The sequence below is a fragment of the Vulpes vulpes genome, chromosome 12 (assembly GCF_048418805.1).
Source record: "Vulpes vulpes isolate BD-2025 chromosome 12, VulVul3, whole genome shotgun sequence".
NCBI lineage: Eukaryota > Metazoa > Chordata > Mammalia > Carnivora > Canidae > Vulpes > Vulpes vulpes.
The window spans coordinates 166,546,731-166,679,721 of record NC_132791.1 but is presented as its reverse complement, the minus strand read 5'-3'; the positions used below and the strand labels follow the sequence as shown (position 1 = coordinate 166,679,721).

General features: G+C 47.9%; 1 protein-coding gene across 6 annotated transcripts; it reads left to right on the top strand.

Moving 5' to 3' along the window:
* The first annotated feature begins 12,897 nt into the window (after window positions 1–12,897).
* Window positions 12,898–118,317, top strand: BANP (BTG3 associated nuclear protein). Of its 6 annotated transcripts, XM_072731369.1 has the most exons (14): window positions 12,945–13,026; window positions 13,972–14,083; window positions 38,622–38,760; window positions 42,847–42,938; window positions 43,853–44,052; window positions 61,210–61,326; window positions 62,888–63,063; window positions 76,395–76,634; window positions 85,111–85,278; window positions 89,879–90,009; window positions 91,651–91,713; window positions 93,510–93,548; window positions 114,126–114,269; window positions 117,685–118,317. In XM_072731369.1, the coding sequence occupies exons 3-14, from the start codon at window positions 38,691–38,693 to the stop codon at window positions 117,754–117,756; spliced, it is 1,512 nt and encodes a 503-aa protein (XP_072587470.1). In that variant the 5' UTR covers window positions 12,945–13,026; window positions 13,972–14,083; window positions 38,622–38,690; the 3' UTR covers window positions 117,757–118,317. The 6 variants fall into 6 exon arrangements, with proteins under 6 accessions (XP_025860750.1, XP_025860748.1, XP_025860752.1 ...); XM_026004965.2 differs by lacking the exon at window positions 13,972–14,083 and having other exon boundaries at window positions 12,898–13,026; XM_026004963.2 differs by lacking the exon at window positions 13,972–14,083 and having other exon boundaries at window positions 12,898–13,026; window positions 91,642–91,713.
* The last annotated feature ends 14,674 nt before the right edge of the window (window positions 118,318–132,991 follow it).

The following is a 132,991-nucleotide window of genomic DNA, read 5'->3' as shown; positions in this document are numbered from 1 at the left end:
AGGTGAGAGGCAAACAAGAGAGCAGAGTGCCTGTTGATGGGTATTGACCACTAGTCTGGAGCCGAGCTGTTCTCTGGCCTCAGGCCACCCAAGGCCAGGCACAAAGCTACACTGTGTATGCACACAGGAAATGCACTGCAGGTTCAAAAGTGCAGGGACAGGAATTAGCCAAAGCGCTGCTGGGATGGAGGGGCGGATGATCAGGTGGCCCTTCTCTGCCCCGGGGCTCCTGGAATAGCAGCCACTGCCCGCTTGCCGCAAACAGATGTGATTTGATACAAATTCATTGTGCCTGACTTGAGAAGTCCCGGCTGGCCCGGGGCATGGCCAGGAGGCGGCTCTTGCCTCACCGTAAGTATTGACGATGCTCCTTTCATGCCCAAAGTGTCCACATTTGGACAAAGAATCACGTGGTCACCCTGACTATACAACTGGCAATACTCCCAAGTGCCAGATAACAAAAACACCCTACTTTGCACCAAGCAGTAGTTTATTGTTCCAGATGCACTTTTGTTTGTGAAATGGACACTGGACGGTTCATACAAAATGATTTTAATTTGTGTGTGTGTGTGTGTGTGTTTGTGAGGTTTAAGCTTATATACTTCAAAGGGTCAGGGATGTCATGACTTATCATAGAATCCTGGAATCTTAGATCTGGGAAGCACCCCCCCACCCCGTCCTCAGAAGAGGGGTCATGAACCTTGGGTCCACGTGTGGGCTCCAAGGACCCTGTGGGTCCCATGCTCAGATTGCTCGGGAGCCGGAGTCAATTCTCTGATGGCCTGAGGGTTTGGCTGCCTCACCTACAAGCATCCGAGACCAACTCTGGAGTATACGTGCTTGTCTTCCCCAGAGTTATGTTAGATGGATCCACCCTGGGGTAGCTTCATCCACTCATTCATTCATTCATTCATTCATTCACTCATTCATTCATTCATTTGTTGATTTTTGCCTCAGTCTCCTCATCTGTAAGGTAGGAGAACAAGAGCTCCAGCTCTGTGTATTGTTGTCAGTGTTCAATGCCCTGATGCCAGTGAAGTTCTTAGGATAGAGGCATTTCCATCACCGCATGCCCAGCTCAGCGTTCCAAGCCCTGGCTGAGCCCTGGATGCACGCAGATTCCTGGCATCAGTGGGCCAGTTGGTGACACCCTGCAGGTGGCCTCCTGCCCTGCCGTGCTCTCAAGGGCAAGCCCTTGGCTGCTCTGCCATCTTCTCCACCTATTTTACAGAGATTGCCTGGCTGGCCAGCCCTGCAGTTTGAGGGTCTCCCCATCCCCCCCGCAGCCACATGACGGGGGTCTTTAGAGATTTATTTAAAGAATATTGCCAGCATACACCTCACAGCTGACAAACATTGCTTCACTTTATGTACAAACTGAAATCTCTGCCATTAAAAGAAATTAAAAAGCCATCTATATGCAAGTTATGGAAAATACTTGAAGCAGGTCCGAGGTGAAAAGTGAGTATCTTAGAGTGAACTGCTGATAGCAGTTTCTTGTGGCTCTTTCTGGAAATTTCCATGACAAATAATCCTACATATATATTTCATTAATTGAATACAGGAAATAATCATATATCATGTAAAGGGTATATATATTTATATATGTATATACGTATAGTCACTTAATAATTATGATGAAGAAGTTTTTACATCAGTGTTTTTTAAAAAATACCTTATTTATTTATTTAACAGAGCGAGGGCGACAGAGTACAAGCAGGGGGAGCGGCAGAGGGGGAAGCAGGGTCCCCGCTGAGCAGGGAGCATGATGCAGGGCTCGATCCAGGACCCTGAGATCACTTGGGCTTCGTGAAGATGCTCAACCAACTGAGCCACCCAGGAACCCCTACATCAGTGTTTCTTGCTCTTTTTTTGAACTTTAGAATATTCCATTAAAAGATATACCATAATTTATCAAATCACTCCCTTTACAGATGGCCTCTTTTTTTTTTTTTTTGTCTCATAAATAACACTGTACTTTGCATCTTTGAATGGAATTCCCAGGTCTGACATCTATGGGTTAATGGATACATGTATTGGAATAGAGGATACATGTGCCAACTTGCTCTCTTGAGACAGTGTACCATGTTCTATTCTATTCTTGCCCATGCTTCTTGTATTTTGAGCCAAAGAGCCTCACGTTTATTCAACCCAACACCTTCTAATTCCTTAGTATCTCCCTTGCACATGAAATACCAATCAGTGGGCTCCATATGATCGGTAATTATCTGCTAGAACTGAACATTTTTCACGGGAGTCATGATGGTTAATTTTGTGTCAATTTGGCCGAGCCACAGTGCCAAGATGTTTGGTCAAACATTATTCTGGATGTTTCAGTGTAGGTGTTTTTTGGATGTGATTAATACTTAAATCAGTGGACTGTAAGTAAAGCAGATCATCCTCCACGTGTGGGTGGGCCTCACCAAATCAGCTGAAGGGCTGGCTAGAACAAAGACTGACCTCCCCTGAGCAATAGGTAGTTCTGTCAGCACTCTGCCTCTGGGCTTTGCAGGTCTCCCTTAGGTCTCTAACCTGTCGATCTCCCCACCCCCCACCCCCTTAGATTTTGGACTTGTAAAGCCTCCAGCCACATGAGCCAATTCCAGTCTGTCCTTCAAGATGGAGGAAGAAAAGGTAGGGATTTCTATCTTTATTCTCTCTCACACCAGTTATAGTGTCTATTTTACATGTTTCATAGAGCACACAGTGTCATACCTAATACGAAAGTATGATTTATTCATAAGTATACATGTGTTGCAAGGGCATGCCAAAAGTTTTTTACTGAACTGAGTGTGTGATCAGAGTGTGGAGCTCACTGTTCTGTGAGACCCCTCAGATTTCTTGGCATCACTCTTGCCAAATAGGGCTTTATTCTTATATGATAGAAATTCAAATCCATTCCTAAATGCAACTGAATGCTCTCCAAAGTAATTTAAGATCTCCAAATGATACAGACACTGTCCATAAAGAAATTCTATTCCAGTAGAAAAAAAAGAGGAAATAGGAGAAACTCTGGACAAAAATATTGAAAATATATGTACGTTTCAATGTGCATTTCATTCGCAGCAATTTCTTTTGTTCTCCATGGATTTTTCATAGTACAGTTTTGGGCACACACTTTTATTGATCTAATGGATTTATAAACCTGTTTCCCTGACCCAAAGAGCCCAAGGGGATGTTTTGTAGTGGAAACCTCTTGTTCATAAGGATGCTAAGACCCAGCAGTGCTTTTGTGATATTCATCACCTGCCTGGCTTAATTACACTATATTCTGAGTCAGATGAAAAGAACGAATCACGACTGCCTGGGAGCCCAAAAGAAACATTTTCTCCTCCTTTGCTTAAACATATTCAGCCTCTCCTTCAGAAAGTATGAATCAAGAGCTTCCAGGGGACAAAGTTGCACCACTAGTCAGACATCAATGTTGACATCACTGCTCACATGTGCTCGGTGTCTCTTTTGGGTCTTGTGAGAGCCCTGTGTCACACGCACTGGGGGCAAATGCTGTGTATGCCTGCCTGCCACCTGGCCACTTTCCTCTAATAACACCTGACAATCGCCAGAGTTTTCCCTGGGACACTAGCCCTCCCTGAGTGGCTGTCCATGCTCAAGCTGACCCCTGTCCCTGATGTACCTCATGTTTGACCAATCAGAGAGAAAGGAATTTACAGGTAAGCTTAGCTTGCCAGTGAGCATTAGCCCTGAGGGTTTTGCTGCAATTATAGGGAAAGAGGCACCATCTCTCCGTGATGATCATTAAACTGGTAAGATATGCACTGTATGCAGTTGCTGGGAACCCTTCCTCAGATCTTGCCCAAGAATGGAGAGAAGACTGAATCCAGGGATGAGAAGGTTGGAGAAGGAGAGAGAGAGAGAGAGAGAGAGAGAGAGAGAGAGAGAGAGAGATAATATGACATTGTTTCATCTAAGTGATTACTATTCCTCTATCCTGAAGTGCACTTCCAAACTTTTCAGTTGTGTGACTCAATGAGTTCCTTTTATTTTATTCAGCTACTATACACTTCCTCTGAATTCCAAAGAGCCCTAACTTAGTAGGCACCTTGGTCTCCATCCTACGGCTGAAGGAACCAAAGTTCAGAGCAGTGATACATATTGTCTAAGTTCTGCCTTGCTGGGAAGTGGCAGAGGCAGGGCTCACATATGCGGCTGTAAGCTCATGATCTCATTGAGCCTTGCCTCACGGCTCCTCTTTGCTTCTAAGAACCTACCCATGAAGCGCGTAATCAGTGAGTGCTGAATTGCAGAGAAATGGCCAATCACCCTTTCCAAATTCTTACCTCGTGCAAGGAGATTTTTGGTTTGGAATAAAAAGTGTGCATGGAAGGCTACACCAATTACCTGCTACTGCCTGACAAATCACTCCAAGGTGTGGTGGCTGAAGACATTTACTGAGCTTCACATCTGCAATCTGGGCAGGGCTCAGTGGAAAGAGCCTGTCTCTGCCCCAGGAGGCATCCTGGGCACAGCCCATTTGGGGTTGGAGGACCCACTTCCCAGGCGGTGCACCCACAACTCTGGCGAGATGGAGTGGGCTGTCAGTTCCTCTCTTTGTGTGCCTCTCTGAGTCAAGAAGTCAGCATTTGTTCACCCAGAACAGTGTCATTTAGGAAGTCAGGCAGGTTCTTCAATAAAGTCAAATGCGGAGGTAATATGAGACTCAGCAATTCTGTCCCTAGGTACATACCCAAGAGAAATGAAAACATATGTCCACAAGAACACTTGTATGCAAATGCTCACAGCAGCATTATTTGTAATTACCAAAAAGTAGAAATTATCAAAATGTTCACCAATGGATGAATGGATTTTAAAAAAAAAAAGCAGTGTCACAAAATGCAATTATTCAGTCACAAAAAGGAACACAGTGATGGTAATCAAGGCCGTGTGGTACTGGCCGAAGAATACCCAGATCAGTCCATGGGACAGGACAGAGAGCCAAGAAACAGACCCCCATGAATATAGTGAACTTGTCGATGACGGAAGAGTCGAGGAGTACAGTGGAGCAAAACCAGTCTTTTCAACAAATGGCGCTGAACAACTAACTGGGCATCCCCATAGCAAAAAATGACTCTAGACACAGACCTCACGGCCTTCCCAACAGTTAACTCAAAATGGATCACAGACCGAAATGTAAAATGCAAAACTAAAAACTCCTCCAAGACGACACGGGGAAAATCCAGGTGACCTTGGGTGTGGTGACGACTTCTCAGCATTGAAGGTGCAGTCCAGGAAAGAGATCACAATCAGCGAGACTTCCCTGAAATGAGAAACATCTGTTCTGCGAAAGACACTGTCAAGAGGATGAGAAGATAAGCCACGGACTGGGACAAAATATTTGCTAAAGATAGAAAGAAGGTACATCACCAAAGTGAACTCGGGATGAACTCTGGACTCCAGGTGACAGTGATTTGTCACCATGTGATGAGCTGTCCAAATATTCCACTCTGCTGGGGGATGCTGCTAATGGGGGAGGCTGTGTGTGTGTGGAGGGGAAGAGAGTATGTGCAATGTCTCTGTACTTTTCTTTTCTTTTTCTTTTTTTTAAAGATTTTATTTATTTATTTATTCTTGAGAGAGACACAGAGAGAGAGAGTGGCAGAGACACAGGCAGAGGGAGAAGCAGGCTCCATGCAGAGAGCCCGACGTGGGACTCCATCCCAGGTCTCCAGGATCATGCTCTGGGCTGAAGGGCCACTGAGCCACCCGGGCTGCCTTCTCTGTACTTTTCTGATCAACTTTGCTGTGAACTGAAAACTGCTCTAAATACCAAAGTTCATTAATCAAAAAGAAAGAAGAAAGAAAGAAAGAAAGAAAGAAAGAAAGAAAGAAAGAAAGAAAGAAAGAAAGAAAGACGTGTAGCACGTCTTTCCAAATTCATGCTACACCAGGGATGGAGGAGCCCTGACAACATTACATTCATTGAGGGGAGCCAGGCTCAAAAGGCCACATATTGTAGGATGCCATTTATATGAAATGTCTGGACAGGCAAATCTGTAGACATGGAAAGTAGACGAGGGGTTGAAACGGCTGGGGGTGGGGGAGTGACTGATAATGGGAATGCAGCTGCCTTTGGGGAAGATGAGAAAGTTCTAGAATGAGTTAGTGGTGGTGGCTGCAGAACACTGTGAATGTACTTAATGCCACTGGATTATTCATTTAAATGGTTAAAATGGGAAAGTTTTGTGATGTGTATTTAACCACTATAAAAAAGAAAAAGGAGGACGCTTGGGTGGCTCAGCAGTTGCGTGTCTGCCTTTGGCTCAGGGCATGATCCTGGGCTCCCTGCATGGGTCTGCTTCTCCCTCTGCCTCTGTCTCTGCCTCTTTCTGTGTTTCTCATGAATAAATAAAATCTTTATAAATAAATAAATAAATAAATAAATAAATAAATAAATAAATAAATAAATAAGAAAAAAAAAAAAGAGGGGGGAAAAAGCAGTCAAGCAGGTTTGCCAAAGTGTAGGCAGACCGGCAAGTTATTACGTGATTTCCGCAAAGGCACAGCATCGGCACCTACAGAGCAGGCAACAATGGTGGCTGTTAATGCTTCATTGGCGATAGTAGTGGTGTCCAAGTCCTTGGCATGGATACAAAATTTTACAAAAAAAAAACTCTGGTAAGTGTCCGCTTTGTGCCAAATGCTGTGGTGAGCACTTTCCCTGGTCAATTTCAAAATTTAGACACACCTCTGCAAAGTAGGTTCTATTGTTCCACTTCACAGATGAGGACATAGAGGCCAAGGAGGTCTTGTTACTGGTCTGGAGCCACACAGAGGAATGTGAGCTGGAAGTGGAATGCATATCAGGCTGAGCTCAAAGGCAGGTGATCTCACAGGTGACTTTTGTGAGGTCTCACCACCCCACTTTCCAGGGGCGGAGACGAAGTCATAGTATAGTTTTGGTAGCATTCCCAGATTCACAGGACATCATAGTCACATGGCGGCGATTGAGTAGACTCCTTATCTTTCAAAAAAAATTTTTTTAACAAGACATTTTTCAGCTTTATTGAGGTATAATTGATAAACAGCATGATAGTTTGATACATGTCTACATTTTGGAAGTGCTACCACAGTCAGGTTAATTAACAACTCTGCCACCTGACACAGTCAGCCCTGCTCTTCTTGTGGTGAGAGTACCTGAGGTCTTAGAGACTTTCAAATACACAGTGCAGCGCTACTGGCTGTGGTCCCCATGCTGTACATTAGATCCCCAAATGCATTCAACTTAAAGCTGGAAGCCTGTACGCTGTGACCAAAGGATCCTATTTCCCCCAACCCCTGGGCCCTGCTAACCACACATAGCTACTCTCTGCTTCTATTGGTTTGACTTTTTTAGATTCTACATCTAAGTGAGACCATGCTGTATCTGTCTGTGGCGGCCAGGCTTACTTCGCTCAGTACCATGCCCTCCAGGTTTGTCCACATTGTCACAAATGGCAGGACATCCTTCTTTCTTGTAGCCGAATAATATTCCATTCTTTATCTATGTCATAACTTCTCTATTTGTTCAACCGTCGATGGACGCTTAGCTCATTTCCATTCTTCCTGTTGAGAAGAATGCTACAGCATGCAGGCATCCTTTGTTCTCATTTCTTTTGGATATTTACCCAGAAGTGGCTGCTAGGTCATATAGTACTTCTGTATCAATTTTTTGAGGACGCTCTGTACTGTTTTCCACAGTGACTGCACCAGTTTGAATTCCCACCAACAGTGCATGAGGCTTCCTTTTCCTCTACCCTTACTGACACTTGTTATCAATTGTGCTTTTGATGACAGCCATTTTAAGAGTTGGGACATACCTCGTGGGTTTGATTTGCATTTTCCTGGTGACCAGTGATGTTTCACGCACTTGTATGTCTTCTTGGGAAAAATGTTTATTCAGGTCTTCTGCCCATTTTAAAATCTCTTTCTTTTTTGGCTATTGAGTTATGTGAATTCCTTATACATTTTGAGTATTAACTGATTTTCAGATGCATGGTTTGTAAATATTTTCTCCCATCTTTAGGATGCCTTTTCAGTGTGACATACAAACTCTTTTCGGTTGTAGTCTCACATTTGTTTGTTTTGCCTTTGTTGTGATTTTGGTGTTATATCAAAAAAAATTATCACCGAGACCTATATCAAGGAGCTTTTTTCCTATGTTTCTTTCTAAGAGTTCCATGGTTTTAGGTCTTACATTTAAGTTTTTAATCCATTTCGAGTTGATTTTTATGTATGGTGTAAAATGGGGGTCAAATTTCATTCTTTTGCATGTGAATGCTCATTTTCCCTGACACTATTTGTTGAAGAGACTGTCTTTCCTCCATTGTGTTCTTGATGTTTTTGTCCAAGATTAGTTGACCGATTGTGCATGGGTTTATCTCTGGGCTCTCTATTCTGTTCCAATGGTCTGTGTGTCTGTTTTTATGCCAGTATCATACTGTTTTGATTATGATAGCTTTGTGATAGTAGTTTGAGATCAGAAAGTGTGATGCCTCCAGTTTTGTTATTTTCTCTTAGGATTGCTTTGTCTATTCAGAGTCTTTTGTGGTTCCATATGCATCTTAGAATTGTTTCTTTTATTCTTGTGGAAAATACCATTGGAATTTTGTTAAGGATTGAATCAAATATATAGATTGTTTTGGGTAATATGGACATTTTAACAATATTAAATCTTCTGATCCATAAACATGGGATGTCTTTCCATTTTTCTGTGTGTCTTCTTCTGTTCCTTTGATCAATGTCTTATAGTTTTCAGTGTACAGCTCTTTCTTCTCCTTGGTTAAACTTATTCTTAACTATTTTATTGTTAATGGGATTGTTTTCTTCACTTCCTTTTCAGATTATTTTTGTTAGTGTATAGGTTTTTGCATATTGTTTGTAAGTTCTGAGAGTTTTTTTGGTGGTCTTCAGGGTTTTCTATGTGTAAGATCATGTTATTTGCAAATAGAAATTTTAACTTCTTCCTTTCTGATTTGGTGGACTTCCTAATTTTCATGGCTAGGACTTCCAGGACTCTGTGGAATGTGGACTCTACATTTATCTCATTTTTGGTCTCAGAGGAAAAGCTTTCAACTTTTCATCATGGAGTGTGATGTAAGCTGTAAGCTTGTCATACATGGCCTTTATTATGTTGAAAGTTTTTATCACAAAGGATGGTGAATTTTGTCAAATGATTTTTCTGCATCTATTGAGATGATCATATAGTACCAATTTTATTAATGCAATGTATCACATTATGAGTATGTTTCCCTCTGTGTTCCTGGGTGGGTGGGACTACACCAGTTACAAGTGGCTAGAGCTGGGTCTCAAGGTGGTTTCAGGAAGGCCTCAGCCATGGATGGCTGTTAAATTGTCGTTGCTGAGGGGAGACGTGATGAGAGAACCTCCTATTTCACCACGTTGCTGATGGACTTCCTGGTCCTTAAAGCTCTTGATGGACCAGAATATGTGGCTGTGGTGGAACTATGCCAGTGGGGAATGAGGCTACAGTTGGATCTCAGTGCTACTTCTTTCCATTTCTCTGGAATTATCCTATGGGCTTTACCTCCAGGACTCCAGGATGAATTCCCCTTCATCCCCAAACTTGATCTCTTCCCAGCAAGTGCTTTTTTATGAAGCAGAAAAAGGAGTCCTGGAGTAGGAGAGGAATTACAAAATAGCCCCCTTAGGTGGACAATTACAAAGAGACACTGTTCAAGGTTGTCTCCACAGCCATGGATTTGCACGTTTAGCTTGGTCAGTGGCTGGTAGTGCCCAGAGTTTCCCATATCAGGGAATGGTATTCCATCCATCTGGGTATCCATATTTGCAGACCCAGACAGCATCTCAGATGCCCCTCTCCCTTATCTCTGCCCCCAGTATCGTGTTTATGGTCAAGTCCTGTTGATTTCACCCCATGACATCTCTTGATACCATCCACTTCTCTGCGTCTCAATCTCCATTGTGATCACCCCAGTTCAGGCCTCCATCATCTCTTGCCAGGACCCTTGCCACAGCCTCCGCAAGCGCTCTCCCCAATCCACTTAGAAATTCTTCCCTCCACCCCCAATTTATTTTCAACATTCTAGCTAGAGTGACTTTTGAAATGCAAATCTGATCATATCTACCCTTGTCCCAAACCTTATAAAGGCTTTCCATTATTTTAGGATCAAAACCAAACCCATCTCTTGGCCAACAAGGACCTGCATAGGCCACAGCCTAGCTGCCCTTCCTGCCATATCTCACAATCTTTCTCCTCAAAGCTCTAGCACTGCCTTGGCTTTGTGACCCTGGATGTGTTGCTTAACCTCTCTGAACTTCATGTTCTTCACAAAGAACAGAGATTATGTGTTTAGCTGAAGGCATGGCAACTTAACACAGGTTAATACGATCATTTCTTGAGTCAGACCTTCTGCTAAACTATTTACAAACTCTACTTCACTGAATCCTCCTGATATCCCCATGAGCTGTAAATGTGAAGTAACAGTTTCCAGAGGAGATGACCGAGGCTCACAAGGCCTCAGCATGCAGTTTGCTACAGAAAAGCTTGGATTCCAAGCCCAGGTCAGGCCAACTCAATGTCCTTGCTCTTGTAGACAATAGCACTGTTTTCTAGGCTTTTCTTCTGCAACTGAGAGTTTCATGAATAAGAGTTCTCTCCATCCTAGTGACATCTTCATGAATAGGACCCTTCTGGAGAATTCTATGGTTTACTTGAAGTGAGCAATGCACGGTTTTGAGATCTTCACAAATGCCCAATGCACGCATATGGAAGGGGTCCCCCATTTCTGGTGCCATTCAGGCCAGAGTGCACCTCCTTCTCTTCTCATAAAGTCATAAATCCCCCACTAATGTGACACCAGTCTCATTAACTCCAGAACTGAACTGGATTTTTTTTTTTTTTTTTTGAGAGGGAGACAGAGAGTGGGAGGGGCAGAGAGAGAATCTAAAGCAGTGGATGTGGAACTTAATTGCACAACCCTGAGATCATGACTTGAGCTGAAATCAAGAGTCAGATGCTCAACCCACTGAGCACCCAGACATTCCTGGACTGGATCCTTGTATGGATTGACTGGCAAGGAAGAGGACCCTCTGCAATAAAGAAGAAATCCTCCATTGGTAGATAGTTGTCTTTGTCAGTTTCCAGCTATTGAATTATTTTTAAAACCATGGCTAATCAGCTAGATGTCAATACAAAGTAACATTCTCCTCTATTTGAGCTTCCTGGGCAGCAAAATGAAAAATAAATTAATCTGAATAATCAAAAATGTAAAAGAGAAGTCCATGACTCTGGCATAAGTATAATTATAATTTTGATTGGCTTAATTCCTGATGTTGACTTAGCAGTGGTATAGAACCCAGTAGTGTGCTAGGCCTCGCCAGGAAGGAGCCAGCAACCCATATCCACAACAGAGCTACAGACAAAAGCTTTGTTGAGATTTTGAAATCACATGAAAAAGATCATCTACAAAAAAAAACAAAAAACAAAAAACAAAAACAAAAAGATCAGTCTACATTTAGCTACTCTGTACTCAGATATTTGCATGTCCATGTTAAGAATTCTTAGTTAAGTGTTTAGTTTTGGCTATGGTTGAGGCAGAGGTGGGGACAGAAGACATTGCCCTCACTTATCTCTCAGGATTTGCACGTTTAGCTTCTGCCACCCTCTTCCCCACTATGAGCACACTCTAGACCAGAGTGTTTTGGTTTCTAAACCCTGGTTTTGTCTTCTTCCAGCAGTGTGACCTTGCTGAGCAATTTCCCTTCACCCCTCCCAGGACAATTCTCATTTCAATGGGAGCATCTTTTCCAGCACCGATCTTCTGTGATTGTTCTTTGTAATTTCTTCAAGGCACCTTTCCTGTAAAGCTAACCCAAAGATCAGCCTCGGTAGATCCCCCAAGTGTGCATTCTGGAAGAGACTATTACTAGCAAGGTTGCCCAAGGGCAAGCAGCTCGTTACTGCCTCCGAGAAACAGGTTTTTATCATCGGCAAAAAGGGAAGTAGGCAGGAAAGTTACAGAAACAGTAGAGCATTTTCTTTTCCAAATGAAAATAGCTCCACAGTCCTGTTTTTGGACAACCGAAGGAATTCTTGCTCGTTGTAAACAATTCAGAAAACAAAGGCAAGTATAAAGAAGAAAACAAAAAGCAGGGTAACCCCAACGCACATGAAGAGCAACAGTGATACCAGTGAGCAGGAGTAACATTGCCGGATGGTGTGTACAGCCAGTGGTTTTTCCCCACGAGCACCAACAGACCAGCACTTATGCTACATACGTGTAACACAGCCACATGCACACCGCATGTTCGTGTACATATGCACACACAGATATTACTTCCACACGGGACAGGTCACACCACGAACACACATTTTCCCCCACGCGTGAGCCCTGGGAAGTGTGGTCAGACTCCGGGGACCCGGAGCACCAGCTATTACTCCGGGGCACCCCTTCGGAGCCGCAGCGGCCTCAGGCTCCCCGTCTCCAACTACAAGTCCCAGCAGTGGCGGGCGCGGGCGCCGACGGGAGACCGGAGTCCGGAGAGACTACAAGTACCAGCAGGCTTGGCGCACACGCCGGGACTACGACTCCCAGGAACCTCAGCTCGCGGCTCGCGCAGAGCCCTCCGGGATATGTAGTCGTCGCGCGCACCTAATTCCTATTCATTCAGCCTCTGAAGAAACGTAAATTCCTCTCGCGGTCCACCGACGCGACTTCTCACGGGGCTAGCGAGGAGACGGAGCGCGCGCCGGGAAAGGAAAGATTCCAGGCCCCAACCGTGGCGCGGCCGGAGGACGCGTGCGCATGCTCGGCGGTCGCCGGCGCCGGCGAAGGGGCGCGCGGGAGGCCTGCAGCGGCAGGCCCCGCCCCCTGGCCCGGTCCCCGGGCCCGGCGCGCCCCGCGTGAGGAGCCTGCGCAGACGGGGCGGGGCGGAGGGCCGCGGGGAGGGACTCGCGGCGCCTGCGCAGAGCGGCGGCTTCTCTCGCGAGGACGGACGCCATTATCGCATCTCCCCGACAAACACCACGAGAATTCCGCAGCCCACACGGTAATTGCAGCTCCCGCAGCCGGTCGCGTCTCCACCTCCCCCTTCCCGCGGGGCGAGAGCGAGAGCGAGAGCGAGATCTCCCCTCCTCCCTCCTCCCTGCGCCCTCCTCCGGCCGCCGCGCCCGCGCCCGCCGCCCCCGCCCGGGACGCCCTGCGCGGCCGCCCAACGGCCCGCCGCCTTCGGCCCCGCCGGCGCGCCCCGCTCCCGGCGCCCTCCCCGCCCGCTCTGGCTCCCCCGGCCGGCCGCCGCCGCCGCCGCCGCCCCCGCCAGCCTCCCCCCGCCCCCGCCCCGCCCCCCGCGAGGGCCCCGCGCCGCGCCGCGGACGGACCGGGGCACAGGCCTCCCCTGTCAGTCGGCGCCCGGGACCCGCGGGCAGGCCGACCTGCGCCCGGTGTGCCCGCCCCGCGGGGCCGAGGGCTCACGGAGAGGGGAGGGGAGGGGAGGGCTCAGGCTTGGGGAGTGCGGCCTGGGGTTTGCCTCGAGCCCCCCGCCCCGCCCCGCGCCCGGTGGGCGCCCTGCACCGGGCGCTCCTCGAGGACGCGGGGGCTCGGGGGCTGCCGGGGGGCTCGGGGCTGGCCGCCCCTGGCGCCTCTGCACCGGCTGCACCCCCAGGCCCGCCTCGGGGAGGGCCCCCGGCCTCGCCAAGGTCGGGGTAGTCCAGGGGTCGCCCCAGGTGAGGGACACGGGGGACCGACGCCCATTCCTCAGCCTCCGGACCGCCCTGCATTCGAGGATCTAGCGGCGGGGAGACAGCGGAACAGCCCCCGAGATGAGGCGTCTCTGTGTAGCTTCGTTCTCCCTTGTGTCGCACTAAAGTGAGAACATGTGCTCAGGATGTTGGATTCCGCCAACATCCCTTGGCCTTAGGGTCTGGAAGTGGCCGCCACGCACGCGCTCTGTGCTGTGGCTGGGCCTGCGGACCACTCCCAGGGCTTCTCTTCGCAGCCATCTGGAGAGGCGGAGGTGGCCACATTGTAGAGAGAGGTGACCGGCGCCTGGAGGTTAGGACGCTCGTCCGAGACGCGGAGAGCCAAGGCCTCGAACTCCTCTCCCCGAGGTCCGTGCTCTTAAATAATAGTACATCTATCAGTCATGCACACGGTAAACCCTCAGTGGGAAACTTAGGTTGAAGAGCAACAGCCCTGTCTTACTCCTCAAAGACTTGACATCTTTTTGCTCTTGGGGAAGGTCTCCGTGGCTCTGGAGAGTACCTTGGTATTTTATTAGTCTTACACATTGTTGACATTCTGTTATCATACGATGATTGAACCCTTCCTATCATATCCCACCTTTTCTATCCCCTTAATTCACTGTGTTCACTAAACTCAGATTAAGACCGAGCAAATCTTGTTTTTCACTTCTACAGCTTTCTGTTTTTTTCTGTTGTTTGTAGTGGCCTTTCTTTTTCTTTGCATTTTCTGTTCCCATTGACTCTTTACGTTGTAAATTCTCAAGGGATAATGTCATCTCTCCAACTCCCCACTCCTCCCTCCCCCCCCCCCCCCCATCCTCCTCAGCCCTCCGTCCTCTTTTTCTAATCTGGATTGATTACTCAGGCCAGTACAAGTATTCTTCTGATATTTTCCTTTATTATACATCCCAGTTTGTACAGGATTCCATGTTTTAATCTTGGCTTTCTTCATTTCAATATCATTTCTGCCAAATAGTCTTATTCCTTTTGAGTAACTCCTTACAATCCTCTTTGGTGTTAGGACATTTCCAGAGTGCCCTAGGATGTGGAGTCTCACTGTGGATGTTCTGTGCTTCTGGGCGCTTTCCCTTCAGCTCTGGGAAATTCTCTTGTATCTGAGAATTTCCCCTGCATTTACTCTTTTATTTTGATGATGGACATCTTGGATTGACCCACTGAATCTTTTGTCTTTATCCTCTTTTGTCATTTTCTTCTCTTTCTTGGGAGAGGGCTTCAAGTTATCTTCCAATCCTGTTTAAAATTTTTTATTTCCACAGTTGAAAATTGATCAAGAACTTATGTGTTCTCCCCGCCCCCTCCCCCATAGTAGCTACTTGTGAACATATTCTTGATTTTGAGGATACCAACATGGAATTTTTTCAATTCTTTTGTTCTTTGATTTCTTATTTCCTCTAGTGCCATTGTTGCCTTTTAAAAAATATTGGCTTCATACTTCATGTGGCAAATATTCCTTATTGTTGTTTAAAGCAAGAGGAAATGGGCAGAGAGCTCTGAGTCTGTGGGGCTGGTTTTGAAAATGTGTGGGTCTCCCCTCAAGTCATTGGGAACTTGTTAGTGTGTGGGACTTTGAGTGCCAGATTGCAGAGACTTTTCCTGTAGGCCTTACAGCTTAAGACAAACCCCTTTGATTTGGGATTGGTCTACCTGGTCTAGGGAGGGTTCTGTGAGCAGGAACAGCCTGTGCTCTGCTGAGTGTTCTGGCCTGCCACAGGCTTACCCACTTTGGCTGTACCCACTCCTGTATGCTCCAGATTGTGGTTTCCTTTGCCTCCATTAGATCCTATCAGTCTCCCAGAAATATGCAAAGTATCTTGTCTGTGTCATATTTTCTTTCTTGCGGGATTGTTATATGCAATTAAAAATTAATGGGATGAGCAGAGATCACCTTTGTGGCAAGTCGCTCCTTGTGAGCAGGAATTACAGAGCCCGTTCTTGTCATTCTGCTCTGCTGCCTCTCTTGGTAATGGATGCCATCCGTCAGTGGAACCGTTGCCCTGATCATTGTCCCCGTGGTCATCTCCGCGTTGCAGTGTGGGCGGATGTTGTGTGTTCCTCCTGGAGGTTCTGGCTCTGTAGCCTTGGAGGCATGCCAAGCTCAGCCGGGGAAGGCCAACCATAGACAAGTGTAGCAAAGGTTGTGATTTCAGACTCTAAGGTTGTCTTATCACACTGGCTTCTTTATACCATGTCATTGTACTAAGGTAGCACTTCAGTGTGCCAAGTTTAAGGATTGCCTCTAGTTAAGCAGTGATTACTGTACATGAAGTGTAATCTTGGTGCATTTTAGTTAGCTGTCCTTCGAAAGTTGTGTACAGAGAAATATGTCAACTATATCTGTCAGGGCCTAGCAAGGCCCACATGAGGTGGTTCATGGGCCAGTGACATTACCATCACTGGGTGTTTGAGAGAAAGGCAAACTCTCAGGCCCCTACCAGACATATGGAATCAGAATCTGCAGCTTTGTAAACTTTTAATTTTGAGACTTTTAATTTTAGATTTACAGAAAAGTTGCAAAAATAGTTCACAGAGCTTCCCTGTTCCCGTCACCTACTTCCCGTAATGCTGACTTCTTACATAACCAGATATCCATATGAAAATCAGGAAATTAACATCGGCACAGTACTGTTAACTAAAGTACAGACTTAACTGAATTTCGTAAGTTTTCCATTAATATCCTTTTTCTGTTTCAGGATCTAATCCAGGATCCCACTCTGCATTTAGTTGTCATGTCTCCTGAAGTCTCCAATCTGTGATCTTTACATAGCCCCAAAGTATCTCTCTAAAGATATTTATAAATTACAAAGGGAAAAATGGTAACTTCACAGTGGAAAAACCTACAAATAGCACTTTAACATCACCAGTAATAAGACATATGTATATCACGTACCCCAGTGTGATACACTGAGACAAATGCTTACCATAGTTCAGTCACGAGAAAACCCAGATTGAGGGTCACTCACCAAAATCTTAACTGGTGCTCCTCAAAAAGTATCCAGGTCTTGAAAAAACTGGGAAAGACTCAATTTGCTTGTAAAAAGATTGCTGGGTGTGGTATATGCCCTTTGATGCAGAAGAAATACTTCCTGTGCTAGATGGTCACCAAGGAAATAAGATAAAGCACAGTCTTGTTTTGTGGATTGCTACTTGGGTGCTTCAGGCACAGGTTCTGGGTGAGGTGTGGTAATGGTTTAGTAATAGCACCCAGTATAGCTGAGAAAGCCATCATCTTTAAGGTCTTTGTCTACATTGTATAAATCCTGACAACTTTAGCTGTATGGTTATATACATGACCCACCAGAGTAACTTTAAAATGTACACATAACTATCAGTTTAGCTACTTAAGTCTGGGAAAAATAAACATTTTTCTCATTTTGAAGGAGCTCCTGGGGGAAAATAACACATTAAGGTTTTCAATGAGAACGTCTCAGATAAAAGCTTTAAAAAGTCCTCCCTATGACAGGTAAATAAAGATCGTTATTGTGTTCTCTGACTTCATGTATATGATGGTCATAACAAAATCACATAATGGATTGTTCATTGGAAGTACTCTGAACCATTCTGAAATGTTCATTTTCTTGGGACGTGAGGAGGAGTTTTAGGGAATCTGAGAGCCAAGTACTGAGTGGGATCATATGACTGGAATTTGCTCTTAAAAAGCTACACTTGTTTTTTTGTTGGGGGCCAGTACCTGGAGGTTATTTAGCTCATGGCGGAGAATTAGAATCAGCAGTCACCCCTACTTTTCAGGTGATAAAATACTTAACCCTTCGGTTTTCCACTTTTGACAGGCTGTGAAACCAGTTAAAAATTAGAGCTTTAGCTAATACACTATCTTTGCCTCGCCTTTTGGCTCTGTTCATTGTCCAGGACTATGCCTGGCTTTTCCGGGAGAAAGTTCTTGACTCCTCACCCCCTGTGCAGTGGTGAAGGTATGGCCTCCTCACAATGCTCCAGAGTACACCTCTAAGAGGAAGCAGAACTGGGGATCAGCACCTGGAGCCTCCCATTGCTTGAAACCTGTGGATGTTGTTGAATTAAAATGTGATGGGAATATTAAGCCACAAGCAGATAGTATGCCCAAAATATTGTGATATCGCATGAAATTGATTCTTCTTTTGAATTAATTTTTCTGCACCTTTCATTTCTATCCATAGTCAAGAACTGTCTGATTTCATTAAATATTTTGGAGCCATATACCTCCATAGTAGAGTGGACAGTAAGATTCACTTTCTGACTGTAAGAAGTGTCACATTGGAGGGGAGAGGTGGTGGTGATGGTGGATGACTGGTGAATAACCCGTGAGCTCAGATTGCTCCCAGTGCATAAGTAATGGAAGAACAATATCCAACAAAGGTCCAGAGAAGGCAGAGATGAGAACGTGTGTTAATTAGATCACTGACAAAGTAGTAGGTGGAATGGATGCGTATGTGGAAATTGACTGCCATTTCCTTGCCTTATATTATCTTGTATTCGCATATAAAAGAATTGAGCACACTTAGAGCACTGGAAGTGAAGGTGGGTTGGACAGGGCCCCCAGTTAGACAGAGGTCTGGCCACAAGGGTGGGAGTGTGGTCAGGAAACCAAGACTATGTTGAGCCTATCAAGCTGAGGCCTCGGCATCTGTGGGCAGAACCCTGTACTGACAAACTGTTTAGTAATAAAGATTTATATTCTGTGCTTCAAAAAGTGCTGTTTGTGGTTTGTAGTGATTTTTCCTTTTTTCACAAGGTAGAAAATCATCAAATAATTTGAAGCAAAGTTTAACCTTTCTGAGTTGGAAGGGGGTTTGGATGAAGCTAGCAGGGAAAACTTGGTGTGTGTACTGCTGGCACTCCCTCCCTGCTGTCAACTGTGTCCAGTGGGTGTGGCCAGAGCCCCAGGCATATGAACCTCACAGAGCAGGGACGGATGGACTCGGGCTGCGGTTCCTGCTGTCACCATGGTGCAGCCCTGTGATTCCGTCGGCAGGTGGATGGCCAAGATGCACCTGTCTGCTGTCACACCATCCTCCTGTGAACTCTCGTCGGCAGGAGCCGAGACTGGGCCCCAGGAGCAAAGTGCTGCATTAGGCTTCCTTGTCTGCCAGAACACTTCCCTGGAGATGCTGTGTAATTCACACCCCTTGTGCTTTTACACTGAATTGGACAGAGAAGGCCGAGTGTCCTGTTGACTAGCTAAAAGTGGCAGCTGCCTGTTGGCAGTGAATTGGTCTTCTTAGCTTTGTAATTAAACATCTTGTGAATTTTTAAGATTTGTGACATTCAAGTAATTTTCACATTTTTTGCAAAGTGAGGGTTTAGTATGTTATTTTAGATTTGTGTAATTCAAACTTGTACAATGCAATCATCCTGTGTTAGGAGAAAGAAAGTGGAAGGGGCCACATAAAATAATAACAAATATGTAATGCTTGGGGTTCCCTTCAAGCACAGCTGCTAATAAAAAGTGCAGTTAGACTTGGTTCTTGAGTTCTGGGGATCATTCAAGAACTCCGTAAGCCTGCTTTACCTTACCGGGATTTCTATGGATCCAACTATAACGAATCAGAAGCCACTCTCTACGGCTGACAAGAGGTGGAGCAAGAAGAGCCAGTGGAGACCTGGAGACAGTTGAACCGCCCTGTAATAATAGTGCAGGCACCTCTTTCAGAGCTCAACATCCCTGTTCTACGGTAATAGGTCCTGATTTCTTTATTCTTCAGTCTCGAGGCAGTTTCAAGATCTGAAGATGCCACCAATGTCTCCATAAACACTTTTGAGCTCTAGGGCAGAAGTCAATAAACTTTTTCTGTAAAGGGCCAGATAAGTGAATATTTTTGACTCTGGTGTCTCTGTCATAACTGCTCAGCTGTGCCCTTTAGGGTGGAAGCCAGCATGGGTGTAGTTGTTTTCTGGTAGAACTCTACAAAATAGCAGGATTTAGTCCCTGGGCTATAGTTTGTGAGTTCCCCAAGCTCTAAACTAAAAATACTAATGCAAGTTGGAGAAATAAATCAAAGTTGGGGGTTCAGTAACAGTGAGATGGTAGGAATACTTCGACTGATGCAAGTACTGTTCAGAGTGTGTCCTCCCCTTACGGGTGGTGGTGCTGTTCGCCAGCAGCATCGCGCTCTTAATTACAGACGTCGAGACTTGGGGCAATCTGGAAGAAGGCCACTGAGCTGTCTCATTCACCTGCTGAAGGTGCTGAGAGTGTAGGTCAGAAATTTAGTTCATTTTAGGGAAATCTTGGAAAGGAAGTGTCAGTGGCAGCCTTTCAGAAATAGAACAAGTGATGACAAAGTTGCCTTCAAATGAGAATGCTTCCATCCATCCTCACTGCTGTTCCATGGAGAAAAAGCCTCAGCATCTCTTCGTAGGAATTGGGTGTTTTCAGACTTAGAAGTTGCAGGAATATTACAAAGAATTGTGACAGTTTTCTAGATTTTTAGGTTTTCTCTCCTCTCTACGAATCTATGTGTGTGTATTTTTTTCCCTGAACAATGTAAGATATGATGCCCCTTTGGTCTTAAATCCTTAAGAGGCTGTTTTCTATATTCCAGGGATATTCTTTTATACAACCACAACATAATTATTAAAATTCAGAGTTTCTCATTGATACAACTCTATTATCTGAGCAACAGATTTAATTCGATTTTACTAGTAATTCCAGTGATGTCCTTAGTAAAAGAAAAAGGGACTCATACACTTTGATGCATCTGTTTTTCCTCAAGGATATTTTCCCTGGCATACGTAATCATAAATTAGGCCCACACTCCTTACAAACTACAAGTTCAGTAAAATTAAAAGTGTGAACTGTTGATGAAAATCACTGAATAACCATTTCTTTCTGCCCTTCTGTTGAGAGAGGAATGGGAGGACTCAGTAAAGAGACAGAATGCTAGCTCTTTCTAAGGTCTGCTCAGATCCTTAGCTGCATGTGTCAATGCATTGTGATTAGAATGTACTAGAATTGTGGGTCAGAAATGAACATGACCTCCCATGGTGTCATTACCTAGATTTATTTTTTAAAAAGTTAAAATTTCCTAAGGTTGCTTTCAGGTAGATGTTATCCAATTGGGCTAGGTAAGAGTTCTTTTCCAAGGGTACCTGGTTAGTGCTGGACCGTTTTTTTGTTTTTTTGTTTGTTTTTTAAATCAGAGTCTAAATATTTTGGGTTTCCAAGTTGAAATTTGTCCCCCTTGAAAGTCAGGTTAATGGGCTAAGGTGAAAGCATTTTTGAGATGCAGATAAATTATGTCATGTGTCTTTTTTTTTTTTTTTAAGATTTTATTTATTAGAGCACGTGAGGGAGCAGGAACAGGGAGAGGGGGTGAGGGAGAAGGAGAAGCAGACACCCCATGGATCAGGGAGCCCAAGGTGGGCCTTGATCCCAGGACCCCAGGATCATGACCTGAGTGGAAAGCAGACACTCAACTGACTGAGCCACCCAGGCACCCCTATGTCATGTGTCTTTAATCAAAGTGAATTATTTGGTGTAGCAAACAGATTTTCTTAAAATTTAAAAGTAAATATCATCTGGAAATGATCTTAACCTGTAATAGTTCTGGGCCCCTCCGCTGCTGTCCAGTCTGAAGTTGTGCTTGGAGTCCTGGTTTCCTTGGCCCCCTTGGTTGGTTCCCCCACTTAAGTCTAGACTAGAGTTCTGTGCTCCAGGTAGCAGGTGTTGAGATGTTTCTGGGTTTGGGTGGAGTAGTCCTCTCCAGAGAGGCGTTTCAGCTCTGTCGCCCATAAGATTGTCTTAATGTTATGTGGGCTAGGAGAGTGTTGGGGCCTGAGACCCAGAGCTCCTTGTTCTGGCTGTTTGGCTCCTGCAGGGAAGGGCAGCCCTGACCCCACATGCCAGGTGGTGTGGTGGGGAGCACTCCTGAAACCCTCAGCTCAGCATTTACCAGGCTTGCAACCTGGACTCTCAGGTCCTCATCCCACCGCACACAGGCTTCCTGATGTTCTCGAGCCCCAATAGGAAGGCCTACTAGTTTGAAGAAGATATTTGACTACTAAAGTGGCTTTTAAAAATTAAACTGTAGATACATGCTTTACATGGACATTTTTGTTGGCATGAACTTTCAATCTTCTACCTGATCCAGTTAATTTTGGGGTTCCAAGTGGTTTCTTTACTTTTTGTATCGTTTTCATGACTGAGTTTGGACTACATAATGAGAACTCTGAGCTTGACAGACCATACTGAGAGACCATAAACTTAGATCCCTGGGCCCTGTGACAATAGTGGCATGGGATGTGTCCACCACCCTTGAACCCGTGTGAGGGCTGTGCATGGGTCAGCCAGTGTCCCTGACATGACCTTAGCAAGTCTTCCTAGACTCTGTTTTCTGTTCTAGATCATATTAATTACTTCTCCTTGGTTATCAGCCGTGCCTCTGAGGGGTTGCACTTGCTTGACGTGTTGTGTGGATCAGAAACCTCTAGAACTGTCCCTGCATCTGCTACCTGTCATTGTTACTTATTTTAATGACTGCTCGAGTTGGGAGTTAATCTTTTGTTTTTGTGTTGCCTGGTTAGGATTACAAATCCCCTTAACATTTTGGCATGTGCTAGTTGTTTCATTTGGTTTCTGTGAAACTGCGAGGTGGAAAAAGCAGATTAGGACACCGTAGTATCCTTACCCTTGGACTGCTGACCACCCTCCTCCCTTGGCTTTGCAGTATGTGGCATTGAGCAGGAGAAACAGATGGGTGATAAAAGGCTTTCAGTTTCCGGAGGGAGCTACAGGATAGATGGTTGGGCAGACGCCAGGGAGGAAGAGCAAGCGTGGGTGATGGATAACATATGGGCCCTGTTAGCAGGACACAGAGGTTTGACTGGAGCATGCTCTGCTTCCTCCCCATCCCCACCCCCCATTTCTTCAGGATACTCTGGTCTCATTTCCCTTAGTAAACATTCATACTATGTTGCATCTAAGGGGAGTGTTTAGGAATGGGCCTGTCTGTAAAATGGGGGCACAACGGCCCCCATCCATTGTTGTGAAGACTGAATGATATGATGCTTAATACATGGCAACTCCTGTAATTACTGTTATCAACATCACCTTCTAGGTCCTGGGTCATCTTATGCTTGTCAAGCTTGTAAGGTGCTAGCTTAATTGAAATTTGCATGTAGCCAGAATTTTTTTTTTTTAAAGATTTTATTTATTTATTCATGAGAATACACAGAGAGGAAAGAGAGAGAGGCAGGGACACAGGATGGCTGTAGGCGGCGCTAAACCGCTGAGCCACCAGGGCTGCCCACCCCCCCTTTTTTTTTGTAGTCAGAATTTTGTTTGTGGTAAACTTACATCATAGAATCTTGAAATTTTAGAACTGGCCAGAAACTTAGAGGTGTTTTAAATTAGTAAACTTGCTAAGGAAAAGCTTGGCCATGCTTGTAAAGTACACATTTATTGTGAGTGCAAGAACCTGCAATGACTTTTGTGTTTCTGCTGTGAGGGACTGGTCAGTATGTGCTCCACGGACCACTGTCCCAGCAGCCCTCCTTGATAGGCATTAGGTTTCAGATACCCTCTTGTTCTCTTCAGGGAAGTGACTTCTCTTGCACTTTTTATTGTAAATTGTGGTAGATGCTGTAACTACACAGTGCTGTAATTTTTGTTATTCAATGATACGTCGTTGAGAATTTTTTTTTAAAGATTTTAAAAAAATATATTCATGAGAGACACAGAGAGAGGCAGAGACACAGGCAGAGGGAGAAGCAGGCTCCCCATAGGGAGCCCGATCTGGGACTTGATCACAGGACTCCAGGATCACCCCCTGGGCCGAAGGCAGGCACCAAACTGCTGAGCCACCCAGGGATCCCCTACTTTGTTGAGAATTTTAAATCTTATTAGATGATTTTAGACAGTTTGCAATAGTATGAATTCTTATAATCTTAGGGTCAATATTTCTTATATGAACATATGTCTGTGGAGAAAGTGTTTGTCTTTAATTCAGTGTCATAAAATGAGCTATCTCGGATTTAGGTATATGATCATAAAAATCAATACAATGTTTCTTTGAAACATAGCTTTCTTCTCTAGAGGTGGAAAAATTGGCCCATGTCATCTCATGCATTTCCACACTTCTGAATGCCTTCCATCTTAACTGAAAAAATAGAGGTACAAGTACATCAAGTGTATAGGAGAGAGGTTGACTTTCAACTGCAGTCTCCAAGTATTGAATGCTTTTTTTTTTTTTTTTTTTAATGAGATAAAACCAAGATTTCTACTGTCCTATAGCTGAAGGGTTGAAAGACCTGTCAGGCCCAAGACCTGAAGCATGGGTTTCGGGATTATCTTTGTTTACAGGAACATTTGAACTGCAGGGTCATTCCTTTACTCAACTAGTATTTGTGGATGACTTCCACATGCCCAGCATGATTCTTGGCAACATTGGTCACCCAATGCCTACTGCGATGGTTTTAACATTAAAGGGAGACTTTCAGGCACTGGACAAATCCTTACAGCCCCAAAGCAGCCATAGACAGCATGCAAACAGCTGGGCATGGCTGTGTTCCAATAAAACTTTATTCATGGACACTGAAATTGAGTTTCATGTAATTTCATGTCACAAAATAGCATCTTTTTTTTTTTTTTTTTTTTGATTTGGCTTATGGGCTGTACAAAAACAGGTGGAGAGTTGCATTTGGCTTAGAATACATTTGTTAGGTGGATGAATAAAAGGAGGCTATCAAGAGGCAGATGGGGCAGAGCCAGATTGGGGAAGGTTTGAAACCTAGGGAGAAATTTGGATGTAACACTATAAGCAGAGGAGGGCATGGAAGGTACTTAAGCTAGGCTTTGAGAGGGTGAGCTTTCTTTGGAAGAATGTTAATGTGGAACTTGTCTACGGGTGGATGAGAGAGGATTGGTTTCTTGCCTGAGCCCTCTGTGGCTTTGGGATGGACCAAGGGGACACTCAGCCTGCCAGATCAATGGACTCAAATTCAGATTGTGTTACAGGGATGATGGGGCACCTAGCAGACCAGGTGCAATGGAAGGAAGCAGAAGGAGGAAGTGGAGGAGGAGAAGGAAGAGGAGGAGTGAGGGAGGGAGGATGGATGGATGGAAGGAAGGAAGGGAGGGAGGGAGGGAGGGAGGGAGGGAGGGAGGGAGGGAGGAAGTCAGGTCAAAATCAGCAAGCATAAAGAAGCCATGGGGTTTGGTAATGGTTGGATACTTAAGGGCAGCAGAGCAGAGGAAGTTCATAAAAGTCTGCAGAGTTCTTTGTGGGAGGGGTTGGGAGATTGGTGGTATCTCCTTGAGCTTTCTTGGGGGAAGATTAGTGCTGGTGCAGGAAGAGTTCAGCTTTGAAAGTGTTGGAGTGGATTTTATTGTTAAAGGCCATAGTGTGTTTGAAATACGGGGTGAGAGGGCAAGGTGGGAGATGGGGATTACTCCCAATCATTGGTGTGTGAGCCTGCTGGCAGTCCTGGGAGACCATCCATCCATCTAGCATCCCAGGGCTATATCCTGGGAGCGGGGAAGGGGCCTCACTAGTGCCCCACAGTGTGTGGGTCATTTGGAACCAGGTGGATGAATGCTCCTCAGATGAAGGGGGTAGCGTTTGCAGGAAGGCAGAGGTACTGGGAGAAGGAGGGAGAAATGGAAGGGCTAGGGCCCAAAGGTACTCAGTCATTGATACAGGGCTCTTGTCTGGTCCCTTGGAGAAAAGCTCCAGTCTGACACTGAGTTTGGAAACAGTATTGTTTGAGATTCAGAGGGAGAGGGAAGAGACGTTGTGGATGGGCTTGGATGAGGGTTCCAGAACATGCCTTAAGAGTTTGGCACAGGAGGGATGTTATGGCAGCTAGTGAGCAGCTAGTGGATTGGAGAGTTTTATTATTTTTGTTTTTTTCTAAACATTTACTTAAGAGCTTTTATCAGATACATTGCAGAGTAGTATAGGTTGTTCTTGTGTATCCATACCCAGTTTCTCCCTGTATCGTCAACACACACCAGCATGATGTGGGGCCGGGGCCGCGACAGGGAGCACTCCAGGCACTGCTTGGCCTGTCAGCATGAGCAGGTTCTGTGGAGTCAGTGGTTCTGTGCTGCCCTTCCTCCCCTTAATCCAGAGAAAAGTTGCTAGAAGACAGCAGTGAGTTCACAGGTGTGTGTCCTCCATCTAGACTCAAAAAGGATTAGTATTCTGGGGCATTGCTTCATCCATGTGTACAGGCACCCCTTGGAGATACTGTGGGTTTGGTTCCAGACCTCTGCAACAAAGCAAATATCACAATAAAGTGAGTCAAATGAGTCTTACGGTTTCCCAGTGTATATACATGTTTACACTATAGTTGATTAAGTGTGCAATACTGTGCGTTATGTCTAAAAAAGCAGTACACCTACCTTGTTTAAAAACACTTTACTGTTAAAAAATGCTAATCATCTTTGCTTTCAGTGAATCATAATTACTGATCACAGATCAGCACAAGTAATAATGAAAAAGTTTGAAATACTGTGAGAATTACACATTTTGGTAATTTTTGGTAACCTGTATTTTTTTCTGCTTTTGAAAATTAGTTGCAGAGATCACTGTATTTCACCACTAAATGCTTGAGTGCTCACGTCCTGAGAGCAAGAACATTCACATAACCTCTAAAAAATGAATATATTAAGTGTCACTGAAGATATTGTCCATATTTAAATGTCCCCCCAAATTTGTTTATGGCTGATGACCCCACCACTAGGACCTCACTGCCTCTGGCAGATCTCCTTAGGTTTCGTTAATTGAGAGCGAGCCTCTGCTAGTTTTATGCTGTGGGCTTTTCCATGGTCCTGGCCAGTAGACCTGTACCTTTATCCTTTATCCCCTTCTTTCTGCCAACTCCCCAGATCTTTACGAGGGCTGTGGGGTAGCTGCCTCAACCTGTGTTACCCTAGCTAGGCCTCTTCTTAGCTCTAGCTAAGCAGTAGATCTCAGGTGGATCCCAATTGTCACTTGTACTTAGTCACTATTTTATTGAGTATCTTAAGGGCAGGGCCATGTTCTCTTTCTTTGTAGCATCTGTTGGGCGCAGTGCCCAGTGGTTATTTTTTGAAGAATGTGGGAATGAACGCAGGAAGATCACTTAATATTGTGTGAAAGAGTTCACAGAGACTAAAATTCCTCCTAGAATGAAGAAACAAGGCTGAAATATTTAAATCTGCAGTTGGATGTACATTATCGTACTCCTGTATCTTTGGCAGAGGTAGTATTTTATGTTGTCAGAATAAATACGTAACATTGTGAACAATTTATAGCTACCAGGGAAGAATTAAAATATGGGTATTATAATAGTAAACACCAAAAATTTTATTGCAAGGTAAACACAAGCTTCTCTAGTGTATTTACATTTATCTTTGGCAGTTGGTTAATCAAATAAAAGTTGCTTGTAATTGTTTATGGTTTGTATTTTATACCAGAAGTTATCTGAAATTCACTTTAAGTCATACATGTTTCTTATGCTTTCTGGATATACAATACCTGAAAGCAGTGGTTGTTAAAAGTGTGGTCCAAGGAACCCCATGGGTGTCCTTGAGACCTTGACAGGGGGTCTGTGAGATCAGACGGTTGTCATAATGATCATAAGAGGTCATTTGCTTTTTTTGTGTGTTGACATTTGCACTGATGGTGTGGGGTTGTGTCAAAGCTGCTGCCGCCTGGCTGCAGTTGGGTCCTTCTGTTCTTCACTGCAATTAAAAAAAGCCATTTTCACCTAAAAATGTCCCTGATGAAGTAGTAAAAATTCATTTATTAGGTCTCAACGTTTGAGTACAACTCTTTTTAATACTCAGTGGGACAAAACAGGAAGTTTGTGGAAAACACTTCTACTGCATTTCAGAGTTGGAGCATTGCCTGGAGGACAAGCTTTTCTGCACTTAAGTTGCTAGCTGAACTAGCCCTGTTTTTTCATGGACCAACATGAAAGAATAATTGATAAACTACGGTTATTTCTTACTAATTGAACAAAGTTAGCCTGTTACTTCAAGGAAAGCAACTAATGCTATTGCTGAAGAGAAAATTTGAGCTTTCAAGTGGAATTGGAATTTTGCAAAGTATGTCTCTGCCACTGTAATCCTGACAGCTTCTCAGTACTTAAAGATGTTTCTGATATCAGTGTTAATATTAATGAATGCAATGCTGTTGATAACACATAATGAACTGCGTTTGGAAAACTTGCATGACTCAGTGAACCAGTATTTTCCAAATGATCAATGCACGATGTTGCAAAGTTGCATTTGGGTGGAAGATCCATTGAAAGTTCAAGACAGACCAATGGATTTGAAAGTAATAATTTGAAAGTAATAAAGTAAAAAGTTTACCGATAAGGTTTTAGATTGCACACTGCAACAAGATTTCAGGGAAAAATAAAACACCTGTCGAGTGTTGGTATTGTCTTAACAAAAATTTTCTGAATTGGCTCGTAAAATATTGTCCCCACAGGACTTCTTTGTGAGGGTGGGTTTTCTTTGTGTGCATCAACCAACATATTTCCTAGTGTAAGATTGAAAGCTGACAGATATGAAAATCCAGTTGTTTTCCATTAAGTCTGACATGAAGGAGCTGTGTGAAAATGCCAAACTACGTCCCTCTTCTTGCTAAGATTTTGCTGCTGCTGTTTTGGAAACTATAGTTGTTTATCGTAAAAAATATTTTACATATAATATGTTGATTTTTATAATTTTTTGTTGATTTCTATAATTTTTAAATGAATAAAGAAGTATTCAAACATTTTCTGTTCTAATTTCAAATATGGTAACTACTGATGGATATACCTATACAAACACAGGCTTCTTGGGGACCTCACTCACTTTACGATGGTAAAGGGGGTGCTGAGCCCAGGATGCATGTGAATTGGGGCAGTAGGTGCTGTGGGACCAGTTTCAATGCAGCCACTTTTCTTTCCTGCATCATGGTTGGTATTTGAGGAGGTGTGTACCTTTTGGAAAAAATGAGTAAAAGTGGCAAAGTTAATCAAACATGAACCCTAAGGAGAAGGACCTGCATCTGAGGCCCATTTGGCATTCTTTTTCTAATTTTAAATGTAAACACATCTGGGCCAGCTGTCTTAACCAAGGAATGGTGTGGCTGGGTTTTCCCAGGAAGAAGGGGAAACCATAGGAAGAAGGGTTTCCTACTTCCCAATTTCCTTGTTTACCTGTCCCCAGACAGGGTGTTGATAGTTATATATTCCCTTCCTTCCCCAGTTTGTCTTTTGTATACTGCCTTCCCACCCTGCATTGATTTCAGAGAAAAAAAAAATAAGCAAGCTGCGTCTTTTTCACATAATTATCTTAATTATGTTCTTACTACACTTATATCCAAAAGAATTTGACCTAATGGAATGATCTTTGGTTTCGTGGAGGTTTCCCTTTTTCTGGAGATTCAGCTTCAGGTTCTACTTAGCCACTTCTTCACATGGAAATGGAAATAATTGTTGTGATTTTTATGGTGTGGGCTTGACATTCCTGCTCAGGTGCACACAGAACCCCCAGCAGGAGCCATGCAAGATGAGAGGCGGTGGCTCTAGGGGCGCTGGGCAGGCTGCAGGACCTCTGTGCTGGCGGTCCTCGTCTGCACTGCGGTTTCAGGGCTCAGCATCCATTCGGGTGGTGGTACCCTGAGACTCTTGGACTCGTGTAGGGACGCTCCTACCCTCAGAATTGTTCATTCAGTTCACATCTTCGTCATGGACAGTGTGAAGTCACACCAGTAGTCTATTTTGAGGCCCCTCCAAGCTAGGGTCATGCCTGACGTTCTCCCCCGTAACTGTGCCTCTTCCGCTGGCCACGCTGTGTGTATCTGATGGTGGGTAGCTTACAGTAGTAGCACAGAGTCACTTCGCTGCTGTGGGAGGTTGTATGGAAAGACCCTCATCCAAGACATTCAGCATCAGAGCTTTGTTTAGGGCTTAATATAAGAAACAGCTTTGTGGGCAGCCCTGGTGGCTTGGTGGTTTAGCGCCGCCTTCAGCCCAGGGCATGATCCTGGAGACCCTGGATTGAGTCCCACATCTGGCTCCCTGCATGGTGCCTGCTTCTCCTTCTGCCTGTGTCTCTGCCTCTCTCTCTCTCTCTGTGTCTCTATGAATAAATAAATAAAATATTAAAAAAAAGAAACAGCTTTGCAAAGAATTTCTGCCCTAAAAAAACTGGTGGGAATAAGAAACCTGTACATGTGACATCCCTGAGACAGACCAAGTGATGTTGTTCTTGTGGTGCCAGAAGATCCCAGCGTAGACACAAGGAGGCTTTCTTTGTTTTGCTTATTTTTTTCTTGCTGCCTTTTTCCTAATGAAAGCTGATAGTCCGGGACGCCTGGGTGGCTCAGCGGTTGAGCATCTGCCTTTGGCACAGGGCATGATCCCGGAGTCCCAGGATCGAGTCCCACATCAGGCTCCCTGTATGGAGCCTGCTTCTCCCTCTGCATTTGTCTCTGCATCCCTCTCTCTCTCTCTCTCTCTCTCTCTCTCTCTGTCTCTCTCTGTCTCTGTCTCTCATAAATGAATAAAATCTTTTTTTTTTTTTTTTAAAAGCTGATAGTCTGTCCATAGCATTTTGTGCTTTTACCTTTACTGCTAAAGTCAAGTTGCATGCTCAATTACAGTAGCTTTTCTTTTATTCCTGTTTTAATGGCCTTGTGGTTTTATTTTTTGGGTATCCAAAATATTTAAAAATTAGCAAAATTAAAAATAAATTTGTGGTTCTGTATTTCAACTGAAGAACAGCTGCTAGTGTCTGCTGCTGACAACTGATGAGCAGTTTGCTGTATTTTCATTGTTAACAACTGAAAGTGCCGTTCACATGAAGGTCGCTGTCATAAACTAAACAGACTTGGGACTTAATTATAGTCTAGTCTTTATTGGAACCAAGACATAGATCTAGTACTTTGAAGACTTTACTCTCTGGCTCTTAAGTAGACATGCTGACAGTCCTAGTTCTGCATTGATGTGTGACCCCACTGATAAGTCCAGTGGATTTATCATCCAGGTGCTTGTCATGGCCCAGTGTGTGCCAGGCTCTGTGCTAGGCAGGGAGCAAAGTGATTGAAATTTCTGGAGCTTCTCTTCCAGTTAGGGGAGACAGGTGCATATGTAGTGAGTTAGGCTTTCAGTGCCTTGTGACAAAGCAGAAGAGGGGAGCAAGGAGCCATGCAGGTGCTGATGGTGGGTTTTGAATGGGTGTAGTTGTGTCTCTGGGAAGATGGTGTTGGGCAGAGGCATTAGCTGGCAGAGGGCCCAGTGGATGTTGGAGGGCTGGGGCTCTGAGCTTGGACAGGTCCAGCAAGGAGCCGTGGGGAGAGCCTGAGGGGCACCGGAGGGTGCTAGCTGGTACACAGTTGTCTTCAGAGTGCCAGGAAGCTCATGAATTAGGAAGAAGCCTTTGGTGGGCTTTGAATAGATGAGGGATGTGGTCTGACATGTGTTTTAATGTGATCTGCATGGCTTTTTAACTAGGTATTGGGAATAATTATGGGGCAAAGACAGAGCAGGGAGATTATGCAGAGGACAGTGCACAAATCCAGATGTGAGAAGATGAGGCCAGAGTGCATGAAGTGAGAGATATGCCCACAGCTTGCCTATAAGAGGGACAAGAGCCAAGGACTGAAGGTTTTGACATGGAGAGTCGGAGGAGCAGGGTGGTTGTGGGGTGGGTATTGAGTGCAGTTCAGGTATGTTGAAACTGAGACCAGACACCCAGGGATGGTGTCCAGGACACTGTTGGCTACGTGGATCTGGAGTTCACGTGAGAGGTCTGAGTTGAAGGGTGGGCCTGCGTCATCAGCCACAGATGGTGTTCCAGTGCTACTGAGTGAGAAGAGGTCCTCCACTGAGCCTGGGCATCCCGCCAAGTCAGGAAGATGATGAGCACCCCCATAGAGAGAAGGGAAGGCAGGAGAGAGGCAGGTGGAGGAGGTGGGAGCAAGCCTGTGCCCGTGTTGCTGGCGGGGAGCATGGACCCACCTGGTTGGTCTAATTGGGCTAGGTTCTACAGGGAATGGAGGCAGCAAGTCTAGGCAGCTTTTAGGGGGGTGGTTTGCTCTGAAGGGGAGGAGCAAGATGGCCAGCTGAGCCCTGGGAAGGAGGGGCTGTGATGTGGAAGGGGGAGCAGAGAGGGAGGTGAGGTGGGGAGGGCCCAGGGCAAAGGCGCTTTGGGAGCCCCCAGAGCTGTGTGGATTGGAGCACATGGCCCGCTGAGGCAGTTGCCTGGTATTTGTCAGGATTTGATGTGGTTGGACTTGTCTAAATACTTACCGGTTTTAGAGGGACAGTTTCATGGTGATAATAATACGTGCTTACAGAAGACTCAGCACTCAGCTGAGGGAGGATAAAGGATGAACGTTGTCTGTACTCCCCCTCCCTGCCAGATACCAGGAAGTTCACCATGATGCCTTTACACATGCACATGGCCTGTGACTCCAGACACGCAGTTATTAGAAAACGGGATTGGGATCATATATGTACAGTTCTATAATTTTCCTTTCATATATATATATATATATATATATATATTTCTGTTAGTATTATATTCTGGAGATCTTTGCATTTGGTTCACATATTAAACCAGTCTCGCTCACATTAATGAGTGTAGTGTTTTACAGTGTGGTGTGCCATTGTTTATTCCACCATTCTCCGGAGATCGAGCACTTCGGTTGTTGATTTGGGTTGGTGGGTCCTTTTTTCATGTGCCCCAGGGGAGATGCTCTCTTCATGGGCTTGCTAGGGTCGGACTGGTCATTTCCATCAGAGACTTTATTGACATTAATCTCAGCTCAGCTGCTTTATTGTATTAAGACTGGACTACCTCCAGGACTTCTGAGAAATGGTAAATTTAATTTGCCAAAATGGCAGCCGCATGTAGTACTCTGCTCCAGTTTTCTTGGGCCTGTTGCCCTAGTTTTTCCTATTCAAACCTTCACTGTTAGCAGAATTTTAAATGACTCTCTCCTGGCAGCTGAACCGTTTTGAGTAAACGACTTGGATAGCGTGTGGCGTCCTCATTGGGAAGAGCTTGGGATTGAGGATTTTTATGGTGAGCTTGGAGGATTTTCTTAAGCCGCTCATAGAACTTTCAGAGACCAGGAAAAAGCTTGAACTAGGTGTTTGAAAACTTTCCGTTAGCCCTTCGTGAGGGATGCTATTTAACCTGGAACCTGTGAACCCAGGGCCATCTGAACGGACTTGAGGGTGCCACACTTAAGGTTAAGGCTGACTGCGTGTGACAGGTTCCAGAATATGCTGTTTTAGAGCAGGTGGTTGGTTATTTTCCGATGAGGGAAGTCTGAGGCTGGTAGTCCTGGGACATGTGGCAGCTTCCGTCTTGTTCTTTGCTCTGCTCTTCTAGTTCTTTCTGTCCCACCCTCATCTCTGGAGTCCAGCAGCAGGAGGACAAGTGGGAGGGCCATGGCCACATGCCAGCTGCCCTGTAAAGAGGTGTCCTGGAAGCTGCCATGCACCATGCCTGCACTTAAATCCCATCGGCGAGAACTGGTCACTTGGCTACAGCATGCTGCAGGAGTGGCTGGGGTAGGGGGTGGGGGGTGTCTGCCTGGTGGCCTCATGTCCCAGGAAACGAGGACTCTTACCCCGAGCATCAGGAGAACAGCTTCTGGGATAGGCAGCTATGGTTGGTGTGGGTGAAGCTCTGAAACTTGGCACAATTTTGTCTCTCTGTGCTTTTTTTTTTTTTTCCTGGAAAAGAGCTCATAGCATTTTGTTTTGTTTTAGATTTTGAAAGCAGTCAGTGACCTGAAAACGTTTAAATCCACCCCTCAAAGGTTGGGTGGGTGGTATTATCTCACTGAGGTCTTACTGCCTACATTAAGCGATTCACTGTGTCCTTTAACAGTCTTCGCTTAGGTTCTTGATTTAGACAAAGGAAGACCAAGTTTATGGCATGAGGAGCTCTTAGAGGTCATCTTCAGAGGACACAGAGGTAGCACAACACCTGTTTCTTCACATCTGACAGGCTCCTATGTCCGCTCTGCCCACTAGATATCCCTCTCACGGATGAGCACAGGCAGCAGCGTTCAGAACTCTACTCTGCAATTGAGGCCGGAATGGGGAATCCCTAGCAGTTTATGCCCATATGTTTAGATGACCGATATTTTTTTCTTCTTTTCTTTCAAGTAGGCTCCACACTGGGTGTGGGGCTCGAACTCATGACCCTGAGATCAAGACCTGAGCTGAGATCGAGCAGGATGCTTAACTGACTGAGCCATCCATGTGCCCCTATTTGACCATTTTTAAAAAGTGCTTTTTATTTCTGAAAAGGTGATAAATGCACAGGATAAAAATGCAGATATTATAAAAAGGTGAAAAGGGAAAAATAATTTCCTGTCCCTTGTATGTCCCAGGAATAGTCTGTGCATACTTAGCCTATGTCTTTAAGAAAAAAGCATGCTATACACTTCTGCCCTGCTTATGTCATGTAATTCCACGTCTTGGGAGGTGTTTCTTAGAGGCATCCGCCTCGTTCTTACACACAACTGCTTGGTGTGTCCATTGTGTGTGCCTTGTTTTAAAAACTCCTTGTTGATGGACACATAGTCCACAGTCCCTCTTTTGCATCTAAAGCAACGCCTCCATTGTTATAGGTTCTGTGGGTCTGCAGATCTCTGCACGTGGATATGAATGTGGGTGCTGGAAGGATTCCTGAGTGGTATGTGGGGTCTGGGCCATGGCCATTGGCATTGTGATTGCCCTCGCCTGCTGCCCTGGAAGGAGCCATACCCATCTACGTTGGCCCTGGAAACATTGGAGTGCGCCCACCCCTCACCCTCCTGGGACACACGTTGGTGCTCCCCTGTCTGATGGTGGAAGATGATGTCTTGTTTAACTTTGCAGTTTATAAATTGTGTGAAGGGTTGAGTTCTTCTCATGTTCAAAAGCCTTGTGCCTTCTTTTTTCTGTAAATTCCCTCTCATTTTATATGCTCATTTTCCATTAGGTTTGTTGGTTCCATTTCTTGCAAAGTCACTCCTTCGTTTCTTAGTGGCAATACTTCCATGCAGAGATGCTTCTTACCATGGGACTGTTTTCTCTGTGGCACAGTTTAGGTAGAAAGCAGGATAAGTGTCCAATCCTTTTTTTTATCATCAATGTTAATAGTTAATGACTGGGTTTGTAGCACCTTCTGAAGCTGACCTTCTGTGTTGTTAGTAGCATGAGGTCATGAACTTAAAAATAGTTTTTTGAGTCCACTGACATGGGTAACCTTGTTGATGGTCAGTGTTTCTTTCCTCTTTGGCGAGGAGGAGCTGCTTCATGTTGACTCTGCGCCCTCTGCGACGACCCCAATGTCTGTCATAGCTTCCTTACCTCTGGCCTGGCCAGGTGTTCCGGGCTCACTCTGTGTCATCCTCGTCCCAGACCTGGACTCAGTAGTCCTGGAAGCCCGGATTTCTTCTGGTGAAAAGTGGTATTTAAGCATCACAGTGTGGGCTCTCGGGATACACATTGCTCCTGATTCGACCACTGTTTCTTTGCCTTTTTGGTGAATTCTTTCTTTTTAGAGAATTAGAGTGTGTGTGCAGACATACAGCATATTTGTTCGTACTTGCGACCCAATGCACAGCCCCAGGGTGTTGTCTGACCTCTGGTTCTGCTTTCCTGGTTCCCAAGGAGTCAAAGAATGATAGAGTTGGAATATCCCGGAAGTCCTTATCTGCACATAGGGTGTTCTCAGGAAGGAATTCCAATGCCACCAGTCAGTGTGATCACAGAAAGTTGTTGGTATTTATTTTGTGTACATTCTTCCAATTTTTCTCCCCATTTTAAACAGTTAAAATTATATGTATATCAATGGGCATAGGACTCTTGTGTACAGTGCTTTTCCTTTATATTCTTCACTTAGTTCTGCTTGTAAGTCTGGAATTCTTGCCACTAACCAGTTCTTTTGTTGTCTCTTCAAGTGATTTTGGTTTTCTGAGGTTTGTTTTCTCGCAGTTTTTTCAGGAAGGGTTTATGGAATACACTCCTGAGTACTAAATGTTGATAAATGTTTGCTGCCTTTACACTTGAAAGTCATTTTGTCTGGATATAAAATTCTTGCCTCATGTTTCTTTGAGTATCTTATATATGTTAGTCTATTTTTTTTGTTGTTGTTGTAGTTTGATAATTTTTCCCCCTACTTTAAGTCACCTGGTCTTTTAGCTTGGATGTGTAAAGAAATTTCTCTCTTTTCTCTCAATAATGTTTTCATTAGAATGTATCTTGGGATTGGGTATCTGTCTTCACCTCCCCCCGCCCCCCCCAAGTTTGTGATGTGTCTCTTTAGTAAGTAGTTTCAGAGTTTCCCCCTTCCAGAGAGTTGCCTTGACTCACACTCTTGGGCACTCTGTCCTTGGGCTTTGCCCTCCTGGAGCCGCCACCTCCACGTCCACTGGGCCATCTTTGCCCACTGTTTGTGCTCCTCTTTCTTGAACTATTTTCTTTCATCTCTTATTCTTAAAATTTTCCTCCACTTCTCATTTCCTGTGCCTGGTTCCTTTTGGTTTCCTTCATCTCTGACCCTCTTGGGTTCTATCCCTGCACTTTTGTACTTTGTAATGCTGGCTTAGGGTTCACCGTGAACCTTGTCCCTCAAAGCATGCTTTCATGGTCTTTAGTGGCATTATTTTCCTCTTTATTCTCTTTTAAAATATATTATCTTTGCATGAGATTGGACTTCAGTGTTTTCTGTTGTTCATTTTCATGTGGAATTAATTTTCCTGAATATTTAGAAGGCAAGCATGATTTAGAATAGTTTTTTCTAATTTCATTGTTCTAGAGCTCTATATTCTATTGATTTTAGAAAGTTTTAAAATGCAGCAGTTTATTTTCTGAGCTCTCCTGGCTTTGATTTTTTCCCCCATCTCCCATCCCCCCCCCCTTTTTAAAGTAGGCTCTACACCTAACATGGGGCTCGAACTTACAACACTGAGATCAAGAGTCACATGCTATACCAGCTGAACCAGCCAGGTGCCCCTTTCTCTCCCACCTTTCATTTCATTCCCACCAATCAGACTTTCATTTTCCTCTCACTTTTCCCTGTCCTATACATCTGGTATTCTATTCCTAGTCATTTCTTTTTAGTGTATTTAGCCTAGAAGGGAGGATAATTAGCTCTGAGAGTTCCTGGGGCCCAGACTGTTCTAGGCCTTCTGGATGCTTCTACAAAGGCCTTTGCAGTTTTCTGCCCTTGGACTCTGCTCACCTCCTGGTTGCAGCTGCTGTCATCAGGTGGACCGATTGCTTCTTTCTGCTTCCTGCTTCATCCCTCTTCCACCACAGTGATCTTGTAGCTCTCAGTGGTTTATCCCAACTTGCTGGTATTTTGGGGCTCATTAGGACACCTCATCACTCAATCTTGTTGTGGATGTTGACCTGGAGTTTGTTCTTACTATCCTAGTTGCTCATATGTTTTTATGGGTGGGGGGGTTGGGGAGGGTTGGAAACCTACGGCACTCTGTCCTGGTGCCTGGGGAGGCCTCCTTTCCCTTCCCCGTAGTGTGTCATCAGTTTCTCCTTTGTTGAGGACCCTTGGTGCTTGAGTACTTCATTCAGTGTTGTGTCAGGTGTATTAGCTGTGAATAAAAATGCCTTTGCGATCTTATATTTGATCGTGCATTTATGTAAAAATGTTACACATACTCTATAAAGGAAGGTTTAACGTAGGAGCTTAACATATGAGTTCCTCCTTTTACAAATTTTGTCTCTAAGAAATTCTATAAATTTTAAATCTGGTTGAAGGAGAAGAGCCACACTATTTAAAGGATATAAGAATGTGTGTGACACCTCCAAATTTAACTTCATGCCTCTTGGACTTACTTATTAAAAGGAGATGTCATTAGGCCCCTAGTTGAAAGTAGGTGATCGGAAAGTTAATTTGACTCCTCCTGCCCCACAGGAATGGTGACTGGGGGCTGTGAGCACTTCAGTGGTGAGAGGAACTGTGCCACAGAATGGAGGGCATTGCTCCTGCCCTCAAAGAACATGGAGCCAGGTTGTGGAAAGATCAATAAATGGTTTATTTTAAAAATATTTATTTATAAATAATTAAAACATAAAGTATAATATGTGAAAATATTATGGTGACATTGATCCTAAAGATCTCCAGGACATACTGTTTTTAAGTAGTATGTTTAGATCTGTGTATAGATAGCCCATATCTGGCATAACGTGAACTCATTTTTGTTTTGGAAGATAAGGTCCTTCTTGACCTAATCAAAGTGTTTCAGGAGCAAGAAGAAAGGAACTGCCTGTTCCAGATATGGTTTTTAGCTCAGGGATGATGGCTCAAACCCCTGCCCTAGAGGGTGACAGGACAGCAGTGCTCCCAGGGCCATGGTCGTGAGGTGGTGCTGTGGTTTGGGTCTGCTCTGGAAGCCAGAGGAAAGCAAAACAGAGGTACTTAGTTGGGGGGGGGGGCACTTTGAGTAGCAGAAAGGGAATATGGGAGCACCCTTGGAGAAGAAGGGTCCACTCAGGTAAAATCCAGGAAGCAGGGTACGTGTTCCAGTTGGAGAACAGCAGTGGGCATGCAGTAGTTCTCCCGGGTGCGATACAGGTTGATGATGGGCAAGTGTACTTCCACGGAAGGCAGGGCCCCACTGAGACTACCAGCATGGGGATGGCCTGGTCAGGCCATCACAAGAAGCTGGCTTGGGAGGTGGCGTAGGGAGTGGACCAAGGAAGTGGGAGACCGTCAGGTAGGGGCTGGTCTAGTGGGCAAAGATGGAGACAGTGAGCAGGGTTTGCAAACTGCTTCCGGCTTCTCAGAGAACACTGCCATGTGGTGGTTGAAGCCAGGAGAGCCCTGTATTAAACCTTGCGCAGCACCTGACGTGCTCTGAGATATACCTGCTTAGTAGTTTGTCTCACGTCCCAGGTCACGATCGTGATCTCCCTGTCTGTCTTGATTTTGTAGGTGGCAGAAACCCAGCCCTCCGTGAATCTGATTCCTGCCCCCTCACCGGCCACTCTCTTCTCTCTCTGGATGATGTCAGAACAGGATCTGGCGGATGTGGTGCAGATTGCTGTGGAAGACCTGAGTCCTGGTCACCCAGGTACGGCGCTGTGGGACAGTAGGTGGATTCTTATACTCTCTTCTTCACAAATCCAGAAGCACTTCCAGAAATTTTCTTTCCTTTAAAAGTAAAGCAAGAGAAGAAGTGATACATGTGCTAGGCATGGAGGGTGGACATATCAGCGCCGCATCCATCCATCCTGAGGGACAGCCCCCCAGCACCCGCCTGCAGCAGTCCTGTGACACTCAGGCTTCCACAGCTTTCCTCCTTACAGCTTCCTGCCTTTACAATCCATTTCTGTAATGCACATTAGAAACCTTGCTTTGTTGGTGTGGACAAATCTGCCTCAGGTGTAGCCCAACCGCTGGACCTCTTTCCCATACACACCATTTACCTTGTGTGCACTGTTTTCTCTCCCTGTATGCCCTGCAGCAGAGAGCCTTGCTGGGATCTCTTGGCAAATATTTTTGTAGGGTAAGTTCCCAGAAGTAGAATTGCTCTGTATGTTCAAAATTTTGATAAGACACTGACAGATTTCCCAGAAATGTTTATTGATTCTTTCATTGACTGTGTGTGAGAACAACTTTATTCCTGTACTTTTGTTAAGGCTGGTAATTTTTCTTAATGATGCTAACAGCACACATCTACTTTGAAACTTTAAATATTTGTTTTGAGAAGACTCTTTATAAAAGAAACTGTAAAATTGAGGAATTCTATCTATGAAAAAGCTTTGTCTATACATTTATTTTAGAAGATTTCTTTGTAAATTTCTTTTTCTTTCTTCTCTTTTTTAATGTTTGATGTGAGAAGTGCACACAACAAAATCACTGGGTCTTACAGTTGCCTGGTTATTATTTTTGGAATAGTAGGATTGAAATGCTGACTTTTTTTTCCCCCACAGAAAAGACGATTTAGAAATCTCTTAAGAAAGTAGGAAGATGTGTATCTTTTATGATCTGTTTGATATATTAGCTGAAAACAATTCATTTGAAAAATAAGAGAAAAAACTTCATTTGGAACTTAGTTGTGGTCTGGAAGGGAGAGCAGTGTAAATTATTTTAGAATTAAACGAGCGGTCACAAAGAAATAGAGGCACTCCTTCAGAAATGCTGTGCCTTTTTCCTTATTTTGCCTCTACTTTGTTTATAAGAACTGCTGTCACCTGTTGGCTGGTGATATCAAGAGCCTGTCAAGTCATTGGACAAAGTTAGGGCCTGTGAGTGTAGCTGTGTGACCAGTCTTTTCTGTGAAAGCTGACCAGTTTGTTGAGAGTGAGAACTTGCAGCCTTGGCCTCATTAGCACCATGCCTTAGATGCCACTGAGATAAATACATACATACATACATGCATACATAAGAGAACCACTATCACTGCCCATAAAAATTTAAAAAATAACTTCATATTTTGGTAGGTGAATGACTGTTCCTTTAGAAAACATACACTGAGATGTTATAAAAGTGTTTCAATTACATAAATTTTAAACCTTTTTAGAACAATTAGAATTCTGGACTGTTAACTTTCTAAATAAATTGTTTCTCTGGAGATTATAGTTCAAATAAGGCTTAGAAAAACCATTTCTAACCTTGGTTTTGTCCAGTCTGTGTTCCTTACATAACTGGGGACTATAGTTTATTGACTGTTTGATGAGACCATTATGTGCACGGCTCTCTGAGGCCTTCGTACACAGAAAGCTTCCAATGCCTGGTCCAGAAGAGCTTGCACACACCCAGCAAATACCATGGTGCATGCATGTGTTTGCCTTCAGAGTGGGCTTAAGATGGAGATGATTTTGTCCTTCATTTCTAAAATACAAACTTTTAAAATTTAGAAGTAGTTAAACAAGGAGGAGAAATAAAAGTGTCCCATGATCCTAGCAGTAGAACTGCTTATTGACATGGCAATCTACTTTTTTTCTGATTTCCACTTAAAACAAAGATGTGTAGGTTTCTCTGCATCTGCACATCCTCCCCCTGTAGCTGCACTCTCTTAACCTATCTAGCATGGATGTAGGTTTGCAGACTTTATCAGGCCTGGCCTTCCAGTTGATTGGTCTGGCTTTAAAACGAACATTGAGTTCTTTTATCTAATTCTAAAAGTAATGTGTGCAAAATTATAAAAAGCAATGCAGGCAATGTGTGTAAATATAGCAAAGGATGAAGAGGGAAGTATATTTGCAACTGTACCACCCATAGAAGGTTGTTGCTGGAACGCTGGCATGTCCTCCTCCATCATCCGCCGTGGACACACTTCCTTTGACACGTCGCTCTGCTGCCCTTTGCTTAAAGCTGGAAGTACTTCATGCTGCTGCAGGTCATCTTTTCCATAATTATAGGAACTAGCTGTGTGGCTCTGGACAAGTTGCTGAACCTCACTGGACTTGCTTCCTATTCAGCAAATTAAAAGAACTGGAATAATGACTGCCAGGATCTCTGTCTTCCAGTCCTGGGACAGTTCACCAGTTTCCAATGGTAGTAAATAGATGAAAGTTTTTGAGAACTTGTGTTTTGCTAACCACAAACACTTGTAGGCATGGATTTTTCCTTTTACTTAATTAAATGGGCATTGATTTCCACACATTTCTGTGGAGGTGGTTGAGCATTCCCTGCTGCCCATGACCCACAGTGTGCTTCCCCAAACCTTTTGGTAGGCAGGGTAATTCTTGTTTTGTTGGTCCTTGGCTTGTTTCTGCAGATACAGATAATTTACCTCTAGGAAATCAGTTTACAGCTCTTATCTAGGATGCATGAAGGGTTTGTGTTTGAGCCACAGGACTAATCATCATCTTTAAATTTTGGGGTTTTGTGATGAGGTTGTGATGATGCAGGCTTCAAGGCATTGGCACAAAACAAATCGAGATTCTGATTTGGAACCTCAGTGTGCACAACCTGTCAGCCTGTAATGCTTTGATTGAGGTGGGGACAGGGCACCTGGCTCTCCCTGAAGCCTCCCTCAACAGATAAGGAGGACAGATGTGGACAGCTTTGTGTGAAGGCGGCAGGGGAGAGGCATTGTGCCACAGCTGGGATCACAGTGGGAGCTGGTTTGAGTTCTAGCATCCACACGGGGCTGCAGGGAAGGTGACTCAGTCTCCCTGAGTGGAGGTGGCTGGGCATTTGATGGTTCTGGGAGGGCTGTGGAGGAGCAGGGATGTGCTCAGACAGCATTGTCTGAGCAAGGCAGATGGTGGTACCTGTCACAGCCAGTCTGTCCTGCTTGACTGGAATGTGGGATGCACTTGAAAGGTGGGATGAATGATGCCCCAAAGTGTACGTGCGCTCTGGCTTATTCCCATGAATGCCATGGCAAACATGCTTCTGCTCATGTTCCACATGTACACTGGTATGGTCCCACTCACCAGTACTCACTCTGTAGAATACATTCCCAAACTCGTATGACCATCAGAAAGTGAGTTGAAGCCACTAAGCAGGAGGGCCAAGTGACAGATGTCCATGTGTGGCAGTGCAGGATGAAGGAGAAATACTCTGTGCAGTGGACACTGGCAACTCCAGGCAAAGAGAGGACAAGGGAAAATACTGCAGTGATGTGGGAAGGTCCTCATGGTAATCCCTGAGGACAAATGCTGAATGGGACATTCTGTCCACAACTGCAGGTCTGTTTCTGGATTGGCGATCTGGGGCCAAGGTTCAGGAATGGAGAGAAGTGTGGTTCACAGAGATGATGTGATTGTGGACAGTTCTGGTGTTTGTGTTTATCTTTGGTGTGTGCTTGTAGTGAACTTGGGATAGAGGGGAGGGGGCCGGCCCTGACCGTGGGTGGAGCCACTGTGGGGGGGCAGGAACTGGGCAAAGCAGCACCCTGGCAGGGAGTGCTTGCGGTATGGCCATGTCACGTCTGAGCCTAGGAAGGTGATATGCACACTGTGGGTTTGATTTTCAAATGAGGTGGCCAATGGACAGGCCTTGAACTGAAGAGAAGGCCTCACTGTTCTTGGGTTTTGTGAAGCTGGAAGCCCTGGGGCAGAGGCGCTGGCTCCTGTGTGTGGAGTCTCAGAGTGACAGGAGCTAGGACAGAGTCTGGTGCCTGGGGATGGGAGGCTGAGCCACGTGGGTGCAGGGTGGCGGCAGCCGCAGTGCTCACACTTGCTGTGTCTGCGTCGGTTTGCAGTCGTTCTAGAGAACCATGTGGTGGCAGATGACGACGAGCCGGCCCTGAAGCGCCAGCGCCTGGAGATCAACTGCCAGGACCCCTCCATCAAGGTGAGAGCTGCCAGGGCTGCCCGCACCCTTGTACCTGGGGCCCCACAGAGGGTGGTCCCCTGACCCGGAGGGGTTTCCCACATGGCCCTCTCAGAGTTGGTGAAGACGGGACTTCCCTGTGCCTTTGCAGCTCTGTGGTGAGGAATCCACTTGGGCTGGGGGCCACTGCTATCACAGGGCTGTGATCAACCCATGGCTGGCCAAGACACAAGCATGTTGGTTCTTGAGAAGCTCAGTTGGCTACTCGTGCACTTACGGCCCCCATAGCCCCGCTCCCTGTCCCCTGGTTCCCTGTCCCTACACCCCCCAAGGTGTCTGCTATGGGCATTCCTCCCCTTCCCCACCCCCAAAGTTGAGGGTGGAAGAGAAGACAAGCAAATTCCCATTTGTTGAGCATTGCCCAGGCTCTGGCCAGCTGTGGGGACCAGTGCGAGGTGTTCCTGGGTGCGGGTGTGGGTGTGTGGCCGGTTGGCTTAGCCTGGAGGTGGGGGCGGGGGGTGGGGGTGGCTATGACTGTCACAGGAAACAAGGGGCTCTCCAGGCCGAGGGTGGGCTGCCAGGGATCTTGCTGGGAGGAAGCAGGGGAGAAAGTGGGTCAGTTCAGGGTACCTGAGCCCTCAGAGTGGCAGCTGGAGATGCCGTGCTGGCCACTGGGTGGCAGGCTTGCCGTGCACAAGCGGCACCCTGAACTGCTGTTGTGTGTTCTGCTGTGGGCTGGGCTCCCGCCTGGGGATGGTGTTCCACAGTGACCCTGGCTCAGTGGGAGCGCCTGTCCTGGTCTCTGCGTGTGCTTCTGCTGAAACAAAGGAGTCAAAATGCAGGGCCACTTCTGTTGCTGTAGATGCATTTGGAATTGGGCAGTCACCCTGCAATCACAGCATCCCTTCTGAGCAGTTTCTTTTTTCCATTTGCAGTCATTCCTGTACTCCATTAACCAGACAATCTGCTTACGGTTGGATAGTATCGAAGCCAAGCTGCAGGCTCTGGAGGCTACTTGCAAATCATTAGAAGAGAAACTGGACCTGGTCACGAACAAGCAACACAGCCCCATCCAGGTCCCCATGGTGGCAGGCTCGCCACTCGGTGCGACCCAGACGTGCAACAAAGTGCGATGGTAAGAGTGGTATGGAGGGCGGGCCTCCTGCTCACCAGGCTTCCCAGCCTGGCCTGGCCGCTGGAGTCGCCTTGCATGTGGCTCTGTGGCTCTGAGTTTAGTTAGCTGCAACCTTGACACGTGACACCCAGCCCGGCTGCCTTGAAGTCGTTCCCGTGGTTTCTGTTGGGCAGAAGCCACACTAATGCATCTTTTCTCTGGAACTGAGCCATCAGATCTTTGAAGATGTGCATCTCTCTCTTTTTTTTCTGTTCTGCATGGCTTGTGTACACATAGGTAGTGTTTATCAATTTTATTGGAGATACCAGATTTTCCATTCATAGCAGTAGTTTTTATTGTGCCTTTTAAAAAACCCTTTAGAATCTCATGTCAGTGATGGGTGTAGTAGTCTCTGTACTGTTTGAGTAGAGACTTGATAAGAATTTACTTAGATGGAAGGGGTTCCTCAGAGTGTTCATGTATCGGCCTGTTCATGTATCATTCGTCCTTGGGACCTCTGAGGTGCTGGCGCTCCTGAGGTGAGCTCCGTCAGTCTTGGTATCCTTCTCTTCTCCCACAGCTGGCTCCTAAGAAGTCCTGTCTATGGTGGTGGCAGAATTTGTCTTTGTAGTTGATGAGAGCTTGAAGCATTTTTGCTGACAGGCCCCTTCTGTCCTGGCCTTGCTGCAGTGTCTGCAGAGTCCACCCTGTTCCAATGCTCCAGAGTCAGGAGCAGCATTAGGGGCCTGGTAGACTTTTTCAGGGGGATGTGGGGGTGGAGGAGGGGTTCCTGGTGTGCTTTGGGGATGCCACATGCTTCACTTTCATGGTAGACACCTGTTCTGGTTTGTCCGGGACAGCTGTGGATGACATCTGCTGTGTGGGTATAACTAGCAGTGTCTCCAAGGACTCCGGAGTGTCCTTGTGTGTTTGCCACACTGCATGGCCCCACACCTCCTCTCTGGGTCTGAGGGAAGAGGGGATAATCCACGGTGTTGCTCTGAGACAGGCCTCTGGCCCTGTGTTTCTGCCAGCAGACATTTGTTGAACTTGCTCTCTGCAGGCAGGGACACTCAACCCTATCAGAACCAGCATCTTCCATACAGAATAGTTTTTCTGTGATGCCTTCTTACCCTAAAATATGATGTTTAGAAAATATTTGTAATGGAAAAATGAGCGTAATGTCTTAGGTGTAATGTGAAGAGAAATAAAAGGGTATAAGGTATAATAAAATAATATGTGTTTTTGACTTGTAAACTATTGGGTGAAGTACATAAGGAGGCAGTGAGTAGGCCAGATGCCCAAACCTCGTATGTGGAGCTGTAGTGACAGGGAGAGCTGTTGTGCTTGACCACACAATGCTGGGAACTCAGGTACCAGGTAGAAATGGAATCTTACAAAGTGATGAGCAATGCTTGATGAAGTTCCAAATAATGCAAAATGTAATTTTTTCTACACTTGAATTGCTGGAAAATTTGTTACAGTAGAACTATCCAAAAGTATTTTGTGAATAAACATTGAATAGAGTAAGATTTTAGGCTCAGAAAGTTGTTAACAATCATGTTTTTCCTCATATGAGCATCTGGGACATTTGAAGTTTGTGCAGCAAGACTTTTTGTTAGATGAGACTCTGTCATGTGCTGAAGGATATTTTAATCTTCTTGGCCCACACTCACTAAATCCCAGTAGTGTCTCGTAAATGTGATGACCAGTGTGTTGCACTGGATTTCAGAGCCCCCGGCCCACCCCACCCCCAGAACCTCTCTTGGGAACTGCTATTCTGAGGAGTGAGAAGGGAAAGAATGACCTGCAGCTTCCATCTCATAGGCACGAAGCTGGTGTGTGTGGACGATGGTCTCCTTAGTTTGTCACTTTCTTACCTGTGCTTGAAAGAGCTACTCTTCATGATTTGGGAGACATGTAGACAAAGTACATCCATCCACATCCCGCTGTTGAATACTTGTGACAGTTCCAGCAGGGTCACGTGGACGAGTTCAAGGTCTGAAGAGTGCTGTTGCAGGTGTGGTTTGGACCTGGCAAGCACCTTCTTTTGGGATTCCTTCTGTGTCCAGAGCAGGGCCCCCATATTCTTGGGAAAACAGGCCTCTTCATGCCACACAGGCTGCCCTGGTCTGAAGCCTTGGGGTGACCGGGGCTAGGTCACATAGTTTTATCAACTGTCCATTTCCACTTTCCTCATCTTGAAAAACAGGACAAGATGAAGGTGACCTAGGCCTGCCTTTGGACTCTTTTGGCCTCTCCTATAGTTTAAAGGATGCAGCTAATGGGTGGGGGAGGAAGTGGCCCTGCTTCTTTTGGGCTTGTGCCCCTAGACTGGTGTGCCATTTTCCTCTGGGCTTTGGGTTGTCTGATGACGGAGTGGCTCACTTGGATAAAGGCATTTCCAGGCTGCAGGAAGCAACCGGCTTTTTCAGCTCTCTTCAGCATTTTTGTGATTGCAGGGCTAGTGGGGAGACCCCATCAGTAGAAATTCCACCGTGCTTCCTGCTGCCAGCTATGGCTTAGACCTGCTATGGTTTTCTCCGTGTAAGATTTCATGGAGTAACAAGAGGTAGAGTAAAAGGAAAGTTTTCAGATACTGACTCAGATGTCTAATTTCATCAATCCATTGTCAGTTAGGTTTTATACCTTTAAAGAATTGTCCTGGTGACAAAATCAAACCATTATAGAATGCATTTACTATGTCTTGGCACAAGGTCTCAATATCGTTAGTGAAATGATTACATACAGAAACTGACAGGAGAGTGATAAAAGGGACGACAGTCCCTTCTCTGTTCTCTCCAAAGCATGGTTTTAAATAGGATGTATACATATGATCTTTAAAGAAATGAGAGTTGAAAACTGCTAACATAAAATTTTGGGAAGAATAGATAAGAATTTAATCCCAGTATATCAGTGAAGAAATGTATAGTTTAATTAGCAAGTTATTCATTTGTGAACACAGAAATCATTGAAAATTGTACGTATCAAGTATGGATGGTGAGTGGGACAAAGAGGAGAGAAGTTTCCAAAACAAACTAAAAATGACTTAACATTCTGAGTAATGAAGTACTTTTACCAAATACTTACTTGGCCTCAGGTATTTAAGATAAAAATTAGAGGTATATAAGTTCTGGATAATTTTATGTGCAAACCATATGCTTTTAAGAAGAACTTAAGATCCCTTAGGCCCATTTGCATTTGTTGTGCATGATTGGTGGGGAGTCTGAGTATAATTGGGGCAGACAGATGGAGGTTTCTTCAGGTACAAAAGATTCTCGGTAGTACATGAGAAGCTGTCCCCTCAAACAGTCGCCCGTCCATTCAGTGAGGCTGCCTGTGGCCCAGGTCAGCCCCGACCCCGCGGTGTGCAGCTCAGGCCCTCCACACTCCAAGACCCACTCACCTGCTGGTGTCTGCTGACTGCAGGCCCACACAGGACTGTCCTCTTAACTCTAAGAGTTCCTTACGTCTCCTTACTCCCTGGAATGCAGAAGGCAACAGAATGCAGCCAACCTCACCTGCCATCTAGGATCCAGATTTTTCAGATTCTGCACCTGAATGAGATTTACCATATAAATTCAAGAAAAAGCAGTGAAATAAAGAAAATGTTTTTCTTTGATGCTAAAGCTTACTCATTGTACTACAAATGTCTGTGAGGGTGTTTGGAGGGGTTCCATGCAAGGATGGTGCCCTCCCTGGGGGAGAAGGAGATGGACTTGGATCACTGCAGGTAGATGCTTTAGTTCATTGAAGGGGCACCACAGATTCGGATTTTGCATAACCTCCAAGGCTTGACCTCTGAGGCTGCCTTCACGCTGGTGCTGAAAGTGGCAGATGGCTGGAGAGCCCCATCACAAGCTGTGCAGTCCCTGTACGGAGGCTCATCCTCTCAGGGACTTTTCTGTCTTACAGTGTGGACTGGAGGGATCAGGTGTATGGACAGGGATGCTTACATAGATGGGTATAGAAATTCCTCCTTGGCACTTCTTTGAAGCTAGACACAGCTATTGGAAGAGAGTGCAGTGAGCAGGACGTGGCTGAGTGTGGCTCTGCCCCTGTGGATGGCTGCTCGAAGGCTGGCAGGACTGTGCCAAGCAGTGCCCAGCTCACGGGACAGGGTACCTGCTTGTCCAGCGGTGTCTTGTAGGGATGGGTCAGACAGCAACACAGACCTGGGTGTTCCAGATTTGTTTTCATTAATGGATGTACTGGCTAATTAGAAAAATGCTTGTGTTTCTTACTTTGTGTGTTTCTTTTAAAAGCAGTATGTTTTTATATTTTTGTGTACAAATGGTTTATTTTTATTGAGATATAATTGCCCTACAACAGTTTATTTTTAAAAACTTAATTTTTGTTTTAGAGTTTTAGTGTGTTTCTACAATTTTATTTATTTATTTTTAAAGATTTTATTTGTTAGAGAGAGAGACACACATAGAGCATGAGCAGGGGTTGGGGCAGAGGGAGAGGGAGAAGCAGGCTCCCCGTTGAGCAGGGACCCCGACGCGGGGCTTGATCCCAAGACCCTGAAATTATGACCTGAGCCGAAGGCAGATACTTAACCAGCTGAGCCACCCAGGCACCTCTGTTTCTACAGTTTTAAAACAGTTGCGGTAAGTCAGTGGACTCTTTATAATACTCAGACATAAAAGTAGTTTCTCTTCAAAATCTTTTCCTTTAGAGAGCTATGTCATACAAGACATATGGTGGAGGAAAACTGTTTTATTTTCCTTTAGGCTGATTACCCACAGAGAACTGAAACATTTGATCAAGAATTATTTAAATTCCCTCTGCTCTGCTGGTTGCTGAGTCTTTATTTCCCAGAGGGCCTTTTGTTTTCAGTGTTGATGGATATTTGTGGAAAGTCTATTGGGGCCCTTGTGGCTTGTGGGTAGAGGGGGTCCTCTTCTGAACATGTCTCTCGTGCTCGTTGGGGCACTAGCAGACATCTGTGTTCAGAGTGTCTCTACTCTGGGCCGTTGACCTTTCTAATCAGCAGGGTAGCATTTAGTAGGTTTGGGAATGTGACAAACTCCAGATGAGGCTGTTTGAATGGTGAAGAAAAGGTTTGGTCTCAGCCATGATGGACTTGTTTACAAATTTTGAATTTTTGATGTTTCTACTTAATTTCTATACATAGGTTTCTCTTTCCCACTACCTACACAGCTGCACACTCGTAGTGACCTAATCACGATACCTGTGCGTGACAGGGCTAAATATGAGCCAAGGAAAACACACAGCTTATGCATATATTATTTGTGGAATCCTTAGCATAGTCTGATGACTCAGATACAATCTGATAACCAAAGCAGATAAGAAACACACGGCCAGGGATCCCTGGGTGGCGCAGCAGTTTGGCGCCTGCCTTTGGCCCAGGGCACGATCCTGGGGACCCGGGATCGAATCCCACGTCAGGCTCCCGGTGCATGGAGCCTGCTTCTCCCTCTGCCTGTGTCTCTGCCTCTCTCTCTCTCTCTCTCTCTCTCTATCATAAAAAAAAAATAAAATAAAATAAAAAAAATAAAAAAAGAAAAGAAACACACGGCCAAACGTTTTCATAGATCATGCCTGTTCTCAGGATTTGGAGTACTTCTCTAGTGTTAGAATAACTCATACCTCATTGATTGGGGTCTGTGGATCAATATGGAGAGAATTGCCACCTTACCACCATGATGTCTTCTCCCCTTACACAGGTCTCTAATGTCTCGGTTTTAGTGTGCAGCTCTTACTCCTATCTTGTTAAATTTTTCTCTAAGTATACCCTAATTGTAGATGCTGTTGTTGATGGTACTGTATTTTATTTTATTTTATTTTATTTTATTTTATTTTATTTTATTTTATTTTATTTTATTTTATTTTATTTATTTTTTTTAAAGATTTATTTATTTATTTATTCATTCATTCATTCATAGAGATGCAGAGAGAGAGAGAGAGGCAGAGACAAAGGCAGAGGGAGAAGCAGGCTCCATGCAGAGCCTGATGTGGGACTTGATCCAGGGTCTCCAGGATCATGCCCCGGGCTGCAGGCGGCGCTAAACCGCTGCGCCACCGGGGCTGCCCGATGGTACTGTATTTTAAATCCCAGTTTTCAGTTGTTTATTGCTAGCATGTAGGCGTACAGTAGGTTTTTGACGACCGACCTTTATCATGCACTGTTTCTAAATTCACTTGTTATGTAGCTTTTATGTAGAATTTAAAAGCAAGTGGAATGTATGTGGTCATACTTTTTTTTTTTTTTTTTTTAACATAAAGAAAGTTTTATTTCTCATCAGATTTCTCTACCCTTTCTTACTTTGGTGGCTAGGATCTCCTATTTCAGTGCGTACTTTTTTGTATTTTTACCTTATTTCTGATCTTTGCATGAAAGCATCCAATCTTTCACCATTAAGTGTGGTGTTAACTGTAAATCTTTTGTTCTTTATCTGATTGAAGAAATCCTATTCTTGATATCATGGTTTGTTTTTTTTTTTTTAATCGTGAGCAGGCATTGAATTTTCACGTGCTCTTTATCTCCTTGAGACTGTCGTGTGGCTTTTCTTCTTGGTTATATTGTTAAGAGTGAGTTACACTGCATTTCTGTCACAATAGGCCTGATGGTCATAGTGTATATTATGCTTTTTTATGTATTTTTGGATTGATTTGCTAATATGTAGTTAAGGGTTTTTGCATCTCCCTTTATATAGGGGATGTTAGTCTGTTGTTTTTTTTTCTTGAACTGTCTTTGTTGCCAGTGGTAGCGGGAGGGGCGGGAGGAGAGAGAAAGAGAGAGGATCCCAAGCAGACTCCACACCCAGTGAGGAGCCTGACATGGGGCTGGATCCTGGGACCCTGAGATCACGACCTGAGCAGAAATCAGGAGTCAGACACTCAACCAACTTCACCACTCAGGTGCCCCTGAAAATGTTTCTATAGGATGTTTTATTTTTTCCTTAAATGTTTGATCCACTTTGCCAGATATTTATGAATTCAGTTTTTTTTTTTAAATGTGGAACTTCTTGAGTCAGTATTGTTTAATTTGTATTCTTGAGGGATTTTTTTTTACATCTAAATTCTGGAATTTACTAGCATAATGCTTTTCATAGTGTCATCGTGCTGTGGGTAGGTCCACAGGACATTTAGTTGCCCTGTGTCCTTGGGCTCCTCTGGTCTACGATGGTCTTATAGACTTTCCTGGTTGTTACAACTGTGAGGAGTGCTGGTCAGGTCTTTTGTAGAATGTCCCTTGATTGGGATTCATCTGGTGCTTTTCTCATGATTGGACTGGGATTGTGGGGTTTGAGAGGATGACCTCAGAGGTGATGTGCCTCTTTGATTACACCTCACTGAGGGCACATGCTGTCCCCATGACCAGCCTCTGTTGCCCTATGTCAGTGGGCTGAGGTGACAGTCTTTAGATTTCTCTGCTGTCAAGTTCCACCCACTGCCATCCCGTGCTCTTGGGAAGGACATCATGAGCTCAGCCCCAGCTTTGGTGGCAGGGTGGTGGTGGTGGTGGTGTCATGCTCTACCTCCTGGATATATTGTTGTGCTTCTGCACAGATTTGTCTCTTCTTCCCCTTTTATTGATTGAACCATTTACTTATGTATATCAGTGTTGACTCAGGGATATTTATTGTATACTTTGGGTTAGAATCCAATACTCCTATATTTTGTTGCTCAGATGTTCCAGCTTTGGCCATTGGGAGTGCTCTTAGGTGGCCCCTTTGTCCTTTGACATGCCCCTCCCCCATCATTTTGGGGTTTTTGTTTGTCTTGAGCACTTCCTTCCTTCCTAGTGCCATAAGATGCTCCAGGCTCAGCTTGCATGCTCCCTGTACCAGCCCTAGAGTCTGTCATTTCTTCTTTATTGGAAGATGGCATTAGAGGCCGGCCGGGGTCTGGGTGCTAGGTCTCACTGCTGTGGTCACCTGCAACCCCACGCCCTCTGTGTGGTTACAGAGTACCTGCTCCACCCAGGAGTCCCTCTTGTTCAGTTTTTCCCTTCCTACTTTTTTTCTTGGTAGTCATTTCTGTAGCTCCTTGCAAGGGAGAAGAAAGAATATGCATTCCTAACCAAGGTGCTCTTCTGATCTGGGACTGTGAGCGTGCATCCAGAGGATTTTGTCACCATATAACATGACTTCTTTGGGATTAGAACTCGACCCCTCCAGGGTCTATCTGCTCCAGAATCTTCTCTCTTAAGCTGCTAGTGGTTGAAATTTGTTGTGTTTGGCTATCCTCATTTCTCTGTTGCACTTGGTTATTTTGGAGGAGTTGGTTTTTTACTGTATCTTGCTCATCTCATTAGATATTGGAAATAATTTTTTGAAGTAAATTTTTAATGCTAATTTATCCTTATCCCCAAGAATATTGTTTTGAGTCCTGTTTTTTATGACTTTAATCTTTAACCTGCAAAGAATGGAACTAAACCCTGTAAAACAAATTTCAGTGAGTATTTCATTTGAATGCTTTGTGTATATGTTGGGGGCACGAGCTGCTGTGATATAGGATCCTCTGAATCTGTGGGATGACAGTTGCAGGTTGGCACATCCTGTTTCTAGAAATGGAGCCTTGCTCCCGTTTACCTCCCATCCGTGAACACCTGTCTCAGGGCTCTGTTTGCTTCATGGGGACCTGGGAATGTAGCCTGACTGCATCGTGGCTTCCAGGAATGGAACCACCCTATGTGGAAGGTAGGGGAGTAGCCCTCTTGCCTCTCTGGGGCTTAGAGACCTCAGTTACTGTGTAAGTAAGGGTTGCTCCCCTGCTAGTGCTCCCCTGGTGAATAGTTCAGTGTTTGTAAGGACAATGCACTGCACATGGTATGTTTTATTATGACCCAGATTCCTCTTTTTTTTTTTTTTTCAAAATATAACTTTATTGAAAAAACTAAACAACAATATCCAACTTTATTTAAAAAGCATTTACAATACATGAGCTTTTTAAAAATGTAAATTAAATTAATTAACATAGTGTATTATGAGTTTCTTTTTGGGGGGGGGAAGGACATCTCCTTTATTATTATTTTTTGTATTTTTTTTTATTGGAGTTTGATTTGCCAACATACAGTATAACACCCAGTGCTCATCCTGTCAAGTGCCTCCCTCAGTGCCCATTACCCAGTCACCCCTTCCCCCCGCCCACCTCCCCTTCCATTACCCCTTGTTCGTTCCCAGAGTTAGGAGTCTCTCATGTTCTATCACCCTCTCTGATATTTCCTACTCACTTTCTCTCCTTTCCTCTTTAATCCTTTTCACTATTTTTTATTTTTTATATTCCTCGAATGAATGCAACCATATAATGTTTGTATGACCCAGGTTCCTGTGTGCCATTCCGGAGTACATTTGTGAAAGCTGGTAAGAGAGTATATGTGCTTAGGGAACGTATGCATATCTGTGGAGTTTCAGAAGAATCTGCAAACCTGTTTTCTTATGAATAGAAAGTGGAATTACTTGAGATTTTTGCTAGCTCTCTTTTGTTAATTGAGATTTTTTCTATAAAAAATTTGTATTATATCAGCTTTACCCAACTGAACTTCACAAATGTTACTTTGAATTGCAAAAGGATCAGCTGTCAGCAGAGTGTGGTGCAGAGAGACTTCGGTGTAGGGGGGAGGGAGGCAGAAAAGTTTCCATATGTTTTTCCGATGTTCTGGCAGGATTCCTCCTCCCCCAGCCATGAAACACAAAGCTGGATATCAGTGTGTGAATAGAAGCCATACCTGAGCTGCCTGCCTCACACGGGTGGAGAGAGGGAGGCATGGTAAATTAGCCAGCGCTGTGAGAAGACCTTGTCATCAAGGTCCCTGCCAGGTTCGGGTTAGTACACATGGCAACTGGGAGCATCCTGAGGGTGGGGCATTTCTTCTCTGCCGGGAGCAGGGCTGTCACTTCACTGAACTCTCATAACATTCAGAGGCACTTGCTGTGAGTATTTTAAGTTATTTAAATGTGTGTCTGGAAGGTTAGTTTCTCCTAGGATGGTCATGTTCTTAGCCCCTGCCTGCATAAGGTGAGGTTGAGGCCGAGAACACAGTTGTGGCCTTTCTTTCCTGCCTTGCGGCTGATGAAGGGTATCTGCGTCACCCCAGCCACGAAAGTTGGTTTGCTGAACATCCACGGGCATGCCTCTGTTGATGATTAATCAGACTTGCTGGCAGTTGGCTTCTTATTTCCTGGATGAACACTAGTGTGGAGTAAAAGCAGGCAGTGCCAGTGGATGTTTCCTTTGGTCATTAGGACCTGGAAGCAAGGACAGACCGCTTATGCTGCTCATATGAACCTGACTTTCCAGGGGCGCCCCATGCTGCAGAGGAGCTTAAGAGGCGTTCTCCTGGGTACTCCCAGTGCACCGGAATTCTTGGGTGGGGAGGAAGTCAACCCCTTGCCCCACCATATCCGTGGCAGACTGGCAGGTTGATGGCTGCTTGTCCCCTCTGAGCTCACAACAGCTTCAAACTCCAGTCAGCGTGCTGTTTCACTAGGATGGAGTTGGCTGCAAGCCTTAAGCTCTCTTGTCATCCATGTTGAAGGGGTTCTTGTGTTAGGACACAATGTAGGTTTGGGTGTATGCATGCACACATGTTTGTCTGCATGTACATGTGTACATTCAGAATCCAGTTATGCGCCCCTGAAATCTGTGTGAGGAGTTAGCTAATTCAGTTAGAATTTCTATCAAGTTCTTTAAGCTTACAGAGATCTGACATGAAGCTCTTCCAAATAACTGTTGAAAACTCTGGGTTCACCTGACTTGATGTAATTTGTCGTCTTCTCTTTGCCCAAGATCTGTGTGTTTCTTGCTGGGCACTCTGCACGTCATATGCTGAGCTCCTCTTGTGTCGGCTGGGTTTTGTCCTGGGTGCCCCTGCCCTTCCTCCACCCTGGGTCCCTGCCTGCATTGACCATGGTGTGGTCCTAAAGCTCTCTGTGTCAAACCAGCTTCTTTTCTATTTTTTTGTAATAAAAAGTGGAAAATACTGACTTGTGAAAAATAGTTTAAATCCATCATTTTTCAAGAAAATATTTAGGTCTTCTGTTTTTGTGGTTTGTTAATTTTTGCATAGTCTTCAACAGAGCCCCTTGACATATATGCAAATGGTAGTCCTGTTTTATGTGAGTGATGGACAAAGGGGACAGAACCATTTGTGTTCTAAATTCTAGTACAGGTACCTCTAACATGGTCACCAAGCAGTTTCCTGAAACAGACCACGTTGTAAGTGTACCTTGGAAAATGTTAGCATGATGCCTCTGACAGCTGAAGAGGTCTTGTTTTAAATCCATCAAAATAAAATAGTTTCAACACCCAACCCTGAAGGGGTAAGTGTTGGCAGTGATTGACATCGGATCCTTTCTGGTTTTGGCTAACAGGTGACAAGGAGCATGACAGGCTCTATTACCCATAAGTGGGAGACCTTGGGCACATTCATACCCTTGCCAAGCTCCGGTCTCCTCAGTACAGTGAGAATAAAATAAGATGTAAGGATCACGGTCCTTGAGGTCCTGCCTATAAGCGCTTGGTGTACTTTGACCCTCAACACCCCTGTGAGGTTTAAGAGATTAATCCTGTTAAGGCTTCTTGTTCACTGAGGGTCTAATACCATCCAGGCCTCATGGTCACCCTGAGTGGATTGCAGCGCCCTAGGCTGTCCTTTGGGTGTCGTTTTGTTGGGTTTCTGTCCTGGCTCTTGACTCTTGGTCTCTTTGAGCACGTGGCCCAGCAGCATGAGATCAAGGAATCTAGCTAGAGGCAAGAGCCAGAGCACTGAACAGTCATGGGGCTTATTGTTGAATTTATTCATGTGTCAAACATGCAGGGTTGCCTGTACTGTGCACTCACCTAAGTAGCCGGAGTACCTCCTTGAGAAACGGACAGATTGCTTGTGTGGGGGATGGCCACATTACAAGTTAAGCTGTAGGAAGTGAGCCACGTAATAGCATTGTGGGGAAACAGCGAATGGAGTGGATTTGTGCCTCTTACACAGGGTTGAATATGTGTGTGATTTTGTTTGTTGTTTGAAACCAGGGACACCCATCAGAATCACCAGGGAAAATGGTTAAAAAACAAAAGCCTTGAGCTCTCTGGGGGTGGCCCCTGGATCCCCCAGGAAAGTCTGATGTTCAGAAAGTAGTGGGCTATGGACTGTTGCTTTGTTGGTGTTGGTTGTTAGTCTCTGGAGGATTCGAGCTCAAATCGAACTTGGCTGTGTGAGCTTGGGCAGGTTATTACATTAGCCTTACTGAGCGGTGGGCTGCTCGTCTGCACAGGGAAGGTAAGGCACGCTTCGAGGATTGAGTGTGTCCCTACCACCAGGAGCCCTGGGGGCGGTGTTGTCCTTTGGCTGCCCCTGGGGGGTCACTGGAGGCCCCATACTCACTGTCCATAGAGAGGGAGTGGTTCTTGTGGCCCTTAGTCACAGGTCACTGGGCCACATCACAGAGTAGCTCTTACTTCTGAATGATACCATTTTTATGTGAGAGTGTATGATGGGTAATTAGCATATCTTAGAATTAAAACAATTAGGATAGTCTGTGAAGCTAGTCTTTCCCATTTTTCCTTAATTTTGGTTTTTTTTTATTTTTTTTTTATTTATTTATGATAGTCACAGTGAGAGAGAGAGAGGCAGAGACACAGGCAGAGGGAGAAGCAGGCTCCATGCACCGGGAGCCCGATGTGGGATTCGATCCCGAGTCTCCAGGATCGCGCCCTGGGCCAAAGGCAGGCGCCAAACCGCTGCGCCACCCAGGGATCCCTAATTTTGGTTTTTATTTAATAGGAACTGAAAAAGCAAAATGGCAAACATATAATTAAAGGTATAGGACATGATTTAAGGTTGCTAAAGAGTGAATTGAGCATATCGTTTTTAGAAAACAAGATGAGAGATGAGTGGAAGGAACATCATAGAGAGCCTAGAACTAGGCCCACTGAGCTTTGACAAGTGCAGAGGCCAGTGAGTGGGGGAAGTGCAGCCCCTGAACACCTGGAGCCAGGGCTTGGACATCCGCAGCAGAATGAGAGAAAGGACCCTTGGTGTCATATCATACCTGGAACAGAAATTAATTTGAAATGGAGCATAGGTGTCAGTGCAAAGCTGTGAGACTTGCCGATGCAGCTGTAGGAGACTTGATACTGAATGCACTGCCCATGAAAACAGTGATGAAAATGCTGAACTTAGGCTCCTTTAGAGACCGATGAGGAGGATGAAGGAAACAGGCTACATACGGGGTGGGGGGAAGGCTTGCACACCATACACCTGACAGTGATGGATGGCTTGCTCACCTGCAGGAGAGCAGCCCAGTTAGAGAGTGGGCAGGAAATGTGAACAGATAGGTTGCCCAAGAGGAGATTTGGATGGCAAGTGAGCACATGATCATTAGTCATCAGGGAAAGGCACGTAAGTCCAAACCACACAGCGTGTGGCTCCACATCGGTCAGAATGATGAAATGAGAAATAGTAACACCACCACATGCTGGCGAGGATGTGGAGAAACTGGGTCTCTCATCCACGGCTGGTGGGAATGTAAAATGGGGCAGCTGCTCTGGAAAAGTCTGGCAGGACTTACTGTATGGCCCAGCAGTCCCATTCCTGGGTGTTTAGCCCGGAGAATTGAAAACGTGTGTTCACAACCTCTGCATGAATGTCCATGGCAGCATCAGTTGTAATAACCCAAACCTGTGAATACCCCATGTGCCCTTCTGGTGTTAAAGATTAAAAAGCCTGGGCTGCCCGTAAATAAAGCTCTGTGCGGTAGGAAAGTCCTCGGCAGCAACGCCAGTGAAACTGAAGGTGGGTGCTAGCAAGATCTTGGGGATTCTGCTGAGCACAGAAGCCAGTCTTGAAGGTCATGAGATGTGTGATTCCACATCCCTAACCTTGCCGAAGTGTAAGAACCATAGGTGAGAGCAGGTTAGCAGTTGTTGGGGGACAGGGATGAGTCTGGGAGGGTGGGTTTTTCTAAGGGGGCAGCACGAGACTGCTCCTTGGCAGCAACACAGGTCTACACATGGGGTCAATCCACCCAGAACCACACATGCATACAGGAGGCATGCAGAACTCATGAAATCTGAGTAAGGACTGTAGACTCATTAACAGAAGTAGTCCAGGGTGAAATCCTGTTTTTGATGCTGCGCTGTATGACAGGTGTTATAGGATGCCACCCCTGGGGACATGGGACTTTATGTATTATTTCTATAGTGATTTCAAAGCAGAACTGGGAGGGGACACATTCCTGTGTGTGTGATAGGAGAGGAGGGACGGCCACAGTACACCCGGTGAGGGTTTGTTACTTGGAGTTGGCTCACACGGTTGTGAGGGCAGCCAAGCATGTTTCCAGTCCAGGGCAGGAAGGGGAGAGCAGGATCAGAGGAAGGAGCCAGTTGGTGTCTCCAAGACCGGGAAAGAGAGCCTAAACCTCCCACCTAATCAGGCCAGGCTCACCTAGGATAGGACTTTTAATTACCCCTGCAGAATAATTGCTTCATAGCATGTGCAGATTAGTGCCTGATTGAATAATTGGAGAGTGTAATTCAGCCTAGGCAAAACACACTTATACTATTGTACCAGTTTTCCCATAGCAACCTTTAGATGACTATTTCATCTTATTAATGTGACATGGATGTTCCTTAATTTTTGAAAAACGAAATTTTTTTAATACAATTTGAGGTTGATATAAATGCATTTGATTAGTCAGAAGGGTGTAATTTCTGGCACATTGTAATGTTGATTTATTGCTTTCTCAGATGTTTGCATTATAGTCTAAATACCATCATCTGCTTAAAAGTACCCCACGAATGAGCTTTCCACCGTTGAATTTCACCTTATTCCTTTGCTTTTTGACAGTTCATTCCCATCTCATCCCCTCCCTGTGCAACGGGAACACAAATTGGAGCTGAAAAATGTACTTCCTATTGCCACAGGCTCCAAGCCTTAAAAGGGTCTTTTGGATTGAGTTCTCCTGACAGTCATTAGTACACAGTTGAATAAAACAGAATATGTGTATGACTAATTCTTAATAATCCAGTGTTGTGAATGCGGTCTTGAGATGGATGGGGCTTTTGTTTTGGCTAATTTTTGAATCCTCCAGTGATCATGACTTATCACTTAAAGTAAGACAAGGTTCAGCCCTGTTCCTGCTTCCAGTGTTTTTAAGGTTTTAAATGCTGAGAAACCTTGTTCACAGAAATAACTACGTGGGAGGAGAAGTACCTCTCAGCTCCTCAGGTTGTGTCAAAGGTCTTTGTAAGCTGCTGTCAAAAATGATTTTTGATGACCTCTGAGCTGAAAAGGCCAGTAGGTCCTCTTTCGGTTTTATTGAAAGCAGAGAATGCTAAAGCATTCACATGCTCTGGGGTGCTTCGTTGGTCGATGGAGGTGTCTCTATGGCTTTCTCACGCCCAGCCTGGTGTCCCCTGGGGTGCTGATATTCCGGATGGACAGTGCACATCTGTGCATTTGCAGGGATAGGTCATTTTCTTTTAAGGTGGGAAAGGGGCTTTGGGAGAGGGAACAGAGACCAACCAGGTGCTCTTTCAAGGGGAAAACATTGTTAGGAAGGAGCATGCAGTGTGGGAATTCGGATGATGCGCTGCTGAGAGCTGTCCATGCCCAGGAACACCCTGGGCATCTTGGTGGACCTCTAGGGCTACCTGTTTACATTGAAGTTTGTTGCTTAAGAATGTTACTTCTTTGACCTTAATGAGAACTGTTAGGGAGAGAAGGTATATTTAGTCAAACAATTTTGCTAGATGGTGCCATGAGTAAGTTTCAGTCTGTTTCCTTTGGGACTTCTGAACCCGCTCATGTGCTGCCATCTGGGTGGAGTCCCATTAGGGGACCCTGTAAGCCCCAGGGTGGCTCCGCTTAGCTGCTCATGGAGGGAGAGAGGTGGAGAGGCACATGTGGGACCCTGGGGGACAGCAGGGTTCCTTGGAATATACTTCACGAAAATACCAAATGCGTGCAAACCTGTCATCTCCTGTTGTGATACGTGAGACCTGAAATCTTGAAAGCCTGTGTGTGACCACAGTACCAAGCTGAGGTCACCCAGGCCACTTGCGATGCCTGCCCTGTGGATAGGCTGCAGGGATTTGGTGGGTTACTTTCGCTATCACCAAAGAACAAGTAGAATCCCTGAAAAAATACTACATTGGAATGAAATGGAGTTGATTTTGCTTTTATTTTAGAAAACCACCCCATGGTCCTGTGATGTACTTGGGCATGGAATGGCACTGTTTGTGTCTCTCATTTTGGGAGGGGGCACTTAACAGCTGTGTGCCTGTGACACAGGGCTCCATTTTCATATGTGCTTTTGGTTCTATGAAATCTTTTCCCAGAGTTGTGAAATTCAAGAATGACACCTTCTCAGGTCAGATTCCCATGCATTCCATGGGAATACCAGTCCATGCATGGTATTCCCATGCATTCCCAGTGCTCCCGGCCACCTCATGACACAGCATGCTCAAATTTCCTATGGCCATAGCACCACTGGCCAGAAGCTTAATGACTGAGCATCTCCAGGAGTACGTGCCTTGAGATAAGCTGTTGGCCACTACTTATTTGACCATACCGTGCCGCCTCTAGGAAGGCCTCCAGATGGGGGCTCTATTCCTTCACGTAATCATGTTCCTTCAGAGACCCGAGGCCCTTTGTGGTTGGTGCACCCCCCTAGTAGAACACGAGGTGATAAACGTGTGGTTTTGCCTGCAGTCTTCCTGTCACATTTGCCCCTGTCCTTCCAGAGCTAAGTAACGTTCTGGAATGAGGTGGACAAGCATGGTGGTTATGAAAGCCTTGATTTGTCACGTAGGGGTGGAGTGAGTAACAACGTCAAGCTGTGTTTCATGCAAACACCCGACTTCAGAAACCCTACTAACTGCAGAAGACCCCGGGACCCCTGCTGTCTTCTGTATGAGGGTGTCCGTGTTCCTTTCTCCGCCCACCTGGGACTACCAGCAGCGAGGGTCGAGGGTCGGTAAACTCTCTCCTAGGAAGAAAGCAAGCAGAGGGAAAGGAGAAAGAAAGCCCCATCCCGGCCACTCCCTGCCCAGTGTCAACTGTAAATGCCGCGTGAGCCCCGCGGGGGCCCCCCTCCCCTAGTGCAGGTCATTGGGAGCTGACTGTATTGAATGACTCTTATGTGCTCTTCAAATGAATGTTGTTGTGTTAAGGTCTTCTTTTTTCTTTGTGATTCTTTTGTTCCGTAGCGTCGTCCCCCAGACCACAGTAATACTCAACAGTGATCGGCAGACCGCCACTGTAGCCAAGATGGACGACCCCTTGAGCAACAGGGCGCCGGATTCCCTGGAAAATATCATTAGCAAGTCAGTAGCCACCACACCAACCCCAGCACCTCTCACTGCCACTGCCACCGCGATGAGTCCCCCCAGGACCAGTCGACGTTCCGCGCGGGGCACGGCCCACGGTTCTGTGTGGTCAGGGGGCGGTGCTGCGCCCGCCACAGGGGGGTGACTCGGCCGGGGAGACGGCTCTGCTGCGTCCCCCTCCCTGACCACCACGTGTTCTCACCTGTCTGTCTAGCAGCGTGTCAGGCCAACGCACGGCCTTAGTCTGCTAAGTGATGGAGGCCCTTCAGGGTGACAATTTTTTTCCTCCCACCTTTTTCTCTTGAGACTTTGTAAATGCAGCCTTGGTCAGACACGGGAGTGCACAAAAGGCATCATGCGATGGTGGAGGCCACCGCGGGTGCCCCTGTATAGGGCTCTGGGCCCAGCGTGGCCTGGTAACGTGCCCCGAGAGGGCCACTCTGCTTGTGGCTCCCCTCTGTGTGTTCACAGAGCTCCATTTGGCCTCTTCTCTGGGTCCTGTCTGCAGATCGTTCCTCCCCCAGCTGTGTCCTGTGCCCTTTGTTGTTCTAGCCACTCCTGAGGGCCCCATAGTGCCGCGGCCTGCTGCGCTGGGGGGCGGGAGAAGGCCTGGCTAGATGCTTGGGGGCCAGGGAGCTCTTGCCAGTGGTGAGACACAGGGTCGGGCGTGCCAGGGGCTGACCCCGAGTGATTAGGAGCCAGGGCAGCTTATGAGCAGGCTGCTGTGAATCGAGTCCAGAAGGTGGAGCCCCCTCCCCATGGCACAGCCAGGATAGGAAGCATGTTTTGTCTCTGTAAGCAGGGAGGTGGCATTTCTTCCACTTTCTTTGTGCCCACTAGTGCCCGTGAAGGGATGTTGTTGAGGCGGTTTTGGAAGAGCTGCGTAGCGTGTCTCCAGGCAATAAATACAGATGCTTTGGGCCTTTTTTGGAACTGGTGACTTATGTCCTATTTTCCTGGCAGTATCTTATAGCCCCATATCAGGACCCCTTAGCGTGGTGAAACTGTCCCTTAGGAAGTTCTTGGCTGGCTTTTTAGATCCATTTCAGTGGATTTTGTTGGTGGGAATAGTTGGGAGTGATAATGGCCATTAACAGAGTCTAGTTGCTTCTGGTAGCTGGTAGGTCTAAGTAGGGAGTGGATTGGATCAGTGAAAAGTGTCCAGGTTCACTTTCTCTTAATCCAGTCTTTCCTTTGCATAGCCTCAAAAGTTACTCAAATGTCCACGTTTTGCAGGATCACCTCTGTGATCAGAGTTGCATTCTAGGCCTTGAGTCACAGTGGGTTGTGATTTTTTTCTCTTGTGATACAAACATGATTGTAAACTTTGCAATTTCATACGGTTTCTTTCCAACCCCAGACTATTTCGTGCTGCTCAGTTGCTGTTAATCTTGGTAGGGAGAGCCGTATGGGGAGACTTGTGAGCTGCTGCTCCATGCGCAGTTAGAGTCTCTGATAAATGAAGGTGAGAAGAACATGGCAGTGCCTCAGTGCTAGTGTCTGCTTGTTGCTCATGGCACGCTCACAACATTGGCTGGTGTTTTTGTTTCCCGCTCAGCGCGGTGCCCGGGCGACGACAGAACACCATTGTGGTGAAGGTGCCGGGTCAAGAGGACAGCCACAACGAGGACGGGGAGAGCGGGTCCGAGGCCAGCGACTCCTTTTCCAACTGTGGACAGTCGGGAAGTCAGAACATTGGCAACAACGTCACCCTCATCACCCTCAACTCAGAAGGTGCGCCCGCAAAGCTTCTTTCCTTTGCCTGAGAGGCGGTAGGTACGGCTTCTGTCCTGTTCTGTGTGTTTGCCGCGGAGGAAAGCAAAGCGGTCAGCCTCACAGTGTTTCAACTTGATGATGGCTCACAACCAATCCATGCCTGGTGGAAACTGTACTTCAAATTTTGAATTGGGGTCTTGTCCCCGGGCTGGCAGCGTGCAGTCTGGTCTTGGTGATGCGAGGTAGTGGCTCCCAATCAGTTCGTGGTCATGCAGTCAGTAGCCACCAGCCCGACCACTGTTCCACACCTCCCTGCAAGCCCTTCTGTTTGCCCCTTTCAGCGCTGTGTTCGGTAAGTTCCATGAGCTCTCTCGCACGGTATTTGTGTGACATGATTTTGCCCAGCTGTAGGCTAACGTGTATGTTCTGAGCCCATCTAGGGTAGGCGGGGTGAACGTGTGATACTTGGTAGGTTAGGGGTGTTAGATGAATTTGTGACTTAAAATTTTTTCAACCTATGATAGGTTTCTTGGGACATAGCCCCATCCCCAGTTCAGGAAGATCTGTACATGTTTACTGTTTTTAAAAAGTGGTAGAAGAAAGTGAGAAAAACATAAAATTTCATGTCCAGAGAGCTCTGTAGAATCCTGTGGGCTTTTTCCATGTGAGCATAAACATGGTATGATTCATGGTGTGACATGGACCTCATTCATGCACATCTAGTCAGCTTCTGGAGGCTTTCTAATGACAGGCATTGTGCTTCTATAACTAGTAGCTGGTCACTGCCTTTGACCATAGGCCTATCCACGTCTCTGTTGAGGACCAAACACAGGTGCTTAGAGGGGATTGTACAACCTTCCACGAGATGTAGAGGGAGCTGCTCTGCTGGCTGGATGTGAGCCTGGATGTGAGCCTCTTTCACCCACACCAGGGCTCCTGTCCCACCCCCACCCCCCCCCCCCCCCCCCCCGTCTCTCCTGCCAGGGTCTGATGTATGCTCTCGACTGGCCCTGGTCCCTGCTGCTGGCCTGATGTGCCTCTCAGAGGCTCCCTGCTGCCTGGCACCTTTGCCCTGCCTTTGTGGGCCAACCTCGGCTTCCCACATGGCTTTTCATAGCATGGGGAAGAGTGCAGATTGATGGTTTAGTGCTGTGTTACTGACTTTTAAAGCCTCTGTTTCATTTACTAGTAAACTTGTCAGGTTTATTGGTTTTATGTCTGAGTTGTTGATTATTACTAGAAGCACAATATCGATTCCTAAAGGCAGTGATGTAGATTTACTGAGCAAAGATTTTCCTGTTAGACGAGGTTACCATATCTGAAAGATTGAAGACAGTGTTTTTCTCAAAGTTTTGCTCAATTCTGACATAAATTGCTAGGATTGGGACAGCACAGCAGGAGTGAGGAGAGAATCAGAGTTTAGGGACAGTGTTTTTTAAAAACTTAGATCGAGGGCAGCCCGGGTGGCTCTGAGGTTTAGCGCCGCCTTCAGCCCAGGGCCTGATCCTGGAGACCCGGGACCGAGTCCCACGTCGGGCTCCCTGCATGGAGCCTGCTTCTCCCTCTGCCTGTGTCTCTGCGCCCCCCCTCTCTGTTTCTCTCATGAATAAATAAATAAAATCTTAAAAAAAAATAAAATTAAAAAATAGAAACTGAGATTGAATTTAAATACCATAAGGTTGACCATTTTAAATAAGCATCCAATTCAGTGGTTTTTAGTACATTCACATGGTTGTGCAGCCATTGTCCAGGCTAATTCCAGAAGATTTCTGTCAGGAAGGAAGTCCTGCCATAGTCACTGGCCATTCTCCCTGGTATTCACCAGTCCACTCTCCATCTCTGGAATTATGTGTTGCAGGCGCTTCACACACGGGGGAGTCGTGTAGAGCACGCCATCCCTTCTGTGGCCAGGTCCTGCTCCATCATGTGGATGCACCACATTTTGTTCATCCATCTGTTCATTTGTCAGTGGAAACTTGAAGTGCTTCCAGTTTTTAACTGTGATGACAATGCCTATCTAGGTAGTTTGCGAGAACATGTGTTTTTGTTCCTCTTCGTAGGCACCGGGGAGGGGAATCACTTAGTTTTTTTACACATTAAGTTTGAGGAAGAGAGGGATGCCATCAATCTCAGCTAATGGAGATTTACCATCCATGGTAGAGATGGCGTCTGCAACTATGTGTTCTTCCTGTCTGTGCACATGGATTCTGGGTAGATGCCCACATAGGTCTGGCTGGCCACTCAAAGATTCATGTTTTTTTGGTTTAAACTGCATCAGTTAGGGAGCATAGCACCCAGTAGTTCTGTGAGTTTCTCAGTGAGTATCATAAAAACAAAATATTTCAGCTTTTTATGTGTCTTACTGTGATGTGATTAATGTAAGATATATTTCATTTGGGGAAACTGCAGAATGTTGCTAAGTGAACACAGAAAAGAGTCCTGCTTTGAGGTTAGTAACATCTGGGAGACAAAATACAGATTTTCTTTTTTATCTGAGTCTGAGCTCTTGATGAGCTGACGCACTTTGTGGAAAGCATTGCTTTCTAGCGGACTGTGTCCATTGGGCATGATGGATGGAGAATGCCTGTTGTTGGGATTGGGGCAAGCTAGAGAAATTTCTCTGATGATGAATTTTACTTTGGGGAGATCATAATTCAGGATCATTCTGTTTGTCTCACGAGGAGAAAGCATGCTGTGTTGTGTGCATCCTGCTGACTTTGCCCTTGGAGGGTCTCCCCCAGAAGTTTGACTGCTGTGAGGAGGCCAGGCTGTGCTGCCCCAGCCACCACCATGGTCAGGGTGAAAGGACATGGAGACGGACAGGGTCCTCTTCATTTGGTTGCCGTGTATGGAAACACTGAGGAAAAAAGCTCATCCATTTGTGTCTCTTGTATGAGATTTACTGTTGACCTGTAGTGGCATCATGGGTTTAGTCCTCTGAGATAGACGAGTGTGCTGAGAGGTGGATTAGCACTTTCCCTGCCTCATCCTCCCTGAGACCTGCATGGCTCAGCCGGAGACAGTGTCAGGTCAGCTAGTTTATGTTAGGGAAGCTCTGTTCACATGCAGAGCTCTGAAGGGCCCTGACTTGGCGTTTGTTTGTGGAATCATTGAATTCCTGATAATGGCCCAGAGCTGCAACTAGACAGATTGTTCTTAGAACAGTATTTAAGTGGCTGCAGTTCTAAAAAACCACAGGTTTCAAAATGGTTATTTCTTAAGAATTCCAAATGGTTTACACGAATTGATGTGTGTTTTATATCAATTTGGAGCCCATTATTTACTCTAAGGCACCATATCTTTTTTTTTTCTTAAGAGAGAGCAAGTGAGCACGTGTGTGTGGGGGGGGGTGAGCGGGGGGCGGAGAGGCAGACTGAGCGAGGATTTGAAGCAAAATCCCTGCTGAATGAGCCAGCCTGGAGCCCAAGGTGGTACTCGACCCCAAGGTCATGCATGACCTGAGCTGAAATCCAGAAGTGGATGCTCGACCCACTGCCACAGGTACCCCGAGCCAAATCATGTGATGCCCATGTTCCTAGCTCCTCAGAGTGAGGGAGAAGTCTAACTGCCATGGGCACCTTGCTCACCTGGGTTCTTGCTCTTCTCATCTCGTGGCTGTTTGGTTCATTTACTCCTGCCTTTGGAAAGTACTAAGTGTGAGAAAGATAAAGGGACTCTTTTATACACTTTGATGAATCTGTTTTTCCCCAAGGATATTTTTCCCCAGCACATGTAATCATAAATTAGGCCCACATTCCTTACAAACTACAAGTTCAGTAAAATCAAAAGTGTGAATTAATTGTTGATGAAAATCCCTCTGAATAACCATTTCCTTCTGCCCTTCTGTTGGGAGAGGAACGAGAGGCCTCAGTAAAGAGACAGAATGCTAGCTCTTTCTGAGGTCTGCTCAGATCCTTAGTTGCAAGTGTCGATGCAATGTGATTAGAATGTGCTAGAATTGTGGGTCAGAAATGAACATGACCTCCCATGGTGTCAATAGCTAGATTTATGTTTAAAAAGGTTAAATTTCCTAAGGTTGCCCTCAGGTAAACGTAATCCTACTGGGTGAGGTAAGAGTTATTTTCCAAGGGTACCCAGTTAGTGCTGGACCAGTTTTTTGTTTTGTTTTGTTTTTCTAAATCAGAGTCTAAATATTTTGGATTTCCGAATTGAAATTTGTCCCCCTTGAAAGTCAGGTTATAATGGGCTAAGGTGAAAACATTCCTGAGATGCAGATAAATTATGTCATGTGTTCTTTTTTTGTTTTTTATATATATTTTATTTATTAGAGCGTGAGAGGGAACAGGAGCAGGGAGAGGGGGTGAGACAGAGGGAGAAGCAGACTTCCCATGGAGCAGGGAGCCCGATGTGGGGCTCAATCCCAGGACCCCAGGATCATGACCTAGCTGAAGACAGATGTTTAACTGACTGAGCCCCCCAGGTGCCCCTGACATAAATTCTTTATGTTGTCATGACATTAAAAAACATTTTATTGGTGATCATAAATGGGGTCCTAAGAAGAGGGGGATCACAGACAGGTTAGTGACCAGTTAATACCAAGTTAGTGAAGATGACTGGAAGAAGAATGCCAGTGGATCTTTGAGTGTGACTGGTCAGCAGGGCTCTGCTGTTTGGCCCATCTCACGGAGTTCCAGAATGGGTGGCATGTGATACTGATTTGTGATACCCTGTCTGTGCCCCATGGTTCCCACTCATTCATGCCCAGGAGGATGTGCTCTAGTCACGATTGAGATCATGATGACTTGTGCTCAGTAGGTGACCAGGCCCTGGTCCGTGGCCTTGTCCCTCACTCAGTGTGTGCTCATGTGGTTTCTGTGGAATGTGCTTAGAGTTGTGGGGGAAAGTGTTGGCTTCAGTACCAAAGACCGTTTGTTTTTTTCCCTTTTCCTTATTATCTTATATGTAACTCGACCCCCTTGAGTAGCCCATTTAAAAACCCCAAATTATCAATCTGTTTATAGCTTACAGATGTCACATCACTCCCAGATGAGCATGGTTGTTTGGGCTACGGGTACAGAGTTGACTGTGCCTAGTTCCAGAAAGGCAGGCCGTCTGGTTGTTTAGGTTGATCTAAGGGTGGAGCGTTCTTGGTGCTCATTTCAGGTGACACACGTGAATAATGGGCACAATCAGAACATGCCCAGTTGTAAGTGTCATGTGTGATCCAGTGTTGGGAGGGCATGTTTTGGAAAGCCTTGGTCAGCTCGTTCCTAGGGCTGTTCTCCATGAGCATAGCTGAGCCTCTGGTTCCCCTCCCCAGCCTGTGGGCCTCCTTGTCCCCACTGTCCCCCCTCCACAGGGCATGGAGAACGCCATACTGCATCAGTCCCTACTCCTGAAGCTGATGATGTTTGCTCCTGGAACTCTCTGGTTCGGGGGGATGTGGTGAGTTGGATGCAGCGGAGAGTGAGGGCCAGGGGAGAGGTGAGAGTGGAGCCTCTGGAGGAGTGGTTGGCACCCTCTAGGTGAATGCAGAGCGGGCAGGGCAGTGCAGTGATGGGCCTTGGCATGGAGTTGTACCAGCTTGGAAGAAACTCTTAAGTACCTTATGGTCCATGTATTACTGCTGATCCCACACATTTCCTAAAGTAGCTTCTGTGACTCTGACCAGGCCTCGCAGCCTCTGAAAGCAGGAGTGGACAGTGGAGCGGGGTTCTGTAGCCTCAGAACCCAGAGGGCATTAGGGCAAATGAGCAGAGGCTCCCAGGTAGCTTTTTCTGTTTGGTCCTTTTTAAATGTACAGAAGCGGTTGGACTTCAGCTTGGGTGTGTGACAGGGTGTGTGACAGGGTGTGCGTTTGCCGCACTGCAGGACAAGGTTGCCACCCTCTTGGTAGCGGGAAGGCCCCCTCTGTTCCCTCAGCCCCGAGGGCACAGGTCCCGCCCAGCACCTCATAAGGCCTTCGTCGGGGTGTTGCCTGTGCCGGGCTTCCTTCTCTCTGGAGGCTCTCGGCCTGCTCCCAAGCTGTGGTGGCAGAGAAATGGGCACATTAGTTAAACTGCGGCCCCTTCCCTCATCAGACATGTAGAAGGATGGGGAGTTGTGCAGGGCAGGATGGGATGGTGGGCTTGAGGCACAGGGAGGTTGTGGTGTAGGTCTTCCCATGGGGAGCTCAGCACGTGGCCGGCTGGGTGCAGGCTGCTTCAGGCATGGTTGAGTAGAATCATATTTTCACCTTAAGAAAGGTTTGAGTGTCCTTGGTAAAAATTTTGTAATAATAGAACTGATTTAAAACTTTCCACTCAGGACATCTGGGTGGCTCGCTGGTTGAGCATCTGCCTTTGGCTCAGGTCGTGATCCCTGGGTCCTGGGATCAGGTCCCACATCGGGCTCCCTGAAGGGAGCCTGCTTCTCCCCCTACCTATGTCTCTGCCTTTCTCTGTGTATTTCTCATGAATACATAAATAAAATCTTTATAAATAAATAAATGACTAAATAAATCTTTCCACTCAACAACAACAAAACAGAAATAATCCATTCCGAAAAAGCACTTTGAAAGAAAGTGGTAGGATGTACCAGTTCTGAATCAGAATCTGTGTAATTTGTTGTAGTTTGTTGAATGTCAATTTTATGGATTTGGAAATTCTCCAATTCTGTTTCATGTGATTGTAAAAGCCCTGGTTTTGAAGGAAGGACAACCTGTTGGGGGCCACCTGGCCCCGGCTGCTGTCCTCTGGGCCTGCGGCCATTCATGCCATTTAAGACCTTTTTCTTTAGATCTTCCTGACCCTCTTCTCATGCCAAGTGTTCATTAAATATCCACTGATACACGAGGATGCTTTTGAAACATCTGTATGTGGTCTTCATAGAAGTTTAGCTAGCAGATGGCCACAGCTGACAAGTTGTGACAAGTGTGCTTTATTTTTGCATAAAAATAGGTTCCAGGATCCTGGAATATCCTGGCATATGATTTTTTATGGGACAGATAATTGTAGGTAGCACAATGATCAACTGTTGCATGTATTACGTGCAGAATTCTTTTTTTTTTTTTTTTAATTTTATTCTTTTGAGAGAGAGAGAGGATGCGTGCATACACACGATGAGGGGAAAGTAGAGGGAGAGAGAATCCCAAGCAGAATCTGTGTTGACCCTGAGGTCATGACCTGAGCTGAAACCAAGAGCCAGGTGCTTCATTGACCGAGCTGCCCAAGCACCCCCACCCTCCCATTTGGTATTTTCTGCCTCAGGTGGAAGAAATTCATGATTTCAGGTGCAGTCAGTCCTTGTCCAGTCCCTGGAAACACGGAGCCGTGATACTCATGTGAAGCAGAGCAGCCTGAAGGCTGCTGGCACTGGCCTGCCATCACCTGCCCTGTGAACTCTGTGGGTTTACCCTGTGGTGGCATTCCTGCCTGGGACCATCTCTTCCATTTGCTGTGGCATGTTGCTTTTGAAATTCATGAACAGTTTGGGCAGTCCTGTACAAAAGCCAGATGAAAGTGAATTTTTGATATAGATGGAGGATACAGCCTGACACCAGTCCTGACCACGAATCTGTTCTTTGAAGACTTGCCCGGACATGGGAGGGAGCCGACCTTGAATGAGGTTGACAGGAAGTTTGCTGTGTTGGGGAGCTGGCACCATGTTCTCTTTCTTTGAATAATCCTGGGGCCCTGGGTGAATCACAAAATGTTGCCTTCTTTTGGTTTGGTCTCTGTCCTGTGGGTAGTGTCCCCTCTCACGATTCTGGAGAACTGAGTATGTGGAGTCTCAGTAATAGCCAGCAGACACCGCTGTAACAGGCGGCTGTCAGTGAGCATGTGGGGCCTCCAGGGGTAGAGCTGAGACCCCTGGCCTTCCCTCTTTGGGAGCTGCGGACATGTGGGATGCTCTGCTGGCAGGCGGATCACCATGGGCAAAGCCTAATGGCATCTGGAGTGGCCACTCACCTGCTGGATTGTCCCCTGCCATGCCACTCCGAGGTGATGCACAGGTACGTGCAGCAGTGCCATGAGTCATGGCGCCTCTGGATCAAGGCAGCTCAGCAGGGAGCCAACCCTGTGCTGGCACGGGGTAGGTCACATTGATGCTGTCTGGGAAGAGAGATTCATGCAGGGAAATTGGCTCTTCTCTCTTTAGCCTGGCCGATGGTGGCCGCATGGCCGCGCTTGCATCTTGGGGCTCTTTTCTGCACATTTCATCTTCCTGGTGCTGAAGTAGAACCTCAGAACAGATATTTGTACTGAAGTGTGTGTTTAGTGGGAAGAACATTCAAGTTACTGCTGAAGGTTTTTTTTTTTTTACTATTATATTAGGTTTTTCAGAAGTGCTAGTTAATTTCATTGAAGGTTTAAATAATTAGAATAGAAGGTAAGTTTATTTTTCTTATAATTTGGTAGTTTTTAAATAAGGCCAGTGGAGTCTTTCTATTATTTCAGATGCCCAAAATGACCAGGCTATTTTAGTAAAATAAACATATCCTTTTTTGAATTGTCAAGAGGTGAATTTCTTAAATATTTATGTGGGAAGGTGTTTTCATTATCTTTTCCATTTAAAAGACATGATTCATTGTCACTGGTGAGAAGCTAGAGTCTAGCCTGGCTTCTTGCTCCCAAGTTGGAAGTGAGTTAGTAACAACTGAGTATTTCCAAGGGGAGCAGAGCTGAGCCAGGGGTCAGCCAACATGACTTGTGAGGGACCTGCACCTGAGGCCTGTCCTCTTGCCACAGGGTCATGGAGGTGCTGCCCATCTCCTGGAGGACCACATATAGTGGTGATGGTGGTGGTGGAGCCCCAGTCCCCATTCCCACAGGGATGCTTCCATGGTGGGGATTTTTCATTGTGTGGTTGGTCAGTGTTACTCAGGGTGTAGTCCTTGTCTGCCTAGCTTGACTACTCGCTTTAGAGATGAGTATGCACCTGCCATTCACAGGGCATCTAGTGAAGTTAGGGACGAATAAGTTATAAACAGGTCATAAAATGCCTTGTAAAAGTTTGAGATGTTAGATTGGATAAAGTTTCTGGATCATCTTCTGTGTTGTCAGAGAAATTTAAAGTATTATTTTCAGGAGTGATAAGGGAGCAGGGGATAAGGAAAGTTAAGTTTTAGCCTCATTTACTTTTTTTTTTAATTTTTTTAAAAATTTATTTATGATAGTCACACAGAGAGAGAGAGAGAGAGAGGCAGAGACATAGGCAGAGGGAGAAGCAGGCTCCATACACCGGGAGCCCGACGTGGGATTCGATCCCAGGTCTCCAGGATCGCGCCCTGGGCCAAAGGCAGGCACCCAACTGCTGCGCCACCCAGGGATCCCAGCCTCATTTACTTTTGGGAGAGGGAAAAGCATCTCTTGAAATAATACTTACTATAGGAGTCTAGACTGACCTCTTTCATCCTCCAGAATATTCTTTGTGCTTGGCACGGAGGACAGGCTCCTTTGTCCATGGGCAGGTGTCAGCATGGAGCAGGGCCCTAGCTGGACATTGAAGCCAGTGTCCTTTGTTGACTTGGTGAGGGATCTCCCGCATTCTCCTGCTTCTGTTGGAGCACCTTCAGCTGCAGCAGAGGTGCTGGGTTCATGTAGTACCTCCCATGTCCTGTTCTGCGGCACCACTTAGCAGAGACCAATTGGCGAATACAGACCTACCCATTGCTGATCACTCTTACTGATGATTATTTTTGACATGAAAAAAAATGAGGTTTAACTGTCATTTGTAAGTTTTCTCACTCATTTAACATCGTATTTGCTTTCACATAGATGAAATCACTTTTCCTTCCTATGGAATCACTTTGAAAATACTCACATTTACACTTTTGGAATGCAGGCCCCGTGTTGCCCTGGGACCCCTGTGGCTCAGGATGCCACCACCCCTCCCTGCAGGCTCACGTGGATCCTCCTGTTCAAATACTTAGGTCCAGAGATGCTGCTTGGTGTCACTAGACACCAGACCTCTGGTTCGACCGTAGTTACAGTTAAATCAGCAGTGAGTGTTGGAATGTGGGAAGGTTTCAACACCGCAGGTCCTGAACTGAGCCCTGGTGCTTCTTGGACTGATGAGTAGCCCCATCCCCAGTCCTGTGTGTCCTCTGTCACTGCCCTCCCCCCGAACATCCCCTGCCCTTCAGTCCTCAGCATACACCAGGTCACTCCCCTGTCCTTCCTATTTCCCCTACTTGCTTTGTGGCTTGACTGCTGCAGGTGGAGGGAAATCTTTCCACTCTGTGTGGTGTAGTGAAGACTGGGTTACCGAGGGTTTACATCCTGAGCATTAGACCCGGTGCCAGGCATAGATAGAATTGGCCAGTAAGTATTTATAGGTGAATCAATAAATGCCTGAGAAGTTGCAGCTTTTTTGACATTCTGGATATGACTTCGAGACAGCCCCCTTCAAGTCCCATCCCATCTGTACTTAGGTTACTTGTCCGTTTTGTTTTTCTGTGGGTAGACTAACCATGTGATAGTAGCTGATCGATGTTCAGAAACACATATCTACTGAGCACGTGCTCATACATTGATGTTTCTCAGAAATGATACTGCTTCCTTGTGGCCTATTCTGAATTGCAGAAGTCAGATTTGTGTTTTGTTTTCCATCCTTAGGAAAAGTCAGGAGCCTAGCCTCAACCCCAGCTAAGCAGTACTTCCAGCTGCAGGTCCGCCCCGATGGCGACGTGGTCCTCTGGACAGAGTTGCTGAGGCTCGCCTGATGTTCATGCAAATCTCGTGATGCAGGAGCTCAGCTGGGAGGGGCTCCCCGTGAGGGGCTGGGTGTGTGAGTCACCGCTGGGCTGGCCACTTGCTCTGCTCCAGGCCTTCGGCAAAGCAGGGCGGGGTGGGCTGCCCTTTGTGGGGACTTCTTCCTGTGTGTGGAGGTTGGAATGTAAACATCAGGACATTCAAAACAAAGCTCATGAGAAATCCTGAAGTGGTGATGACCTGGCTGTGGCGTGATCTAACAGCCACTTGACAGAAAGCTGGTGTCCCTCTTGCATCCCAGCTGCCCAGGGGAGGTTTTGTCCCTCCCTATGAGCGTCCCTTCTCTCCCCTGGTGGCCTGTTTATGCAGGGGCATGCTCACACCCTAACTGGCTTCAGTGTTGGGGTCAGAAGAGGTTGGGAAGCTGCTAGGTTTCCTGGCAGAATCGATGATTCTCTTGGTTTGTTTCCTTCTGCCAAAGGTTGAGGCTCCTTTAAGTTAGTGTGTATTTGAAGCCCTTTCACATATAGACTGGGTCACTACCATGGCTGGAAAGCTGTTCCAGGGAGATGGAATCCATGGTCGAGCAAAGCCAACCCCTTTGCTCTAAGGGTCTAGCTCGGAACCAGGGTCTGGCTGCCAGCCTGGTCTCTGCCTCATGGTGTCCTCACTTCCTCCGGAGAGCTGGATAGGTGCCAGTGGATGTGTGGCCGGCACGGCCCTGGTAGAGAGGTTTCCCCACTGCCTGCCCCCATCTCTCCGTACATCAGCCTTGTGCCTGTCTCATGATCATTGCTGTGGCTTTGCTAAAAGTTGAGAAGATGAGGATCCCCCTCCCCCCTACCGTGAACGCTGAGCTCTGGGTGTTTGCATCTCATACCGTCCTTGAGAAAGCCAGAGTTTGGGGTGTGCAGTGATTTTCAGTTTGCACAGGAGAGACTGGAATCGATTGCCGGGCGGGGGGTGGGGTGGCTCTGCCATCTGCTGATTCTGGAGCCCTCCCAAAGTGCTCTCCTGTGGGCAATGGGCAGAGATCAGACTAGGCAGCTAGATGGGGTAGCTAGTCTGGGTGTGAGGGGACCTGGAAGAATAAATGATGCGAGAAGTAGCTGGAGCACATGGCACCCTGTGGAGCAGCACCTGCTTCCAGACACATTTAAGGATGTCAGGTCTGCTGAGTCAGAGGTCAGGTCCCAGCAGAGCATGTAGCCCCCTGGGTACCCAGGTCCTGGAGACCTGCAACTCATCAGGCACCAGATCCTGGTCCTCCTGGGGCCCTGCTCCTCCAGGGCACATCCCACTCCTCCTGGCCCTCCTCCTCTCCAGGGGACCCTGCTCCTCCCTGGGAACCCTGCTCCTCCTGGAGATCCCGCTCCTCCAGGAGACCCCGCTCCTCCTGGGGACCCTGCTCCTCCAGGGGACCCCGCTCCTCCTGGGGACTCTGCCTTTCCAGGGAACCCCACCTCTCCTCGGGACCCCGCTCTTCCTGGGACCCCTGCTCCTCCTAGGGACTCTGCTTCTGTGATCAAGCAAGGCTTGGGGGGTTTCATTCTGCAGGTAGTACCTTTGAGATTTTAAAAGCATAGATGGTGCACTCCTTCGTGTTCAGGAAAGCATGTGTGGCAGGGAATGAAGTTTCCACAAGACAGGGAGGGAGATCACAGTGCTCTGAGGAGGAGGTTAGAGGTGCTTTAAATCGATAGACTTCTCGGTTCACTCTCAGAGGCCAGAGTGGGGAAGGGAGTGGGGGGCAGGGGATATCCACAAAGCTGGTCAAGGGAGTGCCCCATCCTCATGGAAGGACTCCACAGCAAGGAGGAGAGCATGGGCTGGTCAGCCCACACCTGGAGCCCTCTGTCCCGCTGAGTTGCCGGCTGCCTCCTCCACAGTGTGGGGCAGTGCCAGTAACGTCCTTCGTCTCAGCTAGGATGTGCCTGGCCTTCCTGAGGCTTCTTCTCAGAGCAGTGCTGAGGAGAGGCGTGAGGGACAGGGTTGCGAGTAGGTTTGAGAGGCGGTCCTGCCACTCAGGGCCTCCAGAATGGCCATCGGAACCGTCCCCTGCCCCGGGCGCCAGAGGGCTCAGCCCACTGTTGTTCACCACCCTGCCAGATGCCAGCAAACCTAAAACAAACACAGTTATCTTAGGTTATTTGTGGTGCTTTCCCCGCTAGGATGTGAGGAGAATCTGTTGTTAGAGGCGAGCACATGCCTGGTGTCACCTCTTCCAGACTTGCGGGCTAGCATGTGGGTCTGGGTGGCACGCGCGGCTGGTGCTGCGGGGCCTCCTGTTAGACTGGCAAGAGTGGGGGGCAGGCCTGGCTCCCTGGCACAGCCTGGCCCCAGGGCAGGTGCTCTGCCTTGTGTTTGCTCTGAACTGAGCTGGGGCGGGGGGGCCCTGCAAGCCAGCCTGGGAGGCGAGAGAGCGTTTCCACGTGGCAGCAAGTCTGCTGTCCGTCTCTGAGGGTGGGCGGTGGGAACCAAGGTGACTCTCGTTGGAACGGTGTGCCAGTTTCTGTTCATCACATGCCCTTTGTGACCCTGGGGGCCGCCTCCTGTGCTCCCAGCCACGCTTTGGAAATTGGGGGAGCTGTTTACCACCAACCACCATGCAGGATCTGTGTTGAACGTATTTGAGCTGAGCTCGGGGCACTTGGGCTTGTGAACTTACATGAGACTGTGTCTCCTCTCTTTCAGAGGACTACCCCAATGGCACGTGGCTGGGCGACGAGAATAACCCTGAGATGCGGGTGCGCTGTGCCATCATCCCCTCCGACATGCTTCACATCAGCACCAACTGCCGCACAGCCGAGAAGATGGCACTGACGCTGCTTGACTACCTGTTCCACCGGGAGGTGCAGGCTGTGTCCAACCTCTCCGGCCAGGGCAAGCACGGCAAGAAGCAGCTCGACCCCCTCACCATCTATGGGATCCGCTGTAAGTGTGGCCTTCCTGGGTGCCTGGTCACAGGCCATGGCTGGCTGAGCCTACGCTCTGGGGTTGGAGGGCCTGCTGGCCTTGGTGCTAGCCACAGAGGCTCCGGGTGGAGCATCCCCTTCAGTAAATAGCGTTGGTGCCTGCCGTGGGAAACATGGGGACGTGGGCCTTTCAGACCCTGGCTCCACCAGTCCTTGGGCCTCTCTGGAGGTTGGGGAGGAGCAGAGCCACAGTATTCCCTGCCCTCCACTGAACATGGCCTTTCCTGGGCTTCCTGGTGGCACAAGCAGGGTGCCATCTGCTTCCTCCTTCGAGAGAGGGCTGTGTAGTTAGGGGCTGACCTCCCCGACTAGCTAGCATATAGTACTGGTCCTGATGTCCTCACAGCCTGTGTGGTGTTCCTCCTCTCTGAACAGTGCTCCACCTCAAATCAGTAATCCCTATATCCTGTTGGTGACATTTAAGGGGGCGGCAGGTGACCCATGTCTTTCTTGGCAGCACCCACATGCCTCTCTGCTCTGGGCTTGTCCACTCCACAAGCTTGCCTGACTCTGGGAGACATTGCTGTGGCTTATGATCCAATGTGAAACGAAGCAGTGGACTTAGGAGACCTGAGATTTCTAATGGAAGGGCTGGATAGCCGGGTGTGAGACACGGATTCTGGAGAGTCACTGTGCTTGAATGTCGAGTTTAAGTCTGAGCTGGCACAGGGGGAACGAGTTCACCCAAGTTCACCATCTCAGAGCAGAGAGGGTGCTGTCCCGTTGGGAAAGAGCTGTGTTTGTCACCGGAAACTCTAGTGTGATCCCCGAGTCTCCTGTTAGGAACACAGAGAAACAGGCTGGCTTTTCCACAGTTATTGTAAGACTAGCGGGAGTGTTTTTCTCTATGGCCACTTATACAGACTTTTGATTAAAACTGAGGGCTTCCTGCTGACTGCTGACTCATCTGGTTGTGTCTGAGACATGGAATCTAGCTCCCTGCTCACGCTAAAATGGCTCATTATCCTGGTTTCCCTGTCTCTTGGCCCTGGGCTTTCTCCCACTCCTCTCTGAACCACTGTGGGGTGGGGAGGTCTGTCACAGACCCTCAGGGCCCCCTCGTCTGTTTTTCTGGGAGACTGTTCGTGTGGCCAGGTGATGGCAGCTCCTCAAATGGGGCCAGAGTGGTTCAGGGATGAGCAGAGAATTGCAGGAGGGCCACAGCAGTGGATGTGTTAGGCTCCGTGGGCCTCAGGGTCTCTTGTGACTGCTTAGCTCTGGAAGCAGCCACAGGCCAAACACAAACAGACCTGCTTGTATTTGAACAAAACGTCATCTTTAAATGCAGGTAGTGGGCTGCTGCCAACTGCCAGCCCCTGCTCTGGAGCAGGATGCTGACCAGAACCCTCCAGTGCACTTGCTCACACCTCTCCGGTCTGTGACGAGGCACGTGGTGTGCGTGCAGCCTGAGAACACATGGTTGTGTGTTGACAGGGTGCTGTGCGGTGGTGTGTGATTGCATGATCCATAGTGCCCCGTGCAGGAGGTTTGTGAAGATGAGTGAGATTGGTCCACGATTCCCAGTAGACTCCATGTGTGGTCGGTGTTTGTCAATGGCCAAAGCCCTGGCTGGCAGTGTGCTTGGGAGGTTAGAAGAGGCAGCCCTAATGGGGAGGCTCCGTGAGCGGCTTGGACCAGGCCCAGGCCCAGGCTGTGTAGGCATGATGGCCTCTGGGGGGTGGACTGCTCTTCCCATGGGGAGTTGACAGCTCCCAGAACCTGAAGCTGGAGCATGGTTGCCTCTCATTTGGAGATGTACCTCAGAGCATCTGTCAAGGAGTATGGGCTCCCTGCGTACAGGCTGTGTCTTGTGGGTTGTTAGAAGCTTGGAAGAGGTTCTGGAGAGGGGTGGAGAAGCCAGGTGGTGTGGGACAATGAGCAGAAGCACATGGTGATGTGATCGACATGCTCATGCCCAGAGAGACTGTGTGGTGTGGGGGAACATGCTGAACTGACCAAAAGGGCCAGCCCTGTTGCCTGTGCGTAGAGAGGTTGGCCTGCCTGTGAGCTGTCCTCCATCTGGGAAGCACTGCCGCCTTCCCAGGGTATCAGGAAGCATGAGGTAAGCATCTTGCCTGGTAGCTGCCACATGGCAGCAGCTTAGCAAGGGAGCATCTGTTTTCTCCTAGCCCTGCAGACTTCAGTGTCCCCCTGGGGGGACTGTGCTCAGCAACAGGGGGTTGCTGGCTGTGCTTACCAATCATGGCACCACATGCACCCATGCCAACTGGGCTGAACCCTCCACCCCAGAAGGTAATGCCCTGCAGGTATGCAGTCCCCCTACAAGGCCTCTGGTCATGACCTCCTGTGGGATGGGAGTGCTCCTGAGTCCATGTCCATGTGACCAGTACCACCGTGCTGTGTGGGTAGTGTAGCTTTGGTAAACGAGCTCTGGGGAGGGAGGGTCTTGGGCTGGCTGGCTTTTGGGGAGACAGAAGAAGGATGGCGGCCTCTTAGAGAGGCCATGTTGGGAGACTGATGAGGGTGTCCAGCCCAGGTCTGCAGCAGTGGAAGCAGAGGGGTGCTGATGGGTTCCAGGGATTCTGGAAACATGAGCAAGGCTTGGCTAAACAGAAACTCAGAAGGTCGCCTTTATCACTGCATGCTGAGGAAGATGGCCCACTTTCTATATAGCAGATGACTAATTTACTCTCATAAACCTCTGACTTACCAGCAGAATGGTTGTATTTGCATTGAAGCCAGGTGGCAGGACCCTGTGAGCACATTGGCAGGAGAATGGGCCACCCGTGTCCTCTCGTGGGATAACAGGGGGGACAGAAGGGTTCTGGGGATCAGGCTGTCCGGGGCTGGTGGAGGGCTGCTGTGGATAGCTGCTTTCCGTAAGCAGGCAAACTTGGCCATGTGTCTTTCCCATGCAGGGGAAACCTGTGGGTCCTTCCTGACCCAGACTATGTACATTTGTTCTTTTTCATGTGTAGTATGTAAAGAATGAAGTATCTTTTAAAAAGAAAATCACTGGAATTGAGATGGACCATCTACAGGGAGTGTCCCCTAAGAGGCAGGGCCTGCTCTCACTGAGCTTCCATTCCTCCAAGGCCACTGCTGAGGGAGTGGGCGAGGAGTCCTGTTGGTAGGTAGCAGCTGTGTCCTGGAACTAGCCATCTAACCGTGGCTCTGGGTCTGCAGCATGCATGCCCATTCACCATGGGTGCCCCATGTCCACCGCTTCCCAGCAGAAGAGCAGAGGGTTGGGGCCTGTAGCACTGCACATCTGGTGAGGGCTGCGCCTGTGGGTGACGCTCAGTAGCTTATCATGTGCAGGTTGCTGCACCCTCAACAACAGAGGCCATCAGGCAGGACGCGAATTCCTGAGCATCCAGCTCTGTCATGTTCAGAGTAGGTGCTGGTTTGGCATCTTCGTTTGGAAGCAGGGAGCGGCTGTTGGCCTGGGTGAAGCTCGGGGACGAGATGGGCAGGAGAGCAGAGCACCCGGTCTGGTTGCACAGGCGCTTGCCTGTGGGTTCTCCGAAGCCTGGGCTCCCCCTAAGCCCTCAGCAGCAGGGGGTGGGTGCATCAAGGCATCATCCTGGGGTAGAGCAGTGCAGTCAGGCCAGGTTTCAGTCAGGACTTTGGAGAGTTAATCATGTGCCAGTTCCCCCTTGCCCCTCACTCGTACATAGAGAGCAGACTTGGGGCCAACACCCTCCCCCCCCTGCATACAGTAGGTCCTGGCCATGTCCCTCTCCCCTTGACTCCCATCCCAGTCTTACTGGGGAAAAAAATGACCATTTTAAAACATACAATAGGCTGTGTTTCTAAGAACTGCCTTTCTAATGAGGGAACAAGGAGGTTTTTTTGAAAGCGAGAAATAGTGCATAAAATATTCCATGAAAAGCATGTTTGCTTTTCAGGGTGTCAGCTTGTTTAGGGCTCTCCAGGACTGTTGGGCTTCCCCCAGATTTGGATAACTTGACCCTACCATTTGTGTGCTCAATGCCTAAGTAGCATATTATTGTAACTTTAAAAATTGGGAACACTTTCCTGAGGGAAGTCACCTAAGAATGCAAGCAGTTGCTTTTCTCCCCTCGAATTGAGAGTATAGTATGGCTTTTGTTCCTGGGTTCATCCTAGCAAATCACGTGAGCCTCTGCTTAGACCGGGTGCTAGAGCAAGTTGTGTGAGTTGCTAGGAAGGAAATGAAATCGCATGTCAGATAGACCACTCTGGGTCTCTGAAGGCATCTGGAAGCCTGCAGACGTGGAGGAGAGATCCTCACGAGGCTTCTGCATACAGAGGACTGCAGTCAGCCCATTCGGTCTTGTCAGCCACGCTGGCAGAAGGCCGTGCTTCAGGACTGCTCTTGCTTGTATGAGTTTGGGTGTGCTGACTGTGCTGCCCTGGGCTGTGGGGTGCAGGAGCGCCCTGGGGCAGCTGTAGTGGAGCCCTTCACCCCAAGGGGACTCACGCAGCAGGAATTTGCTGGCTCAGCCCGGGAGGCTGCAAGTCTGAAATCACGCTATCGGCAGGGCCACGCGCTGAGCTCTGCCCCTTCCAGGAGCTTCTGGTGGTGGCTGGCAGTTTGTGACAACACAGCTCCCATCACTGCCTGTGCTGACACTTGCGTCTCCTCCCTGTGGATATGTTTCTCTTCTCTCCTTATAAGGACACCAGTCATGTTGGATCTAGAGCCCACTAGACTCCTCATATGACCTCATCTTAATTAATCACATCTGCAAAGACCCTGTTTCCAAGGGAGGTCACATTCTGAGGTCCTGGGAAGGACATGCATTATGGGGGACACTCGACAGTGCACAGATAGGGCCTGGGTTGCTGGAAACTTGGTGATCAGATGTAGTAGTGTCTGATACAGCTTATTGGAGGTGGAGGTACCCAACACGTGTGTTTAGGGATACTGAGATGGCCAGTGGGAGTGCAGAGCTGGGAGGCTGGGTTGCTGAGCATAGGTGAGAGACCATCGGAGCCCTTGCTCATAGGTTGCCCACCCACAGGGAGGTCCTCAGGCTCCACTCCCCATCATGCTTCTCGGTTGTTGAGGCCTCCGCTGCTTGGAGAATGGAGGCTTACCTGGCTCTGACACCAGGACACAGACAAACAGTGCATGGAGAGACATATCAGCTAGTCCCCCTCACTCGGGGGCTGAAGAGTTCTGTTGTTTTTCTGCATTAGTCACTATCAAGTCAGGACTAATTTTAAGAAATAAATTTCTCACACTCAGTTTTCTGCTTTTCTTTCTGCTTGAACTTGAGATTACATTAACAGTGATGGTGTTTTCATTCCTCTGTGTATGATAAGCCATTTGCCACCCACCAAGGACATGAGATTACCAGTTTTGTTCCTTTTTCCCACAGTGAGTCTCAGCCCCTCTGTGGGGCTTGTGGGTGCAGGAGTGGGAATCTGGTTTTATGGGTTGAACCACCAGTGTCAGGATAGGCATTCCAGGAAGTTGGAAGGATCCCCCCAGGGGATCTGGGGAAGAGGCTCCAGGGGCAGTCTTTGGGGGGAGGGTGGTGAGGTGCTTGCCTCCTGAGCACTCTCCTTCAAGATGGTGAGGGGAAGAGTGGCTTGCCTTGCAGAGGACACAAGGCCTACAGGTGTCTGGGGACCCTGTATGCTGGGGCAGGGCCCTGGAAGCTGTGTTCAGGTTGTGTGTCTTGCATGGGGCAGCCAGGGTGGCAGCCTAGTGCAGGGAGGTCAGGAGAGGAGGCGCTGGTCTCCTGTGCGTGCATGGGGTGGGGGGCTTGGATGCAGGGCAGAGGGAGGCACCATTGCTGTTCTATCTGGGTGGGTGCCAGGAGGCCTGGATTTTATGATCATTTCTCACTCCTAACTGATAATTGGACAGAAACTGAAGCTAGGGTATTGGCATTCTTATTTCGTGAGGTTTTCTTGTAAGCATCAGATAACATGAGAGAAGATGCTTCAACAAGTGTGAAAAAAGTTAAAATCAAAATAAGTTTCTCATTAAGATTTTTCTTCCTCTGTTCATTAAGCTGAGGTTGCTTGGGTGCTGTTAGAGAAAGCAGCAGTGTCAGGTTCCCAGGCCAAGGCAGAGCTGAAGCCAGAATGGCATGCACCTAGGGGTGCACTCCCCACCTCAGTTCAGTGCCCTCTGCGAGGGGAGGAGGCTGTGCTGCGGACTCCATATGGTTTCCTGGCAGCGGGCAGGGTGGCTTTTGCTGTCCAGGTAGAATCCGGGCTTGCTTTTGGAAGGAATACATGATGGGAGGTCTTGGGAGAATGTGTGTAACTGTGTGAATGTATGTTTTTTCTTCAAAGGACGGAAGCCAGGTTTTGAACTGGTTGAACTGGCAAATTGGTTTTTACAAAGTTAAATTTAAATATCAGCATTTTCGCTTATTATATTTATATTCCTTGTAGGTGTTGTGGATATTCATTTCTGTTATTAACAAGTTTTTAAAGTTCCACACAATGTCATTTATCCCAATTCCACAGATATCATTAATTCCTGGAGACATCTGAAAGGTTTCTCCCTGAGTTGAAGGTGGGAGAATAGGAGGACGGTGTAAAACGTTCCTCTTCATTGAAGCGTGTCCCTGGAGGGCCTTCTGGGATGCGTGACTGCTGTTTCTCCCTTGGGGACCACTGCTGCCCTTGGCTCCTGAATGACCGCAGCCCGTAGTTGGGCTCCTGTCACCAGAATTGGTAACTAGCCCAGAACATTCTGAGTTAGCCCCTGTACTCAAAGCCGTACGTGGCATGTGGCAAGTGCGCAGCAAATACTGATTAATAATCTGTGGTTATTTTAGAGATGACCTGAAAATCAGCAAAGAATTGCCATTTCATGTGTGTATTTCCTTTTGTGTACGAGGATTATGAAGTGCTGCTAAAATACTTTGTTTTTTTTTTTTTAAGAATTTTATTTTTTTTTTTATTTATGACAGTCACAGAGAGAGAGAGAGGTAGAGACACAGGCAGAGGGAGGAGAAGCAGGCTCCATGCACTGGGAGCCTGACGTAGGACTCGATCCCGGGTCTCCAGGATCGCGCCCTGGGCCAAAGGCAGGCGCCAAACCGCTGCGCCACCCAGGGATCCCTGCTAAAATACTTTGGATTGTTTTTCTTTCTGATCCTGTAAATCCTCCTCCTCCTCAACCTAATTCCTTTTCTCTAAGTTATAGAAATTTTGGTCGTCATGTTTAGAGTCAGATTGGTCTTAAGCATGTGCTCATAAAATCAAGAAGTGTCTTTCCAAGAGGAAAGAAACTCAACACTTATATAGAATTTGGAAAACAGGTGCTTACTCTGGTGATGATCTCTGTGTAGTGGTCTTGGTGGGAGGTTTTAGGGATCATGTGTCTGTTAAACTCCATGGATGGTGGAAACTCAGCCCTCCTAGCAGTCAGAACAGGATGTTGTTCAGCTCCTTTTTTTTTTTTTTATTGAAGTTTTGAATTCCATTCATTTATTTTCCCGTTTATCAGTGAAGTTTCATGAGCCAGCTCCAAAAGAGGTCACCCCCTTGAAGAGTGTTTCTTGTGGTTCCCAGGCTCGTGACTGTTACTTTCTGTTGACACCAGGAAGAGGTGAAGTGTCTAGTGAGGGTCTACATCTGCCACCATCCCTTGGTGGCCTCCCTGATGCCTGGTTTCCTTGTTGGTGAGGAAGTTGCTGGGGACCAAAGGCATGTCCTGAGAGGCCTGTGTTGCGGAAGTGGTTAACCAATGTGGGTGCCAATAAGTTGCTCCCCTGGGTGGCGGGAGAACCACGGCAAGGCCGCATGTACCCATGGCTGGCGGCAGAGTGAAGGAGATGCCCTTCCACGGGGTGTGCAGGGTTCTTGAGAATGAAGACTGATGTGCCCTAAGGTGGTTTTCTTCCTGATGGACAAGCAGAGGGAGGGCACACTGAGTCACATAAGCCACCCTCGGACTAGGGCTGGAAGAATGTCTTCAGCTGAATTGTCACCACCCTTTAGTGCACTGGTTGGTGCTGGAGCATCTGCCATGTGCCTGGGTCATCTGGGCTCTGTGGCATACCAAACACAGTAAATATATCAGTTCTCTGAGGTGCTAGAGAGGTGCCTGGGGTGCAGGGGGCCCTGGGGTCCGATGGGCTGGTTAAGGGCAGCCCTTAGGCTGAGGTAGTGTCTGAGCAAAGACTCGGGAAAGGGGGGACAGCAGCAGACACAGAGGCTCAGGAGGAGGTGAGTTGGTGATTGGAAACGGGGCTCCAGTAGAGTCATGGGCCCTGGTTTTATTCTCAGGGTTCAGGATAGCTACAGTGCCCTGTGTGAGGTACGAGTGGTCAGAGTTGAGTGTGGGCGTCCTGGGGGCCTGTGAAAGTTCATTAGACAAGGACTTTTAATATCCCAGGTGCACCTCTAGGGGAGATTCTCAACCCCAATCACATTTTGTGTTCCAGTTGCTCCCACATGACCAGGATGCAAGGAGAGACCTTTATCTCATGTCCTTCCACATGGGTGTGTGCTTTCAGGTCACCTTTTCTATAAATTTGGAATCACGGAGTCTGACTGGTACCGAATCAAACAGAGCATCGACTCCAAGTGTCGGACGGCCTGGCGGCGAAAACAGCGAGGTCAGAGCCTGGCCGTCAAGAGCTTCTCAAGGAGAACGCCGTCGTCGTCCTCGTACAGCACTTCAGGTATGCTTCGTTCAGCCGCGCAGAGCATTCCCCTGTGGGACTCGAGGGCGGCGGTCCAGAGTGAGCCCGTGGGCCTGCCACCATCCATGGCCACCCACCGGGTCAGAGCGCAGTGACTGGAGCCCCGTTCTGTGCCCCCTACAGGGTGGGTTACCTCCAGGCCCTTCTGGAAGATTTCCAGATGGAGGGCTTCGAGAGCCGGACCTCTGAGGAGGCCTGATGCTGGGAGGAGGAGCAAGGTTGGGACTGCTTAGTCCCTGTGAGCCGCTGTGCCGTGTGTCCCTCCACCCAGTCCCTGAGCACAGTGCTGGTGTGGGGACTGCAGAGGGAGGGAGCAGCAGTGCCAGGTTGTAGTGCTCATCACTACTGCTCTGAGAGCAGGGCCTTAGTGAGACTTCCCCAGCACAGGTGGGGGACGTTCTAGACTTTCCTCGCCGGCATGGCTGGAGGACTATTTTTTTCCTGAGGAAAATGTTCACTAGGAACAGCAGTGTGATTTTAGTATTGCCTTTCACCCCACACATCTCAAAATATTTTAACAAAAACATTAAAAAAAAAAAAAAATCTCCACAGTGGCTCCCTCGGCGATGGCTCTTCGAACCTGAGCTAGGGTCAGGATCTCAGGGCAGCCCCGGCAGGGTCGGCCAGAACTCTTATTCCGGAGCCCTGTGGTGACCGGGTCACCTGGAGTCCTCACAGGGTTTTGTCTTTCTGAGGCAGACCTCAGGATGCCGTTTTCCTCCCGTCATCTTGGCAGTAACTTGCCAGCAATTCCTGAAGATGGGAGGTGGCCACACAAGTTGTGCCCCAAAGCCCTGCTTTTGTGAGCTGCTGTATGGAAGAATCTTCTGAGGAATGTAGGCCTTTCTGTTACAGTTAGCAGTTCTGGCTCGGGAGCGTCAGGAGGTAGCGGTTGTGGGACGTGCTGACACAGTGACTCCTCGAAGAACTAGACCGTCTCTGTGGGTCCTGGGAGGGCAGGCGTGGGCAGCGTGGGTTCAGGGAGGTGGGCTTTAGGCAGAACGGGGTTTTGTCGTCCTCGCCCTGGGAATCCATGTGGCCTGGCCAGAGCTGGACCCACGATCAGCACTGTGTGTGTCCTGAATACATGGGGAGGAATGGCAAGATGGAGCCCATCTCTGGAGGTTCTGGCGAGGCAGCGTGGCTGTTGGGGATCGTGTTCAGATTCAGACTCAGGATGTCCAGGCAGTGGCTGAGATGGTGTTTCTGACAAGGGGCAGGTGATGCCCTTGAGCTGCCGTGGACCACCCTGGAGTGTGGAAGCTGTCCGTCCGAGCAGGGCTTGGGCCGCTCTGCTGCTCGCCTCAATGAGACTTGAGCGGTCTTTACCTCCTACTCAGGTGTGGGTCGTGTTATGTGGTTGGAGATTATAGGACTTAGTTTCATGCTTGTTTGTTTGGAACTGTTCATCGCTCTTCCAGTCGTTAGCGTTTCTTTAAACTGAGTGACAATAATTCAGTTTAACCAGAGATGAGTTTCTTCTGTTTTTCCTTTGTTTACAAATGTGTCCATATTTCTTCAGAGATGCTTTGGGTTTGAGTAAGTCTCAGGTGCTGTTGGCGTCTTGTGGGCGGTGAGTAGCCACCACTTGAGCGTGTGTCCCATGCCCAAGTCCTGGGGGACGTGTGCCCAGTGTCTCAGGATGTGTTGTTTGGAATGGATGGTTTCAAACACCGGCTGCACCGGTGGCTTTGGAACAAGCACAGAACACAGCAGCACTTTTCGTGGCCTGCGTCATGGCCCTTTCCTCAGGAGCTTACCACACTTGTGCCCGTGGGGCAGGGACACAAGGACTTGGGAGTGGGTGTCATTGCACAAGAGAACTTTGCTGCCTCTGCCACGGTCTCTGCACCCAGCTGTGAGCAGGGAGGAGGGTGAGGAGCATAATTACATTCCTGTGGCCCCAGGTGTCTGTCGAGGGAGGACTGGGACTGCCTTTCTGAGCTGCGACACCCGGCCTCACATTCTAGCTCTTTAGTCACAAGGGCTGCTTCCTGTGCGGTCCACCAGCAGCCAGAGGCTTCCCAGGGAGCACTGGAATTGAATTTCTGAGAGAAACACAAAATGTATTTTTATTTTTTCAAACTTTTTAAAAAGTACATGGCTTTATTTATTATATTTTTATTTTTTTTTTAAAGATTTTAGTTACTTGAGAGAGAGAGAGAACGGGGAAGAGCAGAGAGAGACGGAGAAGGAGGCTCCCCGCTGAACAGGGAGGCCAATGTGGGCCTCGATCCTAGGACCCTGAGATCATGATCTGAAGGCAGACACTTAACCCACTGAGCCACCCAGGCGCCCCTGGTTTTATGTTTTTTAAATATTTGTTTGAGAGAGAGAGCAAGGGAGAGCTAGGGGTGGGAGAGAGGGAGATGGAGAGAGAAACTTAAGTGGAGTCCTCACAGAGTGCATAGCCTGTTGCAGGGCTTGATCACTTGACCCTGAGATCACCACCTGAGCTGGAACCAAGAGTAGGACACTTCATGGACTGCCCCATCCAGGCGATCCCTAAAAAGCACATGGCTTTGTAAATTTCCTTTGCTGTCCTTGTTTCTGTGTTTATTGTGCCACATTCTTCATTAAAATCAGATAGAGCAAAGTAGGTGGTTAGTTCAAGGGCCTCTGGTGGTCTGTCACTGCTCCGTTGGCATCTTCCCAGCCTCCCAAGGCAAATCGGAGATGGTGACAGAAATAACCCAGTAAAATTCCTGGATTCCTGGCTGGCTTAATTTGGAATTGGTAGTGATTCCAGCTGTGTGCCTTGTTTACTTTTGAATTATCAGCAGACAAAAAAAGGAACTTCTAAATACGTGCTATAAAGAGATTCTGAGCCCAGGTTCCTCTAAGTCTGAATTAGTGCTATCCCTGTGAGCACAGACTGTGAAATTACTAGTGCCAATGGATGTTTACAAAATCAATTCATTAGGACATCTGCATTGCGCTTTCCTGTCTGGTAGTATCGTGTGAACTTGTGTACTGCTTAAGTGAAAGACGGCTGCATCTCCCTGTGAAAGCTGCCTCTGCGTGCCCTGCAGCCCTCATCAGTGAGTTGAAAGCCTTGAGGGAGTGTCTGTGCAGTGCCTGTAGTTTAGGCTTGCAGAGGACCAGCTTGTAACAGTCTGCTGCCTGCCCGTCTGTGTGTGCAGCTGCCTTTCTTCTGGATGCAGAGAAGAGCCAGGTCAGCAGAGGGGGGGCCCTTGGAGCGGCCTGCCTTCCTGACGTGCGCTCTGACAGTGGGGCGCTGTGGTCTGGAACCTTCACCAGTGTCAGCACTGTCGGCTCTGAAGGATTCTTGATCACAAAAAAGTCACCAACATGTTTTTTTGCACTGGGCTTTGATATCAGTACAAATTATGAGACATGAATTTAAACTGGTCTACATACATTGTGTGATTTTTAGGGAGTTGTTGATTAATTGGTAGATGCAAACGTTTGATTCTTAGGTTTGGAAACCATTGACTTCATACCCACACGTCCTGTGTTCTGTAGTTTCTTTAGAACCTTGGGGACCATCATTCTTCCTGTATTTTTGAACCATTTGAGAACTGGCAAGATCACTTGATTTTTTTTTTTTATTAACACTAGAGCAGAAATTATTCGGGAATCTATTAAGTTATGTAATTCTTATTTACTATCAGAGTAGACTTTATTTTTTTATTTTTATTTGTTTATTTTTTTAAGTTAATATTTTAAAACGTTGACACCTAAAATTGTTCACTGAAATCATTAAAAAGGATGTAATTTCTGACATAATACAAGTGTTAACGTTTTCACATCACCACATTACTTTTTCACACGTAGTCAATGGAGTCAATATCCCGTGTCAGTTTAATTACCACCATTGCGCTGTTAAAAAACATATGAAAATCTTTTGCTGGGCCATCAGACATTTTATGTCCTTGTTTTTTTTTCTCCTTCCATTCGTGTTAGTCGTCTGCTTCTTACCAAGTTTCATCCTGCTGAGATATGTGTTTTTCTTACCATCCGTCCACCGTAGTTCAGATTTTATGCTGAAAACCATGCACAAAATCAATGTTTTTCTGAGGCCTTAATATTCTAAGTGTCTAAGAAAATTCTGTTAAGATATCATTATGACTAAAATTAATATATAGCACGTCAGCACAAATGTCTTATTTTGGATTAAATGAAGGAAGTAAAGTTTTATTGGAAACGTATCTTTAAAGAAGTGGATGGGGATTTTTCCCTTTCCCCCCAGTGAGTTTAATTGTACAAGAACAAGTATTATTTGCTGCCGGTGTAAAATAGACTTTATTATCAATTTTATTCCTATTTTTCATTTTTGCCGATAAATCCTGAGCAACTGCATTTAACCAGTAGATGGGAATCCTATGTCTCAGGAGTCAGTCCTTCAGACTCTTTCTCTTTCTGTCCACAGGTCAGAAATCTGCATTCCCTTGCACTTAGAACTAATGGTGTGTACAGAATGCTGGGGCTCCTCTGTTGGGCCCTGTCGACTGGAGTCTGGTCCTTTCCTCTCCGTGGGAGTGTGGGCCTGGGGAGGGCAGGAGGCCCAGAGGCGTGCATGTGGCTGGTTGCTAAGGCCTTCTGTACTTCCCCGCAGAAACCGTGTTGAGCACACCGCCCCCCACCAGTGAGATGCCACAGCCCCCGCCTCAGGCCCTGCACTATGCCCTGGCCAATGCCCAGCAGGTCCAGATCCACCAGATCGGAGAAGACGGACAGGTCCAAGTAGTATGTACCCTTCTCACTATTCTGCCTCCACGAAGGCCAGGGGAGGCTGGGCTGGGGCTGGGGCATGGCCAGTGGGGAGGGCCACCACCAGCCTCCCCTGCATTTCTGGGTCATGCTGTGGTAGCTTGGGGTGAGGTAAACGTACCATTTTAAAGTAGAAGTTGTTAGGGGTACCAGTTCTTGCATTTCATGAATGAGGGCAGTTCCTGAAGGGATGTGTCCTTGGTAGTGGCCCGTCATGGCTCCCCGACATGTACTGCCCTGGTGCCCACTGTCAGCTCCAAGAGTCAGGCTGTTCGACCATCCCTGCTTTTGCCTGTCCTGCTGAGAGGCAGTGTAGATGCACCATAGATGATTTTCAGTTCAGGAACACAGGTACCGTTTTACTGAGGGAAGAAAACAATCATTTCTTTCTGTGATCACTAGAGAAAGCTAGTGACCTTGGCTAGCGTGAAGCACTTCCTTGGAACTTTGTGATGTGCACTAAGTTTGTGTGGCAGTTAACCCAGCATTTTGCCAACACACACCTGCCTCACCCTGCTTTGCATGGCATGGCCAGGTAGAAATTCCTCCAGAACCTTCCTGGGTCCTATGGCTGGGGAGAACCCGAGGGCAGGAGCTTTGTTAGGGAGGTGCACACTTTCTGCATACTCTGGGCTCCTGTTGATGCTCTAGTCCCACCCATCTGCTTCGCTGCGTGCCCGCATCAGGAGGGCTTTTTCCTGGAAGTTTCAGGGTGGCCTTAGGTCTGACATGGCACTCACAGTGCTGCTTGGTAAAGGGCGGGCTTCCAGAAAGCACTAACGAGTGCTTTTAGAGGGGGGTTTTCTTCATCTTCCAGAGGAGATAAAGCAGTGATGAATGGTGAATTCTCTGTTTAATTGACAGTTACAAAGGCAGATACTCTTATCTTAGTATAAGAAAGTCTTTGAAGGAATCCCAGGACAGATAACATTGATCCAGTTTGCACAGAGTAAAACCAAAGCAACAGAAAATTTTGCAGCGATGTTGAGCCACTTTTGCATTTATAGGAGTTGTCTGCTGCCTTGCAAACCTAAGTGTGCTTTAGCAGGGTTCTTTATTGGTGTTTACCCACCTATTTAAATAATTTTGTGTTTCTTTAAGACACATTGCTTGACACATATTCAGCGTAGACACTCATGTATAGGCTTCCCACCACTCACGCACTGCTGTGTGGCCTTCCAGCACTCCCAGGCCCCTAGGAGACCACCTGCTGCTTCCTTGGGGTTTCTGGTCCCTCCAAGTTGATAGTATGTTTTAAAAAACAATTCTTTTAATTTTCTGGGAAATTTCTATTTCTCTTCTTTTCCAGATGTCTTTCCTATTATTGAATTTCCCTGTTTGGTAACATTTGAAGATTAAACAGATCTTTCCTAGGCCCCAGTGTTTCTTTAAGAATCATTGCAAAGTGTTCTTTCTGTATGTGTTATACACCAAAAGTTTGATTTCAAGGGGCTGTATATACTACATATGTGTTGTGTCATACTATTTAGGAGTTAGTTGTCTTGAATTATCAGCAGGTAATCAAGGACAAAAATTTCCGAAAGCATTTCTTGTTTCCTGTGGCTTTCATTTTCTTCTGATGCTTCTCGGTGTCTTCTCTTGCTGCGGATCCCACAGGGCCATCTCCACATCGCGCAGGTGCCACAAGGGGAGCAGGTGCAAATCACGCAGGACAGCGAGGTGAGTACCTGGGCTTCCTCCACTCTGACCTTGGTCACATGAGGTGGATGGCTGCCAGTCGCCAGATGACACAGATGTCCAGCGGTGACCACCAGACTCCTGTTTCCTCAGGAGGTGGTTGTGTTGGGAGAGGGACCATGGGGAGATGGCCTCGGGACCTATTACTGGACAGAGGTGCTTTCACTTGGAGGCTGTGTCCAAAGGGAGGAGGCACAGGGGCTCTGGGGGTGGGTGAAGATGTCCTGCTGAATCAGTCCTTGCTTGTTCACCTGAGGGGAGGGCCTGACATCAAGAATAGTCAGTTCATGGGTGGGTAGGCGGGCAGGCAAGCCAAGGCAGGAAGCTTGCTGGAGCAGCAGCAGCATTGGATGGGGAAGGAGAATAGAGGGTGAGGTGGGAGGAGGTTGCGGGCATGGTGTTTCCTTGAGGTGGGGAAGCTCCCTTTTAGGGGTGAAGAGAAGTGTGAGGCCCAGCTAGTGGCCTGAGACGTCTGCCAGGATCCTTCACTGCACAAGGCGCGCATGGTTGGCTGGTAGCCTCCTGGAGGAAAATCAATATAGATTTGCTTTTGTATTGTTTTTTTTTTTTAATATTTTATTTATTTATGAGAGACACACACAGAGAGCGAGAGAGAGGGGGTGAGGGCAGAGAGAGGCAGAGACACAGGCAGAGGGAGAAGCAGGCTCCATGCAGGGAGCCCGACGTGGGACTCGATCCTGGGTCTCCAGGATCACGCCCTGGGCCGAAGGCAGGGCTAAACCGCTGAGCCACCTGGGCTGCCCGCTTTTGTATTGTTTTTACTAAAAAAGTATTTGAATATTTCTTGGATTTCATGTGTTTGCCTTTTTTTTTTTTTTTTTCAGATTTCATAAGCACATCCCTCTTGTCTATGTAATCCAGCATTTTTTTGTTTTGGTTAGAAAATTAGAATTTTGAAATTAGAATGCAATGGATTAAAAGAAATTGCTGATGCCATTAATGATTAGTTTGTGATAAGTTACAATATGAGATTGTCTTTTTAAGATTTTATTTATTCATGAGAGACACACAGAGAGAGGCAGAGACACAGGCAGAGGGAGAAGCAGGCTCCCTGTGGGGAGCCCAGTATGGAGCTCAATCCCAGGACCCCAGGATCAATACCTGAGCCAAAGGCAGACGCTCAACCACTGAACTACCCAGGCGCCCCTATGAGATTGTCTTCTTAACACAATAAAACTTTACCATGTTCATTTAAAAATTAAATATTTTGCAAGATGAAGGTATCTGCAAGAAGTTTTAACAGAGTCTGTTAGACCTAAAACAATAGTTTTTCCCTAAACAAATGAAAATACATTTATACCCTGGTGACCCCAGTGGGGCTGTGACCTGGTTGGTTGTGTTGTGTCCTGTGTGCTTCTGGGTTGGGATAGCACATGTGTGTAAGGCGTCTCCGTCAGGGGTGCTGGCTTATGTACATGGGACCTCCCTGTGTGACTTCTGGTTTTTCCCATCCATCTAAAATTGTTTCAAAATTAAAAAGTGGGGAAAGAAATGACGTTTTCATTTGGTGTCAGGGTGGGGGTGGGTGAGTATAGTGTTTTCTTCAGTTTGTTTTCATCAGAAAAAATAGTATCTGTAAACTCAGTTTTTCTTTTGCTTGGGTTTTTTTATTGCTACAAGGGATTGAATTTTTGTAGAACTGACACTAATGGCTTTGCTGGTTATTCACAGATGGCATGGGATAATCCTGCCTCTGTGTCACTGTATCTGGAAGTTGTTCTGGTCCTTGATCTCTCCTTTTTTCACTCATTCTGCAGGGCAATCTACAGATACACCACGTAGGCCAGGATGGGCAGGTAAGTGCTCACTTGCTCTCACTTAATACCTACTTGCTGTGTGGGTCACCAGACCTTGCCTTGCCATGGGGAGGAATGGGGGCAAGATGGTGGTGCAGTGTCAGCCTTAGGGAAAAGCTAGCTCTACCCCTGCTGGCACAGACGTCCTAGAGGGTATGGCCACCTGGACATTGGGGCTCAAGGCCACATTTGTTTCTTTGTGGGATTTTACGTAGCTTTTTGCTTTGTAGATGACACTCCACTATCACTTTAGCATTGTTGTCTATGAATTTACGTGAATGCTGTTGATGGCCATGTCTGTACAATAGCTATATATTAGGATACGGTAGGGTTTTTTTCATGGATTTTACTGCAAAACGCCAATCACCAGCCTTTAAAAAAAAACTCTGACAAAACATAACTGAAATAGTCATTGTACATACCAGATATGAACTATTTTTACAAGGCCGAGTATTCCAGCCATCAGAGTTTCTAGGGAGGGATTTGCTTCCTAAGATCCAGTGAAATTGCTGGTGAATTTGAGGATTGACATTTTTATGCCCTTCTGAAGAGTTTCTGTTAAAGAGACATGTATAATCTTTGAATAATTGTGAAAGAGAGTCTGGAGAATTTTCCTGTTTTATAGAACATGACCTGGAGCCACAAACATAGAGCCTCTTTACTCTCAAGACTATAGTACTTGGTATCCTGGAGACCAGCCATCTGGTCTCCCCCATCTGAAATACCCGTGTACGTCTGTCACCACTGGTGGGGGCCTGGTGTCGGCCCTGCATGGGGGCCTGGGGAATGTGTTCCTGGGCTCAAACATGAGGGGTCAGCGACCACACCTCTTGGGTTTTATCTGGAACCCCCTGAACACTTTGGGAGAAGTGTAGCGGACCTTAGATTAAATCACTTGTTTAGATTGGAGTTCCTTTGCTTTCAGTTTCATCTGGAAACACACACTTGAGGTTTTCATCAGAGCCCTGAAGCACCTGAAAGCTGCAACAGTGCAGAGTTAGCCCACGGTCCCCAGTCATTGCTTCCGAACCCTGTCTTAGAGATAGGGTCATTGGGCTGGACCTGTGGAGGTCAGTTCTCAGCAGGTTGTCGTTGTGTGTTTCTCACCTCCTAGGCAGGAGATGTCCCACCTAGCTAGGGTCGGATAGGTCAGGTCATCGTCTGTAGCTGATCTCTGCCTTTGACCACTTAGTGGTTTGTATTTATACTAATTCATAAGAAAAGAAAGTGTGGGACATGGCTGTTCTTCTTTGTCTCTATTTCTGAGAATTCCACTTGGGATTTTTGAACAGTAGAAGGATCAGGTTTTTATATTATGTTAGCACTGTTGTTACCACGTATGGCTAGAGTCAGCATGTCCTAAATAAATCATGAGAACAGAGAACACAGTCTCATGGCCGAGACAGTGGCACAGCTTTCAACCCAGGAAGGACTCCTGGAATGTCCGTCAGAGGAGCCCGTCTCTGAAAATGATGCAAAACCAAGGTGTTTTGTGTACACTTACCAAGGGTTGCCTCCTCCAAGTTGGTGGTCATGCCAAGGCCTGTCCTAGGGAGCAACATGCTCTCACAGACGCTCCTCCTGTTCTCTCACCACCTGTTGAGAAGGGCAGTAGAGCTCCTGTGCTGATGGCCGTCTGTGCTACACAAATCATAATTTATTGATCATCTGGCTCAGGTTGCTTGTGCCGCCTCACCTGCCTTCCCTAGCTCTGCCCGGGTCCTGCCGTCCATCCTGTGTGTGGGACATGCAGTCAGAGCTCAGGAAGAGGTAGCACACACTGACATGGCTGGAGGAGTTGTAGTATCTGCCACCTTTTGCTTCCCTAAAGGAAGCTCAGCTTTCTGATTTAAATAAACAGTATGTGTTTATGTAAAGCTGCCTTCTTCTGGTCAGTCTGTTTAGCTAATCCTTTTTTGTTTTCCCTTTGTGGAAATTCCGTGTCATTTTATCACTTGGCTGGCTTTTGTTCCTATGAAGTTACTCTGCTCGTGACAGCTGCATTTTTTAAGTTAACTGAAAATTCACAGAACAGAATGATGTTTCGCAAGACACAGAACCCGCCACACCACTCAATGTTGCTGATGGGGTGGCTGCGGGGCACAGCAATGCGGGGAGCAGGGGCTCTGGGGTCACCCCCCCAGCTCCCACCCCACTGCCCCAACCCCCACCCACAGGAGGACAGCACTGGGGTCTGTGGCTCCTTCCCCTGCAGTTGGGCGGGGGCTTGCCACCCTACAGCTGCTCCCCCCATTTCCACGGCATGGGGCCTTTGCTGGTCCTGTGCCACCTTACCTGTGGGGCAGGTAGACCTGGCTCTGTGCATCATGGAATCTGGTAAGGGAAGGTCTAGTGTGCCCCTCTGCTCTGTTAACCCTTGTTAGAGCCTGATGATCAGTACCCTGGGATTATGAGTCAGAGTTTGACTTTAGTGAAACACCCTCACTGTTCAGATTCCAGGTCTTCTGAGTATGTGTGTGTGGCTCTCCAGACAATGGTCCATTCCAGCCCATCCCAGATGAACCACTCTCAGATCAGGGATATATCTGCTTTAGTCAGGGCCTTTCCGGCACTGGTGTCCTGATGATGAAGTGCTTTGTGAACTTATCATGGTGTTTTGTGCCCTCACAGCACTTTGTGCTGAAGTGTCAGATGTGAATTATGCTTTCTTTTTGCATGGCTAGGACTGTGTGCTATAATTAAGTGAAAGTGATTTTAAAGAGACCATCTAAATTTGACACCAATTAGTAGTGTCCCCAGGTGTTGGCAGAAGCAGACACTGGGATTTAAGGGGGCAACCCTTAGGATGGTGGGGGAAAGCTGACAGGTGACAATGGTGGGTAAGCTCAGATGTAATTACAGGAGAGGCTTCAGCCTCTCAAGAAATCACATGCCACACCATACTTGATTGTGAATTTGTTACAACAGTTTTTTAATTTGAATGGTGAGTTTTGGATAAAAATGTTGCCAAGTCTTTGTAGGGAATATTTAGACCCTCTGGGTTTAGATAGCAAAAGATACTATACATGCTTTGATTCTGATTACTTTTATCTAGTTGAAGGCTTGCCAACTGACAATTTTTCAGATTTATCTAATCAGTTGGAAGAACAACTAAATAATTATACTCTGTTTAAGAGATGGTGATGCAGTCATAGAATTACACGTGGAAGTACGGACTTCATGCAGAGAGGTTCAGTTTGAGTAGTGGAAGAAAGAAGTGACCAGAAAGAAAGGGTTTTTGTTCTGAAAATACTCTCAGTGTTGAATTGGCTTCCACAAAACAAATTGTGATATGAAAGCATAAGATATTAAAGTTTGCATCATTGTGACAAGCGGGGCAGAAGGTGGTTACAAAGCTGCAGGATGTGCCCTGCTTTGCAGTGGGTGTTGTGTGGGGTCCCAGGAGGAGATGGGCCTGGCTCTGGCACTACAGTGGAAGCAGGAGTGCTCTGAGGTCTCATGCTGGAGACATGGAGCGCCCAGCCACATGACTTCACATCAAGACCAGACATCTCCTGTAACTCATTATGTTGCTAAAATGAAAATATTTTATTTTTTCCCCTCTTCCTTCTCTAAAGTACTTGTTTTCTTGGGGGGGTTTAGATTACATAAGGCATAGGAAATGTGTTGTTTGAATTAGAGCATAATGTCATAGTGCTCAGATTGAGAGCACCGTGTAGGGCAGAGTGGGGTCTTTGCCAGCCGAGCATTTCAGTCATGTTAGCAAGAATATAAATCTTGTCTTGTGGGTTTGTTTGGATATTTAAGGCAGGATCAACTGGGGTAAAGGGAGTTAAATACAGACAAGATATTTTCATTTAGTGTACCTACTGCTCTTGACACATCCACTCCTTGATTGCTTGAGCATCTTGTGTTGCCAGTGGCTCATCTCCACTGGTCATGTAAGTGGGAGTGAGGTTGGACAGAAAGGGACCAGATCTCTAAAGATGGCAGACATTAATTGACATTGGCATGGCAGAGTGGGAGAGCCTAGTCTAAATCTTCCTGAATTAGAACCAGTCATGAGTGAGTCATGCTTCAATTACATGCAAGTACAAATAAGCAGAAATCCATAAGTTTGGATAACAGTGTGTATGTTGTAATTAGAACTATTTGATGCTAAGTTGCAGGCGCTGAAAACCTTATAGTAGAGCTGTAGGCATGGGGATGGGGACACTAGTAGGGAATGTAGGCTTGGGGACAGGAATGCTACTCGGGCTGTAGGCAATGGGACAGGGATGTTAGTCGGGCTGTAGGCACGGGGACACTATTAGGGCTGTAGGCACAGGGACGCTTCCCTGTGTAAGGAGTTGAACTGTCACTCTTGCTTTAGTTACCTCTTGATGGGGAACATACTGCCCCAAAACTAGGGCTGATAACCACAACCAGTCATTATCCCGCCTATCTCCATGGTTTTACTGGGTGCAGTAGCATCACTGGGGTGGGTCATCTGGAGTCTGAGCTGTCTGGCCTGTTGTAGGGCCCACATCCAGGGCTGGAGCTGGGCTGGGCCACACCTCGGGGCTCAGTGAGGCCATCCTCCTTTGTGCAGGCTCCCCTTGTGGCCCTGGGCCTTGCACAAGGTGGCAGGGTTCCAAGAGGTGATATAACTGAAGCTATAGACCCGCCAGCCCCTTTGATGACCCTGCCTTCTTTATGGGTGGTGTGGAATGTCTGTGCTGTCATCTGGAGCTGGAAAGGATGAGGCAAGGAGGGTCACAGCATCTCTCGGTATCCCCTCTGCACCCAGTGTGCCTTGACTCTGAGCTCCTTCAAGGGGGGGCCCATGCTGTGCCAGGGAGGGCTCAGCCTACGTGTACAGCAGGGGTGCAGGAAGCATGGGCAGCAGTGGCAGGACTGCAGTGAAGGACACCTAAGTATTTTTAGGGAGACCTTTACTGGATGAATCACACAGCACATTACGGGCCCCAGAAATGACCCTCCCTGTTTGAGCTGATGGGTTGAGGGTAAGTCTGTCAGCACCAGTGTCGTGACCTCAGGCAGACAGCAGCCCACCCATGTGGCACAAATCCACATTAAGAAACTTCATGGGATTTATTAACGGTGTGCTTTGTTGGGGCAGTTTGGCTGATGATCAAAGTCGGATGCATTTTTCTAATTATATGTTGTGAAATAATCATTGAACTGCTGAAAGTCTGAAGTCTTTTTTGCATTTACAAAGTCTTTTTTGCATTTACAAAGTTTAGATTTTTAAAATTTAAACTTATATAATTTCTCAGATATCTTTTCATTCCATTTATGTCATTTCTTTGGGAGTTTAAGAAAGCAAAGCACAGCCCTAAACATGTATTCATGTGACTAGAAATAATGCTCCAAGAGCGATCTGTTTTTGGATAGCTGGCCGCCACTGGCTGCCCTCCAGTTCATGTTGGAGCACCGCATCCGCGGCTCTTCTCTGCTTGCTGGGCTCTTCACCCAGGGACAGGCACTCAGTCCTGAGAGGGCGCCAAGGCCTTTTTTTCTTGCAGTTGATCCTAAGTTGTTGTTAAAGATCAAAACACAACCAAGAACAAGGAGCTAGAGGTCACTTTAACCTTGGACATCATGTAGCAGGGTTCCCAACCGTGAGTGGGGAGCCTCCTGCCCGCAGGGCTTCAGGCACCCCTTTCTGGGGCTGGACATGTTTTCTCCTGCATCATAACGTCTCCTGTGGCATTCCTGGGGAGGTGAGGAGAGAGGTTCAGGAACTAGGTGGGTGTTGGTACCTATTCTACATGTGGGGACAGGATTATGCAGGGAGGTAAAACCCGGGACGGATCCCATGACCCCTGAAGCCCCAAACTGCCTCCAGTTCTCTAGAACAGCCTCACCGCTACTGTTGCCACTGCCACTGCCACCACTTGGGATTGAGAGGGATTCTTTATTTTCTTGAGCTGTGTTCTGATCTATCCTCTCTACTTAGGACCTTCTGAGTGCTATTTGGTGACCCCACAATGGCAGTACTTCCTTTTAGCTTTTAGCACAGTTCCTCAGCATGTCTGCTATGGGCTGCAGATTGAGAAAGGTTTAAACACTCACTTTGTACCAAACTCTGTTGCTAGGCAATATCCTATCTGTTGAAACATTGAAATCTGGGTCAATTATTTCTCTACATGTGGGAGATTTTTAGCCACATGGGAAATCCGTAAAACTTGGGCTTTAGTCATGTTGCTTAGACCATGAATCACAGAATGGTTTAGTACTATTTCAGCTAGATGTGTGTTGTGATACTATTTTTTTTTTAAGTAGCTGTACCTAATGTTCTAAAATGTGTATGAGAAAAGTTTAATAGGTCTATAAGCTAAACAGTCTCCATTGACGTGAACACCTGGAGAGTTTTGTGTGTGTTCTGGTAGTAAGCCCATCTCTGTAATGACAAATGCACCAGGCAGGCACACAATTTGTTTGTATCAAAGCTAAGCAACACAGCGATAAATTCAGGCTGTTCCCACTGCCCTTGTGAGGTGATTTTACCAATACTTAACAATAGCTTGGCATTCTTTAAACTTTTAAACCTCTCTTGACTTCTTTGGCATTTGTATTCCTCCTTATACTTGACAGTAAATTTTAGTAGCTTTCAGAATTTTTTCCGTGAAATGGGGCCTTCTAAACTCAGCTGGGGAAGAGATTAGCAGAGACAGGAAGTATCCAGCATTTTATGTGCACGACTCTTTTTGAAGTGGGTGAGAAGAAGGAGCGTGGATATGTAGAGAATGTGTTGTATGTGCAGGAGGTGTGGGTGGTGGGGGCCGTTGTTGTCTGTGGCGGTAAAGGAGTGTAGGATTTCTGCAAGGTGCGGTCCACGATAGATGGTTTGCCACAGCAGGCAGAGCATTCTCCACCTCACAACAGCATACACTGTGTCACTTCACTTCTCATAAAAACGTTCCTTTCAAGAAAATATGTTTCTGCATTGCATGCCAGACACAAACAGAAATCTTGGAGGACCTAGGTAGTTCAGGGAATGAATCCCTTATGGAAAAGCCTTCCCTAACTAGAGATGGTGGAAAATATAATTTAAGCTTATAAAGGCCAGAGCAGAATGAGTTTGGTATTGATTAGTTCCAAAAATATCCTAGAAAAGTCACAAAAACAAGTGTGCATCTCCCGTCACCTGGTTGAGGAAGCCTAGCCTCCTGGCTAGCCCCGAGTGCGTACAGGGCTGTGGGTCACCCCATGTGAGGCGGCTGGCCTGGATGGGACACAGGGGCCACTGTGTGCCCTGCTGCTAGCTCCAGGTCTTAGGAATCGTCTTGGATTCCAGCAGAGGCTTGTCATACAAAGTGACATGGGCTGGCTGCAAGCGGGTGCAGGGCACCAGGAGGTGGTTCTGGACTGTCTCAGTCTCTGAGCAGCAAGGATAGTCATTTCAGTCGCCTCAGGGGGACAGCCTGTCATGTTTCCCTGCGGTTGTCGCAGACCAGGCTGGTTCATGCAGGACACAGGGTGGGAAGGATATTATGATGCTTTCTTGAGAGAAGTTGGATGCACTGGTTACTTAAATGTGTGTTTTCAGAATTGTGTGTAGCTGGAACGAGGTTGTCTTTGAGTGGGTTACAAATAGTTGAGGCTGAAGGAGCTTTACCTCAGAGGTACTCCCAGCTGTTAGGACAGAAACTCTATGCTGCTCATGCACCCATGGCCCAGCCTGAGCCCCTTGGGATGGAATTCATATCCAGGTCTGGTGCCTCCAGTCAAGGAGGAGTCTTCAAATCAAGGGCAGACCCTAAAATCATTTTCAAATATGTTTAAAAGGTTAAACTCTAAATAGTTTTAATACCATTAGGTCCACAAATTTTACTCATTTCTGTTCCTTACAGAACCCAGTGTAGTACCATGCTATTCTTGATAATTGTTGGTAAATGAATATGATGATAATTATTCCAAATTAGCTGTTGGTTATTTGTAAGATATAAGTAGGAGGCATTTTGAAACACTTCATTTTGAAGCTATTTAGGAACACAGCCGTGCATTCCCTGGTAACTTTAATCATGAGTGACAGCCTAGAAACGTAGAGAGGTGTACTTATTTAAAATTTACAGCTCAGTAGGCTGAAAAATCGTGACTTCTGAGTAATTCCAGAATTTCTTTTTGGTGGGATCCAAGTTGAACTCTCTCTGTGTCAGGGAGGCGTGCTGATTTCCTTGGGCCTTTCTGCCATGGTCTTTGAAATGTGTCCATGTCTCTTGTAGGTAAGCCTGGTGTGTCATGGGGGGAGCATCCCCATGCCTGGACGGACAGTGGGAGCCCACAGCCTGTGCCATCATGCCTGCGATTTGGCTGATGGCACAGAGCAGCTAAGAGCTCTCTACACACAAGGGTTCTGTTCCAGGTGCCATCCCCCCTGGGTGACATCTGCTGAGAGGAAACCTGCTGCCCCAGAAATGGGATTTCTGAGTTTCTGGCTTGCGGAGGGAGGGTAGATGGAAGGGGGCCTCCTGCCATTGCATGGAGTTCACTTTTCCTTTGTCAGAGGTAGGGTATGAAAGAGGTCATCTCTTAGGACATTTCATCTCTGTTCTCTTTTTTTTTTTAAGATTTTATTTATTTATTTATTTATTTATTTATTTATTTATTTATTTATTCATTCATTCATTCATTCATTCATTCATTCATGAGACACAGAGAGGCAGAGACACAGGCAGAGGGAGAAGCAGGCTCACCGTGGGGAGCCCATTGTGGGATTCAATCCCAGGACCTCCCGGGATCATGCCCTGAGCCAAAGGCAGATGCTCAGCCACTGAACCAACCAGGCAACACCATTTCATCCCTGTTCTGATCACACCCGACCCTTCCCTTGTGCAAACTCAGGCACTCTGACAGCCCTCCTGCATAAAACCCAAGCCTCTTCCCTGCCCTCCATGTGGCCTCGGGGCTTACACTATAGAAGGGACAGTAGCCAGTGGAGAAAGCACTGGGGGATCAGGGCTGGGAAGGCGGGTGACATTGGTCTTAAGGTTTGGAGACCTCGGAAACATGTATTCGTCCTTTGAGAAACGAGCAGGGAGGGCCATGGAGGGTCATGGAGGACCCGCCCACTGGCCAGCATACTTGTGAGGCATGCCATGTGCCGAATCCTGATGGATAAGATACAGGAGCCCAAGTGATGTCACACAGAGCCCTTGAACCATCACATGACAATTACCGCAGAATAAAATGTTTTCAAGCCCAGGATACCTTCCCACTTTTCTTTTTACTTGCTTCAAGAATGCACCACTGAGTATTAAATTCACGGTGTTTTCATGAGGAATCTTTATTTAGAAATCATAGGTTCATTGTGCCTGGAGGCCTGGTTAACAAAGGAGCGCTGCTGTGTGAATGGGCTGGTGAGTGACTTCAGAGCGTACTACATGATTTCGCTCACTCACTGATCTGGGGAATCTGGAGGACAGTGGAGGGGAAGGTCCTAGTGTCCCTCCTCAGGAGCCTGTGATGAGTACAAGTGTCCCATGGACAGAAGGTACGGCCCAACAGGACCATACCGTGCTGTGTGCACTTACGCACCTGCAGGGAGGAAGCTCCATCCTGGACTCTGTGAGGATTGACATTTAGAAACCTACAACAGCCCACAGCAGGACGGTGCAAATGTCAACATGAAGACGTGTCACGCGATGCAGAGCAGAGGTCAGTTTCTGACCCAGGAACAGATCACACGGTCTCTGTTCTGAGCAGCCAGGAGGTTCCTTGTTTCTCTCACCTGGGTACTGAGGGGAGTACTTGGAAATCCTGGGTGAGATACCCTCCCTGGAAGGATTTGTAGTCCACAGATGAAGCGTGAGTGCCCCTGGCTCTGGGCTAGAAAGAGAGAGAGAGAGAATCTGAGACGTCCAGTGTGCGGTGTGCAGGAGGGAGGCGCCAGCAGACTGTTGGCTGCTCTCTGCATGACACGTGTAAAGGGTAGAAACATAATCTTGGAATGGTTTTCACGTGCAAACACATACTGTCACTTATTTTTAAAATTCAGGCCATTGTTTCATGGGGACTCCCAAAGCAAAACAAACAAAAAGCTTGTAAAGTGACCCAGACTGATTTTTAATTCCGCTTTTTCGTCTACTCCTGTGAGCTTGTGCATTTGCTTTCAGCATCTGTTCTCACTTCATGTTTCTGTGTCCCAGACGTGTGCATAGCACTGGACACTGTGCGCTTGGCGTCAGGGACAGTCCTGTACTCGCCACTTCGGGTTGGCCTGTGCTCTGCATTTGGCGTTGTAGCTGGAGGATGGTGAAGATGCCCACACACAGGGGATCTTATGATGGAAGCCTGTGGAAGAGTAATGACAGGGGCCCACAGTCCAGTGATAGCTACCCCAACTGTCCGTGCATGTGTCCCCCTTCCAGGAGTGGCACCGGCAGAGGGACACAAGAACCTCCCAAGTCATGTGCCCGAACTCAGGCCGCCAGCTACAGGTGTCTTGAGGAGGTTGTGTGAGGGGCCCGGTTAGCGGGAGCTTGGCTGAAGTCGTAGCAGTAGACCAGCAGGCGGGTCTCTGAGAGAACGCTTGTCCATCTAGGATGACTCTTCCTCGGCACCCACAGGAGACGTGGGCAGTGGTCAGCAGGCGCTCTGGCAGGAGACGAGTGGGCCTAAGAGACACCAGAGCCCTGCAGCTGTTTTCTCCTCGCTGCGAAGGCTGAGGTGGCAAGGCTTCTCCTAAACAGTCTTCCTCAGTGTTTCAAGCCCAGTGGGATGCTGGGGGCTCCCAGCCCCATGGCTGGTGTGCGGTTGCTCTCTTCACTGTTCACGGACAGTCTCTGGCCATGTGCTGTGGGCTAGCTGGGCCGGAGTTGGCACGGCTGTGCTCAGAGCTGCTTCTGTTTGCTTGTATTTTTACTGGCTTGTGGACCCAGCTCAGAAGTTAGCCTCTGAGGCTCCATTTCCTCCCTGGCAGAGTGGAGCTAATGACAACAAACAACATGACATCTCTGCCAGATGCCCAGTGCTACAGACTTGGGCTGAGGCCCCAGGACCCGGCCGGTCCTGCTGCTCCCAAGCAGGCTCCTGGACTCTGACAGTCCTGCTCACACTTAGGTGGAATGATGGTTGATGACCAAAATATTACATATGTGACCCTGATACTTGTCGCCATCGGCCGCTCTCTGGAGCAGACCCGCTATGGCTGAGCACGAGAAGGACATGCCTGGGTCTGGGCCACTCTCCTCTGGCTTCCTGTGGGTTTGGCCAGTACACGGTGCAGGGGGCGGGAGCCTGAGCTGGGGCACCACTCAGCTGCATGGACTCCCCTTCAGGAGGAAAGTCCCCCGCCCTACCACCTGGTTATTTGTGCTGCTGGCTTCCCGTTTTCCAGGCACAGTGCTAACGTGAGCATACCATGGGCCATATTGGAGCACATTGGAAAGTAAAATGTGAACTCCCGCCTCTTGAGCGGCCCACCGCTGGCCAAGTGTGAAGTGTTACTCTCTGAGCAGTTTTAGTCTTGGACAAAGTTGAAAGACATTCTCTACACCTGAAGTTACACATCTGCACCGTGTCTGATGCCTGGGGTCCATTCATCTCACCTTGAGCGCACCATGCGGCCACATGGTTCTCAGTGCAAACGTGTCTGAGAGCGGTGCTCTGTGCCTTAAACTTGTGGGCACTGCTGCTCCCGTGTGTGGGCACGCGAGGGCTGGGATGCCGGGCTGGGCTCCTGCTCCATCCCTGGGATGCCTGGCCCGGGGACCCTCCGGACACTGGGGCCCATGTCCTTGCCTGTCTATTTTCTACTTTCTGAACCCTGGAGGTTAGAAACAAGGTCTCACCCCATCCAAGGGCCAAAACAAACGCTCTGCAAAGTCTCTGGTCGAGGTGCCCTGAGAGATGTTCCTGCTGGAGTTGGGACCCAGGGCCTCACTAGAAGGGTTTTTCCAAAATTGAACTTAAATCGACTAGGTCTCTGAGGACCATCCATGAGTGCACAGCGTGTCTCAGAGGTCCATTCCACTGGAACATCCTAGAAAATGAGTGACAGTGGGTCTGAGCCCAAGACTGATGTATCCAAGGTGCCTGTGGGTCCATTGGTGGGTGTTTTCTCACCGCCATCTGTCCGGTTGTCTCTGAACTTATTAATGCCTCGGCCACCCTCTTGCCAAGCCAGCCCTTGTGGTGATTGGATGGTGATTGGAGGGTTCCTGAAACTCCCATCTTATAAGGATGTCTTACCCATGTCACTGGGAGGAAGGGTGTGTGTGTCCTCTGCCTCTGCATGCCAGCAGCTCTCACCACCAAAATGGTGACTGCAAATGGGGCAGTTTACACAGCAGCCCCTGATTTCTCACGGTCCTGGAGGCTGTTGGCCTGATGTCAGGTGTTGACATGAGGGCTTCTGATGAGGACCCCCTTCCTGGGGATGTACTCACACGGCCTTCCCTGGTTCCCATGCACAGACACCATGTGTGTCCCACTCCTGGAAGGGTGCTGGTCACATCCCAGGCTTTCACCCTCCTGACCTCATTTCCAGACTGTCACACTGGAGGTTTGGGGTTCCACACAGGGATTTGGGGGGGTACACAGACATTCAACTCCTAGCACTCAGTCTCTTCTTGGAAAGAATTGGGCTGCTGTGACCGATTTCTCCTATGGGCACAGGAAGGGAGTTTGGGCCTGGAAGCATTTTTGGCTTCTTGTCCCAGACAGCTTTTGTGTAGACAGTAACCCTACTGTATCTTACTCCCTCACCATGGATTTTCAGACACTGCCACACACAGGCAGGTCCTGGGACAGCACAGCCCCAGCGGGGAGTTGGGTCCAGTCACCATGTACCCTGTGCTGATTCGGGTGAGGAGCATGCCATCAGCAGTTGAGAGGAGGCTCCCTTTCTCCTGCAGACTAATTAGAAGTTGGTCCATAAGAGGCCAGTTCTTAACAGAAAATGGGAATTTGGCTTTTTAAGAGAACGTCGCTTGTTTTGTCTCAGTTTTGGCAGCTTTCTCTTGATGGTCTTTAGGCGATGTGCAGTCTTCAGGTTTCTGCCAGGGTCCAGCTGCTCTTCTCCCCGGCCTGGCCCTGACTACGTTCTTCCCCATGAGCTTCGCCCAGCGGTATCTTTTGTGCGCTGGCTATGCTTGAGGCCTGCCTGGACCCAGCCAGACTCAGCCCCACACCTGTCAGGTATCCAGGGAGCACACATCCCTGCTGTTGGGGATAAGGAGAAGGCTGCCCTTAGAGCCCACCCGGAGGACCTGTGTATGAGCAGCCAATCATGATGAGGGGGAGGGGAGGAGCTGTCAGGATGTTCTCTGGAAGCCAAAGGCCTGAGCTCAGTCAACTAGAAAACTGACCAGGTGGCCCTCAGCGTGGGGTTAAGGCAAACCACCTGAGAGTCTGAAAGAGGATTGTCTTTTCCTGAGTTATCATCCCAAAATCTGTGACCACCACTGCTTGGCTTCAACAGAAATGTGTTCTCTCACAGTGGGGAAGCCAGAGGTCCAAAATCAGGGTTCTTGGAGCTGCATTCCTTCTGGAGGTTCTGGGGGGCATCTTGGCTGCCTCTCCAGGCAACCCTGGGCTGTGGTGGCGTCCCTCCACTCTGTGGTCACGTGGCACCTGCCTTCCCATGTCTTGTCCAGATGTCTGTCTTCTTAGGTAGACAGTTGCCATTGGATTAGGCTCATCTCCTGTGTGACTTCTGCTTAACTTAATCTCATCCTCCCAGACCCTGGTTCCACATATATAGGTACTAGGGGTTAGGATGTGGACATTTCTTTAGGGGGATGCAGTTGGAGGCACAGCTCCCCTCCTCAGACCCATGTGCCACGGAGATGTGTGGTGAGCCCCGAGCTCTGCACCAGGGAGCAAGGTGCTCTGAGGTGACAGGTGCTTGGTGAAGGAGGGGCCTTGGGGAGATGCCTGCACCCACCCCCTATCTCCCTGTTGCTCTGGCTGTCCTTAGATTGTGGAATAGGAAGGGGCGGTTTTTTGTACGTCAGGGTGTACTTTGAGCCTCGGCTGTAGGGCCAAGAGTCACCTCTGGAACTAATCCCAGAGGCAAGGAAGTCATCCCTCGCTAGGCCTTCTCTGGTGTGTGATTAATCTTGCTCAGTATAGAAATCCATTTCTGAACCTTTCTTCTCAGGGTAGAATAGGAACAGTGCACGGATTGAGGACACAGCACCCAGTGTGGGGAACACGCAGACGCTGTTAGCCAGCAGCTCACTGTGAATATCTGGCCACATGAACAGCAGACCCGTGTGTGTTTTACAGCCTGATCAGCCATTCACATTTCCTGGCTTCCCCTCACGCTGGGAGGAAGTAGGCTGGCATCTGTGGTCCCTAGAGCACAGACCTTACGAGTACTTCCTACTGAGGTGAACTCTAGGAAAGATGTCCTTGCCCCTTGCAGAAGTTCTTTCTTTGACCCTACACAGCAAACACGAGAAGCTTTCTTGTTCTGCAACAGTAAGTTTTCTGAATTAGAGCAATGACCAGAGCCATGGGATGGGGTGCCGAAGCATCATGCACTTCTGTGGCTGGCCCTCCAGCTCCTCATAGTCCTGGAGGGTGCAGGTTGGCAGGCTGGGTGCCCCCTGCCACCCCTCCCTTCCCCAAGTGGTGGTGACCCACTAGCACACGTTGCTGACACAGAGCTTTCATTTTCCTCCTGTTCTTTGTCACTTGCTCCCCACCCACCCCTTGTGCCCCTTCTGGAAGCCAGGGGCCTGGAACTCCTGGGAAAAACTGAAGGTCTTCGGATTTGACTTTGGCTGAATTATTAACCCCACCCCAATCTACTGGAAGGTCTTAAAGCACATGGTTAAGATTTGTTCCCAGGAATGCTGCCTTATCTGGAATGATGGGAGATGAATACCAAGTATCTCCAGACTTCCGCTTCTGCTTTATTGTATTTTTTTAGGTTTTGTTTGCTTTTCCCCCAGATTGTGTTTGAGGTTTGTGCCCTGATGCTGGGATGAGCTCCAGAGCAGACAGCAGAAACTGCAGTTACTGCTGCTTGCCACACAGCATCTCTCTGTGAGCGGATCTGGACGGTGGCTCTGGGGCAGTTCCCTGCGCCTCTGAGGAACGACCCCAGAGGAGTGGCCTTATGTGCTCATTTCTGACCATGTGCTCATGAGTGACTTGCCTTATGAAAGGATTTGCAGTAGAACCTGGGAAACACGTGGCTCTTCCCATCAGACGGTTTAAAAGCTTAAGAATGATAATTCGTTCTTGGCATTTGCTGTGCAAATATATGAAGAAGATTTGGGGGCTGGTGGAGCTCCTGGCCAGTGGTGATTTGGGGCATCCCTGGGACGGGCTTCCCTCTCTCAACGCCTCATGCTTTTGTCACGAGGAAGCTGCTCATGAAGTAACATCTAGATTTGAGAAGATTGGCTTCATTGATGGTGTTCCCTTAATAGGCTGGGTGCAAAAGGTGATGTCAGGAACGAGTGATCACGCTGTTCCAGGACACCTTCGAGGTTCGTGTCTCATCTTTGTTCCTGGCCACACACACGTAATTAAACTGCGTTGAAATTATCTTGTGATGATAGGAGAGTCTGGGTTTGGTTTTTTTGTTTTGCTTCAGTTTTTTTCCATCTGAGCAGATTCTTGGTTGGATTCAAAATTTTACATCTAAACATTACAGGAAAGTCCTTGGACTTCTTGCGTTTATTTTAGGCTTTGCACCAGTTTTGCATTATTTCAGTTGGGTATCAAACAGAGTTTCAAAATTGGCAGTATATCGAGGGAAACCAGATGTGTGCACTTAAAAAACCAGTGCTTTTAGATCTAGGATTTGCTTAGTGGGCTGCTTCAGATGCATGCCCTCTGGGGGGCCTGGGGGGCACATCCTGAGGTCAGCCACAGGCTGCTGGCTGCTGGAAGCCTGGAGGTGATGCTCCTGGCTGCTGACCTGGGAGCCCACTGCATTCCTGTTAGATTTTTCTACATTCCAGAGCCTGTTTGAAAAGGTTGCAAACCCCAAATGAGTGGGAAGGAGCCGGAAACTCCTCATTGGAGACTTCTTGCTCATTCTAGAGCAGGAGGGGGTAGGTGGGGTGCTGGCCTCCTGTTCTCCCAGCAGATCAAGGATGGGTTGTGCACTTTCAGTGGGCTCTTCTCGGGGCACATACTGATCCATGTCACAAAAGCATGTGACCTCATTTTTTGCTGCTCTACGTTTCAGATTTGATGTAAATTGGTTTTATTCTTCACTAGTTTAAAATGAAGTCCAAATCTACACATTGTGTCCAGCCTACTATGTATTTCAAGAGGCTGCTTAGAGCTTTGAGGTGCTTTCAAACCATAGGCAGTAAATCAGATTCTGGTGGGATTGATTTTTGTAGTGTTGTTTTCATTTTTACTTATTTCACATGTGTTAGCCTCGTAAAACACAGCTGCCTCAAGGACATAATTGCTGGAGCGGAGGCACAGCTATACCTGGAATGTCCACTCCCTCCGGGCTGCCTTATGAGTGGCTCAGGCTATAGAGCCTCCCTGAGGCCCCCTGGGGTGACACCCACTGGGTCCTCACCTCTTAGCCTATGTCTCTCTTTATGCCCCAGTCACTGCCTGCTATGCGCCAGCCACTGACACCTTTCTGTGCCCTGACTGCGGGCTTGAAAGGAGGGGTCCTGCTGGGGCTTCCAGGTCATCCTGCGCCGAGCTCCACCCAGGTAACAAGGTTTATTCTTTTATTGTCAGATGACACTGGCTAAAATAGAAACTGCCCCACAAGCCTGATAGTGAGTGGATTTTCCTCCTCACCCCACAGGGGTGCCTGTCAGTGGTGGCTGCTGTGCCCTCTATACTTGAGCTCTTGTAGGTTCTTCTAAACACAGAGCAGTGCCACATCTTTACCACCTGCTCTTAGTAAGTACATACCAATCGCTGAGAAACCAGTGACCTGTTACTCGGCTGTCCCTTGGTCTGACCTTCTAGAACTCCTCCTTCATGTGTCATCCCTTTAGCGGAGTGAGAACGGGCTCTGCTGTGTGTAGGTTCAGTGCGCATCCGGAGGCCTCCTCAGGCAGGCTATTAATGTTGTTTTGTGGATCAGGGTAAGAGACCGTGTCTCCTCCTGCGGACGTGGGCAGAGAAAGGTGTCAGCTGTGTTTTACAAGACTAACACATGTGAAATAAGTAAAAATGAAAAAGAAGAGAAAAAAAAAAGGGAGATGAACAGGGTGCTCTGCCAATGAGGAGCTTCAGTGGCAGGGAGCCTGAGACCCTGGGCAGGATGCTCAGTGGGAAATAGTGCCAGCTTCATCTCTCTTTCTTCTTCCACAACTGAGCTTTAACAAAATCTCATCTTAAAAGAGCTTTCCAAATTTTGAGGACTACCTGAAAAGCATCCCAAATTGCTATTTGTGAAGTGCTGTCTCTCTGCAGCACGAGGCCCCTGTCAGGGTGTCACTGCCAGTGGGTGTCTAGAGGTGTCTGCGATGGGGGGATGTGCCCTTCGGGGGAGCTGAGGGCAGCCACAGGAGGAAGCTTGCAAGCCAGGCAAGGCCGGGGCCACGGGAGGTCACAGAAGACACTGTGAGACCTATGTCTCGGCTGCTGAGCTCTCTCCACAGCCGGCCCTGCTCCCTGTGCTGCAACCAGCCTCAGCCTGGGTCTAGTCTGAATAGGCTTTCCGTCCACTGAAGGGGAAACCATGCCTCCCATCAAGAAGCCTGACTCCCTTCAGGGCTCTCACTGTTCCCACCTGAAGAACGGTGTCACCTTCTGGTCATGCTCCCGGCTTCTCGCTGGGAGGGCCCCGTGGGAGGGTTTCCTCTGTGGGGTCTGGGGTGCAAGGACGGGCACGGGCACTGACAAGGTGGCTGGAAGGCCTTTCCCGCCAGTCCTGTGCGCTCACTGACTTTTTGACTCCTTTCCATTGCCAAAAGCAAACCAGTGCGGAGATGGGGAGGAGGTGTGTTGGGATGAAATCTCAGGTGAAAACATTTTCCCGTTTTTATTTTTGTTTGCCAGCCAGGCTGGTAATGTGCCTGCTTTTGTTATCATAATGTAGCTTGTTGAGATTCTGAGCTTTTGGGCGTTCTCATCCTCAGGATTTAATCAATTCTGGAGACCGTGTGAAAAGTCTTGTCACTAGTAGGTTCTGACAGGAAGCGGCTCACCCCCAGGACACCGTGAAATGCCCCATGTCACGGGGGTTGTGGCTCACAGCCCAAACCAGAGGAAGGCAGAGCCTTCTCAGAAAACCGTTTCATGGAGGCATGGCTTTCATTAAAGATGGTTGATAATTTGACCTGAAATCAGCGTATTAAGGGATCTTGCACGACACGTGGTGGTGACAGAACCGTGACTGTATTGCCTAACGTTTTGCTCCCGTGTTTCAAGACATTGCATAGTTTTTACATTGAATCCAAGATCTAGCAAAACTGTGCCAAGTGAGGTTCACCACGGGGTACCAGTGACAGTTCAGCCCCTCCTTTCCCTCCTTCAGCCACCAAAAGGCAGATTAATGTGTGGTTTTTGAGAACCCCCTTCCTTTCTATCTTTCCCCTGTCCTGATCTTTCCTTGCTGCTATGGAGCAGAGTTCCTGCCGCTGTGCAAGCTCTGCCCTGCACCCCAAACCTCACCTAGTGGGAGCGTGCCGCACGTGATCCCTCCCCAGCTGAGAGGCTGCCCATCTGGGAGGAGCAGGGGCAGCCCCTGCCCGAGGCTGCCGTCCCGTGGGCCGTGTGGGGGCTGCCTTGTGGCTGCAGAAGCCTAGCTACAGAACTGGGCCAGACTGGGTCTTATTTTATGACCACGAGAAGTTGGTGGAGAGTAGGTCTTGGGGAAAAGAAAATGTGAGTAATACAGGAGACTTCAGTTTTCTCTAGTTTTTTCAAACCTCTCTTTCAAACACTCATTGGTAGAAATGGCTCATGATGGAAAAGGAGCTGTTATTGTTGGGTTAGCCCTTGGGGAGCGAGAAGCCAGCTCCTTGGAAGGTGGCAGCTGAGGAAAGGCAAGCATGCTATGTGCGTATCCTGTGGCTGCAGGGACTGGTGGCCACCCGCTCATGCTCCATGGTCAGGAGGTCCACGTCCAGCTTGGGCCTCCCGCGGCTGAAGTTAGGGTGTCACAGGGGTGTCACCACCCGGAGGCCCCAGGGGAGGGTCATTTCCTGGCTTCCCCAGCCTCCAGACCTTCCCGTCCTCCATCCTCCAAGCCAGCAGTTGCCCAGAGGGCTCCTCTCACATTGCATCTCCGTTCCTCCGAAGCTAGGAAAGATTCTCTGCCTTTCCAGGTGCCTGTGTGAGGCTGGGCCCGCCCACTAGCCCAGGGTTGTGCACGTGTCCAGGGGTGCTAGCCTTCCTAGCACAGCTAGCTGGTATTAGAATGTGCAACTGTCTATACATGGTTTCTGAAGACACAAAAGGAAAAGTAGTTAATAACTTTCTTCTATTCTAATACTTGAATTTACTGGGTATTTTTTTTTTCCACCGAAACGTTCATATTTAGAGAAATAGAACTTTTGCTCATGGAAGACCTTAATGCTCTTTTAAAACTATAGACTCTTTTATACACAGTTGATTTGTACCCAGGCCCGCCTTTGCCGAAGTGGACAGCCCCTTCTCCCTCAGAGTACCCCCACCCTCTTTGCTTTGTGGGGGCAGGCAGTGGTTGGGCTGGTCAGGAAGCATGCTCATCGTTGTCCTGCTATGGACCAACAACAAGAATCTGGAGGTGGGCGGTGGATGCAGCCCGAAGTATAAACCGCCACAGTTCGTGGCCTCGAATGCCTTCAATCCCACCTCCCTATCTGGCCTGCGGGGCAGCAGGGTGTCCACCCACCTGCCCGGCTATTGGAGCACCAGGTGGGGATGCCTCGTGAGTGGTGAGGTCATCCAGAGCCTGTCTCCGGGGTCCTCTTCTGCCCCATCCTTTAGGGACAGTCCATGGTGGAGTCCCCCAGGGACTCGGTCTCTCCCGTCCCCTGGTGGTTCCCCTGTAGCCACCAGAGTGTCCGCCTTCCTGACGGCAGCTCCTCACCCTGAGCTCTCCCTGTCCCCTAACTTGCACATATTTCTGCTTTGCTTCCTAACTGTGTTCGTCCACTGTCAGGGAGCTTCCCCATCTCCCGGGCTGTTAAGCGCTCCAGGGGCTCCCCAGAAGAGCCAGTGAATGTGTCTCGTGCATGAGTTGGGATGTGATACCACCTCCAGGCTGCCCTTGGGGTCTCTCCAATGAACCTCAAATAGTGATTTCCAGAAGGGTGTCTGTGCTTCAGCCTCTCCATCCCACATCCCACTGTCTCCTTGCCAGCCTTCTTGGACGCCTCTCGGCCGTCTCTGAGCTTACTCTTTGAAAGCTTGAGCTGGTTGGTCTTTTTCCTAAGAGGCGTGAAAAGCTGTCATTCTGTCCACGGTGTCTGTGTTGGAGGGAGGTGTATCTGTGAATCTGACATCTGTGGATGTCCCAAAACAGCTTGGTCACACGTGCGCATTCATACGTGTACACCTTCACGCGCGTACCCTTACCGATCAGATGCAGTTCCAAAGTGACTCGTGAGACAGGTGGACCCCACGGTGTGGAAAGTGGTCCTGGGTGATCTCCCTTGGTTCACGTGTCCACCACAGAGTAGCCCCCGCCCCACCCTCTGCTGTCTGTGCCAATGGTGGTCTGCTTTGTGTCTCCAGGTGCTGCAGGGGGCCCAGCTGATAGCCGTGGCCTCTTCCGACCCTGCTGCTGCTGGGGTGGACGGCTCGCCTCTCCAGGGTAGTGACATCCAGGTCCAGTATGTCCAGCTGGCACCGGTGACTGACCACACCACTGCGGCTCAGGTGGGTCCTCTTTCTGGAAATGGACGCCCTGTCTGTGGACAGGTCCTGCAGCTTTTGCAGGTGTGAACACAGCCTGGGTGTTTTTCCTTCTCGTGTTCTCCCACAAGGACAGTAAATTATCATTGGAAGGCATGGAAGTCCTCATGTTTTGTAAAGCCTGCGGTGAGGAGTTAGATCCCCGTCCAGATACCAGTGTTAGGCCAATTCTAGAGATATTCTGGGTCATGTCTTATCTCAATTCAGAGGCAAGAATTAAGGTATGTCGACCCATGTCCTCAGAACCAGCTCTTGGGAACTGCAGAACGTGAGGGTCCCCGTTCACCGGAGGCCTCATTGCTCCTCTGAGAACAGCAGGGCCCATCCCAGGGGTCAGCACTCCTACAGACCACGGGCTCTGCCTGTGTAGCCCCGGCCCCCACCCGCCCCAGCTCTCGGCCTTGATCCTTTTCCCAGGGGCAGCTCATGGGTCCTTGCCCTAAGTGGAGGAGGTGCAGGAGAGCCCTGGGCGGCCGGGGTACCTCCCTTGGTCCTGAGGGCCCTTTCAGGCCTGGTTTCCAGCCTCCCGCCTGGTAGCCACAGGGCCTTGCTGGGGGCTGCTCGTGCATGGGGTGCAGTTTCCCCTCCATTCCATGTGTGCTTCCTCAGCACACCACCTGACTGGTGAGCACTGGCTGCCCCATGAGCCCTTGCCCCTAAAGCCCTTGTCATCTGGTTTTGCTGGACTGTGAGTCTTGTCCCCGTTGCCTGTCCACCGTGCTTTCCCACAGTATGGGGACACTTGGCATCCACTCACTGTTTGAACCCCTCTTGAAATGTCAGATAAGGAGCTGCTTCTGTGATACGACGCGTCTGGAGTGGCCCCTTAATGGGTGTGCCTGGCCAAGCGAGCAGCATGCCCTCTCCTGGGCCCCCCATGCTAGTGCGAAGAGCCTCCTAGAAGCCGCCTTAGGGGACAGTGTACTCTCCATCTCATAGGTTGATTATAGAATAGCTGGGCCTGTCTCTGAGAGTAAGCTAGGATGAGTCCTGAGAGAGTGGGGGGTCTTCCTTGGTACAAAGCTCAGGCTGTAGGTGGTGGGAGCGATAGAGGTGCCTGTTGCCTGTGTTCTCAGACCTTGTGGCTGCTGCTATAAGTCGCTGGCCTTCCTGCTGAGACCGGGGTCTGATGCAGGGGCTGTCGTCTGCTCTAACCCAGGCTGGTGGCTCCTGCCCACCCCTCTCCCCTCTGCATCCCGGCACCAGGGAGCCACATGTATCTCCATGCCACTGGCTTGTGATGCTCAGAATGGAAGCCCCAAATTTCCATGCAGTGCCTCTCCCCTTTCTCGGCTCACACGCTGCTGGGAGGAAAGGAAAGTCTCCTTTGCTTGCTCATGAGGTGGCTGCTGAGGATTGAGCTTGGAGTAGCCAAAGAGAGTGCCCCAGGTGACCCTGGGACCAGGTGACCAGCTGTGTGAGCTTCTTAATCTCCTCATTCATAGTGAGGCGTTGCCCCTCTGTCCCCCCAAGACTCCTTTGGCCACTCCCACGTGAATGGCCACTGCAGCCTGGGCACGTGTGGGTCCATCTCCTATGTGGCTTTTGTGCAGCAGTGACCACAGAGGCCCACTCCACCCTGAAGTCCACTGGAGCCAGCAGTACCAGGGGGCAGGGGAAATCTCTTTGGCTGCCTCATCTGGTATGGTTTGAGCATAGCCTGTCCTGGAATTAAGGGCCCCTGCAGGCCCAGCTCTCCTCACGCGGGGTAGCTGGCATCTGATGCCCACGTCATAAGTGGGGTCAGTGCGCTGAGGTGGTTTTCTTCCCTGCTGCCTGGCAGGCACAGATGGTTCATACAGTGGATGTTCATACCTGGGGTGCTGTGTGGTGGTTACTGGACTGTGAGTTCGTGATCATTCTACAGACTTTGGAATTGAGGAAGGCTGTGTCCATGTTAACCCCTTGCCACCTTGGCTTCTTGTCTGCATTCCTTGTCTCTTCCTGCCTGGCACGTTTGTGGGACCTGCTTATTGGAGCGTGTATGGGAACAGGCCAGAGAATATCTGCGTCCACAGGGGTGCTTTCCGTGGAGGACACCCCATTGGCCTGGACTCCAAACAGCCGGCCATAGAGCAGCAGGGCGGCCCCCAGTGTGGCCCATAGCGCGTGTCCCTAGGACCTGCACCTCCCATCTCATCCCCGCCGGTGCCTCCTATAGACGGAGGCACGTCTGTCTCTGTCAGCATGCAGGCCCCCCACTCTCATTGGGTTCACTTTCAGTCTGCTGGTCAGACAGCGTCACGTTCCTAAAGTCATTTCTGGAGAAGGGCGGGTCTGGCTGACGAGAACCTCCCAGGAGCCCCAGGGACCATAGGGGGAGTCTGGCTTTGTAGAGGATGGGCTGCTCCTCAGTAGGAGGCCAGGATGCAGGCGCCCACCTCATCTGTGTGCCACCTTCTGCTTGCCTGAGTCCAAAGCTGCTTTCCTGGTTGTTCATGGGGAGGGGCTCTCTACCCAGCCTGTAACCCCCTGCTCCCTCCGCTGCAGCCACTCCCTGCTCACTCCACTTGACCTCCCTGGAAATCTGTAGGGAACATCCGCTGTCTGTGTCCCAGGTTCATCCTCTCTCCTAAACTAACCCCTACTGGTCACGCCCAGGGCTCTGCAGGCTGCGCAGGTGGCACACATAGTAGGCCCTGAAACAGCAGTACTCCTCCCTGCTCTATGAAGCCCCATGTGCAATCCTGGGTACCATGTCTCTGAAGTAGAGCCTTATGCCGTAGTGTGTGCTGCCGCCACGGCCCTACAGCTCTGGGTTTCTGCCCCTTCTTCCCTCATGTCCTCCCGCCTGGCCCCCCCAAGCAGGTTTCCTTCCAGGGCAGCTTGGGGGATCCTAAAGAAAACCCCCCAGTTAATCTCTGTTTGAGGGTCTATTCTGGTCGTGGATGGTTGGTGACTTATTCTAAATAGAATTTTTCCCTTTCTTTTAAAACTGTAAAAATACATTTAAAATTCTTTTGTCTGTAACTCGTTGATTAGAACTTCTTTCATTAAAGAGAAAAAGGTAACTGCCCCTCGGGTTTTTTTGGAACAGTGGAACACATTTTATAAGAAGGCATAATGGTAAATAGGATGGTGCAGCCACTTGGAAGGCATCCCCCAGGGGTGAGCAGGGGTGAGACTCTGAGCTGCAGACACTGTGAGGAAGGGTGGGTGGCGGAGGCGTGGACAAACTGAAGTTCTGAACAGAAGGATCATGGCCCCTGAGAGTCCTCTCCCAAAGCAGGGGTGAGCCTAGGGCTCTTGGCCCCTCCCAGCTCCGCTCTGTAGGTTTCTTCCAGGCACGAAAGCCTTTGGTGTTTTATGAGCCGTGAGCAGCCTGGACTTGCACTAGTAGGTACTTTTATAGAAAGCCCTCGTCTCTCTCCTTTTGCAGACGGCTGAGACCCTGCAGCCCACCCTGCAGCCTGAAATGCAGCTTGAGCATGGAGCCATCCAGATCCAGTAGGCAGGACGGGCTGCCCACCCACAACAGGACCTAAGACAGCCGCTGCTGCCGTGCTCAGTGCTGGCTCCAGCCAACCACCCTGTTCCACACGCGCCCTGGCCCCACGGCTTTGCACGGAGGTGACCGCACATGTTCTGTTCAAGTGCGTCTGAGAGCCTCACCGCGGGGGAGAGTCCCAATGAATAGAAGGTGACAATAACAACCACCGTCCCCACCAGAAGACCCTTGAGTCCCACTGTTGACGTCCAGAGAAAGAGCGGGGAAGCATAGTGTGGATTGCATTAAGTACATGCGGAAAATCAAGAACTGGTATTTTTCTCTGTTCAAACAGCTTTTTTTAATTTGCTATGGTGTTTATAACAAAAAAAGAAAATTGAAAAAAAAAGTGGAGTAGCAGAAGCCTTTTGCTGTGTGCTCTGTTCAGTGTAATGAAAATAGGTATTTGCAAAAGACAACTAACGATTTTGACGGAAATATTGCTTACCTACTTTTCTAGGGGGAAATGCTCTCAACACTGTTAATTATGCATTTCTAATGAAATAAAATGTATTTATGACCACAGAGCTTTGTGTCATTTCCCCAGAGGGGATGGTTCCCCAAGGCCGGCCTCATTCCTGGTGGGTGCTGGGGAGTCCGCCGTGCTGATGAGAAGGTTATGGTTGTGTCTTCCAGTCCCAGCAACAGGACCCGAGTGCTGGATGTGGTGTGCCCTCTCGGATGCAAGCACCCCTGATGCTGTGTGAGCCCATGCCAGTGTGCAGCAGCTCCCACGAGCAGACCTCGAGTGACACATGCCTTTTCCCACCCTATAGTTAGAGTCCTGGGGGTCCCTAGGGAAAGGCACACCTAGAGATGTACACCTGTCATGGGAAATTTTAAAAAGAAAGATCGCTCCAAACAGAAGTCCCAGAGGTGGTTTTGTGTGGCCTGTGCCTGGCGCCGGCTGGCCTCCCCATCTGCCATGTTCTGGCAGTGACGTTAGTGGGGTCTGGGAGGTACCTGCCACAAAACTGTGCTCACTGACTTGGACTAGCCACTCAGTGCTTTCTCCAGAAAGGATTCAAAGTTGCTATTCCCCAGCAGCCGCACCTCTCCATGCCATTGCCATTCGGGGTCACCGGGCTGGGTGAGTGGCGATGGCAGGCGGGGAGAGCAGCCCCTGAGAGGGGGATGACGTCTCTGCATCTCATGCCTCTATCTACCCTCCAGGGCTGGGAGTAACCTGGGAGGGGCTGTTCTCCTGTAGATGGAAATGGGAACAAGGACTGTGTCTGGAATCCTAGAAGGAAAGAAGAAAGGTGACATCTAAGGGATTCCAGAAACAGAACAGATCCCAAGTAGATATAAAAATAAAATCATGCCTGAACACCCACCCAGTGTTAAAGGCAAGGCTCATTCTGAAAGCAGCCAGAGAAGGACAGCAGCAGAAGCACCGCCGACTTCTCCACAACCACCAGGACTCAGAAGCCCAGGCTAGTGAGAGAAGGCGTTGAGAGAAGGAAATTCTCAATTCCTATCTGAGTGCTCGGGAACACTGTTATTCAGGAATATTTGAGACACTTACCATTGAATCCTGCATTTCCACTCTTAGGTGTAGTGTATTCACCCAAGGAAATTGAAAGCACATGTCCACACATAAACTTGTGCACAAATGGTCATTGTGGCCTTATTTATATTAGCCAAAAAGCGGAAACAACCTAGTATCTATCAGCAGATGAATGGGTAAGCCAAATATAATCTCTCCATCCATACTTGGAATATTATTATTATTTTTTAAAGATTTTATTATTCATGAGAGGCAGAGACACAGGCAGAGGGAGAAGCAGGCTCCATGCAGGGAGCCCGATGTGGGACTTGATGTGGGCCGAAGGCAGGCACTAAATTGCTGAGCCACCCAGGGATCCCCATACTTGGAATATTATTTGGCCATAAAAAGAAACGAAGCTCTAACAACACTACGACACAGATGAACCTCAAAAACCTTGTGCTGAGTGAAGGAAGCCATACATGATAGGCCATATATGCTACAATCCTGTTTCTATGAAATGTTCAGGATGGGGCCAACCCATAGAGGCCTTGAGGAGAAGCAGATTAGTAGGTGCAGCGGCTAGCAGAGGACAAGTGGGGAGTGGCCCTGACTAAGGGCGGGGTTTTGCTTGAGGCCACAAGAATGTGTTGGAATTAAATGACGATGTCAGCCCAGCTGGCAAATACACTAAAAGTTGCTGAAATACACACTTATGAAGAGCGTAAATTTTTTGGCATATGAATCACATCCCAAAATTATAAAAATAAAGGATATTTCAGAAACATTTTATAGACAAAATGAAGGTGTCACCTGCAGATCGTCCCTCCTATAAAGAAACTCGCAATGAATTTCTTTGAGAGCAGGAGTCGGGATCCAGGAGGAGATTTGATTTATTTATTGGATTTTTTTTTTTTTTAGATTTTATTTATTTATTCATGAGAGACACACACAAAGAGAGGCAGAGACATAGGTAGAGGGAGAAGCAGGCTCCATGCAGGGAGCCTGATGTGGGACTGGATCCCAGGACCCTGGGATCACGTACTGAGCTAAAGGCGGATGCTCAACCAGTGAGCCACCCAGGCATCCCAAGGAGGAGGTTTTAAAGGAAGAAAGGTGGGTGGACAGGTTTGTCTAAGGGCTGTGCCCTAAAGCTGCCTCACATCAAAATTTTCAAGTACAATAAGCTACTGGAAGAAATTGATAAGTTGGGGCCAGCAGGAAGGAACTAAACTTTTTTAAAATCACTCTGTATTGCCCTGGAGAAAGGGGATCAAGATACTGCACAATTTCAAGATGTCAGGTTTAACATCCTTGATGAGTGTTGATGAAATGTGGTATATAGAAATTGTCAAAAAAAAAAAATTGTCAGGGTGGCAGGTATGTGAACGACATGATCAAGGAACTGGGTACAGGTGACATGCAGAATGCCGTGTCCAGCAGACACAGAGTGCTCAAGTTTCTCACGTGCTCCTGGGAGCGTTATCAACATTGGCCACATGCCAAATTGTAAAGATCTCCACAGACATCAAAGGACTGAGATCCTGCAGACCGCACTCTGACCAAGTGGGATTGAGTTAAAACATAATGAGAAAAAATGAGTACATTTGTCAATGTTTGCAGATTAAGTAATGCCCATGAGTCAAATAAATGAAAATGAAAAGGTATTTTTAATTACCAATTAAATATGACAGAGTGACATATCAAAACCTGTAGAATTTGTCGAAAGTTGTGCTTGGAAAAAATTTGTTTCCTTCGGATGTATTCCCAGAAGTGGGGCTGGTGGGTCATTTGATAATTTTATTTTTAATTTTTTGAGGATCCTCCACATTTGTTTTCTGTAGTGCCTGTACCAGTTTACAAAGCAGTGCACAAGGGGTCCCTTTTCTCTACATTCTCACCAGCATTTACGTTCTGTCTCTTGATTGCCATTCTGACAGGTCTAAGGAGGTACCTCTTTGTTTTTTGTTTGTTTGTTTTTGTTTTTTTTTGTTTTTTTTGTTTTGTTTTTTGTTTTGTTTTGTTTTTTTTTTTTTTAGGAGGATAGAGAGACTCTTAAGCAGGCTCTATGCCCAGCATAGAGCCAGACATGGCTCTCCATCTCACAACCCTAAGATCACAACCTGACCCAATCAAGAGTCCAGAGCTTAACCAACTGAGCCACCCAGGTGTCCCTCATCATGATTTTATTTTTTTTCCTCATCATGATTTTGATTTGCATTTTTCTCTTGATGAGTGATGTCATGCACCTTTCCATGTGCCTGTTGGCCTTTCATAGGTCTTAGGAGATATGTTTATCGAGGTCCTTTGTCCACTTTTTAATTGGGTTATTTGTTTTTTTTTTTTTTTTTTGCTGTTGTACGAGTTCTTTATGTCTCTTGGGTATTAATCTCTTTTTTGGGGGGGGGTATTAATCTCTTATTGTAGAGATGGTTTGCAAATATTTTTTCCCATTCTGTAGGTAGTCTTTTCACTTTGTTGATGATTTCTTTTGCAGTGCAGGAGATTTTAAGTTGCATATAGTAAAACTGTTTATTTTATCTTGTTGCCTGTGCTATAGGTGCCCTGTCCAGACAATCATTACCCATATCAAGGAGTTTTGCTACTGTTTTCTCCAAGGACTTTCATGGTTTCGGGTCTTATATTTAAGTCTTTAATCAATTTCATGTTAATATTTTTGAGTGGCGTAAGATGTGAATCCAGTTTCATTCTTTGGCATATGAATACCCAATTACCCCAGTACCACTTACTGAAGAGATTATCTTTCCTCTGTTGAGTATTCTTGAAGGGTCCCCACTGTTGCCATCTCTGTTCAACACATTACTGCAAGTCCTAGCCAGAGCGATTCGAAAAATAGAGCTGGCATATGATTCAGCAATTCCATTTATGGGAATATATCCAAAGGAAACAAAAACCCAAAAAGATATCTGCATCCCCATATTAACAGCAGCATTATTTACAATGTTCAAGACATGGAGACAAGTGTCCATGGGTAGATGAATGGATAGAGAAGATGTGGTGTATGTGCACAGTGGAAATTACTTATTGTGCCACAGTAAAAAGGAAATTCTACCGTTTGCAACAACGTGGATGGACTTTGAAAGCATTATGCTAAGTAAAATCAGAGAAAGACAAATACTATATGGCATCACTTACATGTGGAATCTAAAACAAAAGACCAGACTCTGAGAGAGAGCTCAGACTTGTGGTTACCAGACGTGGAGGTTAGGAGGAGGGGGAACTGGAGGAAGGCCATCAAGAGGTACAGACTTCCAGTTAGAAGGCAAGTAAGTACTAAGGGTGTGATGTAAGACATGATAACTACAGTGAACACTGCTTATGACACACAGGATAAATCCTAAGAGTCTTCAACACGAGAAATTTCCCTTGTTTCTTCTTTCTTTTCATTTTTATTTTGTATTTATATGAGAAGGTGGATGTTAGCTGAACCTACTGTGGTAGTTCTTTCACAATATATGTAAATCAAGCCATCATGCTGTATGCTTTCCTTATACAGTGATGTATATCAGTTATTGTTCAGTAAAATTGGAAGAAAGAAGACTGAGTATCTTTGTCTTGTTCCTGATCTTAGAGGATAAGCTTTCACCCTTTCACCATTGAGGTGATATTAGCTATGGGCTTGTCACATATGGCCTCTACTAAGTTGAAGTATGTCCCTTCTCTACCCTATTTATTGAGACTTTTTTATCCTGAAAGGGTGTATTTTGCCAAATGCTTTTTCTGCCTCTATTGAGATAATCATATGATTTTTATCCTACATTTTATTAACGCAGTGTATCATGCTTATTGATTTGTATATGTTGAATAATCCTGGCATCCTTTGTGTCCTCACACTTGATCATGGTGTATGGTTTGCTAATTATTTTATTAAGAATTTTCACATCTGGGATCCCTGGGTGGCGCAGCGGTTTGGCGCCTGCCTTTGGCCCAGGGCGCGATCTGGGAGACCCTGGATCGAATCCCACGTCGGGCTCCCGGTGCATGGAGCCTGCTTCTCCCTCTGCCTGTATCTCTGCTTCTCTCTCTCTCTCTGTGACTATCATAAATAAATACAAATTTAAAAAAAAAAAAAAAGAATTTTCACATCTATGGTCATCTGGGATACCAGCTTGTAGCTTTCCTTTCTTGTAGTGTTTTCATCTGGCTTTGATATCAGGGTAATACTGGCCTTGTAAAATGTGTTTAGGAGTGTTCTCTCAAGGTTTTTGGGACAGCTTGAGAAGGATTGGCATTAATTCTTCTTTAAATGTTTTGAAGAATTCATCAGTGAAGCCATCTGGCCTGGGCTTCTCTGCATTAGAGGTTTTAATGACTGTTTAATGTCCTTCTTACTGGTCTGTTCACATTTTGTTTCTTTGTGAGAGTGTGGTAGGTTGTATTTTCGAGGAACTTGTGCATTACTTCCAGGTTGTCTAGTCGGTTGGCACATAAATACTCAGGGTAATCTCTCAGAATCCTTTGCATTTCTGTGGTATCAGTAGTAATGTCTCCTCTTTCATTCCCAATTATGTTTGAGTCTCTCTTTTCTTCTTAGTCTGGCTAAAGGTTTGTCAATTTTGTTTCTTTTCAAAAAAACAGGACCACTCACTGTATATACATTTTTAGTTGTAATACCTCTTCAGTGTATTGGTGAATTAACCCCCTTATCATTATATAGGGACCTTCTTTGTCTTATTACAGCTTTTGACTTAAAGTGCATTTTTTTAAAATGTAAGCATAGCTATCCCTGCTGTGTTCTGTTTTCCACTGGCCTGGAATGTCTTTTCTATCCATTCACTATGTGAGCCTATGTGTGTCTTTAAAGCTGAAATGGGTCTCTCTTTTTTTTTTTTTTTTTTTTCTGAAGTAAGTTTTTGTTGTTTGTTTAATGGGTGCAATGTGCAACTCTGGCATTTTTTTTTTTTTTTTTTTTTTGGCATTTTTATTTTTTTATTTATTTTTTTTGTAAATTTATTTTTTATTGGTGTTCAATTTGCCAATATATATAGAATAACACCCAGTGCTCATCCCGTCAAGTGCCCACCTCAGTGCCCATCACCCAGTCACCCTGCCCTGAAATGGGTCTCTTTTTAGAAAGCATGTAGTTGAGTCTTGGTTTTTATCCATTCAGCTACACTGTGCATTTTGATTGAATAGTTTAATCAATTTATATTTAAAGTAATTAGGAGAATTACTAATGCCATTTTATTAATTGTTCCCCCATTCTTGTTTTCCTCTGTGAAGTGGTGGTTTTCTACTGTGTTACTCTTTGATGCTGTTTCCTTTATATTTTGTGTATCTGCTCTAGGGTTTTGCTTTACTGTTCCCGTAAGGCTAACATAACTTTTTTTTTTTAAAGATTTTATTTATTTATTCGTGAGAGACACACGGAGACAGAGACATAAGGCAGAGCAAGAAGCAGGCTCCCTGTGGGAAGCCTGATGTGGGACCGGATCCCAAGACCCTAGGACCATGACCCGAGCCAGAGGCATACGCTCAACCACTAAGCCACCCAGGCATTCCCCACCCCCTTTTTTTTTTTAAGATTTATTTATTTATTCATGTGAGAGAGAGAGAGAGAGAGAGAGAGACGTAGGCAGAGGGAGAAGCAGGAGAGGGAGAGAGAGAGAGAGAGAGACATAGGCAGAGAGAGAAGCAGGCTCCCTGCAGAGCCTGATGGGGGACTCGATCCCAGGATCAGGCCCTGAGCTGAAGGCAGACACTCAACCGCTGAGCCCCCCAGGCATCCCTTAACATAACATATTTTTAAATTTGACAACAACAACAACTTCAATCACATGAACAACTTACTACTCTTTATCCTTACCCTTTTTTATGCTTTTGATGTCACGATATGTATCTTTTTATATTGTGTATTCGTTAACAAATATTGTAGCTAGGTGTTTTTTTTTTTAGTAAACTACACCCAGCATGGGTCTTGAACTCATGATCCTGAGGTCAAGAGTCACATGCTCTTCCAACTGAGCCAGCCAGGCGCCCCCAGACAGTTATTTTTAATACTTCTATTACTTTTATGCTAGAGTTAGTGATGAGCACATCAACACACGTTAGAGTATTCTGTTTGATTGTATCCCTCCCAGCATCAGTGTGTCCTGTGTTTTCCTCTGTTTTGTGTTAACTAAACACATACCTGTCCATCTCCACCTGAAGATCTCCTTTCAGCACTTCTTGTAAGACAGGTTCGCGGTAATGACCTCCCTCCATTTGTCCCGGACAAACATGCACATCGCTTCTCTGGAAGTTCTCCTGGAGCTCTGGTTGGGTTTCTTCACGTGTTTTCCTTCCCTTTCCTGTTTGCTGCCCTTGCTGGAAGAGTCAAGGGACGTGTCTCTGGCCCGCTGCTGCCTCTCCTGCTGGACCCCTCTGTCACTGAAGCTTTCTGCAGAGTGTTTGTCTCATGATATTCTTCAATGTTAGGATTTCTAGTTTTAGAAAAATGATTTCTATTTCTTTGCTGAATTTCTTTCTCCTGTTGTTCATACATTGTTTCCCAAATTTCATTTGTTTATGTGTGTTTTCTTGTAGTTTATTGGATTTCTTTGAGAAGATGATTCTGCATTCTGTCTAGACGCTTCCTGGCTCTCCCTTTCATTAGGGTCAGTCATTGTCATTTTTTTTTTTTTTTTTTTTTGGCTTCCTTTTAAGGTGTCATGTTTCCATGATTTCCTGTGATCCCTGTGGCCTTGTGTTGGCATCTGGACATTTGAAGAAGTTGCTACCTGTTCGGGTCTGCACAGATGGGCTCTGGCACTCAGCCTGTCCAGGAACCTGGGTGAGACTTCCAGTGGCATTCCAGGGGGCTCACTGCTGGAGTCCTTGGGCAGGCGGCCTGATGCCCAGGTCTACAGGGTCAGGTCTGGGCTCTGGGCTCACTGCGGGCCAGTGCTAGAGTCTCTGGGGGCATTCAGATGTACCTGGCCCCCCACCGCCTCCTCTGGGGAGCGTGTCTGTCTCAGTGCTGTAAAAGCATCTTTTGCCACCTGGGTGCTATAACCCTTACCTGCACTCCTTTGCTCTTGTGAAGGTTTCTCCTGTGGGAATATTTGTTCAAACTGATTTTTCCAAAAGGGGCTGATCACCAGAAAACTCCTGTGCTGCCATCTTGCTGATGTGACTCTTGATAGTTCCCGTCTTTATGTAATCTCACCTGCAGCTTAACATGTCATCAGAGGAAAATCCCAAGCGCAGATGACTTCTCTGTTGAACGTTTAGATGTGTTTAAGAAAGAACAGCAGCCTGTTATAAACTCTTACACAGAACAACAACAACAGAGAGGCTCATGTCCCGTCTTGTTTTAGGAGGCAGCATAACCTTGATGCTAAAACCTGACAAGGACATTTCAAAGAAAAAAGAAGGAGGGGAGGGAGAGAGGAGAGAAAGATGGTTATAGAGCAGTGTCTCTCTTGAAAATCCCAAATAATCCTAAACAAAGTATGAGGAAGCTGGATTCAATAATAGTGAGAGGTAATATATTACGACCAAGTTGGGTTGGGTTCAGGAATGCAGGTTTGTATATTTTAAAAAATCCATCAGTGTAATTCACCACAATAATGAAGAGATAAACCATATGATCTTGACAAGCAGAGAAAATATTTGTATAGTTCAACACCCATTCATGATTAAGAGAACTTTTAGCAAACTAGAGGTAGAAAGGAACCTCCTTAATCTGATCAGCCAAGAACTTGGTGGCAGATATCCTGTCTAATTGTGAGAAGTTTGCCACCCACAGACCCACACTAAGAGGAGTTTTAAAGACGTCCTTCTGGTGAAGGGAGAGTGATCCTAGACGGAAGATCCTGAGTGAAAGAGGAGCAGGGAGGTGCAAGCCTGTGAGTAGTCTGAAAAACTCAGCCCATTAAAAATATTGTCCGTAGGGCTTACAGAGAAACATAGAATTATCCTGTCGTGGAGCACTCAGGAGGACGGCAGGGGACAGCCACATTTGGGTTTGGGTCTAGTGAGCTGTAGTCCCTTATCCATCACAAGCCTAGAGACTGTGTAAGCATCTGAATGGACCCGGGGGGAGGGGGAAGTGGGAGGTTATAGTTCGGAAGAGCCCCTGGCCATGCAGAAGGTGGCAAGGAGTAGGAGGTGGGGGGGGCTCTGCTGGGAGTGCACTAGGCAGGCAGCCCCTGAGAGGAGCACCTGCAGGAAGCGTGCAGGGTGCTCACAAGCCAGCGGGCCGACCCGCCCAGTATCTAGTTGGGCCATGATGCTCCTGAGGTGGCCAGGACCCAGCTGGGGCAGCTGAGCAGCGACACTGTGATTTTCTGCCTTGCAGCGTGCAGGAGGAAGGCCCTACCGACTCCTCGTAGGGTGGGGACTCCGAGGGTATTTAGCTCCTGAGCAGCTGAGTTTAACCTTAGAATGTTGACTGGCATAACTCAGCACTTACGGGAGGAGAAAAATACAGGTGCCTCCACAGAGGCAGAGGCTCTTGATAAACTTCATCCATTCCAAATGTTAAAAAAGGATGAGACAAGGACTATTCACATTCTAAAAACACAAGGGAACCTCCTTAATGCAGTCAGGGGCTCCCACAAACACCAGACAGCTGGTGGCGTGCTGCACACAGCACTGGGACTCAGGAGCATGGCCAGGGTACCCATCACCACCGGCCACTCTTACCCAATGAGGAAGATACAGGTTTCAGCATGCCTGCACGGTGGGAAGAGCCCTGTCCTGGTCCTGTGCCTCCGCACAGCAGTATGATGGCGGGCGACAAGCCCTGTGTATGGAGGGGCCTCTTTGTTGTCGGTGGTCCACGAGAATTGGAGTCCGGGGTGGCTCGTGAGGCACTTGCCCTTCTGACAGAGTTGGCAGTGCTCACTGTCTGCTCCCTGGTGATTTCTGGGCCTCCACCCCAGACCCCAGACCCCAGGGCATGGAGGTGGCCCCTGCTGGGGGCCCTGGGCTCTGCTCCCCACCCTCTGCAATCACTGGCACTGGTTTTGGGGACGATCCACACCTGGACATGCACATGACCTTGAATTCATGCCCGAGCTGCTGGAGACTCTCCATGTGGGCTCCTCCCCCAGCGATGCCTGGCGGGGACCTCGGGGGACCCTGTCCGCCACCTCTGCCCAGGGCAGGTGGGCTTTCCGGAGATCCAGCCCCAGCAGCTGAAGTGTGGGCTGGAGGTCACAGACCAGCATGGAGCAGAGCGAGAAACCCACGCTTGCCTGGTGACGGCGGGGGGGCGGGGGCCTTGCACTGAGGTCATCCTCAGCTGCGGTTTCTCAAGCCTCAGCGCCGTGAGTCCTGCTGCGTGCTCTCCCCACGGCGTCTCATGGGGTCCCGCCTGTGACCTCACGATCCAGATCCAGGGATGCAGTAAAATCGCCCCCTTCTGCCCAGAGACGTGAGACAACTGAAGCAGCATCTCAGTGCCTTCCAGGTGTGACCTGACCCCCGGAGCCATTTGCATGCCGTGGGGTCCCCGAGTGCCAGGGGGCGGGCGCTCAGCAGGAGTACTGCTGACACGGTGTCCATGAGCGCCTTTCCCCTCACACCCCACCCACCCCACAAATGGCTGAGGCCAGGGACTTCTGAGGCCGCCGCACCCTGGATCGGGGTGGGGGGTGGGGTTCAGAGCTCAGACCTCCCCCCCATTCTCGTTTCCAGAAGGGCTTGTCTGCATGTCCCAGAGCCGCAGCCATTAGAAGTCACTGGCCCACGAGTGGGGCCTGGATTCCGTGTGCAGACCGTGCCAGGCAGAGGTGGGCAGAGGGGGCCCCGGTGCCAGCCGGGAGGGACCCGAGCCCCAAGGGCCCCGTCTCAGGTTGGCGGCCGGAGCTGAGCCTAGGGCTGCCGGCAGGTCGGCGCCAAGGCTCCTGGTTGCCACCCCACCTTCCCGCTGGGCCGCATGAGGCTCTGGCCACCCTCACCCTCCTGAGCACGGCCGCGGCCGCCACACCTCCTCGACCCTTCCTCACCCGCCTGGGCTACCGGGCGTCTGGCTCCCGCCCCACGTGCAGCGGCAGAGGCCGCTCCCCACGCCCACCTGCTGTCCCGAGCCCTGCGCCTTGGCCGTGGGCAGGCCTCGAGGGGGGAGGATGGCCCAGGACACGCCGGAAGTCTGCACCGCCACCTGCTCCAGCCCCGTTCCCCGTCCTCTTCCCCGAGCTTTCCCTGGAGAACGAGCGCGGCGGAAGGGGCGCAGGGCAGGGAGCGCCGTGAGCCTATTGCTCTTCTGGTCACGTTCCCAGCAGGCTGGTTCCCGAGGACCCGGCGGCCACGTCCAGATCCTCTCACGGGCAGGAGGGGCCGAGGGCAAGCCTGGGAACTGGGCTGCCCAGTCCCCGCGTGGGTCGGCCCTGTGCTGATGCAGGGGATGCGCGGACGGGCCCACGCTGCCTGCGCCAGGCTTTCTATGGCCAGGGGACGGGCTCCCATGACCATGCTCCCGTGGTTGTGCTCCTGTGGATGTGCTTCCGTGGACCTACACCCGTGGACCTGCTCCGGTGGACCTACTCCCGTGGACCTGCTCCCATGGACGTGTCCTGTGGACCTGCTCCCGTGGACGTGCACCCATGAATCTGCTCCTGTGGACGTGCTCCTGTGGATGTGCTCCCATGGACCTGCTCTTGTGGACGTGCTCCCGTGGACCTGCTCCCGTGGACGTGCTCCCGTGGACCTGCTCCCGTGGAAGTGTTCCCATGGACCTGCTCCCGTGAACATGCTCCTGTGGACCTGCTCCCGTGGACGTGCTCCCGTGGACCTGCTCCTGTGGACCTGCTCCCGTGAACATGCTCCTGTGGACCTGCTCCCGTGGACCTGCTCCCGTGGACATGCTCCCGTGGATGTGCTCCCATGGACCTGCTCCAGTGGACATGCTCCCGTGGCTGTAAGCTTCCATAAGGTTGGTGTTGTGAGGTGTCCTGACTGTGTGGAACTGTGGCCACCATCCCTGCCCACCCCCACCATTCCCCCTGGTGCTGGCATTGCAGCAGCACTGCATGTCTGGGGCCCAGTCAAGAGGCAGTGAGCAAGGACATGTAGTATTTGGGTTTAGGGGGACATGGTTATGGGCTTGCTGTCTCTTCTAGTAGAATCGAGCCACTGCTTACTGTGCTGGGTGCCGGAATGGCGCCCAGTGAGGTTCTGACCACCCCAGGGCTCACACACCCAGGGATACGGTGGTGATGCCAGCTGGCACCGCGGTGCCCACAGCAGGAACTGTAAGCACTCACTGCTGTGCCCAATCTGGTGTCCATGATGCTGGTATTCCTTTTCTTGAAGACCTCACACAATACCTGGATCTGCTCTTCATCTCATCACCAGCTCCCAGATGTCTCAGAACTGGGTGGGTGAGGGAAGGGGGAAGGCTGAGAGTCATGGGGCCGGAATGTGGGAAGTGGGTCTGGTTTTCAGCTCATTTCCTATGCACTGTCCCTGGGAGCCTTCTGGTTACTGACCCTCCCAATACGCCATGCCTACATCTGCCCCAACCCTGGGCTGAGCTCAAAACCCTAAGCTGGGGGGTGCTTCCTTGTCGGGAGCAGACACTGGCTTCTCCCCTGGGCAGCCTCTGCTTCCCTCTTGGCCCTGCCTGTCACAGGAAATGGACCCTGAAGACCCTCCGGAGATCCCTGCCCAGCTCTCGCCTGCCCACAGGCCTGATCTGGTTTAAACGTCCCTCCAGTCACTCTGTTTGACTGTGTCCTGCCCAGCCCTGCTCAGACCATCTGCGCTGTCAGGAGGAGATGAGCTGAGGGTCCAGGCCCTCGCCCCTGACTGCTGGCTCTGTTCCCTGCAAGGACCTCCGGGTGTGACCACCAGGGGCCTCAACTGGTGGCCAGGCCAAGTGGGCGTGGGTCAGGCCTCTCCACGGATCCCAGGCTCTGCCTGCCCCGGGATGAGGCATAGCTCAGTGAGGACTTCATGCTGGCCAGCAAGCTTGGGGCAGCTCCAGGAATCCCCTGGCTTATCCCAGAGAAGCAGCTCCATCTTCCTGCTGGCTTCCTCCAGCCCCCACTGCGTCTGCGATTGGTGGATTTTCAAGAATGATCTCAGTGGCGTGGGTGTAGCTGATTTTGGGCCATGGCTGCTGATGACAGGGAAAACCTGTGTTTGTTCTTAGTTGCAGTTGGTCACAGACCTTGCTGATGGATCTCTTGTGTCCTCAGTAAAACTTGCTCTACTCTCATGCTTTTTTCTCTAGCCAGGACCAGGCCCCAGAGGCTTGGGGGACCCTGAAGACTTGCAGTCTGCCTCAGCCCACCCTCCTCCTGCTCAGCAGCCAGGCCAGGGGTGTCAGTTCGCCACTCAGCCATGGGTGCCAGAGCCCTGTAGCTTAACAGGGTACAAAGGTGGGTCGTAGGAGGACTCTGTGGTTCTCAACCAGGGGTGATTTGGACTCCAATGGGACATAGGTTAGCATCTGAGGATATTTTTGGTTGTTACAAGTGGGGAAAGGGCTGCTCCCAGCATCTAGTTAGTGCAGGCAGGATCCAGGACCTGTAGGTACAGACATTAGAGTGAAGAGGGAAGGAGGGAGGAAGATGGAGAAAGGAAGGGAGGAAGAAAACAAAACATGGAAGACTCCACTTCTCCAGTGAGGTGAGGTGTCTCTCAGAGCATGGCTGGTTTCCCATCTGCATGACATCCCTTCCTGTCCTTGGCCGGGACTTCGGGATGGCAGTGGAACACTATAAGTGCAGAGGGGAACAGGTATGCCCTGGCCCAAGGGCTCTCTCAACCTGGTGTCTGCATGCAGTGGCTGTTGGAAGAGTGGGCACTGGATGGCCTTCCTGTGGATGCTCAGGGGCAAGGGGCATACCTGTCCCTCCGGGCCTAGCTTAAGCCCATGCCCTGGGGACCTCCTCACTGACCACCCCCAGGGTGGCCTGGCAGTCTACAGCCTAAACCTTCCTCTGGGCTGAGGCTCTCAGCAGCAGAGCATGTGGTGGACGGTGGCAGGTTTCAGCTCAGATTAGGAGAGGCTAGCGGACAGGCTGGGAGAGCTGAGGACCAGGACTAACACTGGTCCAGGAGATGGAGATGGCCCATAGATTTTGACTTTGGCTCTTCCTGTGTGCTCACCATCAGCTAACTTTATATGATTTAACATGGTCACCCTTCTGGTCTCATTTGGTCATTTTCAGGTTGACTAGTCTGTGTCCCTTGACCTTTCCATTGCTTTTCTCTGAACTTCTTTCATTTGGACCTCTCTTTAGGACAGCACCTCTCAGATGAACCCATTAATCCATGCTGTTTTGTTTTTATCATCTTCCCACCTTGATTCAGGGCTGGGTCAAGTGACCAGTGGAATGTGGCAGAGTTGGTGGGGTCGACTTCTGAGGCTGAGCTATAAACGGTGCTTCCTCTTGGTCTCTTGAGTCACTCACTCTGAACAATGTCCATTGTCACTGTGACACTCAGGTAGCCCCACAGAGAGGCCACTTGGAGAGACACTGAGTTTTGTGGCCAACCTGTCAGCTCTTGTGATGGAGCCACCCCGGAAGCGATCCTACTGCCCCAGCCATACCTTCAGATGAGACTGCAGCTCCAGCCTCTGTGAGCCCATGGCTGCATGAGAGGTGCCAAGCAAAGATACCCCATCAAGCTCTTTCTAGAGAAAAGGGGTCCCAGTCACATAGTTGAGCAGTGTTGTTGCTTGCAGTAACATGGAAAATAAACCTAATGGGCTGAGTGGTGGAGCAAGATTCATGGGGGAAGTTCCATGGG

Excerpts from the sequence above, each read along its gene's own strand:
- BANP (XM_026004963.2), top strand. The coding sequence starts at position 38,691 with ATGATGTCAGAACAGGATCTGGCGGATGTGGTGCAGATTGCTGTGGAA. Across the intron at positions 61,327-62,887 it reads CTGGAAAATATCATTAGCAA|CGCGGTGCCCGGGCGACGAC; the intron begins GTCAGTAGCCAC and ends TTTCCCGCTCAG. Across the intron at positions 91,714-93,509 it reads AAATCACGCAGGACAGCGAG|GGCAATCTACAGATACACCA; the intron begins GTGAGTACCTGG and ends CTCATTCTGCAG.